Below are 125,968 nucleotides of genomic sequence, written 5' to 3'. Positions count from 1 at the left end.
AAGAAACCATGAAAATGAACAAAATATGGCTACCAGTATTAAAAAACTCTAAAATTACAACAGCAAAACAACAGAAGGGAAACAAACAGGTACACTCACAACAAGAGATTCCCCCCAGGCCCTTCCAAGCCATTGAATGCTAATCAAGGTGATCAGCTGAAACATTCACACCTAGCCCCAGCAGACAAAAGTCCTTTGTCTCACCCTGGTCATTCCACAGATATATAAACCCATTTTTCCTACTTCCAACAGACCTCACTACCTCTGAGGATGCTTGCCATAGATGCAGGCGAAACGTCAGGAGAAAAATTGCCTCCAGAATATGGCCATATAGCCCGGAAAAACCTACAACAACCCAATAATAGTAATAATAATAATAATAATAATAATAAACTTTATTTATACCCCGCCACCATCTCCCCAATGGGGACAACATATTACAGCAATAAAATCAAAACATAAACAACAAACAACAACATCATCAAAAAACATTAATAATAATAATAAAAGAGTCTTAAAATAACAATTCTAATAACACAATCATGATAACGATAACAATGGGCGGGCCGCATGTACAGGGCTAAAACAATTTAAAACAGGGGTCCTCAAACTATGGCCCAGGGGCTGGATACGGCCCTCCAAGGTCATTTACCCGGCCCTCACCCAGGGTCAATCTAAATTTGAAACTACTTGAAAGCACACAACAGCAACAACAATCCTATCTCATCAGCCAAAACCAGGTCTACACTTACCATTGAAATACTGATAAGCTTATATTTGTTAAACATTTCTTCATTTTAATTATTGTATTGTTTTAAAGTGTTTTTGAACTACAAATAAGATATGTGCAGTGTGCATAGAAATTCATTCATGTTTTTTTCAAATTATAATCTGGCCCTCCAACAGTTTGAGGGACTGTGACCTGGCCCTCCATTTAAAAAGTTTGAGGACCCCTGGTTTAAAAGAACTGTGATGAGATAAAATAGGAGCAAAACATTTACAGGGATTTATGAGGTTGAGCTTCCCGTTTTTGGGGGGGGGGGCGTGAACTCCAGTAACAGAAGAGCATTGAGGGGTGCAAAATGTCATGGTGTGCACCTACTCACCAAAGGTGCAGCGGAAGAGCCAGGTTTTAAGGTTCTTTTTAAATGTTTATAGTGAAGGGGTTTTCCTGATCTCTCTAGGTAGAGTTCCAAAGTCAAGGGAGTGAAAAGAGAGGGAGGGATGATGGGTAGGAGTAGTGGAGGGGATGAGGGAGGGAGGAAGAATGAAGGAAAAAGTAGAAAATAAATAAATAAATAAATAAATAAATAAAATTGTGGATTTAAAAAGTAGAATAGTGGGTGGACTTCCAGTCCATTCCGCAGGGAAATGTATGAATTTTGATATCTTTATATCTTATTTAGTTTTTATATCGCCTTCTTTCTTTTGTTTCTCTCCCTTTTCTCCTTTTAAATCAACTGTGTTATCTTCTTTTCTGTAAGATATCTTCTCACTTGTTGCCAATCGGTCTTATTCTTTATATTTTGATCGTGCAGCATATTCTTCAGAGAGTCCATATCTATATACCCTCTTATTTTGGTGATCCAGGTTTCAAAAGTCAGAAGTTCTTTATCTTTCCATCTACTTGCAGCTGTTGTCATATAATATAATAGCTTATCATTGGGTTTTTTTCCCTATATCAAAGCCCATTAAGTTTAGTCGATAATATTTAGGTTTTAAATCAAATTTGATCTTCAATATTTTTTGTATATGTACATGCATGTCATTTCAGAATTTCTTTACTTTTTTACATGTCCATCAGACATGGTAGTAGGTACCTATTTGGTCCCTGCATTTCCAACAACTATTGCTTAGATTTTTGTAATATTTGGCCAATTGTTGTGGTGTTAGGTATCAACGAAAAAACATTTTGTACCAGTTTTCTGCTATATTTGTGGAACATGAATACTTTAACTTTTTTTCTTAATCTGCAGAGGGGGGAAAGGAAAGGACCTGACGTTGTTTGGAATGGTGGGAGTTGAAGTCCAAAACACTGGCCCAAATTGACCATTCTCCAACATTAGTACCAAAAGGGTTACAAATCAGTTTTTGGTCAATTTTAGATTCGGTTTGGGGTGCTGATTCAGAAGATTGCATTGGATAGACCACATCAGCTGTAGTTTCTGATACAGAACACATGTCATGGTCAACAACAGGGAAGGAATGGCAAGCGAAAATATAAATAAATAAAGAGGAGGAGGCTCGTGGATCAGATTTTCGTCCTTGCAGCCCACTGGTCCATGGCCCACAGGTTAAGAACTACTGTTTTAAAGTAACATGTTTGTTTTACACATAGCTTCATGTATTTAGATATACAGACACATTTCTTATCAGGTTAAACTTTAAAACGTTTCAGTTTGTATCTTTAGCTTAGAGTCTTCAACTCTGTACAGCTCTCTTTCATAAGAGTCTACTTTCAAAGGAACTCAAGCATCAACAATTTTCTAACTTCCTATACTGACTTCTGTACTCAAACTGACTCAAGGCTTCACTGTCATTCCTCAACTGTCATCGTGTTTAAAAAGCATTCTAAACAGTCATGTGATCTGCAGTCCCTCCCACTGCTTCAAGTACATAGAGCTAAGGAAACTACAAACCAAACAAGACACACACTTCAGGAAATAAAACAGCATATTATAAACACAAACATCAATATAAAAGAGGCCTGAGAAGGTTGCTATTCTCCAACAATGATTACACTATGTAAAATTATTTTTGTCCCAGGGGTATAAATGTCATTTTATAATTGGTTCTATCATAAAAACATGGGAAAAGTTGATTAAACTTCAAAAGCTTTGTTTTTGCTGGACATCCTGTAACAGCACATTTCGCTATAATATTTCAATGAAGGTCTCATTGAGTCTCCACAAATTTAGCATAGTTAATGGCAGCCACAAAAAGGAAGTATCTGGAGTAGAACAATTACTTTCAAAGTAAGGACCACACAATTAAACAGGAAATGAGACTTTCAAATCAGGAACAAAAATTTTGCAAATTTTGTTAGATAGTTTTATCAGTTTAACATCGTATTAACTTTCCCCCTTTCTCTCTCTTTTCCCCTTATTTAAACATTATTTTCCTGTAAAGTCAATCTATTCTCAGGTTTGTAGGAAACAGCCCCATTTGTCTGTTGTGGTAAAAAAGAGGAACACTTTTCTTACAGCAGAAGACTTCCTGGACCAAAGTCCATTTCATCAGCATGTCCTATTATCTAAATTGTTTGGATGTTTATCTAGTGCAAACCACTCAAAGGACAGTCTTAACTCATCTTCCCATGTTTGCAAGGGAAGTGGAAGGTTCTTTGTGAATGTTATTTTTGTGTTCACTGAGATAAGAGAGATAAATCATGGGGAGTTGATGATACAAAGTGCACACATTGACTTAGGCCGATTTTGCTCGCCTTCTGAACAAAGCTCTCTAATTTGAGCGGTGTATGAAGTTTTAATGCAAAGTGCTTGCATGGGATAGCTTTGGTTGACCTGGTGGAAATGTGTGTTGGGAATTCAGGAGGAATATATCTGTATTGGTTCTGCTGGACTTTGATTTCAGTACCATCAAACATAATACTTTTTGGGATGTCTTGCTGAAATGGGACTTGGAAGCATTCCTCTCTGGAGACTCAACCCTATAAAATACTGCAATAGACTTTCGGTTAACTGACATCAAAGGAGATTGCTAGATGACAGATAAATGTAGTTTCTGGTTGTTTGAGAGTTACTGTTAAAAATAAGTCTAACTGATACTATACCATAAAATCTGTATTGACAACATTAACAATGAAACACAGTAACTAAAAGCAAGTAAAGACAAATAAATATCGACTTTATTTAATATAACAGTTGCACTGCATTATAAAAACAACTTTGTGAATGCAGTATGCAGTTTTTGTGCTTGATGTTTTTGCTCGTTGCTTGAGGATTCTGGTTGCTTGAGAGCCTACTGTATTAGGGTATAGGCAGAATTGCCTTTATTCCTTTTGTTTGCCTTAAAGGTTGACCTTGCATCACAGTTATCTAAGCAGATGCACAGCCCTTTACTTCAACCCATACACATCTGATAAACAGCTGTAACTATCATTGCAAAGTGAAGGTTGATGGAGTTATCTGTGGGGATGTGAATTTGCTCTAGAGAGGGCCTGACCCTGTGGCCCTCCAAGTATTTGGAACTACAACTCCCATAAGGCCCCAGAGTTCACTGTGAACTTTCAAGAAACCATCCCAGGTGCTGAACCTATGTGGAAAGGGACTGGTTTCAGGACCTTAGATAGCGCCTTAAAAGTCCATGTGCAAACCCAAAGTGGATTCCCTGGCCTCAGCCACTACTGGCAATGGCCCAAGCTCTCATTGTTTGGAAGAATAGTTCATTCATGCAGACAGAATTGTTAAAATCATCAGAGGGATGACTTTCTCAGATGGCAATGAGATCATCTACCAAATGTCCCCAAAAGGCATAGCAAGACTGCAGTTCCTCTTTGTTTTGAATTGCAGGATGACCCTGAAACCATCAGAGGCTCTTTTGAATGCAAATGAGATGGAGGCCAAATGAAACAATGCTCTGTGACAGCCATGGGTCAGACGGATCTTGGTTCCTACAAGTACTGGTCTTGGTCAGGCACTATTTGTACATCTGCGCCTCCCGATGCATTAACCTTCACCCAGACCTAGCAAACTTTCCAAGCTCTGTTCAAAAAGCTGCACTAGCTTCTTCCAGTATGTAGCAGTTCTGATTTAAGGGAGAACTTGTTAAAACCCTGATTCTTTCTTTCACATTGAAGGGAACAGCAATCCCATGACATGTCCATATAGTGATAGGAAAGGAAATTCTGTGACAAAAGCTATGACTACTTCCTAAACTCTTTCACTTTTTGCAACTCAATTGTGTGGATGAGAAAATTACCACCTTACTATCCAGGATCAGACTGTGGTGTAGCTAGTTAGTAGCCAGTTGCATTAAATCACTACTAGCTAATAGGTCATGAGTTTGAAGCCAACCCAGGTTGGAGTAAGCTCCCAACCATTAATAGTCTAGCTTGCTGTCAACCTATGCAGCCCGAAAGACAGTTGCATCTGTCAAGTAGGAAATTTAGGTACCGCTTTATGCAGGGAGGCTAATTTAACTAATTTATGACGCCATTAAAAAAACCTTCCAGAAGAATGAGGAAGTACTCAATCAAAGGCCTCGGTGTCACAAGTGGACAGTGAAGCGGCAGCTCCCCCTGTGACCGGAATCATTGTATGTCTAAATGGCATTGAATGTTTGCCATGTATATGTGCATTGTAAGTCCTTCTCACCCTGAGTCCTCTGCAGGGTGAGAAGGGCGGAATATAAATACTGTAAATAAATAAATACATAAATAATACAATTTTCCAATCCTCCTTCCTCTTTCCTTCACCACCCAATGTGAACAGTGGGAGGGAATTAACTGTTCCAGCTCTAGGCCAGTAATCCTTTCATGAAAGTTCAGGATCCTGTGAATTTCAGCTGCCCCCACAAATCCCATTGTGTGTAAGTTTATTGTACAATGTCTTCCTTGTTGCAATAGATTCTGGAGCACGCCTCTCTGATTGCAACCAATTTCATTAGGGCAATGTTGCCACACCAAAGCAACCATCTATAGTTGGAACAAGCTCAGAGTTTCTAAGCAGACAAGAGGAAGCTAAATGTGAAATAATTGTACCATCTAAGGTCAGTTGTTATCCAGGAAAGAATTTTATACTTAATCATGTCCCTTCTTTTCTTCTATCTGCTTTTTGGTAGATATAGTAAGAGCTAACCAAACTACTGTGCTTATTCACATAAATATGTTCCTCTTGATTATTTTTCATTCCTTGAGTAAAAACAGCTCAGAGGTCCTGGAACCAAACCACAAGCAGATACCAAGAGCCCAGGTGAAGACCAGATTAAGGCTGAACATATGTTAGCACCACCTACTGGCAGGTTACTGAAGTCAGTTGAGGTTCTGCATAACTGTGACAAAGCAATTTGCTATTGTGCAGTGTCTCTTCCTGGTTATCCTCATTTAACTTTACTCATTGACTTGTCATGTGTGCATGAACATGTGCATGAGTCCCCTTAGCAAGATAGAGCAGGATATAAATAAAGTTTTATTGTTATTATTATTACTTCCAGATGCTTATGAATTTGGGGTGATTCCATTAATTTCACAGGCTTTGCTTAGGGAAGCCATAGGCAAAAGTGGCTTGACTCTTCAAGTTATTTAGTCAAAGGAGGCACATCTATATTATTATTTAGTATGTTGGAATCAGAAAAAATGTATTTTATGGCTTTGGAATCTTTTAATTGTGGGCATCAGATCAGTTTTTTGAATGACAGAATAAAGATTGAGCTTAAGGTTGCCTTCCTCTACTCTCCAGATGTGTCATATTTTCCTGAGCATTGCTTCCTCCAAATCTATTCCTCTAGAACTAAAATATGTATTGGCCTCTTGATTTCTAACGTTTTATGTAGCCTCAGCTCATCTTCAGCATCACAGGGGCTGGAAATGAACTCTCAATGTACACTTGTGCTGCAGCCCAACATTTAGCTAGTTATTCAGAGCTGTAGGCTTGTCTAAAGGCTATTGCTATTGTACATTTAAGAAATAGTGCAGGCAGGAGCAGAGGTATTTATGAAAATGACTTGGCACTACTCTGAAGATGGACACACATTCCTACTCTAAGGATATAGCCTAACACAACCTAACATGGGTTAAAATTACAGGAGAGGAGATTCCATCTGGACATTAGGAAGAAATTCCTGACTGTAAGAGATGTTCAGCAGTGGAACTCTGCCTCAGAGTGTGGTGGAAGCTCCTTTCTTGGAAGCTTTTAAACAGAAGCTGGATGGCCATCTGTCAGGGGTAATTTGTGCTTTTCCTGCATGGCAGGGGGTTGGACTAGATGGCCTATGTGGTCTCTTCCAACTCTTTGATTCTACGATTCCACCAGTTGTGGCTGTAAGTAATGTATGGAGTTGTCACTGACTGTCCACATCTCGAGGGGGGCATATTTTAAAATATGTGCTCTTTGCTATGGTCTCAGCGCTGACCACTTCTGTTTTCCTATCCAGCTGCTCAACTCTCTCCCCCCCCCCCTTTTTTTGAACTGGCCACCCCAGTTAGCAAAAATATATGTCTTGGAACTGAAATGAAACAGTAAACATGGGCAGCATTGTTCAGAAGTAAACATTATCTTTACTGTAAAATAAAGAAATAAATACATGCAGGAGCAAAATGAACACATCTCCCTCCCTCAGTTTTTAGCTTGATTTCCCTCACAGCTACTCTTTTAAAAACCCTATAAAATCTTGTCTAGATTAGGAATGAACTGATTTAAGCAAGCAAACATCATAGTACGAGGGTTATTTGGAAAGTATGGTTACAAGGCAGGTAGCTCTCATGGGGAATTTTCGCAGGGGAAGTCGGTATCACTTCTGTGTAGCAGGAAGCCAGTGGAAGCAAACGAGCAGGGTCAGACGTCAGTAGCTCATTGACTGGCATTGTGGTGAAGGTTAGAGATGAATGTCCTCATTCTGTTTCCCTCCAAGTGCGAAGTTTGCGCTGTAATATACTACTTAAATGCTAAGGGCATGAACGCCGCTGCGATTCATTGCGAAATCGCTTCAGTTTATGGAGAGGACGTAATGTCAGGACAGAATGTGACAAAACGGGTACAGAATTTATTGTGAGACCATGAAGAAACTTCGCAGAGCCATCCAAAACAATGGTCATGGGATGCTGATGGCGGGAGTCTGTCTCCTTCCTGACAATGCGTGTCCACACACTGATCATGCAACACAAGAGTTGTTGACTTAATTTGGTTGGGATGTTTTAAGTCACCTCTCTTACAGCTCTGATCTTGCACCCAGTGACGATCATCTGTTCACTAAATTGAAGGAATACCTTGGTGGAAAACTTTTCCGATGCCACCATGGTGAAAATTGAAGTGACGAACTGGCTGAAAAAGGTGGAGGGAAACTTCTATGACACAAGCATCAAAAACCCGTTCCACGGATGACAAAATGTATTGGACTGAATGGTGATTATGTGGAAAAAGAATGCAATAGCTATGCTACAATCTATGTAAGTTTTATTAAGATATATTAATTCTTTATATTTTTTAAAAATCTTGTAACCTGACTTTTCGGATAAACCTCATAGCTTTGCCTAATTAATTAACTCACTGCAGAGGGTGGAACTGGGACTTCTTTTCAGGAAAGAAAAATGGTTTTGAAATCATTAAAGTGTTATGCAGAGTTCCTGCAGAGCATCAGAAGCTGTGTTCAGTGATACAAAATCTTTTCATTTACATTTGTTATTTGCATCTGTAAATGATTAACATGGAACTTCGCCACAAAATCAAAAAGAGAAGAAGTATAGGAAAAGCATTTTAGAAGTGTTGCTGTGCAAGATGCAGAACAGCTCCCTGACTAGAAGTTCAAGGCAATTGGTTGAACAAAGGACAGACATCCTCAGACTTGTCACATACTTTCTCTGGGACAACTCCATCCATTGTATCCAAGTGTGTGTTTTCTTACCCAACTCTACAAAGAAATTACTTCACATGAGTTTTCTTAGACAATTAGTGTTTTGTTCAGTTCTGTCCTTTGAAACACAATCTACAGCACAGGATTCATGGAAGGTTTCCCATCCAAGTACTAACCAAGGTTGACTCTGCTTAACTTCCAAGATCAGACAGGAAGTAGTCCTTTATTTAGATGACTATCATCTAGATCTTCTAAATGCCTTTAAGAAGCATGGTATCTACAGATAAAATCCTTATCCCAATTAAAGAGTTGGAAAAACTGAACAGGCAGAAATGTAAGATTAATCGCATTTTTTCCTATTATGGTTTATACTCTAATGACAGGAAAATTTCACTCTTTGTTGAGCAATTCTGTGAAAGGCCACAGCTCCACTTGCTACACCAAGAAGGAGCCACTTATATGACTAAATTACCACCTACTTGTGTTACTAGCATTATCATAAGACAGTGCAGATTATATTGCATCAAGAAAAACAGTGAGATGTCAGCAGTGAAACACAACCAAAAAACAAATCAAATAAATCAGGTTTTGGTAAAGATTTTATTTTAATTATAAAACAGGGAAAAGGGAATCCCTCAGAAGTGGCAGACTCACCATTTGGGCTAAGCCTCTGCTCTCACAAAAGGGCTTTCAAGTTCCCCTGCCTATTGTCAGCCACTTTAGGTTGGAAATGCATCAATTTACATACATATACATGTCTTATACTTGTACATACTTATAAATACATGGGACTGAGTGTAGTGCTGGATGTATAGATGGATATCCTTTCCAATCACTCCAAAACTGGAACTCTTTACTATCATACGTTAATAGGTAGGGGATGTAACCATTAGGTAATTTATGCCCTTGAATGGAGAGCCAGTCTATAAATGCCACTTCTTCTAACATGCCCCACAATACATGGGCTCTAAGTGTTATTGCACGCAATGAAAACAAAGCTCTTCCTATCACAAGAATAGTAAACAACTCATTAAAAGTAGGAGAACAGATCAAATTCCTCGATGCAAGAGGCAAAATCTCCCTTCAGTGAAAATGAAACTACAATCCTGCATACACTTCTTTGGAAGTAAAGTCCACTGAAATCAGCAAGACTCACTTCTGCATAAACATTGCTAGGATCATACTGCACTTTCCAAAAACTGTGAGAAGGAAAGTGCTAAGAAGCATGGTCAAGTAAGTTCCAGGGCTTTTTCCATTCCTCCAGCTGAGCAGATGTATTAATCAGCTGAAGAAAGGCACACAAAAAAACAGACAGAAGGAATGTTTCAGATGGTATACATAAGTAAAAATCAACCAATTGGCATTTCCATAGCTGCAATCAACAAAGTAGATCCTTTTAAGTTTAGCAGAGCTGGAAAAAAGTAAATATATAAAATTTTGATGTGTCTATAAGGAATAGAGGGAAATAATTATTAAGTTAGTTATTCAGTGCTTTTACAATCATCAGCAGGATAATTTTATAAAGATATTACAATACTTTTTACCTGCTGATCTCGTCCCAACATAAAAATCCACATGAAAGCCAGTTAAAAGGGAAAAGAGGAGACAGGGGTGTTTCTAGAAGCAGAGGATGTCATAGTGAAAGACACAATCAGAACCAGATTCACTTCCATCTTTATCCATAGTCATAGCATTTTGCACCTGTTTTGTTTGCTACCAGAAAGGAATAACATCCAGCTGTCAAATTTTCAACTACATCTCCTGTCCACAGGTTTTGATGGTAGGAAGAGAGGATGAGATAGCAGCACTACCTCCTATTATATTTCTTTACTCTTATTATTATTTTCTTACTCTTTGCTGTAGTGAGTATTCTAGGTTTATTTCATAAGGGGAAGGCAGGCTAAGGGGCAGGGGGTACAGTAACCACATCCATTATTGGTGCCTCAACCTAAAAGAACAAACAACATACTTCCAGATTGCAAACAGCTTACATAATGAGTATGCCTTTTATATTGGGAAATTACAGTATTTAAAACTAGTATAAGTTAACTATTAATATTATATCTGAACATTAAGTGATTTTCTTGCCTTCTTGCCAGGCAGGAGCAAGAAATTGTCATTTTCACTTTGTACTTTTAAAACAGGCAAGAACCATGCCGCTCTCTGGAATACGATTTCCCATTATTTCCCTGAAAGTGCTGGCTAGAGCTACTGGCATTTTCTACCCAAAACATTTGGAGGGCTGCACAATTCCCAGTCTCTTTCAGAAGCAGTGGAGATCAGCTGGATGTCAAAGAAAAGGGATCAAGACTTCTAAACTAATTGAATTAACACCTGCAAAAAATGAATTAGGCTGCAGTTGTGGCAATATCTGTCTTAAGGTGTGTTCTTCCACAAACTAGTTTCAAAGGCGGAACCAACCAATGCTCCCCAATACCTCTATGGACATGCCCACAAAGAAGGGTAAACAAGAACCAGTAATATTATTCTTTTGTTTCTTTCATTGAATAACTCCTCCAATATTTTGGTAAAGATATTTGAAGGAAGACACTGTTTTTTGGACTAGACATGAGTCAAAACGGAACCTGGACTGGCAATCTCTTTTTGTGTAAAATTAAGTGTCTGATCTGAACTAGAGCTGCATTTGGGTAAGAATGGATCCAAGCACCACACAAATATTTTTGAACAGACCTGCTCAGTCTACATTTTTGAATCATTTGCTTGAACTAATTTTACTTCCGATGGTGGATATTCATTTTGATTGCGGATTCATTTCCAGAGTTGTAATTCTCACTATCAGCAGCCTATTCTCTGCCTCAAATTTAAATTTCCCACTATATTGGCTTTGTCTTCTTGAGGAAATAACTACGATAGAAGGTACGTGACATATTAGGCCCATATACACAGTTGCCTTCTTTGTAACACAAACACCCTGCTTAGAGTGAGATGTCCAGTCTAAGTTATTAGTAAAGGTATCTTAATTCAAGTCTGCGAATGAAGTGCAGGATTTATTGCACATGGCCTTGAAGAGTCCAAAGACTCCTTCTTGTTCAGTTTAGATAAGTGGTACTCAAACTGTGGGTCTCCTGGTGTTTTGGCCTATAATTCCCAGAAATCCCAGCCAGTTTACCAGCTGTTAGGATTTCTAGAAGCTGAAGACCAAAACATCTGGGGACCCACAGGTTGAGAACCACTAGTTTAGATACTCAAAGACAGATGGTGGTCTTTTTGTTTTTTGACGTCACTAATCTAGAATTAGGAAAACATCCTATGCTTACCATAGAGCTTACTCCCACTGACAAACTAAACTACATTGCAAATTTCAGAAGCATTACTTAAAATTATTTCACAGTGAATATTTTTAGCTATTTTTCTTCCTATAAAAGAATATTCAAGTTTAATATTGGCTTGGTATTCAGAACTTTAGTATTGTAAAACTCACACCTTTGGGGATACATCTGCTAGAAATACTGTACATTGGGGGAAAGGGTAATGGAAAGAAGCCAGTATGGCAAGGGATGTCTAAACCTAGTATACATTGTGCCATTTATGTTGCTCTTAGTCATGCTATGAGCTTTCTAATCCCAGTTTCTTAACAATGAATATTTCAAAAGCATCTGAAGGGAACCAAGACAAAAACAACTTAAGTAAGTAAATATGCTACTTGACTTTATCATCAATTTTTTTCTGGCAGCATCATGTCACATGCAGTCCCATAAATACTCTTTCTAGAAAGTCTTAAATGCCACCTTGCTGTGAACTCTGGCATGAAATTAAAAGACAGGAATCTGGTACACCGGAGTTTTAAAAAGAAATGCCTGTGGTGAATCGAGGCACTTCCCAATATGTCCGCTAGCTCTGTCCATTGTGTCTGCTGAAAGAATTTCCTCCAGGTGGCTGGATCTGGATAGAATCGAGGAGAGGCCGCAAAGCTTGTCCAAAGGGCCTAAAGTAGCAATAACAATTAAAGAAAGGGAAAGAATATGTTTATAGGTTCAAATTGCTCTATAAACTAATAATTTATCAATGAAAATTCAAAAGAAGGCTGCATCTAGTGAAGAATGAAGAACAATTTATTTATTTATTTATTTATTTACTGTATTTATACCCTGCCTTTCTCAACCCTGAAGGGGACTCAAGGCAACTTACATATATAGGCAACGATTTTATGCCATGTAGACATGAATACATAGTAAAATAAGCATATACACTAAAACAGCCATTAAAACATATCAAACCTTAAAACACTTATTCAAAACACGTTATCCAAAATTATAACTTATGGCCAGTCCAAAGCATAACTACTAAGGTTACATCCACAAAGACATAGGATGTGCTCATTTGACAGGCACAGTCCTTGACCCCTTCCACACTGTCATATAATCCACATTATCTGCTTTGAACTGGATTATATTAGTATACAGTGCAATATAATCCAGCTCAAAGCAGATTATTTTGATTTTTATATAGCAGTGTAGAAGGGGCCTTTTAAAGCAGGATACATAATGAACTGAGGCAGGACAGTGTCTCAGCCATCTGTAAACAGAGAGTAAAGGAGGCCAACACAAGCATATTTCTTACTCTCACTAAATGGGTATATAAGTACAGCATTTGATCGCATAATACTCGTACTCTCCTTTTGGGGAAGGCAAAAATGGGGTTTTGCCATTCCCCACTTAATAGTCACACCCTTAATTTACCAAACACACACTGCTGTTTCAAGACTGTGGGGCTTGACTTGGTTCCCAGCCAAAGCATGCCCCACAGCACCACAAAGGAAAGGAGGTTTATCCCCTATAGGGCTTGCAGGTGCCCCTTATTACAAGGAATTTTCTCTATTTGAGGGATGCAAAGTCTTTCTTCTTATACAAACTGAATGAGATACAAAATAGAATCTTTATTTTAGGATATGAGCCCTTCATAAAGATGGAAATGCATGCATCTATGCAATGTATGAATATGCTAATATTACAGAGAAGATTAATTCAACTCCATACTTTTATTTGGTATGTATGTATACTTGTTTATTGTTTTCAAATAGTCAGACCTTCATGTGAAGAATACCAACTGAATTTTTAAAACCTGGTACATTATTTGCCTCAGGCTAATCTGGAAGATGTATCAGCTTTTTAAACGACCCAAATCAGTGTTGTGCATTCAGAATTCCTGACGATAATGATAACAACAACAACAACTTTATTTATATTCTGCCTTATCTCCCTGGAGGGACTCAGGGCGGATTCCGAACATAAAAAGGCAAACATTCAATGCCTTAACATAATAACAATACACCCAGAGGCGGCCCTAGGTAATTTTCAACGGTAAGCAAACAGTATTTTGGCACCCCCCCCCCCAACCAATCATTGATATATATTTTCTGTTTGTCGTGGGAGTTCTGTGTGCCATATTTGGTTCAATTCCATCATTGGTGGAGTTCAGAATGCTCTTTGATTGTAGGTGAACTATACATCCCAGTAACTACACTTGCTGCACTTGCTCCCTTGCCTGGTCCGCTTTGGGTCCGGAGGTTTGCCTGAAGACCCCGGTGTGTGCACCAAAAGTCACCTCTTCTCCTGACTTTCTCCTCAGCCATTGGGACCAAGAGAGAGAGAGAGAGGCGGAGATGCCCACCTTTCCTGAAGGTAGGCGCAAAAACAAAGAGAGAGCGGAGGCAGGAGATACCTCCACCCGAAGGGTGTCTCTCTCTCTCTCTCGGTGCCAATGGCTGAAGAGAAAGTGAGGAGAAGAGGCGACTTTTGGTGCGCACGCTGGGGTCTTCAGACACGCCTCCGGACCTGAAGCGGGCCAGATGCGGTGGCTCCACCCCTTGGCCCACCCACGAATTGGGGAGAGGAGAGGAGGTGGGTGGAGCGCCGGGGGATTGGGAAAGGGAGCCGGTCATGGGGAAGGGATCGAACGTGGAGAACGATTGAGTGCCGGCTCTGCTCGCGCACCCGGTGGCCAGGTGGAGCAGGAACGAGAGGGGCGAGGTGAGGCTCAAGGGCCCGGCGCCTTTGGGAAGAGGATCACCCAGCAGCGAGGCAAGAAAGCCGAGGCTCCCCCCGGACTGCTAGGGCTGTTGTGAGCTGAGGGGGCGCTCCTCAAGTGGCGGTCGAGGGGCATTTACAGAGGCGCCTCTGCGCCCCTGGCAAAAAAAAGTGTTCTGCGACCACTTACTTCGCATAATGGATGAGCCGCCCCTGAATACACCCATAATAACTTGACAACCCAGCAAATTAAGAAGAGCCAAAGCTGATAAACTTGACATGCATAATATCAGTGTACTCATCCATGATGTTTCCTGAGCATATAAATATGAGATTCTACTCACGTTGCAAGGACTTCAGATGGAAGGTCAGTGATGTGGGAAGGAATCTTTCTTCCTGTTAAGAATTGTGCCACTTCGTTGCTGAATGTATTGCAGTTATGGTCAAAGAGATTATAAGACTCTCCACTGTAGTCCAAAAGAAGTTCAAGGAGAAAAAAATGTATGAAAAAATGAATTAGCAAACAAACAGAGACAAACCACATGCAAGAAAAAAAAGATTTAAAAAAGCAACTGCTTTTCATTGTGGTGGATTTCAGAACAAATTACGCATATTATTAAACTTTATTTATACCTCGCCACCATCTCCCCTCAGGGACTTGGTGCGGCTAACATGAGGCCAAGCCTGTGTGTGTGTGTGTGTGTGTGTGCACCCTTAAACATTTTCCTCCCCTTCATTTCATTTTTATTGCTGCTTAGGCCTTTTGGACAAGTTTTGGGGCCTGAAGTCAATCCAGAATAGATTCAGGCACCTGGAAGATATTCTTTCAGCAGACACAATGGACAGAAATATACATACATACATACATGCATGCATGCATGCATGCATGCATGCATACATATAAAAAAGTAAAGGTTGTCCCCTGACATTAAGTCTAGTCATGTCTGACTCTGGGGTGTGGTGCTCATCTCCATTTCTAAGTCGAAGAGCTGGCATTGTCCATAGACACCTCCAAGGTCATGTGGCCGGCATGACTGCATGGAGCGCCGTTACCTTCCTGCCGGAGCGGTACCTATTGATCTACTCACATTTGTATGTTTTAGAACTGCCAGGTTGGCAGAAGCTAGGGCTGACAGCAGAAGCTCACACCACTCCCCGAAATCAAACCTGTGACCTTTTGGTCAACAAACTCAGCAGCTCAGCGCTTTAACCCACTGCGCCACCAAGGGCTCCTTATACATACATATACATATATGATAATTTACACTGTAGCATTTGACTGTTCAAATGTTCACTCAGATACATGAGGCGTGCAAGGGCACAGCAGGTTCAGGTTTGCTTGTTAAAAGACCTGGAAGGTCTCTGCTTTTGCACTAGTGTGCTGTCATTAAGCAATTAATGGTATGAGTACTCACTAAGCAAGTTTAGATTCATTGTTACTCTTTTATGGCTGTATAAGAAGAATATGGGTTACATTTAAACATCTTAATGGATTCAAACTTCACAGAGTTCAACGAAAATTCAGTCCATACTTCCTATTAGGCAATCTTTAGCTTATATCTGAAATGAAATGTTCTATGACTTCACAACATTTGAGATAAAGAAAAGTAAGAGATACAGTTCACCTACATAAGAAACCTATGTATACTGTCTCAGTCTTTCTAATAGAAGATGATGAAATAAGACTTATGGAAAATGACTCCATGGTAAATCCTGCAGTGAAATCTCTATAACTCCAGGTAAACTAAATCATTTCTTTCATTTTAAAAGGAGCATGATCGTGGGATCTGTACCAAGTAGCTTCAACAGAATATTTCACAGAATATTAGAATACAAACAAAGCAGCATTCTCACCGGAATATAGATTCCCCCAATGAGGACAGGTATTCCAGGAAAAGGTCTTCCGAAACTTCGGTGCACCCCAAGTCTACAATGGTGTCCGGAGGTCCAAGCAGCGTCCCACCCTGTAAAATGTATATTCATAAGACACCAAGAGCAGTAGTTTCTCATTCTTGTACAAGGAATACATCATGGTGAAAGATTTATCATCCCCCTCCTGCAACTTGTGCATAGTTTATAGTAGAGGTTCTCTCAGCAGTGGAGCTCTTTTTGAAGCGTAAGTTTCTTGTGGAGCCCCAAGTAATGTTTATATATTATAATATATATTATATATAATGAATATATATCAGGCTTGGACAAACTTTCTGACCAACATAAGCTTAGTGTTTTGGTGGAAGACCCCAGGGGCCATCTAGTCCAACCCCTTCTGCCATGCAGGAAACAATCAAAGCACCTCTAACAGATGGCCACCCAGACCTAATAATAATAATAATAATAATAATAATAATAATAATAGTAATAATAGCAGAAACCCGAGGGACCATTCAGTTCAACTCCCTTCTGCCATGCAGGAAACAATCAAAGCACCTCCAACAGATAGCCACCCAGACCTAATAATAATTGTTGTTCATTCGTTCAGTCGTCTCCGACTCTTCGTGACCTCATGGACCAGCCCACGCCAGAGCTCCCTGTCGGCCGTCACCACCCCCAGCTCCCTCAAGGTCAGTCCAGTCACTTCAAGGATGCCATCCATCCATCTTGCCCTTGGTCGGCCCCTCTTCCTTTTGCCTTCCACTTTCCCCAGCATAATTGTCTTCTCTAGGCTTTCCTGTCTCCTCATGATGTGACCAAAGTACTTCAACTTTGTCTCTAGTATCTTTCCCTCCAGTGAGCATTCGGGCTTTATTTCCTGGAGGATGGACTGGTTGGATCTTCTCACAGTCCAAGGCACTCTCAGAACTTTCCTCCAACACCACAGCTCAAAAGCATCGATCTTCCTTTGCTCAGCCTTCCCTAAGGTCCAGCTCTCACATCCGTAGGTTACTACAGGGAATACCATGGCTTTGACTAGGCGGATCTTTGTTGCCAGTCTGATGTCTCTACTCTTTACTATTTTATCGAGATTGGACATTGCTCTCCTCCCAAGAAGTAAGCGTCTTCTGATTTCCTGGCCACAGTCTGCATCTGCAGCAATCTTTGCACCTAGAGATACAAAGTCTGTCACGGCCTCCACGGTTTCTCCCTCTATTTTCCAGTTGTCAATCATTCTTGTTGCCATAATCTTGGTTTTTTTTTACGTTTAGCTGCAACCCGGCTTTTGCGCTTTCTTCTTTCACCTTGATTAGAAGGCTCCTCAGCTCCTCCTCGCTTTCGGCCATCAGGGTGGTGTCATCTGCATATCTGAGGTTGTTAATGTTTCTTCCAGCAATTTTCACCCCAGCTGTGCATTCATCCAGCCCCGCACATCGCATGATGTGTTCTGCATACAAGTTAAAAAGGTTGGGTGAGAGTATGCAGCCTTGCCATACGCCTTTCCCAATCTTGAACCAGTCTGTTGTTCCGTGGTCAGTTCTGACTGTTGCTACTTGGTCCTTGTACAGATTCCTCAGGAGAGAGACAAGGTGGCTTGGGATGCCCATCCCACTAAGAACTTGCCACAATTTATTATGATCCACACAGTCAAAGGCTTTAGAATAGTCAATGAAGCAGAAGTAGATGTTTTTCTGAAACTCCCTGCCTTTCTCCATTATCCAGCGGATATTGGCAATCTGGTCTCTCGTTCCTCTGCCTTTTCTAAACCCAGCTTGAACATCTGGCAAGTCTCGCTCCATGTGTTGCTGGAGTCTTCCTTGCAGGATCTTGAGCATTACCTTACTGGCATGAGAAATAAGGGCCACTGTACGGAAGTTTGAGCAGTCTTTCGCATTTCCCTTTTTTGGTATGGGGATATAAGTTGATTTTTTCCAATCTGATGGCCATTCTTGTGTTTTCCATATTTGCTGGCAAATGGCATGCATCACCTTGACAGCATCATCTTTTAAGATTTTAAACAGTTCAGCTGGGATCCCGTCATCTCCTGTTGCCTTGTTGTTAGCAATGCTTCTTAAGGCCCATTCAACCTCACTCCTCAGGATGTCTGGTTCTAATTCATTCACCACACCGTCATAACTATCCTCAATATTATTATCCTTCCTATACAGATCTTCTGTATAGTCTCGCCACCTTCTCTTGATCTCTTCAGCTTCTGTTAGATCCCTGCCATCTTTGTTTCTTATCATACCAATTTTTGCCTGAAATTTACCTCCAATGTTTCTAATTTTCTGGAAGAGGTCTCTTGTCCTTCCTATTCTGTTGTCTTCTTCCACTTCCATGCATTGCTTATTTAAAAATAGTTCCTTATCTCTTCTGGCTAACCTCTGGAACTGCGCATTTAACTGGGCATATCTCCCCTTATCCCTGTTTCCTTTTGCTTTCCTCCTTTCTTGGACTACTTCCAGTGTCTCAGCAGACAACCATTTTGCCTTCTTGGTTTTCTTTTTCTTTGGAACGTACTTTGTTGCCGCCTCCTGAACAATGTCGCGGACTTCTGTCCATAGTTCTTCTGGGACTCTGTTTACTAAATCTAGTCCTTCAAATCTGTTCTTCACTTCCACTGTATATTCGCTAGGAATGTTAGTGAGATCATATCTAACTGGACTGTGTATTTTCCCTGATCTCTTTAGTTTTATTCTAAATTGGGCAATAAGAAGTTCGTGATCTGAGCTACAGTCAGCCCCAGGTCTTGTTTTCACCGACTGGATGGATGTCCGCCACCTTTGGCTGCAAAGGATGTAGTCAATCTGATTTCGGTGTTGACCATCTGGTGAGGTCCATGTATAAAGCCGTCTTTTAGGTTGTTGGAAGAGAGTATTCGTTATACACAGCGAGTTTTCCTGGCAAAATTCTATCAGCCTGCGTCCCGCTTCATTTTGTTCTCCCAGACCATGCTTGCCTGTGATCCCTGTTGTCATTTGACTTCCCACCTTGGCATTCCAGTCTCCTGTAATGAAAATAATGTCTCTTTTTGGTGTATTATCCAGTAGGTCCTGCAGATCCTCATAGAACTGATCTACTTCTGCTTCTTCAGCAGCTGTGGTTGGGGCGTATATTTGGATCACTGTAATGTTGAAAGGCTTTCCTTGCACTCGAATTGAGATCATTCTGTCATTTTTTGGGTTGTATCCAAGCACCGCTTTAGCGAATTTCTTATTAATTATGAAGGCTACTCCATTTCTAATGGAGAAGGCTACTCCTAATAATAATAATAATAATAATAATAATAATAATAATAGCAGAAACCCGAGGGACCATCCAGTTCAACTACCTTCTGCCATGCAGGAAAAACACAATCACAGCACCCCCTGAGTGGTGGGAGAGAAATAGGGTATTGGAGGCATGGAAGGCAAGAGGAAAAGGATCTGGGTGCTGAGGAAGGTGAGGAAAAATAGTATTTGGGAGCAAAGGAGGCGGGGGAACAGGCTTTTGGGGGTGAGGGAGGCAAGGAAAAAGGGCTTTTGGTGGCAAGGGATGTGGGAAGAGCAGGAAAGAGAGTGAAAGCTTGGAGGGGGAGGGGGAGGGAGGAGGAGGAAAGCACAGAGCCCCAAAGTATGCTTTGCAGAGCCCGAAAAGCTCTGCAGAGCACACTTTGAGAAGCACTGATTTGTAGTAACCAAATTCTGGAAGGTGCCTGAAACATTGCAGTCTGGGGGTGGGGAAGAGAAGGAAAGAGGAAAGCCTAGATCAGTGGTTCTCAACCTGTGGATCCCCCAGTGTTTTGGCCTACAACTCTCAGAAATCCTAGCCAGTTTACCAGATGTTAGGATTTCTGGGAGTTGAAGGCCAAAACATTGGGGGACCCACAGGTTGAGAACAACCAGCCTAGATTTTAGCTTAAAGAGGAGCAAAATATTTGGCCAGCTAGGATAAGCAATTTAAAACCTCAAAATTTAATGTACTATACAAAGAAAGCTATAGCTGCAGAATGATGATACATAGGAATGCAAAGGAAGCATAAAAGGTAAAGGTTTCCCCTTGACATTAAGTCTAGTTGTGGCCGACTATGGGAGGTGATGCTCATCTCCATTTCTAAGCTGAAGAGCTGGCGTTGTCCGTAGATGCCTCCAAGGTCATGTGGCCAGCATGACTGCATTGAGTGCCATTACCTTCCTGCCAAGCTGGTACCTATTGATCTACTCACATTTCATGTTTTTGAACTGCTAGGTTGGCAGAAGCTGGGGCTAACAGCAGGAGCTCATCCTGTTCCCCGGATCTGAACCTCTGACCTTCTGGTCAGCAAGTTCAGCAGCTCAGCGATTTAACACGCTGTGCCACTGGGGTGCCCAGCATACAGAAAGCTTTATTTTGGTTCTCAGAGTTTTGGATCATGAAGTAGTTAATGTTCACTATCTAGAATTTTATACTTTTTCTATATAGGGGACAAAATGGAAATCTATGAGGAAAATAATGATACAGAGGAAGGAATAGAAAATATATTCTGAGATTGCTATACTTACAGGAAGACAGCTGGAGATCCCGCCACTACCATAGAAGAACTCATCCCTGTGGACAACTATGGAGGTATGCCTAAGAGGAGTGGGGGAGAAGGCCAGAAATAAACAAGAAACAAATTACAACTGGGACTAGACAGATCATGGGCAATAAATAAATAATTAAAATAAAACTCCTAACTCTAAGATTCTATGATTTTACCATTCTACAAAACCTTTAGTCCGACATATTATTAAATAACTAGATTTTTAAAAAGATTATTGGCTTCATCTAATTTTAGCCAGTATTTTCTGTTCTATGTACTAATAAATGCAAGTAAGGAGCAAAATGTTGCAGCGTAGAACGTTTCTGTTCAGGGTTCCAGTCCATTCCATTTTTCTGCCCTGGGTTCCTCCCACCCCCATTCCCTCCGCCAACAATTGTTGGTTTTTCATAATCTCTCAGGCATGCTCTTAATCACTAGGCATGCTCTTAATCTTAATCATTTTGTGTCTTCTGCCCTCCATTTCTGGCTTCAGATTGTTATGTGCATTCACAAACATGCACAGAATGGTGCTCACTGCTAGCTACATTAAAATAATGGGATTCTCCTATTCGTTTCTACAGAAAATTCTCACTCTGTCTTTAGGGATATTTTTTTTAAAATTCTATTAAAAACCCAGAAAGAAACAATATGAAAAATGAGATGGATCATCTTTTCCATGTTTCTCCTTTCCTATTCACTCCTATCTGTTATTTTCCCCACTCAGTTATCAGTTTGCCTCTTCTAAGATGGTTCCTGCCCCATGCAATTTTATTTTTAAATTGAACAATTAAAATGCAGCTTAATTAGTAAGTACATCACTTTCAAAGCCAAAAGCCTGTTCCATTACCAAGCAAATAATTAAAAAAACCAAAAGCCTATTAAGCAATTAAATGCTACCACCCTACACCTATCTAATGAATAAGGCATCCTAAGTTAGTTCACTTACTATTTTAGGGTGAGGGTCCTACTGTAAAAAACAAATAAAGTTTCCTTGCATATATCGAATGCTAGAACAATGAAGTGCTACAGTCATTAACCGCCAAAACCCAGGCATTGTATTCAAAAGAATAGGCCAAGTGCCTCATTATAGTAACTTCCACAAAATATGTTTTGTGTAGAAGGTGACTATGAACATGTTTGACAGTATTGAAACACCAAATAATTTGAAATCTGGTGACTCACCAGATGCCATCCAGCTGTTTACCTATATAAAGAAAGAAGAAAAATAATCATCAGCTGTACATAGAGAAGCTAGCTAGTTCCCACAGCCTTCTCCGTTTCATACAGTGTTATAGCGTTGCTTTCCTAACCAGTAAAAAAGACAATATAATCTCTTCCAATATGAAATGTTAGAGTTGGCATCTGACTTAACAGGGAACAATTCATACCCAGAATTTGGAGATTTGTCTTAACTGCTACCGAACTGTGTCAGGTTTCCTAGAGGCAACATGTATCAACATGCAATCTCTATCGGTGTGTGTGACCGTAGAAATATAGATCAAGTTATGTGCTGAGTTATTTCCAAACACACTCTTATTAACCTTATACGTATGCTAACCTTATAGACACTTACTAGCTTGTGAACAACTTGGAGTAGATGATCAAGCAGAGCAACATTTTGTAATCTCATGAGAGAGTCATTCTTCCTACTCCACCTTTCAAAATGGTAGCAACTATTGAAGTTACAAGCTGGTAATTTTTTTGTGAGTTTATATGTAAAGCTATACTATGATGATTCATGGTAAAGTGTTATCTGCAAGGCCAGATCACAGGATCTTAGTCAGAAAAATTACTTATTTGTTTTTGACTAACCATATCTTTCTAATAAATGGTGACACATTGGATGCGGTTAGGCTTGACAAAGAGAATAAAAGTGATTTTTTAAAATGCTAATATAAAAGAATTGCTAAGAACACTTCTCCTGCCCAGTTCCCAACATGTGTTCAGGCTTCATTTCTGTACCTGTGAGTTTGGTAGTAGGTTCCACCAAAAACAATTGGTTTACTCTTACACATAGGAGCAAGGTGTAAAGATTCTTTAACTAATTTAAAAGGAAAACATTCACTGTCATTCACTCATATTATAAAATAGAAGCAAATATTCTATCTGAAGAAGAATCATCATATCTTGCCTTTAGGGAAAATACTGGGAAGAGTTATTTAGAGAGATGTATACTCAGGTAAAGGAAACGGGTGTATTTCTTCAAGCTGTTTGGGGGTCCTGAAAAATAGTTTTAGTGGAAAAAGGAACTTTTGAATTCATTACACACACTTCTTTGTTGGGAAAGTAAAAAAAACAACCCAATAAGGATGAAGTTGCATAAGTATGCAATACTAGGCTTAGGTTTTCTTAGAACAGAGTTCAGTGTGGGAGGTACTAAATGAGTTGCTTGTTGTGGGACACTTCTTGGTCATGGTGACAGTGCAAACTCAGCATTGTAGACACAGAACCAGGAAGAAAGCAGAAACAGAGCAATGGTTTTCATGGGAAAATGTAATGATCATTATTAACATCTCATCTTTACATTGAAAACAAGATCAAAGCTAAACAAACCAGAAACTCCTTATATAAGGCCAAGGTACAGTATGATTTAGCATATGCAACAACATCAATGTTGACATTTAACTTTAATCAGTGTATTAATTCGTGTAATCAGCAAAGTATTCCTATTTAGGGTTAGTGACAAGAGTTCTACAAACCTGCCATTTTCCGTCAACCAGGGCTGTGTATGCTTTTTTTCATCCTGATCTTTTAAAACCTCTTTTAAAGGCAATGAGATTTTTCCAAGTAAGAAGGTCACTTTGGAGTTAGGCAATTAGATTCAGCACTGCTCCAAGCATGTCCCATTGTTTATGCAGATGTGGACCCTTGTGCAGGGGCAAATAGAACAACAGGGACTTGAAGGCAAATCTAATGAGCAACTCACCACTGGCAGAATGAGATCCTTACCATAGGCTGCCATTTGTAAAGAGTTAAGACTGCTTTATAGTCATGTAATTCCGAAAGAAACCACTTTAAGGTTTCAGTTGTGATTTGGACCGTGCTCCTAAAAAACCCCCAGTTAAATCAAAGGAACTTCCTTCCAAGTGAAAATACATAGCAAGGTACTGTCAAAAACACATTTTAAACTTTTTTTATTTGCAAAGTGCCTTTATCTCGGCAATGTCTTTAATTAACCCAGAGAACTCTCTTGCCTCTCTAACACTATGTATTTTCTTTTTAAAAACATCATTCAAACCTTTACTATTTTAATTGTTTTACAAACGAACTGCACTAGCAGTGGAATTGGTTTTGTCTGTATGCCTCAGATACATAAATAGAAGAAAGGGCTTCAACTGCTTTAATGTCATAGCAAGTAAATCAATGCCTTTCTTGCTGCCATTATATTTACACTAACTATTCCTTTAAAAACTTATGATCAGCATTTATAATACAATTATCCTACTTTTGAATACCATATCACTTTATACAGCTCTGTGTGTGTGCACACCTTCAAGTCACCTGCTGACTTATATGACCCTATGAACTTTAGAGAGTGTTTTTAAGCAAGGAACACTGAGAGATGTTTCTGCCAGTTCCTTCTTCTGAAATACTGGCTGAGCATCCCTTATTCAGAATTACAAAATGCTCCAAAATTGTTTGCATAGGTTTCCGAGACCAGTGACACCTTTGCTTTCTGATGGTTCAAGATACATCAACCTTGTTTTATGCACAAACTCATTGGTGATATTGTATAAAATTACCTTCTAGCTATGTATATAAGGTGTAGGTAAAGGTTTTCCCCTGACATGAAGTCCAGTCATGTCTGACTCTGGGGTGTGGTGCTCATCTCCATTTCTAAGACGCAGAGCTAGTGTTGTCCGTAGACATCTCCAAGGTCATGTGGCCGGCATGACTGCATGAAGCACCATTACCTTCCCACTGGAGCAGTACCTATTGATCTATTCATATTTGCATGTTGTCGAACTGCTAGGTTGGCAGAAGCTGGGGCTAACAGCAGGAGGTCACCCTGTTCCCTGGAGTTGAACCGGCCGGTCAGCAAGTTCAGCAGCTCAGTGGTTTAACCCACTGAGCCACCGGGGGCTCCTACATAAGGTGTATATGAAACCTAAACTAATTTTGTATTTAGACTTGGGCCCCAACTCCAAGATAATCTCACTATGTATGTATATGTAAATACAGGTATTCCAAAATCCAGGATAACAAACACTTCTAGTCCCAAGCATTCTTGATTGGGAAAACTCAACCAGATAGCCTTTAGAACCTCTCATTCAAGAACTAACCAGGGCTGACCCTGGTTAGCTTTAAAGATCAGGTGGGATCTGGTGCCTTGTACGCCTTGCTTAAATGAGACTTAGTCTCAAAGGTCCCCCAACACTTATTCTTTGCCATGCAGGAGTGGGGCTATCTCTTATAAAACTGCTACCTGATAGGGGTTTTATTGGTTTTAGGGTGTTGATATAAGTTTAAGCACACATCCTAACATTCTCTGTCTGGAAGAGAGTCACCTTGGCAATGGGTTTGAGAAAATTATACTTAAAGCCAATCCCTGCTATGGGCGCCACACCCACAACCAACATTTTTAACGTAACTCAGAGTGAAAGTCATGGCTTAGTCCCTATCCCAGTGGTTCTCAACCTGTGGGTCCCCAGGTGTTTTTGGCCTACAACTCCCAGAAATCCCAGCCAGTTTACCAGCTGTTAGGATTTCTGGGAGTTGAAGGCCAAAAACATCTGGGGACCCCAGGTATAGCAGTGGTTCCCAACCTTTTTTTTTTTTTTTGACCAGGGACCACTCTTCAACATTAGTACCAAAAGGGTTACGAATCAGTTTTTGGTCAACTTTAGATTCAATTTAGTTATTTGGGGTGCTGATTCAGAAAATTGCATTGGATAGACCACATCAACTCTAGTTTCTCATACAAACATATTCCATCCAGTAGTCACCATCTGCTTGCCCACAGAAAACCATATTTAATAAGCCTCAGCACTGTAAGAGAGTTTCATGAGATCAGTCGCTCTCGTTGCAATGGTGTAGTAACAATGAGGCTGTGGACCATATTTTACTTCTTGCGAACCATTGGTGGTCCACGAACCACAGGTTGGGAACTACTGCTATATAGTTTTGTTCTAGTTGTTCCAGACTACGTGTCCGAATGTATCTCCTGCCATGAACCATCATGAAGTTTAAGATCTTCAGGAGAGGCCCTGCTCTCGATCCCACCACTGTCGCAAACACGGTTGATGGGGATGAGAGACAGGGCCTTCTCAGCAGTGGCCTATGTAAGGGGGGGGGGGGGGGGACTCAGCGCGGCAATGAATTGACCCGGACTGTAAACTTGTGCCCTCCAGATGTTTTGGACTCCAACTCCCTTCATTCCTAACAGCCTCAGACCCCTTCCTTTTCCACCTCAGCCGCTTAACCTTGGCCCTCCATGTGTTTTGGACTCCAATTCCCACAATTCCTAACAGCCTTAAGAAGCTGAGGGGGGGAAAGGAAAAGGCCTGAGGCTGTTAGGAATGGTGAGAGTTGAAATCCAAAACACTTTGAGGGCCCAAGTTCGCCCATGCCTGATCTACATTGTAGACTTAACGCAGTTTGACATCTCTTTAACCGACATGGCTCAATGCTATGGAAATCTGGGACCTGCAGTTTGGTGAGGCACAGCACTCTTGGACAGACAGACCTTGTAGAACTACAGCTCCCATAAGCATTCGGCCATGGCAGTTAAAGTGGTGTCAAATATTAAGAATATTTCACCCTCAGATGGCATTTCTTCCTCCTCTTGCCGTTCCCCCACCCCATCCGTTTTTCGGTGTATCTTACCGAGCATGATGGGGCTGAGGCGCCGAGCCATGCCCTTGGACAGGTCGTAAACGTAGAGCTTCACCGGGTGCAGCATCGGAGGCGAGTCCATGGCATTGGCGGAAAGGGGCGCCGCCGACAGAAAGGCCCTGAGAGCCAAGCAGCGGGCGGTTGGGAAGGAGAGCTACGGAAGCCCAATTGGGCCCCAAAAGCTCCTGGCGGCGGCTCGGACGGTGCCCACCAACTGACAGGAGGGGACGAGAAAAGGGAGGGGGAGGAGGGCAGCGCAGAAAAAGGGAGCGCGCCTTTCACGCATGCGCCGCCCCCACACGAAGAACCCGCCTGCCTGTCACGGCGCCCTCTGTGAGGGAACCGAGCGAAGGAGCCGGGAGGCGGGGCGAGGACGGGTTTCCCTCCGGGCTATTGGTTAGAACGTCAGGGTTTCCCTCTCTGCTATTGGTCAGAACCTGAGGAGGAGGTGGAGCTTACAGCCTTTCACGAGATGTAACTGGGTAGAGAGTTGCTGGTGGGCGGGGTTACATTCCGGGGGCGGGGAGACGTGACTTGCATAAACAAAAAAAGGCCTTCGCGTGAAGGTGAGCAACAATTCCATAGGAAACTGTTAATAAGGGCCTTCCTCACCAAGGGATCATAGAGGTATAACGGTGTTTTGATTGCTATGGCAACCTCGTAGGGCTTTGGAGTTGAACGTTCCAGTGCCTTACTGAACTACAACACCCAGAATCCAACGGGGTTCATTCATGGCAGTTGAAGTGGAACTATAGTGTTCTCCAGATGGTTTAAAATGATGGGTTTTAAACTATAGACCGATTGTTTCCATATGTATTGTTTTTCTAGAGGCTGGATGGCCATCTGTCAGGGGTGATTTGAATGCAATATTCCTGCTTTTTGGCAGGGGTTTGGACTGGATGGCCCATGAGGTCTCTTCCAACTCTTTGATTCTATGATTCTATGTGGTTTTAAACTGATTTTATAAAATCTCCGAAGCTCTAGGTGCTCTAACTGCCTATTACAGGGAAAACCAACTGATTCCTAATCCATCTAAAACACAGACATGTGCCTTTCACCTTAAGAACAGACAAGCATCCCGAGCTCTGAGGATTACCTGGGAAGGAATCCCACTGGAGCATTGCAACACACCCAAATACCTGGGAGTCACTCTGGACCGTGCTCTTACCTACAAGAAGCACTGCATGAACATCAAAAAAAAAGTGGATGCTAGAAACAATATCCTACGAAAGCTGACTGGCACAACCTGGGGATCACAACCAGACACAGTGAAGACATCTGCCCTTGCGCTATGCTACTCTGCTGCTGAGTACACATGCCCAGTGTGGAACACATCTCACCACACTAAAACAGTAGATGTGGCTCTTAATGAGACATGCTGCATTATCACAGGGTGTCTGCGCCCCACACCACTGGAGAAATTACACTGCTTAGCCGGTATTGCACCACCTGACATCCACCGGGAAGTAGCAGCCAATAGTGAAAGGACCAAGGCAGAGACATCTCCAGCTCATCCCCTGTTTGGGTATCAGCCAGCACGTCAACGACTTAAATCTAGAAATAGTTTTCTAAGATCTACAGAGACACTCACTGGAACACCTCAGCAAGCGAGAGTCCAAAAGTGGCAGGCTCAAACCCAGAACCTCAACCAATGGCTGATACCAAATGAGAGACTCCCCCCTGGGCACACAGAGGACTGGGCGACTTGGAAGGCGCTGAACAGATTGCGCTCTGGCACCACGAGATGCAGAGCCAACCTTCAGAAATTGGGCTACAAAGTGGAATCCTCAACATGCGAGTGTGGAGAAGAGCAAACCTCTGACCACCTGCTGCAATGCAACCTGAGCCGTGCCACATGCACAATGGAGGACCTTCTTGTGGCAACACCAGAAGCACTCCAAGTGGCCAGATACTGGTCAAAGGACATTTAACCAACTACCAAACTCACACATTTTGTATTTTCTCTGTTTGTTTGCTTTGTTCTGTTAGAAATGTAAAATAATTTGACTGGTTATCCTGACACGACAAATAAATAAAAAAATAACTATAGACCGATTGTTTCCATATGTATTGGTTTTCTATATGGGTTTAAACTGATGTTATGTATTGTTTTTAATTTGTTGTTCCACATGGTGGATGATGATGCTTAAAAGGTAAAGTCCAGTCATGTCTGACTCTGGAATGTGGTGCTCATCTCCATTTCTAAGCCAAAGAGCCAGCGTTGTCTGTAGACACCTCCAAGGTCATGTGGCCGGCATGACTGCATGGAGCGCAGTTACTTTCCCTATTGATCTACTCACATTTGCATATTTTCGAATTGCTAGATTGGCAGAAGCTAGGGCTGACAGCGGAAGCTCACGCTGCTCCCTGGAATCAGACCTGCAACCTTTCGGTCAACAAGCTCAGCAGCTCAGCACTTTAACCCACTGCGCCACTACTTGTCTATAAAAAGCTCCTTTGTGGGATTAATGTAACTCAAAAACTACTGGCCAAATTGCCACCAAATTTGGCCACAAGACATCTACTAACCAAAGGAGTGACCAGAACTAAATTTTTTTTTGTCATTTGGGAATTGTAGTTGCTGGGATTTATAGTTAACCTACAATCAAAGAGCATTCTGAACTCTACTAATGATGGAATTGAACCAAACGTGGCACACAGGACTCCCATGACCAACAGAAAACACTAGAAAGGGTTGGTGGCATTGACCTTGAATTTGGGAGTTGTAGTTCACCTACATCCAGAGAGCACTGTGGACTCAATGATGGATCTGGATCAAACTTGGCATGAATATTCCATATGCCCAAATATGAACACTGGTGGAGTTTGGGGGAAATATACCTTGACCATTGGAAGTTGTAGTTACTGGGATTTATAGTTCACCTACAATCAAAGAGCATTCTGAACCACGTCAGGGATAGAATTGGGGCAAACTTTCTGCACAGAACCCCCATGACCAACATAAAATACTGTGTATCCTGGTGGTCTTTGGCAACCCTTTTACACCCCCTCACAACTCCCCCCCCCCCCCGGGGTTCTGACCCCCATATTGAGAAATGCCTGAAGGCCATCCAGTCCATCTCCCTTCACCAGGGCCAGAAAACATCATTAAAGCCCTCCTGACAAAGAACCATCCAGCCATATATATAGATAGATATGAGTCACACACAGAGAGATATAGTATTATAGATTTGAAAGGGACCCCTAAAAAAGGACAATTCTATGTTGCAAGTTCCAGAGTAGGCAACCCAGACAAGATCCACATCAACACTGACAAAGAAACAGCAAGATATACTGTTTACCCACAAGCATGAAGCAATTACATATATTAGAAACCAACACTTTCTCATTACTTTATTTTCCAGATCACTAGACTGGGCCACAGGAATGTGTGGCAGGGGACGGCTAGTACAATAATGATGATGATGAAGATGACAATGTAGTGTGAAAGGACCATAAGAGGAAATGAAACTTCCTGATTCATTGTTTTAGGCCAATTTTCCACACCTGAGATGGAAGTAAAAGCTGCCATAGAAATAATAGCAACAGATAAGGAGCTCTTATTCCCCTTTCCCCCTAAACAATGGTTCTCAACCTGGAGTCCCCAGATGTTTCTGGCCTACAACTCCCAGAAATCCCAGCCAGTTTACCAGCTGTTAGGATTTCTGGGAACTGAAGGCTAAAAACATCTGGGAACCCCAGATTGAGAACCACTGCAAGGGTTCATTTCCACAGCACTTCACTTGCTATGGTTCAATGCCATGGAATGCTGGGAGTTGTAGTTTGGTGAGGCCCCAGCACTTTTTGGGCAGAGAGGGCTAAAGCCCTTAAAAAACTACAACTCCCATGATTCCAAAGCATGGACCCACGGCAGGTAAACTGGTGTCAAATTTGCATAATTCTGCTGCGTCAGTCCACCTTTATTACACTCCTTGTGTTGTGGACTACGGATCCCAGAAGCCTCTGCTACCGTGGCGAATTATTAGGAATTCTGGGAGCTGAAGTCCAAAATACATGGAAGAGTCCGGAATGGGTCTGAGGCTGATCCAGTGCGCCCTAAGCTTGCCTCCCGCCCTGATTGGACCACTGTGCCTTGAGGGGCGGGGCGTCGACGTGATTGACAACCAATCCCGTGAGTTCCGGTATTGGAACACGAGGGGGCGGGAAAAGGGGTTGCCTAGTTTCGGCGGGAGACTGGCAGGTAACGGTGGTTTCCTCGCGTGTGTACCTTTCCAAGCTAGATGTTGGGCGGCGGCGGCGGTGGTTTGAGGAAATGGGGGCGCTTCAAAGTGGGCCGAGGAATGGCTAAATCAGGCTTGAGCAAACTTGGGCCCCTCCAGGTGTTTTGGACTCCAACTCCCACCCTTCCTAACAGCCTCAGGCCCCTTCCTTTTCCCCCTCAGCCGCTTAAGCGGCTGAGGGGGAAAAGGAAGGGGCCTGAGGCTGTTAGGAAGGGTGGGAGTTGGAGTCCAAAACACCTGGAGGGGCCCAAGTTTGTCCAGGCCTGGGCTAAATACTACTATTATTACTGTTGCTTATCACTATTTTTTGTTGAGGTGTTGGATTGCTGGTTGCCATTCTTTAACGAAATCTTCTAGTTGCTCTCCTCGTAAGAGTACAGTTATTTTATCCATTATTATCAAATCAATAATATATTTTTCCAATTCTTCTATATCTGGTTTCCCACTGTCTGTCATTCACTATTCGTGCTGCCACTGCCATGTAGAATAAGATATTTCCGTATTTCATTTCTAATTCTTCATCTCGTATGTTCAAAAGGGCCGGCTTTAGCACAGCAGGTTAATCAGCAGCAGCAGTAAATCTTGCCAACCAAAGGACTGACAGTTCGAACCCGAGTCAGGGTGAGCTCCTGACCTTCAGCCCAGCTCCCCCTGCTCACCTAGTGGATCAAAAACAGCAATGTGAGTAGATGAATAGGAACCGCATTATGCGGGGAGGTATTTTAGGCATGGCATTTCAGAGGAAAGTTAAGCTCTTTGGCAAGGAGATGGAGCATCAGCACCCCCTGTGGTCAATACTGAGCACAGCCTCCAAAGATGCCAAATGAAGATGATGATGATGATGATGATTATTATTATACTTTATTTGTACCCCGCTAGCATCTCCCAAAGGACTTGATGCGGCTTACAAAGGCCAAGGCCTCAAACAACAACAACAGACAATAACAATACAAAGCAAGCAAATTAAAAACATAAGCAATAACAACAACAAAACATTATACTATTACGCAATAAAACCAGGGCCGGGCCATTGAAGGGTAAAGGTTTAAAAAGTGCTGGTTGTAAGAGGTGATATGTTGGGTTTCTGGGCAAGTGCAATGTGCAGAGAGTCTTAAGCTCTAATAAAGTGCTGGAGGTTATCCTATTCAGGAAAGGCACATCAGAATAGCCAGGTCTTCAAGTTCTTCCTAAAGACTGCCAACGTGGGTGCTAGCCTAATGTCTTTGGGGAGGGTGTTTCAAAGTCGGGGGGCAACCAGAGAGAAGGCCCTGTCCCTCGTACCCACCAAACGAGCCTGCGACGCAGGTGGAATCGTGAGCAGGGCCTCTCCGGATGAACGGAGGGAGCGCGTGGGTTCATATATGGAGATGCGGTCACGCAGGTAGGCAGGTCCCAAACCATTTAGGGCTTTGTAGGTAAGCACCTGCACCTTGAATTGGGCTCGGTAGGTAAACGGCAGCCAATTGAGCTCCTTAAAAAGGATGAGAAAAAGCCTAAAATATATAGTTCTATCTGTTGTCTGTTTAGTCATTGTATAATTATCATTAAATGTTTGCGGTTTATGTGTTCTGTGAGCCACTTTGAATCCCCTTTGGGGTGGGAAGTGTTGAATATAAGTACTGTAAATAAATAGAAAAAGATACATTTGCGGCATCATTGCGAAATTCGTGTTTAGGAACTTTTCAAGATATAGGTGAATCTGCTTCAAGTGGCTGCATGTTTGTTTTTTTGCATGTCCACCACATATGGTAAAATATCCCTTTTTCATTTCCAGCATCTATCGGTACAATTATACATCTTCACTAATTTTTCTGAAGAGTGATACAATTGCAGGTGTATTTTGTAGACATTTTCTTTGAGGTTTTGACATGTTGTGTACGTCATTCCTCTCTTCCATGTCTTTTCCCATTGGGCCATTTTTATCTCATTAAGCTGTGGTGGCACAGTGGGTTAAACCCTTGTGCTGGCTGAACTGCTGACTTGAAGGTTGGGTGGTTCGAATCCGCGAGACGAGTGAGCTCTTATCTGTCAACCCCAGCTTCCCATGTGGGGACATGAGAGAAGCCTCCCATAGGATGATAACACATCGAGGCGTCTCCTGGGCAATGTCTTTGTAGACAGCAGATTCTCTCACACCAGAAGCAACTTGCAGTATGTTCTCAAGTCACTTCTGACACAATAAAAAAATCTCATCATGGAATCTTTTACTGCCAGGTCAGTAAATTTTTATATGTGTGTAAGTCCTTTTGGTTCCTGGAACATAGCCACATCAAACCATGTTTCTGCAGTCTGAAAGCTTATATTTTTTAGTTGTTCTTTGAATTTCTCATGCAGTTGTCTATATAGGGGCCAATTGCATTTAAGGCCCATTTGGTGCAATTCTTCAAGAGTCTTCATTTGTGTACATCTGTCTGAGTCAACTCCCTATATGGTTAGCCATTTCCCCTGTAGAATATTCTCCTTTTGTAATATGCCTCATGTGGAGATATCTACCCCTGGTTGGTGACTTCGTGTAGATTCTTTTTTTGTATCTATTCCAAGTACTTAAAATTGGCTTCCGTATATAATGATCTTTGAGTATTCCTGTTGGCTTTTCCTTTTGTATATCCAGATATGCATTCCGTCCAAATGGGAGATTTATACCTTCTAAATCTAATAACATGTTGTCTTCCATGATCACCCATTCTTTGAGCCAGTCCAAATAGCATGTGTGAAAGGAGAGTTTTAGAATTGGGAGGAATAATCCGCCTCTTGTTTTATCATTAAGTATCTTCGTTCTTATCCATGATTTTTTCCCTGCCCAGATAAATTTTGAAATAACTTTTTGCCAAACTGTGAAAATCTTTTTATTGTTGATCATTGGTATGTTTTGAAACAGAAATAACATTTTTGGCAGTGTCGACATCTTGATGATATCCTCTCTAATATGGAGATCCCTTCATTGATCCCATTCCTCTAGTTCATTTTTTATCTCTCTCCACATCCTTTCGTAGCTATTTTTGAATAGCTCTGGGTTCTTCTTTGTAATATCTATTCTTAGGTATTTGACTTTATGGACAATATTATATTCTGTATTTTCCTCTAGTTATTGTTTTTCTGATTCTGATGGGTTTTTGTTTGTTTGTTTGTAAAATGGACTTTTCTCGTTGTTTATCTTTAATCCAGCTAATTCCAAGAAGCTTGTCAAGATTTTATTTAATTCTTTCATCGAGTCAGTGGGATTTTCTAAGGTCAAATTCTTTATTATTCATTTGAAAAATGTTACACCCTCATCCACTCTTTCTTTAAAACCTTTTGTTTCAACAATTTGGTTTTAACCTGCCAGCAGAAGAGCAACATTCTGGTCCCTTGAGAAATGGTTTGCAGAGAAGCTCTTTGATATAAAAAGGAGATTTAAATGAACTTTGGTATTTCCCTGGAGAAAGCCCACATGTGTGTTAATGTATGTGTTGCATTCCACATGACTTTGGATCCCTTTCCGGAAAATCAGTACTGTATTTAACTCTATGTATATAAAATACTATGTTTGTTTGTTGGTTGATTAGTTGCTTTGTACCACAAAGGCTCCTTCATGGCTTGATGGATCTGGACCAGACTTGGCATGCATGCCCTTCATTCTCCAACTGAAAAGAATGGAGGGCTTTGAACTAAGACACAGTCCTTTTGGGCCCAGAGAGGAGGGAAACAAAAGCAACAAAGTAGATTGACCTGTGGCTAGGTGAATTGAAAGAAAGAAAGGAAGGAAGGAGGGAGGCAGGGAATAAAGAAAAAGGAGGGAAGAGAAAGGACAGAAAAAAGAAGAGGGGAAATATGTCTGAGGGAAATGGAGGAAGGAAAGAAAGCACCACAAAGAAAATGGATAAATGGGCAATGCCGGGTGTATATGCTATAAAATCCATTAAATATGTACAAATGGGAATAGCTAAGTCCCCTTACAAGTCTTGAAGAAGTGATCACCACTGCTATTGTGATAGTGATGTGCCCTCAGTTGTTTCTGACTTCATAGGCCCTGATTCATATGATCAGTGAGCCCGATGTTTCATATGAATGCAAAAATAAATCCATAAGTCTTCATTTACACAATTTGGAGACTATCTGTTATGAATATGTATTCTTATGCTAAGCATTGTTTCTTCACATTTAGTGCATTCCAGTTATGTCGGTATATAAAGGCTAGCAGTACAATCAGTTCTCCATATTTTTTGGAGTTAGGGTCACGGGACTGCCGAGAAAGCGGAAAAAACATAAATGGCCTCTATTTTTAATTGGAGAGAACACCTCTAGAAATCTTGAGGTCCTCCAATGTGACTCTAGGGTCAATGTCCTCCTGTCATCCAAGAGGACTCATACATTTCTAGAGAGATTATCTCTCAAGATTTTTTAATGTTATTCTGTGGTCAGGTTCCACATTTTTCACTGTTTATATTCTCATAATTATAATTTGAGGGAATGTCTGGAATCTCTTATTCACGTTTTACTTGTTAGAATACTTATTGTACTTGCTCCATTTATTCTCCTTAGCAAGGCTTGAGAGTCATGTCAAACTGGGTATCATATTACAAAAATGAAGACGAGGAGGAAGGAGAGGAACAAGATGAAGAAGTTGAAACAATTGGTAAGAATCAATCTTAAGGGCATGAATGAATTTTATTATTACCGTCACAGACCAGGAGTGCAAAACTTTAAAACCAGAGATTTTTTAAAAAGTATTGACGTTAAGGGCATGCATACACTATTAATTTGTAATGTGTGAGTGTTGAATTCTAGCCAATTTGCTTCCAGCTATCCTGCAACTTTAATATTGAAAATACCAGGGTACTAGTACACATTGCCATATATAAATGCTAAACACAGTGTTTTGTCATTTTTTTATGACTTTGGCCACTGGTACAGGAAACTTAAACGCTGTACTGCATGGGGTTCTCAAACAGCTTCGTAGAGCCCTTGGGGGCTCTGTGGTGCCATCCTACTTTTCTCTTCCTCTTTTCTCCTCCTGAGAAATGCAGGGAAATTAAAGTTTTGAGCTGCTGAAAACAACAATTTGATTTAATGATCTAGCTTCATTGAGACTGACAGTTTGATTTCGTGAGAAAGGTACCTTAAAGCAAAAGTACCTGCAAGCATTATCTACAAAAAGCCTTTTCCATGTGCTTTGGATCACTCAGACACATCTCTCATATTTTGCTTTTTTTTATAAAATACCTTTAAAGTAGAATGGGTAGAACACATTGTTTTGGGCACCTTCTTGGCAATATTAGCACTGATGATTATTACACCTGTGCAAGATGTGATGAGCTACACTGCAGGCGAATTGTTGAGCAAATTCATACACTGTATTCATATTTCAATAGATTCATACACGCATGTATACCTTTTCTATTAGAGCAATTCATTGCATAGTCTTACGAGCATTCATATTATAGTTAAAGCATGTAAAATACAAGTATTTAATAAAAAGGAAGATACATAAAACATTGGATATTTTCTTTATAGGAGAATATAAATATTCAGGTCGGGACACTTTGCTTTTCTTAGTGGATGCGTCAAAAGCTATGTTTGATCCCTTTGACGATGATGATGATTTGGCTCCTTTTGATATGACAATCCAGGTAAGATAACTTTTCAGAAAATTAATGCTGATTTCACATTTTGGAGTTTTTGAAGCAGAATTCATTGACAGTATATTTTTATGATCTATTCTTTTGATATAGTTCAATTACTGTTAGCACGATTTTTAATGCAGAGAGAGCCAAAATGTTGCTTTCTTTTAATTTTCTGTGGAATGCACAATATTTAATGTGGTGACTGTGTCTTTAAATGGAGAAATATATATAAAAATATATTTAAGGCCTTTGGAATTTTTTTGTTTTTCTGCTCACCTGTGTGAGTTTGAGTGCTTGAAGATTGCATCCTTCCCCATATTGTTGTTACTAAGTTTTTATACCTTGCCTTTCCCCTCAAATTGGGACTCAGTATTGTAGTATAGTCATTGGGGAGCAGACATATTCTTTTAAAATAAAGACCATGTCACCTAATATTGTATTAATAATTTTTAAATACTGTGGTAATAGGTAAGTTCCTAAGCAATAATCAGCCCATTCTGTAAATTTTCATAATTTGAAATGCCTGTAGGAATCAGACCAATTATAGCTTAATCTCGAGTAAGTGTGGATTGGATTGGAGTTTAACATAGATCTGAGATGTCAGGAGTGACTTGAGTAACTGCAAGTTACTTCTAATGTGAGAGAATTGGCCGTCTGCAAGGACACTGCCCAGGGGATGCCTGGATGTTTTACCATCCTGTAGGAGGTTTTTCTCATGTCTAAGACTATCAGTAAGTTTGAAGTTTAGGGGAAGAGATGTATCAGTTGATGTTCTGAGCTCAAATGCTAAAAGCTTTATACTGCTTTTCTCTCTGCAGTTATAACAATCTCCTCCACCCTGATGATTGGGCAGCAGTTATACCTGGAAAAAAATCATACATTAGGGCATGATTGAGGGAAGGCCTGTGGAATGCTACTTTCCTACCCCTAACGTTGATAATACTGACAATGATCTCTTGGTACAATATGTCTTTTGTAGCTAGATTTTCTTAGCCAGATTTCCTATAAAGATTAACACTGTATAGTCCTTAGCATTACTCTAAAAATTCTAATTTCAATCATCTCTTTAAATTGCAAGGTAATGTAAAAAAAGTGTCTTTTCCTTCTTTTTCTTAGCTGATTTGTCTTTTCTTATTAGTGCATCCAAAATGTGTATACAAACAAGATCATCAGCCACGACAGGGACCTTGTTGGCGTTGTGTTTTATGGTACAGAGCAATACAAAAATTCAGTGGATTTTAAGCATATTTATGTTCTTCAGGATTTGGACAATCCAGGTAAAAAAAGAGACCAAATCTTTTTATCGGGCACCCTGTATTTTCTGTATAGTATCTACTATATAGGCGGTATATAATAATTATTTAGCATCATTAATTTGATAAATATTTTGAAGTTTTTTTTTTCACAGAAAAAATACAGAGCATCAAGTTTTTAAGAATATGTTGAGTCATTTCAAGGTTTCCCCATTCAAGTTCTGTTTTTTGCTGATACTTTAGTGGCATTAGGTAAAGCATGATAGAGACAATATTCAAAGAAAATAGATCTGCAGAATATCCATTATATATTTTTGTGTGTGCAAACACCCCTAGCAGAGTATGACCTGAGTTCCTACAACCAAAATTTGAATTTCAGACATTTCCATTTTTGAGACACATTTATCCAAAAGCTAAGAAACAATTAGCACTTGATTGCACCAAAAGGTCCTGTGTTGAGAAGTTGATTGGCTTCCCAAATTGGAAAAGAAATATTATAGGCAACTCCTAAAATGATCAGCAGGCTTCTGTTCATGACTTTGTAGTACCAATTACTTATTAGGTGCTCTGGGTGTGCTTTAATCTATTCATGGTTTGCTCCAGTCTGTGTGTGACTTTGAGCAGAAATGTAGCCTTGTTATTAGTTTTTAATTTAGGACAGAGCAAGGAACTAGTCATAAGTATTTTTCTTGTTTATCACTAGGGGCCAAACGAGTTTTGGAATTGGGAAAGTACAAGGGAGAACAGGGGAAGGCTCTCTTCAGCAAATCATTTGGCCATAGCACCAACTACTCATTAGGTGAGGCCCTCTGGGTTTGCTCCAATCTTTTCAGTGATGTCCGCCTCAAGATGAGCCACAAGAGGATCATGCTGTTCACCAATGAAGATAACCCTCATGGTCAAGACAGCACTAAAGCCAAATTTGCTAGGACCAAAGCTACAGACCTCCGAGAGACAGGTTAGTATTTCCCATTAGAGACGAAGTATAACTTGGAGCCAGAGAACACCAGAGTTCGAATTCTTGTTCGTTCTCAGAAAACCACTAGATGACTTTGACCAAATCACATTCTCTTATCCTCGATCCCTTTTGAACAGATCTTTCCATGATCGGTTTGCCTTAGGATTACCGTAAATGAGACATGAAGTAAAGCCACGCAACAACAATAGTAACCTGGAGTAAAGATTTCATCACATCAAACATCAATCTCATATTTGCAAAAATCTCTGAATGCAATTTGTTAAGAACTGTTATTGTGGAGTCAGTTTTGTATAGCAGTGACAAATGAGAAACAGGAAGCTACCATCTGGACATGAATTTTGTGCTCCAATTGCTATTGACCCCCTTCCATCCTTCTTTCTCTTTGATACTTGAAACTGAAGAATGGAGCTCCTGTTCCATTGCTTGCTTGCTTTTTCTAGCAGGGTTAAAAATAGAGATAAAGGAGAAAGTTAATTTCATTTGCATTTTTTATCTCATTCTCATCTAAGCATTGTGTCAATAAGGGAAGGAATCCATGAGCATTTTAGAAAAAGAAGGCAGGTTCCCCTTCTCTTGCTTAAGAATTCAGCTTAAATGTAATTGTTCTGCCTCCAGAGACAGAATGTATAATTTGTTGCCTGTGCCTTTAAGGATATGAGGGGGGGGGGGGGGGGAGGAGCTCAAGCCTCAGCTTCAGAATGACAGTTTTGACAGTTGGGCATATCAGTTGAAGGTGTGGAAGGAAACAGAGGGATAGAAAGTGCACAGACATTTCTCTCCATTCGGCGATAGATAGTCCAGTCGGATATAATCAGATATAGAGTTATTGAGATAAAGGTTAGATATAGATAGTGACATTGTGGCATAGATAGTAAAGTATTAGTAGTCACAGCTAATATCTATATAGTAAAACAACAGCAGTCACATTTTGAGTTAAGTACAGGGCTGCAGAAGGTTATAGGATTTCCTTTTCATAAAGTCTTCTCAATAGGAACTAGGGAAAGGGAAATTCAGTTTGTTTTATGTTATAATTCCTTCCAAATCACTTTCATAGCAACACAGAGGCAGAACAGTAATGAAAGGGAACTGATAGCTAGACATGATTACATATGTGCAGCGTTCCATCATTAATAACCAATAATAATCAGTTGCTTCATGCTCATTTCATGGGCCCTTTATTTTGATACTCTTAAAACTTATATGCATAAAACCTGGAAAAGTAAGTGGAGTCTACAACAAGACATTGCAATAAAGACGTACTTTCTGTTTAGGCTTCCACCTGCTTTTCCCAGTGCATGAAATTAGTCAACATTCCAATGAACACACTTAAGTCTTTATTAGATGATAGAAGGAGTTCCTATTGAATATTTTTGTGTAGCTCTGCAAACATTAGGACTATTCCAAGCCTGGTTAATTTTTACTCTGTGGATGATGCAATTTTAGCTATATGAGCAATATAGCACATAGTCAGACTATAAAAATTAGAAAGAATGATAATATGCAGTTCCTAATATTAAAAGCAGACAATTACTTTCCTCCAATTTTGCTTGACTCTAGGTATATACCTTGACTTAATGCACCTGAGGAAGCCAGGAGGATTTGATATCTCCTTGTTCTACAGGGACATCATTAATACAGCAGAGGATGAGGACTTGGGAGTCCACTTTGATGAATCCAGCAAACTAGCAGACCTTATGAAGAAAGTAAGAGCAAAAGAGACAAGGAAGCGAGCTTTAGGCAGGTGAATATCAAGAAACAAATGAATTCTTATTCTCTTAGAAATGTGGTAAAATCCTTTTTGCAATAATAATAATAATAATAATAATAATTTCTTACCCACCTCTCCCTAAAGTTGAGGTAGGTTACAACAGAATTAAAAAAAATGTGAGGTGTGTTTAGATAGAAATGTGCTAACTATAGAATGTTATACTGTTTACACTGTTAAGTGGAAGTTGATACACAATGTAAGATTTAGAAATCTTGAACCTGTATTTTCTGATTTTACATAGGTTGAATTTCTATCTGGGAAAAGATGTGGCTCTTTCTGTTGGTATTTTTAACTTAGTCCAAAAAGCTTTCAAACAGCCCCCTGTGAAACTTTATAGAGAAACAAATGAGCCTGTAAAAACAAAAACACGCACTTTTAACAAAGAGACGGGTAGCTTGCTTCTGCCTAGTGACACGAAGAGGGCTCAGGTAATGTACCCTTACAGTTTATTTATTCATCCACTCTCCCGAATGACCATTTAAATATCTGAAGACCTCTTCCAGGAATATTGTAATGCCTATCATGATTTCTAACTCTAGTAAGCTGACTATCTATAGCCCCGCAATTACCAAGTGTCTTTTAATACCATTTGTGTACAAAAGATTCTTCATTTATTAACTTTTCCCAAAAGTGTTCTGGAAATTAATTTAATTGGTCAAGTTTTATTATTCAGGAGGAGTAGCTGATCACATTGTATCAAATGCTGGAAATAGTATGAGTGCAAACTATTAATCCATTTTTTCAAGAATAATTTTCTTTTCTGTCAATAGTTGAGTTCTCATAATTTATCATGGCCAGTTATTAAAATTGAAAGTAATATTCAGAAATTTATATTCCAGAAGACATATAACACAAATATAGTGTTACACATTGCATAACAAGTGGCTTATGGCACTAGAAGTTGTAATCAAATGCTTTGTATAGTCTAGAATTATAGAATGTTTTCAATGTTTGTGAGTTTTGACTGCTATGACCTGCCTTGAGCCATGAGGAGAGGCGGTAGGAAATAATAATAATAATAATAATAATTAATAAAGTTATGCTTGCCATAGTCATTGTGAAGCTAATTGTCTCTCTGTAGTGGAGTGTTATTTGTTTTAGAAATGTATATCCAGTTAACTAACAGAGGCTGCCTTTCTTGGGTTGCCAGGTGATCATTAGGAGATTGTTGTTGTTCATTCGTTCAGTCGTCTCCGACTCTTCGTGACCTCATGGACCAGCCTACGCCAGAGCTCCCTGTCGGCCGTTACCACCCCCAGCTCCCTCAAGGTCAGTCCAGTCACTTCAAGGATGCCATCCATCCATCTTGCCCTTGGTCGGCCCCTCTTCCTTTTGCCTTCCACTTTCCCCAGCATAATTGTCTTCTCTAGGCTTTCCTGTCTCCTCATGATGTGGCCAAAGTACTTCAACTTTGTCTCTAGTATCTTTCCCTCCAGTGAGCAGTCGGGCTTTATTTCCTGGAGGATGGACTGGTTGGATCTTCTCGCAGTCCAAGGCACTCTCAGCACTTTCCTCCAACACCACAGCTCAAAAGCATCGATCTTCCTTCGCTCAGCCTTCCCTAAGGTCCAGCTCTCACATCCGTAGGTTACTACAGGGAATACCATGGCTTTGACTAGGCGGATCTTTGTTGCCAGTCTGATGTCTCTACTCTTTACTATTTTATCGAGACTGGACATTGCTCTCCTCCCAAGAAGTAAGCGTCTCCTGATTTCCTGGCTACAGTCTGCATCTGCAGTAATCTTTGCACCTAGAAATACAAAGTCTGTCACGGCCTCCACGGTTTCTCCCTCTATTTTCCAGTTGTCAATCATTCTTGTTGCCATAATCTTGGTTTTTTTGACGTTTAGCTGCAACCCGGCTTTTGCGCTTTCTTCTTTCACCTTGATTAGAAGGCTCCTCAGCTCCTCCTCGCTTTCGGCCATCAGAGTGGTGTCATCTGCATATCTGAGGTTGTTAATGTTTCTTCCAGCAATTTTCACCCCAGTTTTGCATTCATCCAGCCCCGCACATCGCATGATGTGTTCTGCATACAAGTTAAAAAGGTTGGGTGAGAGTATGCAGCCTTGCCGTACGCCTTTCCCAATCTTGAACCAGTCTGTTAGGAGATAGTGGATCATAAATAAATTTTGTTGAGGGAGGTGTGATCAGAGACTTACTTTATATGTTTGAAGCTATTGATTTCTTACAAATAAAATTATGCTGTGCTAAAGCCTGCAAGAATGATCGCAATGTCACTTCCCCTAGATATGTATTTTCCTCTAATTGCAGCAATTGTTGTAATTCCTATAGCTACTTCTCTTCTTACCCCCTCCATTTTTAGATCTATGGGAACCGTCAAATTGTATTGGAGAAAGAGGAGGTGGAAGAAACAAAGCGATTTGATTCACCGGGTTTATATCTGGTTGGTTTCAAGCCCTTGGTAATGCTGAAACAACATCATTACATCAAGCCAGCTCAGTTCATCTATCCAGACGAGACCTTGATTAGTGGTATGCATGTGTTTAAATGATGGCTCTCACATAGTAGGATTTCAAATATAAAAATGTGAGTTGATGAAATTACTAAAATTATTGGATGAGATAGATTTTATGTATCCATACCTATTGAGACTCAAAGTAGGATGTAGGCTCTCTCCCTGTATCCACCTTAGCAATATTTCTATAGGATCTGACAGTATCATTCAAGACATGAGTCTTAATTATAAAGAACGGATCAAGGAAATATTTATTTAAGGATTCACAGGTGTACAACGTTTGATGGTTATTCTGTATTCCTTTAAATGTTGTTACATTTGACTTTAGTTAAACAGTTTCCAATATAACTTTCAGTGTGGCTTTTACTTTCACCAGACTGGTTTTAAACTTATTTCACTGCAATGTATCTTTCTTTTCTTAACTGACAATTCAAGGCATTGACTTGCCTTTTTCTCCCTTCAGCTATCCCCACCGAAGTTATGGATTTCTACTGGGGTCTCTTTTCCCCTTAGCTCACGAGCTAATTACTAATTTAAACAGGTTCAGTTGACTCTGTAAACACACAGGCTAAAAACTTAAACCCCTGGGTTCAGTTTCCCCACACACCAGAACCCAACTTCCACTTTTGTCCACTGACTAAAAGAAATCTGACTCTTTTAAAATGCCTGCCCCTGCCAAGTGGCAGTTAGCTCCACCCCTTTGGCTTCTCTAACTTGAATACATTCTAACAGTCTGTTCCATCGCTATGGCAACACATCAGCTCAGGCGACACATAAGCTGGCCTGCACTTATCCTATCCCAACATCAATAAACGCATTTAAAACGTACATTATAATTAGCTATTTCTTTACACATACCTTCAAGTTGTTACCAATTCATGGTGATCTTAAGATAAATGTTCATTGTGGCATTGAAGTGTGCCAATGTAAGCCGCCTTGAGTCACCTTTGGGCTGAGAAAGGTGGCATAGAAATGCAGAAAATAAATTAATAAATAAATAACCCTGTCTTGGGGTTTTCTGGGATGGAGAGTGTTTAACTCACCCAAATTCACCCAGTGAGTTTTGTAGCTGAGTGAAAAATCGAACTCTGGGCTCTAGAACCGTAATCCAATATTCAAACCACCACACCATGCTGGCTTATGATTTCAAATATGTTTTTAATTTAGTGGCTTTATTATGGTCACAGTCCGTCCTAGAGAAAGGCAAAGCCAACCCTTCACCTCTTTGCATAAACCTTGCCAAGAAAACCATGTCATATCTTTTCCTTAGGGTTGCCATAAGATGAAAATGACTTGAAGGCACACAACAAATATTGTTTTGAGTGTTATGCAGTATAAACCCTTGAAAGCAGCATATTTGAGCGGCAGCTGTTGGTGCTTCATATTATTGCCAACATCACCTCAAAAAGCATTATATTTAAAAACAGGCACTTTTTAATTGCTCCAACACTTCCAACTTGTAGTAACCACACTAAAATACAATCATTTGATTTGCTAATAACACTGTTTATCTTCTTTTTAAAGGAAGTGTTCTGATTTGCCCTTGGATTTAAGCATAATTAAACTTGAACAGCCTCAGGGTGCCCCCAGCTTCTCATTTGACAAGAGTAGCTAAAATACTGTATGTTTGGGGGAAATTATCATTTGGAAAACACAAAATCAAAACGCAAAGGACACCTCTGAAAAGCTCACTGTATTTTCTAAAATTTCAAAGAAATGTTTTGAACATTAAATCAGGTAACCTTGTTAACATTGAATTCTGTTTTTAGGAAGTACTGCACTGTTCCGTGCCCTGCTGACAAAGTGTCTGGAGAAAGGAGTGATGGCCATATGTAGGTACACTGCCCGTCGGAACACCCCTCCTAGGTTTATAGCCCTGACCCCGCAGGAAGAAGAACTGGATGAGCAGAATGTGCAGATATCTCCTCCAGGTAATTTCTTGGCACTTCTCATTCATGGCATTTCTTTGTTGCTTTCCTGACTAGATACACTCCTTTTTAAATAAAAAAAAAACCTTGACTAGAACACATTACAGTTCATTTGTGAGTTTCTTTTTGTGATGATAGATGTGGGCCTATCTAATCCCCTCACACCTTCATGCCTATACATGTTTCCAGATATGTTGCAATCCATCCTATTGCTTCGTCATAGTTCGTTTTTAAAAAGTAAACTATAACGATGCTATTGTTTATATCTGTGGTTGAGTGTGATCTAAATCAAATGTCTAATGTTTAGTGGAAAGCCAGTTAATAGGCTTAGAAATCGGTTTGTTGGGGGAAAATGGCTTTAGAAGAAAACAGATTTTTACCCACATCTTTACTTAGTGGCCCATTTTTGATAATTGGTGTTACATCTACAGTTTCTCATCCTAGTTCTGAAATTTGTGTTTTATATTGACAAAATGGAGAATTTACTTGAAACTTCTCATTTATTTTTCTTACCTTCTACTTAGGTTTTCATCTGATTTTCCTACCATATGCAGATGACAAACGGAAGATAGATTTTACAGAAAAAGTCCCAGCTAATCAAGAACAGGTGAACAAAATGAAAGAAATTGCTCAAAAGCTGCGATTCAAATACAGGTAATGATGCACAGAAGGCCAAAAGTGTGCACAGTTATTACATCTGTACTTAGCAAACAGCTTTTGGAGAAAGCTCTAGGAATTCTTAATTTCAATAAATAATAGTACCCCACCTGGTGGTAATATAAAACCCACAGACTAAGCTTGGATTGAGCCTAATATTTCAAGTACAAGGTAGTGTCCGAGTTACAAACAACTTATAGTTAGGAACGGGGGTGAGATAGCAGGAAGTAAGAGAAGTCTACCCTTCAGAAGAGATATTCACTCCTGAAAGAGTTGTCATGGGGAAAAGGTGTCTCCACTAAAGTTTTCTCAAAAATTCTTGTTTTCACAACAAGCCAAATTGTTCAAAATCTAATTATCACAGGAAGAGAAAATAATATTAAGTCTTCTGAAGAGAGGCACAGAAGGCAAAACAAACACCACAGGGTATTTGTGTATGTGTGTTTGATTGCATATTTAAAGTTAACTAGCCATATATACACACACATATATAGCTAGAGTTACACTTAAAATGTACCTGTTCTGACTTGCAAACAAATTCAACTCAAGAACAAACCCACAGAACCTATTTTGTTCATAACTTGAGGACAGCCTTTAGTGCAATTTTCTATACAGTAACACCTGTTACAAACAAAGCAGCCTTGCAGCCCCATATGTCAGCACTCCACATTTAGTATATTTGTCATCAGTTTTATATAAATAACTTAACTTGCCCCCAAGTCCTTCTACAGGTATTGAAATACAATGTTGAACATTTGGAAATGAAATAAAATCACTTCTGGAACTATATCTATTTTTGGACAACATTAACTTTCCTTGGTTCCCCTTCCCCTTTTGGATTTCAACAGGAGTGAGAGTTTTGAGAATCCAGTTCTGCAGCAGCATTATATGAACCTAGAAGCCTTGGCACTGGACCTGATGGAACCTGAAAAGGCTGAGGATCTGACCAGTAAGAAACAGATGTCCAGTTATACGTTTTTAAAAAGTGTTACTTAGCAATTCATAAACATTAGAAACACATTGAGGAATGACACGCACAATCTGATGTGGTAAACAGAATTATTTGTGAAACAAAATATTGTCTAAGACAAAAAACTTTTTTAGCTTGCCCACCTAAAAGCTAGGATTTTGTTTTTACTCTGTTTTTCATTATTTGAAACAACAGACTTCAACCTCTTAAAAGTGGGTTCTTTCCAGGCGGCAGGAGAGATTTACTACTCTTGACCTCCTGCTTAACAACTTTAAAAGTAATGGTGAAGATTTCCTTAGCTATTTTTCTTCTAGCTTTCTGGAATGCAATTCCTTGATTGAATTAATTTATTCAAAATTAGCCAAGTATTCTTGCTGTTTTTCTTTTCTAGCATTTCTGACCATTCTTATGTCTTGTCATTAAGACTGAAACAAAGAAAATTAAGCATTTCAGCTTTTGCAGTGTCTTTTTTGTTTTTTATCCTTGTTTCAGTAACAATTTACTGTGTCCTAGATGTATTCCTTTTATGAACTAAAATATTTTAAGAAGTTTTTTTTATTGGAAGCTACTAGTTTCTGAGCATTCAAAACATGCATGGATGGCAATGGTTGAGGTCTTTCACAGGCAGGCACATGAGAGGTAAATTTAGACCTGTTGACAATGCTCTGTGAACAGCTTGCTCAGTATTTCGCAGATAAAATTTATTCGATTGGATTTTACTTAGATTATATAACTAATACAGATCTTGTGAATGTAATATTGGTTCCTGATTTTCAAGTGATAATGTTGATACTATTAAATCTGTATGGACTGGTGATATTAATAGGATTCTTGATGAGAGCCACCATGTGTATGTTATATTCTTGCTTATTAAAAAGCCAGAGGGGGACTGGCTGAATGGATAGAAGGTGTAGTCAGTGTTTCACTAAAACAAGGCAGAGTTCTGGTGTGTATAAAGGAGGAGTTATAAGACCATTACTGAAAAATGCCTCCCTGAATGCCATGATGGTAGACAACTCTTTGGTGTTCCTGAATGAGTTTGCCATTGTTCTGCTGGACTTCTCAGTAGCTTTCTGTATTCTGGCTCATGGTATCCCTTTCAATAATAATAATAATAATAATAATAATAATAATAATAATAATAATAATTTATTTATTTTATTTACTTTGCTTATATACCGCTGTATCTCAAGCCCGAAGGCGACTCACAGCGGTTCACAAACAGTAAAAACAGTAGACACAGCAGTGGTTCCATACAACATATAACAATTGACTTAACACATTATCCATAAATTACCAATAAGCAATTACAATGCACAATTATTACAAAAAACAACCGTACCCAATCTTCTCATCATCCAAGCGTAGTCCAGGTTCGTCGCCCATTGTTCCATTCCTATGTTCCATTACCAGATTGCACTAAATTACTCATGGGATTTGGAGACACTGTTTTACAGCAGCTTTATTCCTTCCTAGAAGACTGAACCCAGAAGGTGTCATGAATGGCTTTTCAATAACTTTGAAGCATAGGTTCTTTTTATTGCAATTTCCAGTGTGAGAAGGTATATCCGATTACAGAAAATATTTAGACAAAGAATGACATTGGACATACAGATGTATAGATTCTATGCAACTACATTGGATTTACAATTACATTGGTCAACAAACAAACAAAGGGGAATTACATTTTCACTCAGCATTCACACACATGTACACACATTCATCCACATGCATCCAAATATTACCCATATCATTTTTTCCTCCTTGGAGAAACACCTGTTAGGCCAGACCCTGATTTCCTGCAGCCTGCCAATGCAAAAGCATGGATGGCTTGCTGATCTGTATGACAAAATATGTACTTCCATTCTTCCATTCATTCCATAATGCCAGAACTTCAATAATGCCAGAACTTCAAAACGCCGATATGCCAAAACCTCTTTCCCTAAGCACAATGCCAAGGACCAAATCTCTGTTTTCCATACAGCAGAACCTGACTCCCTGCACAAAATCTAAGACTCCAAAAGTGCACTTCTTCATCTTCCCTTGAGAAGGAAGCCTCAAAGTGTATAGAATCATGCTTTGCCATAGCATATCTGACACTCTCAGGATACACCCTCTCTCTGCTTCCCATGGAATACAGTATGGCGGGTGAACCAGACTCCTCAGGTCGGTCACAATTTGAGCATTATTAGACTGAGTCTTTTATAGGAATTTTCCGTTGATGTAGTACCGAAGTTGTAAGTTAATGATTGACGTCTTCCATCCTGGCTCCATCTCAGTTTCCTGGCCAGATGTTGATCTTCTTGAATGGTGTTGATCTTATGTTGACTTCCTTCTTAACATAAGGAATGTTGCAAACATTTCCTTAACTTGAAAGAACCATTGTCACAGTTCTTATCAATTCTCATTAGCATGTTTTGATCACAGTTCCAGCAAGCAGATAGTTAGTCATTGCAGGCCTTAATATTTTACTGGTGTCTCCAAAATTATTAACTCTATCCATACATCCTTCCATTCTTCCATTCATTCCCACACATCATATTAAATTAATATTTGTCAAATCTGCCCATTGAATTTCTTGTGACAAAGGTGTTGATAGTGGATGTCTGTTTGACCCCTTGATTTGTGGAGTCCCTCTGCATTCTGTTTTGTCCACCATGCTACTTAAAATATCTAGTATGATATATGTACCCATGGGACTGGTACCCACAGATTCACCAAATAATCCGACAAAATATGTACTCTGTGTCCTCCAGGAGATTCTGTGATATCCTTTTGTTAGAAGAAGGGGGTTTCTCATTGGTTGGTGGCAGGTCTGGAATTCCTTTCCTAGAGAGAATAGACTGGCACTTTATTTGCTGTCATATTGCAGGCAGGTTAAGGCCAATTTAGTTTGAGCTGGCTTTTGAAGACTGACCACTTGTATATTGTGTTACATTGTCTATTTGTTCTTTTCTTGTACTTTGCATTTTAATGTTTTAATGAGGCAGTTATTAAACTATATTTGTTGTAATCTTGTATAAACTGCCTTTAGGGGGTCACACACTGGGGAAAAGGTCAGATAATGATAATTGCCTTGCTTTTAAGTTCAAAGAGTATGTATTCCTTTGTAGAACCATTATTTCTATATATTTTAATGTAGATTCTTAAGTACTCTCTTTTTGGGTTCTTTTCTTACTCTCCAGTTCCGAAGGTTGAGGTGATGGATCGCAGGCTGGATAATCTTGTGGAGGAATTCAAGCAGTTGGTGTACCCACCAGGCTATGATCCTGACAGCAAAGCTACAAAGCGAAAACAAGGTGGGGTTTGAAGATTACAAAAAAGTTGTAGATATATCTCCTAATTACATATTCCTTGAATTGAAACTTTTCAAAATTCTTGCGTGGGTTTTAAAAGGCAGAGGGACTCATAGCCTGTGCTAATCCAACCACACACTAGTAATAAAAAACCATGTGGTTGAATTGCCATGAATTTTCTCTGAAACAGTAAAATATATATTGTTTGGAGTAAAATATATACCACTCCTCACAAATAAGCTCCAGTTAAGATTGTCAGTCAAATGTAATGCAGTGTGATACTGCTTTAACCATCTTTGAATCATGGGAGTTGTAGCTTTAAAAGGTCTTTATACCCTTTTTGGTGCATCTCCATTGTAGAATTAGTGCAGTTTGACAGCATTTTAACTGCCATTGCTTATGGGAGTTGTTTTACAAGGTATTTATAGCCTTCTTTGCACAATAGTGCTGTTGCCTCACCAGCCCTCCAGAATTCTATTGCATTGAGCCACAGTAGTTACATTGATGCCAAACTGCATCCATTCTGCAGTGTAGAGATGCCTATTTTAAAGTGATGCTGTCACTTTAAGAGGAGATTATGAGGTCACCTGAGCACAAAATCCCAAGGAGGATCTCTCTGGCCTGCAAGCCCCGCTCTGTGACCTCCAGGCTCAGCAATAAGACATTTCTTAGAAATAAGCTCTAATGCATCTTTTGGAGTAAAAATTAAACTAAAACCTGGTTTTATTTTGGAGGAACCACAGTATTAAGCTATTTATGCCTTCTCACTTAAGATGAACTAAACAGATATTTTGTCATTCTGAGATTTTTGTAAAATATTTCAGTTATACCAAGACCTGAGTAACAAACATCTAATTGAAAAATCTCTTTACAGCAGGGAATGATACTGAAAAGCCAGAAAAGAAACCCAAGATTGAAATCTCGGAGGAGGAACTGAGGAATCATGTTAAAAAAGGCACTTTGGGTAAACTTACAGTACCAGTTCTGAAGGAAGTGTGCAGGATTTATAAGCTGACAGGGGGTACAAAGAAACAAGAACTGTTAGATGTAGTGACTAACTATTTCAGTAAGCACTGAGTTCTGTGCACCTAGTCAGCTGTTCAGTCTCAAGAGACTTTTCCTTAAGACTTCGATCTTGACAAGGGAGAAAAAAACAGTGTAGTTATAATTACATAGAAATATGTGCTGCCCTCCTCCCTGAGAGATTGATAGCACCTGGTTGGAATGGTTTACTGATAGAAAAATACTTTAGCCTACTTTTGGTTCTAGATTTCATGAAAATTTGTGACCTTTCTATATCTTTAATAAATACTATGGTTATTTATCTGTGTCTGTATTCTTTTAACTATTCCAGTACAAAATGATAAGCAGTGAAAAAGTAGCCTGTCAGAAGAACTAAGGGACCTATGTGTGAATGCTAGTAATCTTTTAGCAACTTGACTGTTTATTTATACCCTGCTTTATCTGTCCCGAAGGAAATTCAAAGCAGCTTAACATAAAAGCATTGGAATACAATTTAAAATATAAAATTATGCAAACATTAAAACAGAATTAAATGTAAACAGTACTTAAAAATTCAAGGTTAAAATCCATTAAAACATGTTCAAAGTTTAAAACCACAGCACCCCCTGACATGATCTTATAAACTTTCCTCTTTAAAAGCCTGTCTGAATAAGAAGGCTTTAGCCTGCCGCTAGATGGACAGGAGGGAGGGGCCCATTCTGGCTTCCCTGGGAAGAGAGTTCCAGAATCTTGCGGGGCGGCCTCCAATAAAGCCTGCTCTCTTGTTCCCACCAACCGAGCTTGAGATGGAGGTTGGACAAACAGAAGAGCCTCTCCTAAAGCTCTCGGGGCCTGGGCAGGTTTATACAAGGGGATGAAGTGAGCCAAATAGGCAGGATCTGAGCGGTCTAGGGCTTTCAAGGTCATAACCAGCACTTTGAATTGTGCCCGGAAACAGACTGGCAGCCAGTGGAGCTGCTGCAACAAGAGGTTTGTCTGCTCCCTGTAGCTGGCTCTTTGGACCAGATGAAGTTTTTGAGCACTCTTCAGAGGCAGCCCCAAGTAGAGTGCATTACAGAAATTCAGATGGGCATGAACCACTGTGGTCAGATCTGGCTTCTCAAGGAATGGGCACAGTTGGTACACAAGTTTTAATTATGCAAAGGCCCTTCTGACCACTTCTGACACCTGGTCCTCCAGGTTCGGAGCTGAGTCCAGGAAGACCCCCAAACTGCGGACCTGTGTATTCAGGGAGAGTGTATCCCATTTAGTGCAGGCTGAATCCCTATTCCCTGGTCTGCCTTCCAACTGATCAGGAATACCTCTGTCTTGTCTGGATTAAGTTTCGGTTTGTTTGCCCTCATCCAGTCCATTACTGATGACAGGCACTGGTTTAGGGTCAGGACAGCTTCCTTCGTTTTAGATGGAAAGGTATAGTAGAGTTGGTGTCATCTGCATTAGGGTTACACTGTAGTCCAGATTATCTCTCCCACTGGTTTTATATATATGTTAACAGTGATTCTCAACCTGTGGGCCCCAGATGTTTTGGCCTTCAACTCCCTGAAATCCTAACATCTGATAAACTGGCTGGGATTTCTGGGAGTTGTAGGCCAAAACACCTGGGGACCCACAGGTTGAGAACCACTGTGTTGGATAGTATGGAGAACAAAATTGAACCCCGAGGAACCGCACAAGTCAACGGCCAGGGGTTAGAACAGAAGTCCACAGCACCACCTTTTGGGTACAGCCTTTCAGGAAGGACCAGAGCCACTGTAAGATAGTGCCTCCCAGTCCCATCCCGACGAGTCGACTCAGGATACCATGGTTAATGGTATTGGAAGCCTCTGAGAGATCCAAGAGAACCAACAGGGTCACACTCCCTCTGTCAAGCTCTCTGCTGAGGTCATCCACCAAGGCAACTAAAGCTGTCTATTTCATGGCCAGGCCTGAAACCAGATTGAATGGATCTAGATAATCTGATTCATCTAGAAATCTCTTGTGTTGGGAGGCCACATGTTCCAAGACCTTGCTCAGAGAGGGAACGTTGGACACTGGGTATAGAGGGGTTTAGGGATAGCTTTTTAAATATGGGTCTCGCAATTGTCTCCATTAGGTAAGTTGGAGTTTTGCCTTGTTCTACTCTGCCGGTTCCCCTCTGGCTTGTTTGATCATCCAGGAAGGGCAAGGATCCAGAACACACGTAGTAGGTCTCACCTCTCCAAGGATCCTGCCCATGTTCTTAGGCTGCACAAACTGAGATATCCATCAATACTGGGCAAGCAGGGGCCAAAGTTACATCCATTGGAACTGTATCAATAACAGCATGCAAACAGGAATGGATCTGGGTGACTTTATCTGCAGGGTGCTGTGCAAATTCTTCACCGCAAGCAGCTGAATCGACAACGATGTTTCCTTGAGGACCAGTATGTAACAGCCCTCTGACCACTTAAAACAGGTCAGCTGAATATGTATGCTTACACAAATAACCATGAAAGTGAGAATCAAATGACCTTTGTTTTTAGCTTAATATAGTGGCTTTCAGCCTTTTTCTTCATGTGGACAACTGAGTGGTACTCAAAACCTTTTGTTTGTGGACTTCCCTATAAGCAACTTGGTTTGAACATACTGCTATTTTTATAATTTATGTTCACTATTTTTATAATTTATGTTGGTTGCTTCTGTTATGGAATTAGAAGGTATGTGTTCCACCACATTAAACACACTGGATAACTTTGAGCCAATGACACTCATCCTCATCTACTTCTCTGGGATTATGGCAATAGAAGACCCATATTTCCCACATTTAAGCTCAGTGAAGAAAAGTTGGGATATAAATGTGACAAATGTCAATAGGGAGGCCTGACTGTAATTGTTGTAACTAGGATAAGTGATTACTTATCCTAGTAACAGTATTAATGTCTTTCCAGCAAATGCTGCCATCTACTTCAACATCCCAGAGTTTAAACCTTGATGCTGTAGAATCCTGCAGGAATATTGAAGGGCAGGAGCAATGACAGAAAAAGCTGCACGAGGGCATGATGAGGGAGATGACTTGCTCTATTTCATGTAAGCCACTGAATCAAGGTACTAGATAGCAACATAGCTTTTCCATCAACGTGGAAAAGCTGTGTTCCTTAAGGACAGAAATGCTCCATATGGGTTCATTCTGTCTTGCATTCACTAATCCATTTTCTTCATGAGGGTTAACAATGATAAATCCAGTTTTTCACATTGGCACATTCTTTGTTAGGGGAGATGCAGGATGGATAAATGCATTAGGCTATGGAAAGCACTCACTTTGTATATGTATCCAGGCCATACCAAGATGGACAAAATGTATTTATTTCCTTCTTGCTGGATAATGGGAATGCAATCAGATGAGTAGTAACACTAATTTTAAAAACTACAAAATCAGCTTTTATCATCTCCCAATAATTTTGGCCTAATTTTAGATATGTTTTAATGAGATTTTAAGGATTTAATGTGTTTGTAATTATGTACATAGTCCTATATTTGGTTCACTTGAATTGTTTTGTTATTTATTGAGTTGTTTTTGATTTGTTTATATATTATTGTTGGCATTGAACATTTGCCACTGTGTATTTTGTTGTGAGCTGCCCTGAGTCCCCTTGGGGAGCTACATTCATTCAAATATATATTTGAAATAATAAAGCTTTGTGCTCCAATTCAGCAAGTATTTTAACCACTTACGTTACAGATAATTTACAACTTATCAATTGTAATTCATTTTAAAAGTTAAAGAACTGTCTTTGGCCACAAAAGTTGTAAAACTGCCATTTATTTCTTACAATACTCTTATCAAGGGTAAACACTGGTCTTTTCCATATTTGTTCATAAAAGCAGAGGATATAATAAAAATATCTTCAGAGGGCCATCATGTCAGCCATAAAAATATGCTTTCTATTTATTAGAACTCAAAGTAGTTAATGAGCAACTGATCTCCAAATAAAATTTCTCAATTGACAAAAAGGACAATTAACCTAATTTAATCCCACTAGACATACCTTCACAGAGATGATTTTAAATTGCCTGAGCATTCTTTTGTTAAAAAACTAAGAAACAGTATGACTGAGCAACAGAGATGGAAAATATTTATTTATTTGCTAAACAATAAAAAACTAAAAAGCACTGTACAAATAGCAAGATTTGGATAGAATGGTGAAACAAACATTTCAAATTATTTTTGTTTCATATGACTGGCCCAAGAGATCTAGACCAAAAGTCTTTCAATGGCTTGTTGTACAGACTGTATTTGGGGCTTCAGCTGTGAACCTTCTTTGATAGTAATGGAGCAAGCGATGACAGGCCGAGAAACACCACATGCCCGTCCCAGGGCTTGTCTGGAGCGTACAAACACATAGGGCACGTTTTTGTCTTCGCAAAGTAGTGGGAGGTGAAGGATGATCTCAAGGGGTTCAGCATCTGCAGCCATTACAATGAATTCAGAAATTCCTCTGTTCAAGGTTTTAGTGGCTGTGAGAAAAAAGAAACTGCAATTACTATTAGCTTCCTTAAACTGCTGGGTTATATCCAATAAAGACAAATTAGCTGATAGGTTCGACATCAAATTAGTAAGCCTGTACAAATCTTGCCACAAAAACCTTGTGATAAGTTTGCCTTATGGTTTGCCATAAACTGGAAAAACCTAAAGGCACACAACAAAAACAAAATCAGACAACCATACAGTTGAGAGGAAGTACTCAATATTTTATCCACAGGCATCAATACAAAAATGTTAGACATTACAAAAGAGCTTTCCAAATATTTCATGCTGATGACACACATTTTGGAAATTTCGCAACATGGTAATTCAGTTTTACTAGCAAAACTGTAAGTCAAACTAACCTCTTATAATAATAACTTTTATTTATGATCCACCTCTCCTGATGTAAGAGGTATGATCACAGACATAAACTGTAATAACGAAATGTATGGGGACACAACATATGAAGATCTTTCATTTATATATTTAAAAGTATCTTATTTGTAAAGATAACACGTGGAGCCCGCAGAGGTGGAACGGTTTAAACCACTGAGCTGCTGAATTTGGTGCTCAAAGATTGATGGTTTGAACCCGGGGAGTGGGGTGAGCTCCTGTTGTTAGCCCCAACTTCTGCCAACTTAGCAGTTTGAAAACATGCAAATATGAGATCAATAGGTACAGCTCCAGTGGGAAGGTAACGTGCTCCATGCAGTCATGCCAGCCACATGACCTTGGAGGTGTCTATGGACAATGCCTGCTCTTCGACTTATAAATGGAGATGAGCACCAGAGTCTGACACAACTAGACTTTAGATTTTTAACTAAACATTAGATTTTGTCATTTCTCGTTACATCTGCATGACATACTGCCACACTGTAGCCGACACGGTAATATGACATGACTCAGTTTGGAAAGCTCTGTACTATAAGTATGTGAAATGTTCTGGAACAAACGAATAACCAAATCTCACCTTCATTAGCACCTCTGCGTAACTGTTTGTAGTTACAGGATTGCTGCACAAGATCTAGGAGAGTCTTGGTGAGTTGAGCGTCTGCAAGTGGATAAGCCTTCGGATTTACTTCTGCCTCGTTCTGCAGAAAGGAAGAGGAAATTCAGCCATAGGAAAGTGAACAGTCTTTAAGTCTGCAACCATGGGAATCTGCTTCGCATCCAACTGTGTAAGGTCTATAGCAGGGGTCCTCAAACTTTTTAAACAGAGGGCCAGGTCCCAGTCCCTCAAACTGTTGGAGGGCCGGATTATAATTTGAAAAAAGCATGAATGAATTCCTATGCACACTGCACATATCTTATTTGTCATGCAAAAAACACTTTAAAACAATACAATAATTAAAATTAAGAACAATTTTAACAAAAATAAACTTATTAGTATTTCAGTGGGAAGTGTGAGCCTGCTTTTGGGTGATGAGATGGGATTGTTGTTGCTGTGTGCTTTCAAGTCATTTCAGGCTTAGGTTGGCCCTGAGTGAGGGCCAGGTAAATGACCTTGGAGGGCCGCATTCGGCCCTCGGGCCTTAGTTTGAGGACCCCTGGTCTATAGCTTTCACTGTAATGCTGGCACCTCACCAAACTACAACTCCCAGGATCCCATAGCACCGAGCTATAGCAGTTAAGAGTGGGGTCAGACTGCATTAATTTCACAGTGCAGATGTAGCCCTGATCCCGGAGAAAAGGCGAGATTCAGTGCTTTAGTACTTTTTATTTATTGCCTCAGAAGCTAATTGAGAATACAATTAATAACTTTGGAGCCATAACTTACAGCTTTAGCACTGAAACATAGCGTTGGAAGAGACCTCATGGGCCATCTGGTCTAACACCCTGCCAAGAAGCAGGAAAACTGCATTCAAAGCACCCCCGACAGATGGCCATTCAGCCTCTGTTTAAAAGCTTCCAAAGAAGGAGCCTCCACCACACTCCGGGGCAGAGAGTTCCACTGCTGAACAGCTCTCACAGTCAGGAAGTTCTTCCTCATGTTGAGGTGGAATCTCCTTTCCTGTAGTTTGAACTACAAGAAAGTCCAACATTTTTATCCTGTACGTGGATAATAAAGCTTAATACTATCTGCGTGCACTTTTGAGATGGAAAGGAAATACTGATTTCTGAAATTACATCAAAGTAGCATTAAACCAGGCCCGTTCCAGTGCTGCACAGGCCACGTGAGGACACTCTTTTCGGCTCAGCACGTGGTGGAGCCCGCACTTCACTGGAGCCGAAAGCGAGAGCCTCGTGAGGGGGAAAAGGAAGCGAATGGGATAGCGCTCTCAATAGACTCCGCTCCACTCACCATGTTGCCCCGATCCGTTCAGCCCGGGAGTTTCACGGAGGAAATAAATGCGGAACGCAAGGAAAACGCACTGCCGGAAGTGACGTCTGAAGGAAGGGGCCAGGCTATGTCAGCACACGCCTCCCCTGGCTTTTCTTGGCAAGGTCTCTCCACAGCGACCCCTAGCGGCGGGATGCTTGAAATGGCAAGTGGGAAGAAAGGAGCGAGGAAGGGCTTTTGCCTAGGCTAAGTGGGCTGGTCCATGAGGTCGCGAAGAGTCGGAGACGACTGAACGAATGAACAACAAACAAGTGCGCATGCGTGCTTCCTCGCTAAGACCAGCGCATGCGCACAAGCAATGCCGCCAAATTTGACGCCTTCTCTCTCTCTCTCTCTCTCTGAGGAGAAGGCGTTATTGGTCAAAATGGCGGCGGGTGCTGCTCCCTCAGCGGAGCCTTTGGTTTGCGCGCGGTTTCACCTTCGTCACGACTCCCGTTGGTTGGTGGCGCTCTCGCCTTCGCCGCCGCTGTGCTTGGCCTGCGCCCTGGAGACGCTGAGAGAGGGCGGCGTCTCGGTGCGTGTCCTTGAGGGCTCCCTGTCGTCGCCTCAGGCCGCACTCCCTGCCTCTCCGCCTTCTTCCCTCGGCCCGAGTGTGAGGCGCCGAGGAGCGTGTTCGTGGGCCCTCCTCAAACTGGTTTTTCAAAGCTAGTAGATATCATGAGGAGACATCATGAGGACATCATGAGGAGACAGGAAAGCCTAGAGAAAACAATTATGTTGGGGAAAGTGGAAGGCAAAAGGAAGAGGGGCCGACCAAGGGCAACATGGATGGATGGCATCCTTGAAGTGACTGGACTGACCTTGAAGGAGCTGGGGGTGGTGACGGCCGACAGGGAACTCTGGCGTGGGCTGGTCCATGAGGTCACGAAGAGTCAGGAGACAACTGAACGAATGAACAACAACAGATATCAGAGCAGAGAGGAGGACAGTCGCCAGAGTTAGAAATGCCTCCATGGACCTCTTCCAGTGCAAGGCCCTGTCGCAGTATTGTAGCTAAAATACCAGGAAATTTGGTGAAAGCAGCTACAGTAGACTAAGGGCCCTGCCACACAGTCCTATATCCCAGAATATCAAGGCAGAAAATCCCACAATATCTGCTCGAACTGGGTTATCTGTGTCCACACTCAGATAATGTGGGATTTTCTGCCTTGATATTCTGGGATATTGGACTGTGTGGAAGGGCCCCCAGTTAACTGTCTCCCAGAGGGATTGGTTTGTTGTTTATTCGTTCAGTCGCTTCCGACTCTTCATAACCTCATGGACCAGCCCACGCTAGAGCTCCCTGTCGGCTGCAGAATCATAGAGTTGGAAGAGACCTCATGGGCCATCCAGTCCAACTCCCTGCCAAGAAGCAGGAATATTGCATTCAAAGCACCCCTGACAGGTGGCCATCCAGCCTCTGCTTAAAAGCTTCTAAAGAGCCTCCACCACACTCCGGGGCAGAGAGTTCCACTGCTGAACGGCTCTCACAGTCAGGAAGTTCTTCCTCAAGTTCAGATGGAATCTCCTTTCTTGTAGTTTGAAGCCATTGTTCCATGTCTTAGTCTCCAGGGAAGCAGAAAACAAGCTTGCTCCCTCCTCCCTGGATTTGTTTGTTTGTTTGTTTGTTTTGTCGTATCAGGAGTAACTCCTGCCCAGGGGATGCCTGGATGATTTGATGTTTTGTATCATCCTTCTGGGAGGCTTCTCTCATGTCCCCGCATGAGGAGCTGGAGCTGATAGAGGGAGCTCATCCGCCTCTCCCCAGATTTGAACCTGTGACTTGTCGGTTTTCAGTCCTGCCGGCACAGGGGTTTAACCCACTGCGCTACCGGGGGCTCCTCCCTGTGACTTCCTCTCACATATTTATACATAGCTATCATATCTCCTCTCAGCCTTCTCTTCTTCAGGCTAAACATGCCCAGCTCCTTAAGCCGCTCCTCATAGGGCTTGTTCTCCAGACCCTTGATCATTTTAGTCACCCTCCTCTGGACACATTCCAGCTTGTCAACATCTCTCTTCAATTGTGGTGCCCAGAATTGGACACAATATTCCAGATGTGGTCTAACCAAGGCGAAATAGAGGGGTAGCATGACTTCCCTAGATCTAGACGCTATGCTCCTGTTGATGCAGGCCAAAATCCCATTGGCTTCTTTCGCCGCCACATCACATTGTTGGCTCATGTTTAACTTGTTGTCCACGAGGACTCCAAGATCTTTTTCACTCGTACAGCTCTCAAGCCAGGCATTGTACCTCATTTTGTATCTTTGCATTTCGTTTTTCCTGCCAAAGTGGAGTATCTTGCATTTGTCCCTGTTGAACTTCATTTTATTAGTTTTGGCCCATCTCTCTAATCTGTCAAGATCGTTTTGAAAACTGCCCCTGTTCTCTAGATCATTGGCTATCCCTCCCAATTTGGTGTCGTCTGCAAACTTGATGATTATGCTTTCTAACCCTTCATCTAAGTCATCTAAGCCATCACCACCTCAGCTCCTTCAAGATTAAGCCAGTCATTTCAAGGATGCCATCCATCCATGTTGCCCTTGGTCGACCCCTCTTCCTTTTTCCTTCCATTTTCCTCAGCATAATTGTCTTCTCTAAGCTTTCTCATTATGTGGCCAAAGTACTTCATCTTTGCCTCTAATATCCTTCCCTCCAATGAGTAGTCAAGAGGGATTGGTAGATGCGGATAATTTCTGGTCACTTGAGACTTACAATTACATATAGGCTTAACTAATACTCTTTGAGAAATCAGTGCTCCAGAGAAGAAGTTACTGTATATACCCAAGTATAAGCTGATCTGAATATAAGCCAAGGCACCTAATTTTACCAGAGAAACTGGGAAAACATATTGACTCGAGTATAAGCCGAGGGTGGGAAATGCAGCAGCTACTGGTCAATTTCAAAATAAAATAGATACCAATACAATTACATTAATTGAGGCATCAGTAGATTAAATGTTTTTGAGTAGTTACATAAGACGGTCATTGAAGATAAGGCTGTCCAACTCTGATTCAACCATTATTCTAACCTCCAATGTAAGTGTGCTTACATATCCTTCCAATAATAATAAAGAGAGTAAAATAATAAATGTAATAATAATAGTAATAATAATAATAGATTAAAATAAATGTAATAATAGCAGTAATAATAAAGTAAAATAATAAATGTAATAATAGAGTAAAATAATAAAGTTAAATTATTAATGTGATTTAATGTTTTAAATGTATGTAATTATTATATTTTATTATGTATTTTATGAGTACGTTGAGGCATTGAATTGTTACTGGCTGGAAGCCGCCCTGAGTCCCCCCCCCCCGGGGGGGGGGGTTTGAGAAGGACAGGGTACAAATATCTGAAATAATATAAATTATAAATGTAACAATAATAAATAGAGTAAAATAATAAATGTAATAATAATAACAACAACAGAGTAAAATAATAAATAATCTTGCCTTGAGTATAAGCCGGGGGGGGGGGGGGGGGGTTCAGCCTAAAAACAGGGCTGAAAAACTAGGCTTATACTTGAGTATATATAGAACTATTCAAGGATAACAGTACATCTCCTTCTATACTATGCCCCAGACATGGGCAAACTTGGGCCCTACAGGTGTTTTGGACTTCAACTCCCTAACAGTAGGCTGTTAGGAATTGTGGAAGTTGAAGTCCAAAACACCTGGAGGACTACAGTTTGCCCATGCCTGGATGCTCCATACTATAGAATCATGGAGTTGGAAGAGATTTTGTGGGCCATCCAGTCCAACTCGCTGCTGGGAATCAGGAATATTGCATTCAAAGCACCCCCAACAGATTGCCATTCAGCCTCTATTTAAAAGCCTCCAAAGAAGGAGCCTTCACCACAGTCCAGGGGCAGAGAGTTCCACTGCTGAACAGCTCTCACACTCAGGAAGTTCTTCCTCATGTTCAGGTGGGATCTGCTTTCCTGTAGTTTGAAGCCATTGTTCTGTGACCTTGTCTCCAGGGCAGCAGAAAACAATCTTGCTCCCTCCTCATTATTATATATGGCCATCATGTCTCCTCAACCTTCTCTTCTGTAGGCTATACATGCCCAGCTCTTTAAACCACTCCTCATAGGGCTTGTTCTCCGGATCCTTGATCATTTTAGTTGTCCTCTGGACACATTTCAACCTGTCAACATCTCCCTTCAATTGCGGTGCTCAGAATTGGACATAGTATTCCAGGTGTGGTCTGTCCATATACTTATACTTACCATAAACTCTATTGATGTCATATTAAAAATATGCTTGATGACTACAATACCCCATACTGTACTTACCATAAACTCTATTGACTTCATATTATAATTGGCCTAACTACTACTACTACTACTACTACTAATTAATTTATATCCTGCCCCCTCTCCCCGCGGGGACTCGGACTGGCTTACAGTAGGTACACAATATAAATAAAAGTAGGCACATAACAATACAGAAGAATTGTTAAAGACAAATCATAATACATAGGAAAGAATAAAAGATCACTCATAATTATAAAACCATACCCTATACCTGGGGTCGTCAAACTAAGGCCTGAGGACCGGATATGGCCCTCCAAGGCAATTTACCCGGCCGTCGCTCAGGGTCAACCTAAGTCTGAAACTACTTGAAAGCACACAACAACAACAACAACAACAACAATATTATCTCATCAGCCAAAAGCAGACCCACACTTCCCATTGAAATTCTAATAAGTTTATATTTCTTTAAATTGTTCATTTAATTATTGTATTGTTTTTAGGTGTTTTTTTGCACTACAAATAAGATATGTGCAGTTTGCATAGAAATTCATTCTATTTTTCTTTCAAATTATAATCTGGCCCTCCAACAGTTTGTGGGACTGTGACCTGACCCTCTGTTTAAAAGGTTTGAGAACCCCTGCCCTATACTATACTTGCTATAAATTATGTACAGGCAGTCTGTAAGTTACAAACATCTAATCTACAATCGACTTATAGTTAAGAACAAGGGTGAGACAACCGGAAGTGACAGAAATCTACCTCTCGGAAGGGAAATTCACTCCTGGAAGGAAAGGTTCCTCCACTGAGACTTTATCACCAATCCTTGTTTCCACAACAAACTAGATTTTTCAACATCCGATTATCATAAGGATAGAAAGAGGTGAAATCTTCTGAACAGAGACATAGACAGTAAAACATCACATGGGTGTTAACCATTCCCTATGCTATCCAAAGCTAAAATATACATATTTTGGCTTGAGTTACATTTAAAAATTGCACCTGTTCCAATTTACATACAAATTCAATTTAAGAAAAGACTGGATTATATGGCGGTGTAGATGCAGGGTCCTTCCATACAGCCATATAATCCAGAATATCAAGGCATATAATCCACAATGTCTGTTTGAACTGGGTTATCTTGAGTCCACACTGCCATATAATCCAGTTCAATGTCGATTTTATACAGCTCGAGGCCCCTTCTACACCAACCTATAAAATCCACACTATCTGCTTTGGATTATCTGCATCTACACTGCCATATAATCTAGTTCAAAGCAGATAATGTGGATTTTATAGGGCAGTGTAAAAGGGGCCTTAGATAATCCAGTTTAAAGTGGATAATGTGGATTATCTGCTTTGATAATCTGGATTATATGGCAGTGTAGAAGGGGTCTTAGTTAACCAGCATTCATGGGGATTGGTAGATGCTAGATAAATGTAGTTTCTGGTTGCTTGAGAGTTACTATTAAACATATGCCGAACTAATGCTATATCCCATACTGTACCATAAACTGTCGTAATTTAATATTGAAATGGAGACATATTAAGACAAATAAACATAAATTTACATTTCAACTAAAAACTGATTAAAATTTTTATTTAAAGTATTTTTTGCCTGTTGTCCGAGTTCCAGTTAATTGAGAGCCTACTGTATATTGTGATACAGTACTGTACATGTAAACTGGGTTTATGGAAAACATTTTGGAGATCATAGCCGGCCTTTCTGAATCCACAGATCCAACCATTCACAGCTTGAAAACATTTTTTTAATCTCAAAAGCAAGCCTAGATTTTGCCATTTTATATAATAGACAGCATTTTATTATGACATTGTATATAATGATGCTTTGAGCAGTTTTATGTGCCTTCAAATAATTTCTTCCTTATGGCAATCCTAAAGTAAATCTAAAGATTTCTCAGCAAGATTACTTCAGAGAGACTTTTCCAATGACTTCTGAAGCTGAGAGACAGAGATTTGCCCAAGATCGCCCATGGCCAAAATGGCATGTAGATGTTGGCCTCAATGCTGGTCCAACACTTAAACACCATGCTAGCTCTTATTTTCATAATTAATGGTTTCAATTTTCCTTCTCAAACCTTTAGCAAGTACGCAAGAAGTATGTGCTCTCCTGCCTTCAAGAAGCTCTGTTTCAGCATTCAACACTGGTTATACCATTGTTTGCTCAAGATGAAAGAGTGTGTGCTCATTTCTTAGCAACTTTGTTTGGTAAGGGACAATCATACAAACTGAATTTCACGGATTTAGAGGCAATGAATATTATCCTGTCTGAATATATTTTCATTCTGCAGTGTCAGTTTGGTGTAATTGATGAGTTTATACATTACGAGGGCTAAATTAAAGTGTTTGAATACATCGTTAAAATTATGTGCAAACATTAACAGATGTCCAGTTGCATGAACACAAATAATTAGTATTCGTAACCTTGTTACATCCTTTTTGCATTAGCATGGGAGTTTGAGCCTGGGAAAAGATAAAGAGGCTGAGAATGATCTAAGAGAATGCATTTTCCCATTACTAAAAAAATGCATTTGCATTTTGAATTTGTTTGCTTCTGCTGATATAACCCTCATGTGTCTTCTAGTTTCTGAAGTATGGCAACCCTAAGGTGAACCTATCACAAGGTTTTCTTGGCACAATTTGTTCAGAGGAGTTTGGTTTAGCCTTCCTAAGACTGAGGGCCCTTCCACACAGCCCCATATCCCAGAATATCAAGGCAGAAAATCCCACAATATCTGCTTTGTATTGGGTTATCTGAGTCCACACTCAGATAATGTGGGCTTTTCTGCCTTGAGATTCTGGGATAGTATATGACTGTGTGGAAGGGCCCGTAGTTCAAAGCAGATATTGTGGGGTTTTCTGCCTTGATATTCTGGGATATAGAGTTATGTTGAAGGGCCCTGAAAGAATGTGACTTGCCCAGGGTTGCTCAGTGGGGATTTGAATCCTAGTCTCCAGAGTCATAGTCAAATGGTCAAGCCACTAAATTAAAGTGTAGTAGGCTGATTTTTTTTTACTGTGACTCGGCCCTTCCACACAGCCATATATCCCAGAATATCAAGGCAGAAAATCCCACAATATCTGCTTTGAACTAGGTTATCTGAATGCACACTGCTATATATTCCAGTTCAAAGGACATTGCACCTTAGACTAGGCAATTCCTTGGATAGCTAGTCCCAGTTAGGACACATGCATACGCATGCACACACACACACACAAATCTGTCCTTAAGCACTTTACTGCTGTTATATTCTAACCTTTACTGATCAATTTTCTTATCCTTAATGCTGCTTTAATGAGTAAGTACATGCACCTTACTCATTAGCTCTATTCTCTATTGTGGCACCAGACCGTCCACCCACGATGAGACACTGAATTTACCATTGGTTGTTGGTTCCTGACATTTGGTTTTATATATATTATTTAATTATGTTGTTGTTTTCATTCTGTTATATTACTTCTGTTATTATTTTGTTGATGTGATTTTAATGTGTTGTTTTAACTGTACTATTGAGCCTGGCCCCATTTAAGCCACCCCGAGTCCCTTCGGGGAGATGGAGGCAGGGTATTAAAATAAAATAATAATAATAATAATAATAATAATAAAGCAGATAATGTGGGATTTTATTCAGCTGTGTGGAAGAGGCCTTAGAGTTTGCATATTGTGGTCCCAAATTTAATGGGCTCCTGGCAATTGTTATCTGGAAGAAGAAAAGCTAAATATAGACAGTCCCTGAGTTACAAACATATGACTTACATACAACTCATAGTTAAGAATGGGGGTGAGACAACAGAAAGTGAGAGAAATCTAACCCTGGGAAAAAAATCACTCCTGGAAGGGTTACCATGGGGAAAAGGTGTCTCCACTGAAGCTTTATCATCAATCCTTGTTTCCAGAACAAGCCATTTTTTTCAAAATCCAGATCTTACAGGGACAGAAGGTGGCAAGAAGTATTCTGAAAAGAGGCACAGACAACAAACAAAAACCACAGGGATGTTAACTCTTCTCTATGTTATCCAAAGCTAGCCAGCTTTCTTCCTTCCTTCTTTCCTTTCTTTCTTTCTTTCTTTCTTTCTTTCTTTCTTTCTTTCTTTCTTTCTTTCTTTCTTTCGGACTGCCTGTACCTCAAGTGTAAGTCCCATGAGTGAGTGGATTGTTCCTCTGGATCCACAGAATGAGAGTTGTGGTATGCCTTGGAATGATTTCCAATTTATGGTGAGACTAAGGTGATCTCGTCATTTAGCAAGGCTTTATTGCCAGGTTTTGTTAATAAGACTTTTTCTTTTGTTTTCCTCTAAAACTGATAGACTAACTTGTCCAAGATCACTCAGTGGGTTTCCATGGCTGAACAGGATTTGAACTCTTTTCACCATAGTCATAGTCCAGTGCTTAAACCAGTACGGCATTCTGGGGAAGGAAGGGGGGGAGCAATTTATTCCCTCCAGAAAAAAACAGGTTTTAATCTATTTATTTTAGATGAGTTATATAGGTCTGTCAGGTCAGGAGTTTATAATTAAATTGGATGGTGTCTTAAAAGTCACAATGTAAGAACTTGGACTCTTGTCTCATTGGTTGGCATGCATGAAATAACCCACAAATGAGTGGATTGCTCCTCTTTCCCATTTATGGGAAATACTATCTTCTCAATCAGCCAATTTAAGGGGTGCTGTAAGATTATTAATGTATTCGAATGCTTGAAGTGATATATGTCCCGCTTTTATGTGCATTTATTATACATTGATGACACCAAATCCTTACATCTTTTGAAATGGCTTTGTTTTCGAGAACAGCAACATTGTAGTGACTGTTGTTTTCCAAAACATGAGTCTCTTATCTGTGAAATTATTTTACAGAGCTCTTACAAACTATGGAAAACAGTAGTGCTCTGGATTTATCCATTGAAGGTAAGTGCAAGGTGAAATCCTTGAATTTATTTTAGTGAGTGGGCAATCAATTATGTATTTCGTGGTTAAATTTGCAGTAACTTGTATTTAGTGGAGCAAGTTCCATTAAGAGCAAGATGAACCCTTCAGATATTGTTGAACAGCAGTTCTGGGGTGTAGTTGATCTGGCCCTGGGGACTTGAACGCTCTTAATGATCAACTACATCCCAGAGTATTGAAGGAACTAGCGGAAGTCATTTCTGAACCATTGGCAACCATCTTTGAGAGTTCTTGGAGAACGGGAGAAGTTCCAGCAGATTGGAGGAGGGCCAATGTGGTCCCAATCTTCAAGAAGGGAAAAAAGGATGACCCAAACAACTACCGTCCGGTCAGCCTCACGTCGATACCGGGCAAGATTCTGGAAAAGATTGTTAAGGAAGCGGTCTGCAAACACTTAGAAACAAATGCAGTCATCGCTAATAGTCAACATGGATTTATCAAAAACAAGTCATGCCAGACTAATCTGATCTCTTTCTTCGATAGAGCTACAAGCTGGGTAGATGCGGGGAATGCCGTGGATGTAGCGTACCTGGATTTCAGTAAGGCCTTCGACAAGGTCCCCCATGACCTTCTGGCAAGGAAACTAGTCCAATGTGGGCTAGGCAAAACTACGGTGAGGTGGATCTGTAATTGGTTAAGTGGACGAACACAGAGAGTGCTCACTAATGCTTCCTCTTCATCTTGGAAAGAAGTGACAAGTGGAGTGCCGCAGGGTTCCGTCCTGGGCCCGGTCCTGTTCAACATCTTTATTAATGACTTAAATGAAGGGCTAGAAGGCATGATCATCAAGTTTGCAGATGACACCAAATTGGGAGGGATAGCCAATAGTCCAGAGGACAGGAGCAGAATTCAAAACGATCTTGACAGATTAGAGAGATGGGCCAAAACTAACAAAATGAAGTTCAACAGTGACAAATGCAAGATACTCCACTTTGGCAGAAAAAATGAAATGCAAAGATACAGAATAGGTGACGCCTGGCTCGAGAGCAGTACGTGTGAAAAAGATCTTGGAGTCCTCGTGGACAACAAGTTAAACGTGAGCCAACAATGTGATGTGGCGGCAAAAAAAGCCAATGGGATTTTGGCCTGCATCAATAGGAGCATAGTGTCTAGATCTAAGGAAGTAATGCTACCCCTCTATTCTGCTTTGGTTAGACCACATCTGGAATATTGTGTCCAATTCTGGGCACCACAATTCAAGAGAGATATTGACAAGCTGGAATGTGTCCAGAGGAGGGCGACAAATGATCAAGGGTCTGGAGAACAAGCCCTATGAGGAGCGGCTTAGGGAACTGGGCATGTTTAGCCTGAAGAAGAGAAGGCTGAGAGGAGATATGATAGCCATGTATAAATATGTGAGAGGAAGCCACAGGGAGGAGGGAGCAAGCTTGTTTTCTGCTTCCTTGGAGACTAGGACGCGGAACAATGGCTTCAAACTACAAGAGAGGAGATTCCATCTGAAGATTAGGAAGAACTTCCTGACTGTGAGAGCCGTTCAGCAGTGAAACTCTCTGCCCCGGAGTGTGGTGGAGGCTCCTTCTTTGGAAGCTTTTAAGCAGAGGCTGGATGGCCATTTGTCAGGGGTGATTTGAATGCAATATTCCTGCTTCTTGGCAGGAGGTTGGACTGGATGGCCCATGAGGTCTCTTCCAACTCTTTGATTCTATGATTTTATGATTCTTGTATTTGTATTTAGCCCACATTTAGCAAGGCTAACAGGCTGATGGGAGCTACAGTATTTGAAGGGGCAGATCACAGGTTGCTCCTCTTTGAATTAAACAGTGGGCTAAATACAAATCTAGCCCCAACTAGGGTGGACCCTTTGAAATGAGCGGAGTTTGTTAGTCACCACTTACCTAAGAGCAAGCAAAATAAATTCAGCTTTGTGAACTGCGCTGTACACTACTCCCTACAAGACAAAAGTAGCCACAGGTTTGCTATTCTTAAAACATGTATAGGCGCAAAACAAGTGCAAATCTAAAACTGTGTAAAGGCATCCTAAGTCTATTGTCGAAGGCTTTCATGGCTGGAATCACTAGGTTCTTGTGGGTTTTTTCGGGCTATAGAGCCATGTTCTAGAGGCATTTCTCCTGACGTTTCGCCTGCATCTATGGCAAGCATCCTCAGAGGTAGTGAGGTCTGTTGGAATTAGGATAATGGGTTATATATCTGTGGAATGGCTGGGGTGGGGCAAGGAGCAGTTAGGTGTGAACCCATTGTCCTAATTCCAACAGACCTCACTACCTCTGAGGATGCTTGCCATAGATGCAGGCGAAACGTCAGGAGAAATGCCTCTAGAACATGGCTCTATAGCCCGAAAAAACCCACAACATCCTAAGTCTGTTAGTCTTTCCTTCCCATTCTGTGTTGCATTCTTCAAATGATTCAACATTGGAATAATATCTACACAATTTATTGCACAATTATATTGCCTTCCATGTAGCCCTCCCTCCAATGTGGTTTTCTGCAGTTGTGTGGGATTATCTCCATCTGCCTTTTCAAATACTTCTCTGATTTTTAATATCGGGAAGACATTTTGTAGATTGATAGGAGATTGGATGTTAAGTCATTTCACAGGTCTGTGCTCAAGATGATAGGAAGAACTGAAAAGAGTACAACCATTTTTTGAAACTGAGCTATGTGAAAATTCCATTAATACAGTGGTATCTAATGCAAACTTAAATAAATGAAAATTGAATTATTCAAGAAACATGTGAAATCCTCTGGATTTCTTACCAAGAAATTGATTTGCCAGCATCATATCAGCCATCTGCACTCTTCTTAACCAAATCAAACAGTACTCACTGTGGTTTTCCATGAGCTTATTTTTTAGTGGAACAGATGGAATAAGATCATTAGGAAATGATTATGAGCCAAAAAACAAAAAAAACAAAACAAATCTCAGTTGGTACTGAAAAAGTAAAACAGGTATTACAAGAGCACCAGAATATTTAATATATGGTTTCTGGATGCCAGTTTTAAAAATATTTCCTGCTCCAGTACATGGAGAGCTTATAATAGGTGACAAATCATCCAGGCACATCTGGGGAAAAGCACTTTTGCCTTGATCAAAGTGTTGAAAGATGATTCTGGGAGAGATTTGTTGACAGCATAATTCATAGCTGTGTTTCTGATTTAACCAAGTAGATTTTTAAAATTCCTTGCTTCATCTCCCCCTCCCTCCATCTATATTATATGAAATATGATATATTGTAGTTAAGCTAATATGTATAAATATGTATAAAATTATGTCTAATCTTTGTAAGGAGAACAGAAAGAATACATATGCCTTTTGATACAATGGCTGCATCTGCTTCCTTACTTCCACATAAAAGCTTGCAGTTAAGAATTAGAAGTATTACAATTCTGGGGATGAGTGTGTCAAGTCTCTATATAATAATGCCAGCTGTAATTATGATTAAGCATACTGAAGTATATGAAAAATGTATGAAGAATTAAGTCACTCCAGGAGAAAGGCAGCATATAAATAAAATACCTATTTTTTCCATATGCTCAGTGTTGGTGCTATTGGTAGTAGAACTGAAGTTGGATCGCTACTTGCACTATTTACTAGATGAATGCCAGAAAAAGGTAAGTAACTTATTCCCAACTCCTTCCTATGTACTCTCACTTAAAGCTGAGGAATCTGGGATGTAATGTGGAATTAAGATAAGAAGGTGGAAGAGTATTTTTTACACCATTTCCAAATTATTGTTTGTACTTTACCAGAGGGTTCTTTTCTGTGAGGCTATTTCTATCTTAGTGGTAATGTGGTATAACTGAAATCAACTAAAAGGTTCAGTTCAGTTTTTCTTCTCAGACTCTTCTGTATTGTCACAAACTGGTAAATAGTACAGAGCATAAAATGGGCGATAAAATATTTAAGTGACATTAAGATACAGTTTTTATAAGTTGACACAAATATAGTACGAGTTTCCATGTATAATGGATTTGCTCAGTGGTTATGGTATTTTAGAGAAAGGTACTTCAAGAAATACGTGAGATCACAATTTTAAATATATAACAGTCCCCAGATCTTGCCTTCTGCAATATTTTCTCAGACTCAATTATCCATACACAACATAAATGCATCATTTTTCTTGCCGTTAGCAACCAGACAAGTTATAGTACACCAGTAGAAAGCTGGCAACTCAGTGGACATATTTGCATGAAATGTGAAGATATGGGACATAGTCCTTACAAAGAAATTAATACAGATAATACCTTTGACAACACTACAGAGTTTGAAATTTAGGAAAATAAATAGACATGTACGATTTTATGGAAACTTGGTTTATTTTCATCTGTTAGATGAATAAAAGCAAGAACAAGATCCAGCTTCTCATAAGCAAATTTGGAATAATACATTTGGCCTTGAATAATGTCACTGACTGCTTTATAACATTTTCCCCCAGCAATGACACTTCGTTTTATTTTATGTTACTTTTTTGTCTGAGATTTGTTCTATATGTAAAATGTTTTTGTACGTAGTAAATCCGTATTGTGATCAAGAAAGTTGCATTAACTATATTCATATGTGAATGGGCAGTTTCATAACATATTTAGTAGCACAGAAGCAGAAAATATAACAGGAAACCCAGTTTAGAGGTTCAGGGAAACAAAGAACCAAGTGTGATTTTTTTCAAATGTCAGTCTCCTTAATTATTTGCTTCTCATTAAAATATTTACTATTGATGATTTGCTTTTTCACCCCACCTTCCTCCTAGTTATTCAAGATAACCACCGTAAGAGGGAGTTTACCCATATTTATTCTTCTTGGAAAGTTGGCAGATGCCATTCCAAGTTTTGCTGATGTATTGGTGATTGAACACAGTAAGTATTAAAAGTGAATTATGACTGTACAGTGATGATATTAAGAACTCCTCTGAAATGAGATACAACTCTTTTTCATGATGAATCTCAGTAATATTGTATCAGGAAACAAGGTAGCTAAAACAAACAATTGAAGTTGCATTCTTGGAAACTGTTCAAAAGATCAACTGCACTTTTCTTTGTAATAATTTTTTGTGATTCTAACTGGAGAAATAATTATTTAAATTTCAAGTAAAAACAAGTTAAAAAACTAATTTACCAATAGTCTCTTTTTGTAACATTGATAATTTATTTAGCAATTTAGAAGATACTTTTAAGTTTGCCTGTGTGAGAAAAAAATAACCTGCAAATAAGCTGTACACTATACAGTATATGGAAGCAGAGGTTCTTGTAAGTATATAGAAGCAGAGGTTTTTGTAAGAAAAAATCACTGGATTGTTTAGCTTTTGAATACAAAAAGTTGCAATTTTATTTGTGTATTTATTTCATATCAAAAGCATTGCATAAATTAATATAAAACTGATAAAAATAATAGGAGCACAAGCGGTTAAATATCTTTTGACCAAAAACAGGAAATAGCGACCTCATTGTCTGTAGCCTCAAACAATTCTTCTGTACATGAGGCAGGACATTGCAGACAAGCATACAAACGCGGAGTTATCTGTTCTGCTCCACAGTTGCACAAGGTGGAGGATTCTTTTGAGTAGTGCCATTTTGCCAGATTGTCTTTTGATCTGCCCACTCCACTTCTGAGTCTGTTCAGGGACTTCCAAGTTCCCCATTCTTAGTTTGCCCCTGGAGGCAGACCCTCGTGGGGCGCCATCTAATTGGAATTTCCTGGCTTAGCTGCCCAGAGGGATACTCTTGCTGTTGCTGGGTGAACGTTAAGAGGAGTGGTGGTTCTCATGAAGCTTTTTCTTAATTTGAGTCTACTGGGAGGAGGCTGATAGCCATGCAGTGGATGGCTTTCACAGTGTTCAATCTTATTTCTCTCACAGTTAGCTGCAACTTCCCGTCGTATATCAGGGGTGGCAGTGCCAGCTAGCTTGTAGAGTTTATCAACAGGTTTAGGTTTGAGACATCCTGTGATTATTCTGTAGCAGCAGTGAACATGATGTAACCCCTCAATTAAAAACAATGTCTTTGTTTTCTTTGCCATACAGACTAAGTTAATTGTTTGTCAGAATACTTGCTCAATGTTGAAAACTGATATACTTTCTGAGGAGATTGGCATTCTTGGGGAAAGAGTGTATGTGGTTTGAAATGCAAGGTGGTGTGACAGTCTCTTTTGCTCTCACACTGCCACATCTTTTAAAAATGTTTTCTTACTCTTTCTGCATGTAACATGATGGAACATCTGGTGACTGGTTTGACATACCCCGGTGAGGACATAAAAGCTTCTGTATGTTATCTTTATGGCAAGCTGTATTCTGCTCCCAGTGCTGCAGAGAGGCTTTGTATACACTTCACAGAGAGGCTATGTGACCTTTTTCTGGCTACTCTAAAGAATGCGCAGACTAGGGAACTGCAGCTTAATTGTATAGGTAAGAGTCCCCTCGAGATGGAAAAAGTATCTAGTATTTTGTTCTTGTACAAACCAGTTTTATTTTTGAGCTCCATTTGACATTTTCCTCATCCCAAAATATTTCCTGGGTGCTCCTGGCATTCCCAAGACTTTTAATTCACACTGCTCAGATAATTTTTGAAATTAACCCAGTATGTTTTTAAATGAAGTATTTCTATACTTTCTTGTGTGTTTCTGTTGTATTGGAAGCAGTAAAGATGACTGCCACGAAGCAAAACAGCTGTTGTTTCCAGGACACAGATTAGAAAGATTTAGTAAAGGAAAGAGGAATGTTAACATTTAAACAAATTCACTGTAATGCTCAACCAGCACAAACCATTTTAGAACTTTAACAGGTGAATTATAATAAAAGAGATTTAGTGGAAATTGATAAAACCAGTTTCTGAACTATTCCGTGAGACTGAATTTGATATCTGATAGGTGGAAAAGAAACAATATTTAAATAAAAAGGCTGGGTGCAATCCCGTGAAAATGTAGACATTTGAAAGCCTCAACATTCTTTGTTGTAAATGCAAAGTTTGGTGGGGAGGGAGTTAGTTGCAGAGTCTCTGACAATTAGTTGGTTAAGAGCTAGTGTAAATGTGAAAGCATGAGGTGTGAGATAAAAAAAAATGAATTTGCTGGATTACCTTTGGAATGCCCATCTCCTTGTCAAACTCCCCACCAGCATCTGCAAAATCGTCTATAATATGGAAATAATAGCAGTGATTAGGTTCTTGTAGGCTTTTTCGGGCTATAGGGCCATGTTCCAGAGGCATTTCTCCTGACGTTTCGCCTGCATCTATGGCAAGCATCCTCAGAGGCAGTGAGGTGATTGATGTTGCAAAGTTTTGGTAAGGACCATTACTATGGAGCTCATAAAGAGACATCTCAGAACCTAATGTTATATTCCTTTATTAAATGCTTCATAATCTCTTTTTAGTTATAGTTCCTCCTCGAAAGAACCTCCTCAAAGACTGAGTAAATACAGTCAGGTGTCTCCTGGGCAACGTTCTTGTAAACAGCTAATCTTTCTAACCCAAAATAATTGCTTTACAAAATTTTATGCAATGCTTTTGACACAAAATAAATAAATCCCCTTTCCTGTCCTTTGTTGCAGGTTTGTTAAGACAGCTGCTGAAGTATGATAACTGTGTTTCTGTCATTATGAGTTACTCAAGGAAAGGAGCAGATTCTACAAGTCCTGAGTTGTTTGAAGACCATCCATTACCTCTAATGCTCAAGAAGGTAACTTCTATCAAAAATTATCTTTTCTCTTAATATGTGCTGGATAAAAGCCCATATTAGTTATTAGTTTTGAGCTCAGCTGGTTCTCGGTATACTACTTTATTTATTTATTTAACTTTGTTGTATCTCTTGAAAAATGTACTTTTTGCAGAAAAATAAATTTTAAAATCTATTGTGATTAAAATGTATTATGGAAAGAGTAGGTGAAAAAGCCTCATGGTGCATGGGATCACTTTTATGATACATTGGATAAGAATATATTTCTTAAGATTAATCAAAACACAGCACATACAGTTATTTCATTTATAATATTTATTGATATTTTCAGTCTTGAAATAACAATGCCTCCATTTTGAACTCTGTGATGTTTATTTTAATTTTAAATTATGTGTGTATATGTCTGATTCTTAATTAACTCAATGTAGTAACTTACTGTAATTATTTTTCTCCATAGTTACTATTGTCAAGAGATGAGATATTACAGATAGCAAGTGCTCAGTGTATATCTGCTGTATTGGTACACTCTCCAGCAAAATATGCTTCTGCTTTTATTCATGCAGATATTCCAGGTAATGAAGATAAATAGATTATGCTGTTTGTCATAGATTACTGTGAGTTATCATGAAATCTTATTTCAAAGCCATATTTGGAATAACTGTGGCAATAATCTTTAATTCATTATACAATAAAAATTTAATCAACTTCAAATATTAAGGAAAAGAGAATAAGACCTTATCACATTTGGATATACTTCTTTTCAGAGACTCTTTGACTGCATTTTCGAATGGGTCCTATCACATAACATTTGTCCAATTCCTTCACTAAAAGTTGGAATTCCATTGCAAAACACTGCAGAAATGGCACATGGGATTTTTTTTTATTTAATATGGTTCTGTTGTGCTGTTTTTACATGTAATCATAAAATCAGAATGCATTCCATCAGCTAAAATATTGCAAGAACAGAAGTTCGAGACTTTTATGCTATGTCACTGCATAATATTAGGAGGAAAAAAATTAAAAACTAGGGAGGCATTTGAATGGATTGGAAGGAGCCAGCCTTCCGTAGTATGATGAGTCAAACTACAGTATTTTCAAAATGTAAGAATAGGGTGTGATTGGGGGTCAGTTTGCATCCTGTCTGAATACAGTATGCACCCAGTCCTAAAAAATATGGGATGCTGTCATGATTTGTACTTTTGTAGGCCGAAGCCTAGAAGTCAGTAAGCCGGCCTCCATGTTGGTTAATACAGTGAGGCAGACATCTTAGGAGAGGCAAGGTCAGCAGAGGGGAGGAGCTTAGCTATCCCAGGATTGGCTAGGACAGATGGGAGGAGCTGGAGCTGTGAGTGTAAAAAAGGCAGGCAGTTTCTGACAGAGAGGGAGATTGGATTTTGATCTGAAGGGTAGTGGGTGGATTTCGAGTGAGCTGAAGTTTTCCTGAGGGAGAGTGTTTGAAGGCAGGTGTGGCTATAGAGAGTGGCCTGGAGGGTCGATAGCCACCTGTGAACTGGGTGTGGGTGTTAACACACAAGTTGTTTTTACTCTCTAAGGGACAGGGTATTCTAGGGAAGCTAGATACGCTGAGGGGACAGACAGGATTGGTTTGTCAGAGGGAATTTGCTCACGTTGAAGAAAAGATACCCAGTTGGGGAGTCCAGCAAGCTTGTTAGGACCCAGAAACCGTTTGAGAAGATTGTGCTGTGATAACCAAATATGTTTGTGTAACTCAAAGAAGAATTTAGTTGTTTGTTCTGGTATATAAATAAACTTTGTTCTAGTTCAACTTTCAATAGAGCCTCCACCTTGATTCATTCCATTAGATCTGTTCCAGTAAATTCTAACATCCTTTTACCTCAGACATTTTAAAGGGAGTTAAAGGAAGGGCTGGGGAACAACAAGCTTTACCTCAGGCCTAACATCAAGATAATTTTCTCAAATCCATTTGAGTGGTGGCAGTAATTCTACCAATGCACATTCACGTTTCCTCAACACACATCGAGCTTTGTGACAGGATTGTGTTGATGTCCAATTGGAGCCTTAGTAAATAAAATCCTTTACTCTGATCCTTCAAATTGGGGCAATATAACAGCTGAAGGAACGTGTGGGTGTGTGTGCCAGGGAATATATTAGTTAAGTATTATTCCCCTGAGTCCTTGGCTACATTACATTGGTGGCAGCGGTGGGATGGAAAAGGAAGGTTCCCCCCAGTCACACATGCGTTAAGGGACCCCTCGTTCCTTAACTCACATTACAGATGCATACTGATATAAACAGAGTTTATCCCAATGTGATAAGATCCACAGTTAGCAACCTAGGTAGAGTCATTCACTCACTTAAACATAACCTGTGATTCAAAATTACCACAAAGATTGAGGCTCATATTCCAAACTAATAACCTCATTTCTTGCAGTTGTCAAAGTATTCAAAATATAGTCAGAATTGACCCAAAATACCAAAACAAAATTATCACCTACTTGTAATACCTTCATAACTGCAACTATATCAGTAAATGTTAGTTTAGTTGTGAGGTGGGTACATGAAGGAGCAGTTCTGTAATTAGACCACCAAACACTAAGCTATATTCCTGCCAAATGGGTTGCTTTAATTGATCTTGGCCTGTGAAAGCTAGGCCTTGCAGTGGTGAGGATGAGCTGTTCCTGCTAAAACTGAATGTCTAGGATGTTAAACGTTTCTAGTGCAGTGAAGGTTTTGATAATATTTCCTGGACTTTTATAGAAGAACTACTACTGATGATAGAATGTGGCGAAATTTTTAGAAATAGTATTAAGGCAATTTATTCAAAATAAACTGCAAGAATACTTATAAACAAAGACTTTACACCACAAATAGAAATTCATAAAGGAGTAAGGCAAGGATGTTGTCTTTTCCCGCTACTTTTTATTTTAGCAGTGGAAGTGCCAGCAAAACAGATCAGAGCATGTACTGACTTGGAAGGTTTAAAAATAAACTTATAAAATAAGACTTTATGCAGATGATATAGTGATTCTGACCCAAAATCAAGCAAATAATATTCCAAAAGCATTAGAAATAATAATGGAATTTGGAAAAGTGGTGGGCCTATCTGTAAACAGACAAAACAAAGATTCTGACATATAAGATGAGCAAAAAGATTTAAGAGACCCTGATGCAAAAGGTAAAAATAGAAAAAACAAAGAAAATAAAACATCTGGGAAGCCATTTGACAAACAATAATTTGGATGCATTTTAAAAGAATTATGAAAAAGTATGGAAAGAAATACAAAAAAAATGACTTACAAAGATAGAATAAATTAGATTTGTACCTATGGAGAAAAATATCAACAATCAAAATGAATGTAATGCCTAAAATGTTGTATTTATTTCAAACAATACCAATTGTGTCGAAAGAAGCACTATTCAAAGACTGGAATAAATAATTGACAAAATTTATTTGGAAAAATAAAAAAAACCCTAGAATTAAAATGAAAAATTTACAAGACGCAAAGGATAGAGGTAGATTGGTACCAAATATGGGATTATATTATAATGCAACAGCCTGGATATGGATTAAAGAATGGATTTCTCAGAAAAATGAAAGACACAATAGAAGGACCAGATCTAAAATACAGATGGCTTGCATAATTTATGATAAAACAAAAACAGATCCCAACTTCAGAAAACACAAGATAAGAAAACTAAGCATTAGCAATACAAAAGAGTCCTTTATAACAACATACCGGATTGAACAAAACTATAAGAAGCTTTTTCACAATTAAGAACACCCAGAAGGAATTTTTTATCTGACAAACAACTACTTGAAAAAGGAACATTACAAAAACTAAAAACTTTACAAGAGTTATAAGAAGAATACCCAATAATGACATTGTTCCACGAAAGTCAACTTCAGCAGAGACTCTCCTCAGACAAAAAAAAAAGGCATACAACAATCGGAGAATGAATGGAATTTATTACTACAAACAGAAAACAAACAAATTGGGAAAATATATCAATAACTTCTGAAGGAATATACCAGGTGCAACTGGTGGGGATGAGAGATAGGGCCTTCTTGGTGATGGCCCCTCAGCTATGGAACTCCCTCCCCAGGGAAATTAGATCAACTCCCTCCCTCCTGACCTTCAGGAAGAAAGTGTGGACATGGTTGTGGGACCAAGCCTTTGGACAATGATTCCTAGTGCAATAGTAATCTCTCAGTGCAATAATGAATAATGCAATTTTAAGTAATTGTCTTACGTTTGATATGTTATAATTATGTGATTTTAAAGTATATGTTCTTTTATTCTATATATGTATTCATGGCATTGAATTGTGCCTTTATTGTGAACCACCCCGAGTCCCCTTCGGGATGAGAAGGGTGGGATATAAATGCAGTAAATAAATAAATAAATGACCTCATGGTCCAATGGGAAAAAAACATGGGGTGAGCAATACATTTAGAAGAATGGGAGGAACTTTGGAATAAAAGATTATAATTTACAATTTCTTTTTCTCTGATAAAGAAAATATTTACAAAATGATCTACAGATGGTACATAACTGCAGAAAATGCTCAAAGACAAATTAAAAATTGAATTTATGCTGGAAATGTAAACAAATGACTGGAACTTTTTATCATATATGGTAGACTTGCCCAAAGGCTAAAAGCCTTCCGTATAAGAGTGCATAGTGATAATGACAACATTATAAAAACAAAGTACCATAACACTGAAACCAGGAACGTTTTTATTGAGACATTTACACAAGCAAATACCGAAACACCAGGAAAGAATTTGATAATGATTATAATAAATAATTACATGTATATTACTAATCTACCAACAAAAGAAATTAACTTTAAGATCTGTATATAGTTGAGTGTCATCAAGGGTAGAAAAAATAGAGTTTGAATTAGTTAATGGATAAAATAAGGAGAAGGAATACTATGCAGAATTGGAAAAAAAAGAAAAGGGACAATATAAAAAGAAAAAAAATCAGCTCAGATCCTGATGGATAATTTGTTATTCTTGTTAGAAAAGATATCATAGTTGGAACTTCTTTTTCTTTTACTTCACTTCCCCCTATACTGAATAATATGTACAGTATAACGATACTTCCCCCCCCCCCTTTATATCTTCGACGATTTATTATTTATTATTTATTTACTTCATTTGTATACCGCTCTCTCTCAGCCCGTAGGCGACTCAGAGCGGTTTACAACCAAATCAGTATACAAAGTGCACAACATTAGCATTTAAAACAGTAACCATGGCAACTACATCAATATAACAAAACATCAATACATCAATATAACATCAATACATCCATATAACTAGTATTTATTTAATATAGTTATACAGTAGTTATACAGTAGACTCATGTGTAGAAGTATTTAACTATCATGGCCTGTAACTTACATACTATTTTCTGTGATGTTTCCCATCTTTCCCCTCTTTTTAAATAGTTTAATTGAGTTAATTTTCCTCTTTTTTGATAACAAAGTAAAACTTATTTATACTAACATTTCTAATGCAGTGTATATGCCAGTATAAGTTATGCTGGATCCAACAGATGCTAATGTAGACAGATATGATGCCCCTTGCTTGGATGAGATAGGAGCAAAGCTCCTAATAACAGGAGAGTCATGTTTACATACAGTACATCTCTAGTATTCTGTTTACCTGGTCACCAAATGGATGCCCCAGGCAGCTAATAAGCAGGACCCGGACACCATAGAACCTCCCACTTGTTTTTCATTGTAGCTGGTATTCAGAGATATATTATTCTCTAATAATGAAGGTAATATGAACTTGCCAGGAGCAATCACCACTGATAGCCTTATCCTTCATGACTATATAAAGCTGTGTGACTCAGTAGCTGTCATTTTGTTTTGTGGCAGTGAATTCCAGCTTGATGCCAGTTCTAGTTTTAGTGCTTTGAGAGATGGAGAAACCTCTCTCATATATACTCTCTCCATATACATAATGTATTAAGCTTCCTCAGTCCCCAATTTAGCAGTTTTAAACATTGAAATCTTTCTTTGTGGAGAATGGCTGTAATTCTCTGATTATTTTGGTTCTCATCTGCACCTTTTCCCACTCTACAATTTGGTCATTAATACCAAAAGCAAGAGAACCTGTAATATTAAAATACCTAACTGACCACCTCTCGGCCTATGAGCCCTCGAGGACTTTGAGATCTTCCGGGGAGGCCCTGCTCTCGATTCCACCTGCCTCACAAGCACGGCTGGTGGGGACGAGAGATAGGGCCTTCTCGGTGGTGGCTCCTCAGCTGTGGAACACCCTTCCCGTGGACATCAGGCTAGCCCCCTCCCTGCTAATATTCCGCAGCAAGCTAAAGACCTGGCTATTTAAGAAGGTATTTGATCAATAGTGCAATGACTGGCAATTGACCATAGGAATAGAACACCGGAAATGAGATCGGATTGTGGCTTGACGATGAGACAATTCGGAATGTAGTAATAAATTTGTTAAGATGTTTTTATGATTATGATGAATTGTACACTGTTTTGCGCTGTGCTCTGTAGATTGCACTTGTTTTTTTGTCATGTTGTACACCGCAATGAGTCGCCCTTGGGGGCTGAGAATTGCGGTATATAAGCGCAGTAAATAAATAAAATAAATAAATATTTGCATTTTATAGGTGGAAGGATGAATGCACCTTTTTGAAACTCCTATAAATAATGTTTTTGGGATACTTCCCTCTGTTTCTTACCTCATTAATTTAGATTTGTTTCTAAATCTCCATGCAGTCATGCCGGCCACATGACCTTGGAGGTGTCTATGGACAACGCCGGCTCTTCGGTTTAGAAATGGAGATGAGCACCACACCCCAGAGTCAGACATGACTGGACCTAATGTCAGGGGACAACCTTTACCTTTTCTTTACCTTTTCTATTGTGAGTGCTCACATCTTACTCTCAAAACATCTGTATTTTACCAAGCATTAGGAGACGAAAGCTGTATTTCTTTTTGAATTTCATAGTACTGTTGTGAGCAAACTACCAAATTTTGTAGGTAACAGGATATATTGCAAAGTTTTTTTTATTTTTCTATTTTTCTTCTTTGGGAATTAGTTTTGCTGGGCTCAGATGATGCTAGGATGGATTTATTTTTTTGCTTGCTTGCAGAGTTCCTGTTTGAGTGTCTCTTCTGCATGAGTGAAATTCTCATCTGGTCAATTTATTGCTGCTTACTGCTCCTGACTGAGGAACAGCTTTTCTTTTCCAAGTGCTACACTGTCTATGGTAAATCTCCACTTTTCATAGCCTGACAGAATTGCTGTTATATTATTCAGTCCCTGAACAGTAGTTGTTTTCTCTGAAATTGCCACCTTATGTTCATTCACTTTTTACAGAGGGTGCTTCCAGTAAAGGATTTTATGCGGTAATCTCCTGGCATTATTCATAGAATTTGTGGAGGAAGAACAAGACGTTGTTTTCCACTTGCAATTGTTCTATGTTTTCCCACGGATTTGACTATCTTGTTATTTCCCAATAAAACCATTTTTAATCCCCCCCCCCTCCCCTGGATAATTGTGTAACTCCAATATTTGAATTGTTCTCGTGAGACTTTGCTATTTTATAGCTTCATCTCAGATCAAGTTCACAGTTGTGCAGTTAATCACTTCAGCTTTTCCCCGTACACAAATACAGTCTCTCCAAACACATAAAATATTTATAAAAAATAAAGATGTGTTCAGCAATTTCCAGCCTTTTCCTATTTATTCTGCAAGGGGGACATGCACTAGTGATTGTCAAACCTTGTTTTGGGCTGCAAGGGCATGCAAATCATGCAAATCTGACATTGGAAGTCTTGGCAGCAGTAAGGAAATGCTTAATCAACCAGAGAAATACATGTGAGTTCCATGATTTACCTGTAAAACTTAAAAAATAAAGTGAACAGGGCCAACATGGGAAGATATGGCTTTGCAACTAGGGAGCCTCTGACTGCTTGCTGGAAGTGAAATGGAAATTAGCTTGGACATGGGAAGTATATTTCACCAATTGTCCATGTCTGAGTAGACAGATGCCTAATTCTGTCACTGCATGAGCTCCTTTTCTGAACATAATTGACTGTGGCACCTACCGGACCCACTGAAACTTTAAAACAGTGTATTCTAGTTTGATCACCCCAGATTCTATTATATTTCCCAGTAGCCCAACATTTTATGTTGCCAAATTTACGAGTCGTGATTTAGAGCCTATTGTGACTGAAGTTAAAAGCATTTTCTGTACAGCTAATTTGTTGGGTCCTGATCAGCATGGGTGGGGGATTAGTTACGCTGCCATTTAATTATTAAGTTTCGCTTCCTTGTTTTGTTTGAAGTCTTTAATTACTGTTTTTTCTTCACCACTTTAGGTGCCTTTTATTTTAATAGCCAAATTGCTCCCTTTTTGTTAAAAAAGGTTGAAAGTAACACAAAATTAAAGTCCTGCTCCTCCCCAGACCCATCATGAGGAACAGGGTCTGAATAATTAAGGGCATTCACCCCAAACTTCCTTGTTCTGCTAACCAGAAAGCAATAAATAAATTGGGCTTCATTGCCAAGGAGGAAATGATACCTTAACATGGTAAGGGAACTTCTGCCAGAGATTTAGTAAATAAAGCAGGAACATTTTGGCCATTTGCTAGATGATATGGTATCACGTTTTAGCTATTACATAGTACTAAGTGTTACCAACATTTAAATTTTTGCTTCTAGTTAATTCTGGAAAAGCAGTACCTCAGCAAAATGTAAGCATTGTATTGTTGAAGTACTCATCATTTGATTTTTCCCCCTTCTATCAGAGTTCTGTAATAGGATTTTTTATTCTTAGATACTATTTTATGTCACTTTCCAGGACTACCTTCAAAATGCGATTATTTCTATATTGCCCTGTATATGGATCTTCATTATCCATAATGGGTTTTCATATATTTGTTACAAAATTTCATTTCAGTTTTTATTCTAGGGATTGAACCTATTTTAAGGAGCCTGAAGGAAATCTTGCTTCTTAATAATACAGAATTACAAAAGCAGGGACTTCTGCTGTTCACTGAAGTTTTGAAAAAGTAAGAGACTTTAGTTTTTAATCTAAAAAATCAAGGTAGTTGAAGAAATTTGTGATAAAACAAGCATGAAGGCCAGAGGTTTGAGAGGAAAAGGGTTTGTTCAGGAGATAAATTTCATTTCTCATCTATGTTTGGTATTAAAAATGCACCTTGGTTAACTGTTGTTTCCATTTGCTCTCCACGTCAAAGGGGCAGTTTGTGAAATTGGTTCATGCAAATACTTAAATGCTACTATTGTTGTGCTGGCATCGAATTGTGCCTCTTGTAAGCCGCCCTGAGTCCCCCCTCGGTGGTTGAGAAGGGTGGGGTAGAAGTGCGAGAAATAAATAAATAAATAAATAAATACTATCTTGAACGTTTTGGAAATGAAGAGTTCAGCTCTGCAAGGAAAGTTTCTTACCTCATTTAAGCAATGAAGCAACTGAATTAGAGGTGGAAATCATGTGCCCTCCAAAGGTTTAGTTAGACTGCACTTTCCACCAGCCCTTTCCAATGTATACAATATTGAGGAATGTTAGAAGTTGCAGTCTAATAACAAATTGTGGAGGCTGCATGATTTCATCACTGAGCAGATCTTGGGCTCTTATGTAGATCCTAGTTAGATCCTAGATACCATCCTCAGTGTGAAATGTGCAACGGATATGACAATATTGCTGTAATTGTCTGATTAACTGCAAAATATATATATATATAGTGTGTGTGTAGATTTCACTCACATCCATGTGCTCAGTTATATGTATATGTAGCTGTAGTACTTACTTTTTTTGGAACACCACATTTTTGCTTATTAAAAATATGTAGGTTCTGACATGGGTGTTGACACGAGAGTGCTATACATATGTGTACTGCCACAGAACTCATATTCTGTAGCAGTCTATGGACACTTTCACATGTTATACAGTGGCTGTTTGGCATTATGCACATAATTGTTAGAGAATCATATGTTTTATATGATGGCACAGCTCAAAACACTTACGTAATAATTATATATATGTGTGTGTGTGTGTGTGTGTGTGTGTATGTATATATGTGTATGTGTGTGAGTGTGTGTGTATATGTATATGTGTGTGTGTGTATATATATATGATTTTGCTAATGTTATAAGTAACTATGTACAAGCACTGTAGATTCGTAATCCATCTGTTTGGATTCTAAAGTATACTGAAACAGCACTTAATGAAATCAGTAGACATACAGTTGGCCAGCTGATTAGTAATGAAGGTCATCATGCTGTTCATGTATGGCATATTTCACTTACCAGAGTTGATTCTTAATAGTGTCATTTCAGGTGACAAACAATGGCAGGGTCCTGATGTGATTATAATTTGTCATGTTGATATGCTGATATTCAGAGTGAGCTAGATGTGGTCTTTTCTATAGGAGGCTATTTAAATATTTTAAATATTTCTTCTCTTCAGGCAGCCGGTAGAAATAAAACTATTTGCAAATAATGCTGCCTTTAGAGATGCCATTAATGTTCTTCTGGAAGCTGTAAATTCTCCAGTTCTTGAAGTTGCAGGTGAAGCTATGAAAGCCGTAGCTGCAATTCTGAGGTAGGCAATGAAGATTTGATGACCTTTGGAGTATGTTACAGATGCACAAAAATTATTCATTTTATTGTGCTAAGGGATCTTGTAGCACCTTTGAGACTAACTTGGAGAAAGAAGTTCATACCGATCTAGACTAACACGATTATGTCTTTAAATTCTGGCATTCCTTTCATTGCACTTCTGCTTTGTTATCATTCAACAGCCATTGGCGGTTTCTTTATATTAGTATAATATCTCATATGTTATCCAAGTCTCAGTCATCACAACAAGTATTTATCCATAGTCTCATTGCTTTAGCACTAAGGTCTGTTGGGACAGGAGATAAATAGAGCAGAGGACATAAATATTGAGAAAATGGGGAGGGGTAAGGAATTTAAAACTTAGATTTATTTTCTTTTTATATATTCACTTTTCTGGTAGAAACAAAATAATTTGTAATACTGTGGAAAGAAAAGGAGAATAGGCCAAAAAATCATGTGGTTTGAAAGGTGTTGTTTGGATTATTTTTTAAAGCATGAAGTGCAGTAACATATATTGCCATTGTATAGTAACAGTGGATTGCTTTAGGAACACTACAACCTACTATGAGAATGATTTAATTTTTTAAATTAAGTAGTGTTTCAAGCTTTGGGTAAATGATGTGTAGAGCACACAGTGTCTAGCATCAATGTGCTCCTTTTATTATTGATACTTCAGGATTTGGATGGTTTTATTGGAAAACCTTCGGAGTGGCCTGATGGTCAATGTCCAGGTTACTGTCACTCTTTTTCCCCATTTTTTTGGCTTAATGTCTTCTTACACACAGTTTGTTTATTGCACTTTTAATCACAGAAGGGATCATGTAAATTTGCCACCAATAGAATATGGAGAACTACAGAAGTTGGTTGAAGGTGTACTGAAACGCTGCAATGATCTGTCACTGGCACCTTTTAATAGGAGATTCATGGTTAGTAACTCACTGTTCTTCATTCTGATTGGATTGAAGTGCTGGGTTCTCTCTCTCTCTCTCTCTCTCTCTGATTCATTAAAAACATGTTGATCTTTTGGAAATGTTGGACCTAGTGGGAAGTGGGCATTAGGACTTAGTCTTTCCTCTGATCATTCACTCTCATCATTAATGGCCACCCTCAGCTGTGGTGTAGCAATATTTCTAGCAAGAAACTCTCCTTTAATAGTTGAGAATTGATTCAGGACAAATAAAACAGCTATGTAATATTGTTGTTATTTGATATTAAGTTGGCTGACAACCCTATGAATGAGAGACCTCTAAAATACCAACAACCCTGATCGGCTCTTGAAAAGGGCAGTGGCTTCCTTGATTGAATCTGTTCACCTGTAATATGGCTTTCTGTTTTCCTAATGGCCTCCAGTTTAGCAGATGACATCTCATGATATTTCTGAAGTATGAAAGCCTAAGTTTAATCATCTTGGCATCTACTGAGTGTTCATGCTTGATTTGCTCTAGGGACCATTTGTTTGTCATTTTGGCAGTTCATAGTGTCCATAAAATTCTCCTTCAGTATCATATTTCAAAAGTTTATCTTCTTGTCAGATTTTGTTGCTGTCCAGGTTTTACAACCAGAAAAGAAATTGGAAGTATGATAGAAAGGAAGCTTAGCAATTCCAATATAGTATCATTTTTTAATCATTTTGTAATTGAGAAAGGTGACTGAAATGGTGTTTCATGGTTGAATTATATAATAATTACAGATTTCAAACCACATATTATCTCTGATTATATAACAGTAACAGGGCATGGGTTAAACTGAAATTGAAGTTGGAGCTCTTGATATTATTTCATTATTATTTCAAAAATTAAGCAACAAAATGCTAAACAAGGTAAGAACCCATAATTCTAATGAACATATTTAAAATCTGCAATAACTAATTGAAGACATGCTCAAAAATATTGGTTCTTTACCTCTCCCTCATTTGTCCTTTTGTGTAACACCTACAATTTGACCATGAACATCTAATGACTCTGTTCCAGAGCTGGAAAACTAAAAGCTTATGTAAGATGACAGAAGATTGTTTTATTATCAGAAGCTGATGTATTTAAGTGGAATATTTAAATACCAGATGACAAAATGCTATTCTAAATTGGTTCCAAATCCAACAAACACTATCTTATGTAATTAATTACTCAAATAAACAGGTTTCTATTGGTCAGTCATGAAACTGTAAGAAGAAATAGCTTGATTACTCATTCAAGTGATTATGAACTCACAGATACGAGAGTCAGCTTTGGGATCCTCTGCTCTTGCACAGACCAACTTTGGAAAAATCCAGAGATAGATCTTTGGTGGAAGGACCATGTTCCCCTGTACCACCCATGCACAGTTTGGTTCCTGCTCAAACCTCCTCAGTTCTATGTTTGTTAGAGTGGCTAGTGACCAAAGCAGCTAAATATTAGACAGAGGGGAGACAGGTAGGTTGTGTGAGTTTACAGGTGAAGTAGAATTTCTGGCTTGAACATCAAGTCTCTAATGTTTTAAGAAAGTCAGTGGCTGAACCCAAATAGCTGCTTGACAGATGGTTTGTGTGGGGACGTGAGCCAAGAATGCAAATACAGCCCTAGTGGAATAAGAACAGATAGAAGAGGGCTTTGGCTTCCTGACAGTCTGGTAGGCAGATGGTAGCAGACACCCACTTAGAATTCCACAGTGAGGAAGCTTGGCAACCTTGCTTATGAGTTCCATAACAAGCAAAAGATGAGAGTTTCCGAATTATCTTGTCCAATTGATGTAGAATACGAGTGAATGCCTGATATCCATAGTGTTCCAAGAATGTTCATCATCAGTTGCCGGCTTGTAAAGATGGTCAGATGTGAGAGTTGCTGAAACAAATGAAAGGACAAAATTCCTTTTGAAAGGAAAGTGACATTTGTGAAAAGACTAACATTATCCTTGTGAAACTGAAGAAATGGGAAGTTCACAAACAAACTGACCTACTCACTTGCCCTCTTAGCAGAGCTGATAGCAAAAAGGAACACAGTTTTCCAAGCAAAGAGTCACAAATCACAGGAGGCAAGTGATTCAAAAATACATCTTTCATTGGGAGAGAACTAACCACAAATCCTAGGCTGTAGCAATGGGAAGTTGATAAGGGAAGAATTCACAAAGCCCTTGAAAAGTTTAACCAACGGGTGCATGAACTAAGGATAGTTTTTAAAGAATATATAATGTTTATTGATAAAATATAAGAAATAAGTAGGAATAGATAGAGTAGATATTTTTATCAGCTTTTTCCATTGTCATCCAATACAAAAAAGTTTACTATGATGTTAAAAAAATGATAAAAAGAAAAAGCATTACTTATCTAAAAAAGAATAGAAAAGAGAGTATATAGAGTATGTAGAAATATAGAAGACAGAAAAGTTAAGAAATAGAAAACAGAAAGCCCCATCGAACACTTCCTGCCCTAACATTGCTGTCTTCTTCATAATCAAAATATCTGTTTTGTCTTGTATCTTCTTACTTTTGGTAGATCAACTTTTCAGAATTCCTAGGTTATCATTGGGGATTCTGCTATTCTTGTCACTAACTCTTCTCCTTTTCTGCTTTCATATTAATCTTACGTATCTATAATAGTGATTATCTCTTAATATCATGTAATACCCCATGTTTTTATTTTCTTCTTTTGAAAGGTCAATAAAAGGCTGTCACTAAATATTACAAATTATTTATAACCAAAACCAGATTATTACAGTATAACATTTCTTCATATTTGGGAGGGTCTTGTGACTGTATTAGCCTAGCCAATTAGTCAATTTTGCTAGATCCATGATTTTTATAATCCATAAATCTTGAATGGGAATTGCTTCTTGTTTCTAGTTATCACAAATAATGAAAAACGCTTCTCTTGTTTGGAGAATTTAATCCATTTACGGTATATCTAAAGAAAGTATCTTTAGGTTCCTATTCTTGTGATAGTAAATGATCATCCAGTTCTTCATTATGTGGAGTGGTCTGTTGCTGTTGTTGGCCATCTTCCTTATCCAGGGTCTGTAGATGTCATTATTTCTTGCTACCTTGAGTGTTCTCTTTCCTCTCAATCTCAGAGTATTCTCTTTGCAAATACTCCAACCTTTGGAGTTGAGCTGAGTCTCTTTGGAGATCCACTTGGACTTCCTTTTGTGTCTCTTCAAGTTATTTTTATTTCCTGTTTTTGCTATTTCTCTGGCTTCAAAATACCATTCCTTGTGCCTGCCATCTGTTGAATATCTTTCTTCATATCTTGTTGACCCTTTTCTAAGTATTTCTCACAAGAAGGATAGTCTTGAAGCTAAAGATAAGCTGAATGATCAGCAGCTCCTTCGGCTATGCCCTGAAATAACATCCATGAAAGGATTGACTACTCAGCATGCTTACCAAATGTAAGAGACTTCTTCTGAGCAGGTTGAAGAGACATTAACTATTCCTGCTGTTGTGGATTTAAGAAAAGAAAGGTATCTGCTCTTAAGGTCATTGAAGTTAGCTGAGAAGAGAGCCAGCAACAGGTAACACCTGTGAATTTAGGGTTTAAGGGACTGAAGATTGTTACCTGGTTGGTAGCTGCAACGTCAGTGCTTGACCCAAGACTCTTGATCTCTTGTGCTCCCTGAAACTTGGAATACCATTGGATATCAGCTTTGGACTTTGTCTCAACCTCGTGTCTTGGACATTTCTGGTAATTGGCTCTTGACCCTGGAACAGACATTTGGATTTCACTCTTATGTATTTCTGTGATTGTTTGGTATTTCTTGGACTTATTGGCTCGACTCGGACTATTTATGATCTACTTATATTTGGAGGTTGAAGCTTTGACAGTAATTAAGGATAGGAACTGAAGAATGTGGTTAATGGAAATCTAGTAACAGTCCATATGAATATCACTCAACGGAGAGGAAGTGCTTTCACTTGCAGCAATATGACTTCCTGGCTGACTATTTATTTGCAGAGAAAAGGATGGTGAATGACTCTGGGATAATATCCTCCAAGATGGGGGGAGGCAATGATATGATGTTGAATTTGATCCTTGGTTTAGCTTAGGAGATCCTAGCAAAGCCAAAGTCTGTGAAAGCAACGAGACAGGTCCAGGAATATAGTGAACCATGATTAATGAGGTCATCAGGGTGTCATGACCTTTACCAGGACACTGGTGATGAGTGGAAAAGGAGGAAAAGTGTAAAGAGGAGGACTATACTAGTTGAAACATATCTCCTAGATAGATGAGGAGGGCCCAAATGAAATAGCAATTCCCACTTATGAGACTGAGTTTGTGATGTACTGAGAACGTGGACCAGAATTTTTTTTCTTCACTGGAAGGTAAACTGAGAGGAGAATGATGTCCTTCAGAATGCACCAATCCTAGAACTTCATAGTGAGATCCAGATGAGTCTGGCAGTGGGTGTCCCCTGCTTGTTCTGACAAAAGAACTAAAGTGTTCTCTGTTGTGACCTGAACATGACGTTTGACAGGAATTCGAAGACTGTGAAAGCTTTGATCCACTACAGGCAGATTTGAGAAGTTGGTGTGATTCCTTTTGTCTTGATGAGACCAAGTACATCTGACAGTAGGATTTTGTATGTGAGTTCCTCAACAGTGTGGCGGCATGTCCATTATTACCATTCTCATAGGAAAATAGAAGACTTACAAGAAGATTTGATAGAAATGTCCATTACATTAGTAGAAGAAAAGTGGTCTTGAGACCTCCAAACTGGAATCATAATAGTTCCTAACAGTAGTAAAGAAGTAGTAGGTAGAAAATATAAATTAATTGTGCAAATGATCAAAATTATTTCAAAATGAATACATTTTGAATAGAACTGTTAATCTAGACACAAAATTTTCATGGACTGACACAAAAGATATTTAACATAGCTATTCTCTTGTCTCAATATTCATAGGGTCAGCTGCGGGGCAGACATCAGAACAAAGCAATTTCACAGCAGGGGCAGTTTCTGCAGAGTGCCTTAGAAAGCTTCAGAAATGCTTGTAGGTGAGAAAGATTTTTGCTCATCCTTTTTGACCTTTTGGAGCACTTAGAAGGCTTCCTGCAGAGTTTGTTCACGTTTGTCTGGGTTTGTAGTACAAATGAACTAACCATCCATCTGCACTTGAGTATCTTGCTCAAAGAGGCATGTGTGACTGCGTTTATGAGTGCAATAGCTGTTCACTTGACTTTTAAAATATGCTTATGTGAGATCAGAGGCATGCATTTCTGATATGTATTTATAATTTATGTAATACTAAAATATGTAATTTTCTCAGTGCAATGTCATAACCATCCATGTGAGATTGAATTTTAATGGCTGGCAGGGCATGTATCAAATAACAGTAAAAGTACATTTATAGTATATACTCCTAGTTTAAAGACACAGTTAACATAGCAGGTATGGAAATGGGGGGGGGGGTTCTAATAAGAGGGGTCAAACACTAGGGGAGCACTAGAGGGGAGGGACACATTACAAATCCAGCAGCACCTTAGCTGCAAGAGGTTGCTCCATCCACTCTGCCCTATGGGGTTGATCATCATCCATCGAATTTTAAGCTCCGCAGTGCAGAACCTAGCAACACTGTAAGTTATTGTAGTGCTAGAGTCCAAGAGCCATAGGGTAGTATAAACGTTTCCAGTGCACCCTGGATATTTAAGAAGACATGGTGTAATGAGAGTAGTTCGAGATTCAGCTGAAATATACAAGCCTAATGTATACTTAGAGCTCTGACACTTTCATCTTAACATGCAAAGTCTGGGATAGAATAACTATGGTTCTGGTCTACCCTCTCTTCACTTACATAGGAAACAAATTTTGAAAACTGGGAGATGGAAACTATTTAAGGCCATTGCATTATATGACTGAAAATAAGTTAAAGCTTTGTCTTCCATATTCTAATTTAACAATCCAGGTGCATCAGAGACCTTTCAAATTAATTGGTGCTAGAGAATGATCATGTACTACAACTTTTATTTAAGCTTTGTGTATCTTTTTTTCTAGGTTAGCTGTAGAATGCCAGAATGATCCTGTGGCTCAGGAGAATGCTTTCACTGCTCCCAATTCTGAGAAAAAGGATACACTGAAAAGCTTTTCTGAGTTTCTAATGAGGATGTCTGACTCTCTTTGCATTCCCATAGTGATGGTAGGGCTGTTTTTCACTATCCCTGTAATAAAGTGGGTTGTGTCTACTTATAGTAAAGCAAGGAATTTCTTATGGTCGCAATAGTCTGTGGCTAGTACAGAAGATTTAATCTCTGACTTCGTCAAAAGAAATTGTGATATACTGTAGTTTAAGTAGTAGAGATGAATCATGGTTCATCTTGATCCTTGTTAAGCTTTTTACAAAACTTTTGACTTGGAGTCATAGACTTGTTAGGCCAATTTAAAAAATTCTTAATTCATCTTTGGAACTCATATTTCTTTCTGCAACGGGAACAGCATTCTTGTTTCTTTTCTTTTCTGCAGAAATATTCTGAAAGAGCTGTCCGTCCAGCTCTTATGGAAGTCTTCATTTCAACCCTCTGCATCCTATTCAATATTATGCCACATATTTGTAAGAACTTCTCCATTAAATTAGGTAAGAAGGAATTTTATCTAAACTGCTTTCACATGAATATGACTAAGCTGTAGAATGTATGTCTGCTCAGTAGTAATAAGACAGGAAGTTTGGCAATCACAGTAAAGACAAGATCTCTTTAAGAGGAGATAATCTTTTATGTTTCTTCTACTGTCAGCTGCAGGCAGAACTACAATTCACTTTTCATGTGGAGGATTGAAAGATAACTAATTCAACGAATTCGTTTCAACTGATTGAAAGATTAAAAGTGCTAAATATTATTTATTTATTATTTATTATTTATTTATTTCTTGCACTTATTGACCGCCACTCTCAGCCCTAGGGGCGACTCGTGGCGGTGAACAACAACATAGAAAGACAGTGTACAGAAAATCACGACAATACATACCAAACTACTACTACATAACATATACTTATGCTAAAAATCCGCTTCGTCCAATCCTGGGGTCATAGTCAATTTCGTAGTCATAGTCCATTCCAGATTCGTTCCAATGATACACTCAGTTGAAGGCCTGCTCGAAGAGCCATGTTTTCAGGCTCCTACGAAAGGCCATCAAGGAGGGCGCCTGTCTAACTTCAGCAGGGAGGGTGTTCCACAACCGGGGGGCCACCACCGAGAAGGCCCGCTCTCTCGTCCCCGCCAGACGTGCCTGTGAGGCAGGCAGGACCGAGAGAAGGGCCTCCCCGGATGATCTCAAGGTCCTCGTGGGCTCGTAGGCCGAGATGCGGTCTGCAAGGTATTTTGGGCCGGAACCGTTTAGGGCTTTGTAGGATAACACCAGCACCTTAAATTGGGCCCGGTAGCAAATCGGCAGCCAGTGGAGCTGGGACAGCAGGGGCGTTGTATGCTCTCTGCGCCCTGCTCCTGTTAACAACATGGCTGCCGCGCGTTGGACTAGCTGAAGCTTCCGGGCCGTCTTCAAGGGCAGCCCCACGTAGAGAGCGTTGCAGTAGTCGAGGCGGGATGTGACCAAAGCGTGTACCACCGTGGCCAAGTCAGACTTCCCAAGATACGGGCGCAGCTGGCGCACGAGCCTAAGCTGTGCAAATGCTCCCCTGGTCACCGCTGAAACCTGGGGTTCCAGGCTCAGCGATGAGTCCAGGGTCACACCCAAGCTGCGAACCTGCGCCTTCAAGGGGAGTGCGACCCCATCCAGCACAGGCTGTAACCCTATACCCTGCTCGGCCTTGCGACTGACCAGGAGTACCTCTGTCTTGTCTGGATTTAGTTTCAGTTTGTTCGCCCTCATCCAGACCATTACAGCGGCCAGGCACCGGTTCAGGACTTCGACGGCCTCCTTAGTAGCAGGTGGGAAGGAGTGACAGAGTTGGACGTCATCTGCGTACAGGTGACACCGCACCCCGAAACTCCGGATGATCTCACCCAGCGGCTTCATGTAGATGTTAAACAGCAAGGGGGACAAGATGGAGCCCTGAGGAACGCCACAGGTCAACGGCCGTGGCGTTGAACAGGAGTCCCCCAATAACACCTTCTGGGTACGACCCTCCAGAAATGACCGGAGCCACTGCAGAGCAGTGCCCCCGAGACCCATCTCTGCAAGGCGCCCCAGAAGAATACCGTGGTCGACGGTATCGAAGGCCGCTGAGAGGTCCAGGAGCACCAACAGGGACACACTCCCCCTGTCTAGCTCCCGGCGCAGATCATCCACTAAGGCGACCAAGACCGTCTCGGTACCATGTCCCGGTCTGAAACCAGACTGTGCCGGATCCAGATAATCCGTGTCTCTCAAGAATACCTGGAGTTGTGAGGCCACCACGCTTTCCATGACTTTGCCCAAGAAGGGAAGATTGGAAACAGGCCGAAAGTTGTCCAATTTAGTGGGGTCAAGTGATGGTTTCTTCAACAGCGGCTTTATAACAGCCTGTTTTAGGCTCGCTGGAATCTTGCCTTCCCGGAGGGAGGCATTAACCACCACCGTTACCCACTCGGCCAATCCCCCTCTGGCCTCCTTCAGAAGCCAGGATGGGCAGGGGTCTAGGATGGACGTGGTGGGTCTCATTCCTCCAAGTATCTTGTCCACATCCTCGGGTTTCACAAACTGAAAAGAATCCAACAAAATCGGACAAGCAGGTGCTTGTGTCACATCCACAGAGACTGCATTTAATGTGGCGTCCAGCCCAGAGCGGATCAAAGCGACTTTGTCTGCAAAGAACCGAGCAAATGCTTCACAGCGCGTTGCCGAGTTGTCAGGGCTCCCACCTGAGATAGGGGGAGTTAAAAGACCTCTGACAATCCGAAACAACTCCGCCGGTCGGTTTTTTGCAGACGCAATAGTGGCCGCAAAGAAAGTTTTCTTTGCGGCTTTTATTGCCGCGGCATATGCCCTTAAAAAGGACACAAACCGTGTTCGGTTTGGCTCGCTTGGGTCCGAGCGCCACACGCTCTCTAGAACCCTCTTCCTTCGCTTCATCGCTGCCAGCTCCTCAGTGAACCAAGGGGCTGGTTTAGCTCGGTTACTTGAGAGGGGACGTTCCGGAGCGATCCTGTCAATTGCCCTGGTCATCTCCCCATTCCAGAGAGCGACCAAGGCCTCGACATGATCACCTACCGAGGTGGCGGGAAACTCCCCAAGAGCCGTCAGGAATCCATTCGGATCCATTAGCCTCCTGGGGCGGACCATCTTAATGGGTCCTCCACCCTTGCGAAGGTTAGGGGGCGCAGTGAGCCTAAACCTAACCAGGAAGTGGTCGGTCCATGGCAACGGAGAGATAGACAACTCCTCCACACCGCCACCCTGCTCCCATCCCTGGCAGAAGACCAAGTCCAATGTGTGTCCAGCACAGTGGGTGGGGCCAGTTATTTGTTGGGACAGCCCCATGGTTGCCATGGCAGACATGAAGTCCTGAGCCGCACCTGTGAGGGTTGCCTCGGCATGGATGTTGAAGTCCCCCAGCACAAGAAGCCGTTGGGACTCCACCGCCAGGCTCGAGACCACCCCCGCTAGCTCAGGTAGGGAGACTGTAGTGCAGCGAGGTGGACGGTACACTAACAGAATCCCTATTCTGTCCCGGTCACCCACCCTCAGGTGGACGCATTCAAAATTTGTGGTCTGCGGGATGGGGCTCCTGGTCAGATGGATGGAATCTCTATAGACCACTGCGACACCGCCTCCCCGTCCTCCGGCTCTTGGTTGGTGTTGCACGGAGAAACCTGGAGGACAAAGCTGGGAGAGGTTTACGCCCCCCGCTTCATCCAGCCAGGTCTCCGTGATGCACGCCAGATCTGCCTGCTCCTCCAGGATTAAGTCCTGAATCCAGGTCGTTTTTCCGTTGACAGATCTGGCGTTCACCAACACCACCTTCAAGCCAGAGGGCCCGCTCACCTGGTTACACCTATTTACCTTAGGAGACCGATTGGGAACTGTTAATTTGGATAAACGGTCCGAATTAGGCCGAATTCGAGGTCTCCTTCTCCCGCATCTCCTCCTTCCCACCACGACCTCTATGGGGGCCCCTCGGCTAGTGGAACACCTCCCCCCCTCCATGCCGCAGTCCAGAGCCAAGAGATTACGTTCTACTACGCTCGTTGTTAGGTTTTTTGGTTCTTGCCAGCATCCCCTCTCCCCCTCCTCCCCCCTCCCCACCACCCCTTCATTCACAGGCTCCAGCCCACCTCCTCCTCTGCCCCTTCCGCTACACAAGAGCAACAGAGACAGTACACAAAGAGGGGCGGGGGACCACATGGGTAGCAGCGGTGCAGGTGGTAGTCGATGTTCCGGTTACTCCAATGGGCTAGTTCTTAAAGTGTATAGTATAGTTCTTAAAGTGCAAAGATTTTAGGAGCACCCCATCAGTAATCGTATTCAGTCAGCAGCAACACACATTCATAAAGGGCACATTAATAAAGTGCTAGATCTAAAGTGCTCTATTTAGCAATAATTAAAGTGCGGCACAGAGGGACGGGGAAGGGGCGTAAGTGCTGGTGCAATCTAGCAGCGAATGGCAGGCGCCTAAGTGCTCTATTTCGTTCTTATCACATTGGCGACAGATAACCACAGATGACAACCAGGAATGAACTAGTTGGTAATATATGATCACCCCTTATAGGAGTGGACCTGGTGGTAGTTAGCTAAATATTACTATGACCCCGGTGAGTCTCTGGACGGTTGGTGTACCAGCAGATGGGCTTCCGGAGATGATAACTCGGGGGTGGGGCAGCACAGATGGTTAGTCACACTCTTGCTCAATATGTATCAACGTAAAAGGCCAGCTTAAAGGTCTACACAAAAATCTACAAGAAGGTCAGCATAAGGTCTATACAGCGGTCTACACAAAGAGGTCAGTTACAGCCCTTCATACACAGTTACAGCCCTTCATAGGACCCGTATATAGATGGTCAACACTGTCCTACGCGGCCAGATGGAACGTCTACGCAGCCGTGGCCTGGCTAGGGCGGCGTCCGATGGCGCCGCCAGCCCCTCAGGGGACCAGTTAGCCCACCTCGGGGCTTTTCTTACTCCGCAGTCTCGTCGCTCGCCCCGGAAAGGGGACGAACTTCCGAGATGGCCCCTGTAGAGGTCACGATGATCCTCTCCAAGGCGGCCCCAACGGGATCCTGGCCTCTGTGCCAGCGGGGGGTGGACTCGCCCAAAAGTGGCGCTGGCCTCGCAGCAATGCAGGCGGGGCGGCCCGGCGACAGCCCAGCGCCGATATTCTCACCGGCAGCAGCGTCGGGGGCCAGGCAGCGTCCGGCTTCCCTCCTCGGCGGCCAGCGGCAGCGGCGGCGGCGGGTCGGCGGCGGCGGTCCAACGGCGGCCGGCAGCTCTTTTGGTGGCCGCCGGTGGCGATGGTCTGGTGGCGGCGGCCCAACGGCGGCCCAGCAGCAGCCGGGCAGCACTCAGCCGCTCCCTTCGGCGGCCGATAGCGGTGGCGATCTGGCGGTGGCCAGGCAGCGCTCGGCCTCTCCCCCCGGCGGCCGGCTGCCGGCGGTGGCGATGTTTCGGCGGCGGCGGCGGTCTGGCGGCGGCCAGGCAGCGCTCGGCCTCTCCCCCCGGCTGCCGGCGGTGGCGATGTTTCGGCGGCGGCGGCGGTCTGGCGGCGGCCAGGCAGCGCTCGGCCTCTCCCCCCGGCTGCCGGCGGTAGCGATGGTTCGGCGGCGGCAGCAGTCTGGCGGCGGCCAGGCAGCGCTCGGCCTCTCCCCCCGGCTGCCGGCGGTGGCGATGGTTCGGCGGCGGCGGCGGTCTGGCGGCGGCCAGGCAACGCTCGGCCTCTCCCCCCGGCTGCCGGCGGTGGCGATGGTTCGGCGGCGGCGGCCCAGCGGCAGCCAGGCAGCCCCCGGTCTCACCTTTCGGCGGCCGGCAGCAGCGGCGGTCCGTCAGTCGGGCAGCGGCGGCGGCCCAGCAGCCCCAATGATGGTCGCCCCGCTAGCGGTGGCGGTGGCGATGGGGCCAGCGGCGGCGACAGCGGTGGTCAGCCAAGCCCGGGGTCCCGGCGGCGATGCCGACAATGCAGAATAGGCCGCAATGCAGAATAGGCCGCAAGGTAGGCCGCGATAAAATGGCGGCGGGTGTTTCCTTCTCTCTCCGCTTTTTTCGCTTTTTCCGGCCTTCTTGGCTCTTTTCCCGGCTCTCCACCCCTCTGTCGGGCCTGAGGCTTGGGGTTCCTCTCACCCCTCGGTTTGAGGGTGGTAGGCGAGGGGGAGGCTCAGGATTCCTCCAGATTGAGAATTTGGCTGAGCAGCACAGCGTTTTTTGCTGCCAGCCACCATACCGGAACCCTAGGGTTTATTATGCTAACTTTGAGAGATTTTACATTATTATTTTACTGACACAAAACCACAGTATGACACATCAAACGAAATCTATATGCTGGATTTCGCATCACAAAATCACAAGTCGAACACTTCCCAAGCGTCTAGGACTGTATGATGTATTTTTGAATGATGCGTGCAGTTCCAAATAAGGTGGCCTTTTGCAGTTGACAGATCGTGATTTTGTCAATGTTTATTGTTTCCAAATGCCGGCTGATTGCTTTTGGTACAGCACCCAGTGCACCAATGACCACTGGGACCACCTGTACTGGTTTATGCCAGAGCCTTTGCAGTTTGATTTTGAGGTCCTAGTAACAGCTGAGTTTTTCTGGTTGTTTTTCCTCAATGCGACTGTCACCCGATATGGCGATATTAATAATTCAAACTTTTTTTCTTTTCCACAATTGTGATGTCTGGCATATTGTCTTCCAAAACTTTGTCAGTTTGGATTTGAAAGTCCCACAGTATTTTTGCGTGTTCATTTTCCACTACCTTTGCAGGTTTATGATCCCATCAGCTCTTTACTACTGGCAGGTGGTCCTTGTGACATAAGTTCCAGTGAATCATTTGGGCCGCAGAGTTGTGCCTCTGTTTGTAGTCCGTCTGTGCGATTTTCTTGCAGCAGCTGAGGATATGATCAATGGTTTCATCAGCTTCCTAGCACAGTCTGCATTTTGGGTCATCAGCTGATTTTTCGGACCTGGCCTTAATGGCATTTGTTCTGATGGCTTGCTCTTGGGCTGCAAGAACCAGGCCTTCTGTCTCCTTCTTCAGGGTTCCATTCGTGAGCCATAAGCAGGTCTTCTCCTCATCAACTTTTCCTTCAATTTTGTCAAGGAAATGCCCATGCAATGCTTTGTTGTGCCAGCTGTCAGCTCTGGTTTGGAGTGCAGTTATCTTGTACTGATTCTTTGTCTGCTGTGCTTTGAGAAGTTTCTGATTATTGACTTCAATTAAAGCAGGTTCTTGGTTTTCCTTTACATATTCTGCCAGAGTGTGTTTTTCTTCTTTGACTGCTTGTTTTACTTGTAAAAGTCCTCTACCACCAGACTTTCTAGGCAGATAGAGCCAATCATCATAACTGCGAGGATGTAATGAATTATGAATGGTCACGAGTTTTCTTGTTTTTCTGTCCAAATTGTCAAATTCTGCCTACATCCAGTTTTTGATGCCAGAAGTATATCTTATGCCAGGTATGGCCCAGGTGTTTATGGCCTTGATGGTATTGCCTCCATTGAGCTTGCTTTTGAGAATTTATTTGACCCTTAAATCATCATCATCACCATCACCATCATCATCATTATTATCATCATTATTTATACCCCACTGACTACTCTTCAAAAATAGAATGTCTCTATTTTTGAAATGTTTCAAAACACAAATTTTGAATAATTAAAGGTGGTTTCCCCTTGACATTGAGACTAGTCGAGTCCAACTCTGGGGGGTGGTACTCATCTCCATTCCTAAGCTGAAGAATGGCGTTGTCCATGGACACCTCCAAGGTCATGCGGCTGGCATGACTGCATGGAGGGCTGTTACCTTCCCACTGGAGGGGTAACTATTGATCTACTTGTATTTTCATGTTTTCAAACTACTAGGTTGGCAGAAGCTGGGGCTAACAGTGGGAGCTCACCCCGGTCCCTGGATTTAACCGCCAACCTTTTGGTCAGCAAGTTCAGCTCAGCGGTTTAATCCACTGTGCCACTGGGTCCTCCTGTGCTAAAGTATATTTGCATAATAATAGGCTTGCCTGCTGATACATCAATCATGTAAAAAGAGAACCTCAAAAGAGATGGATTATCTAGCATTAATCTCTGCCACATTATTTAGTTACCTATATCTTCAAAGACTGGACTGTTCCTAAATTCCTTCTATAAACCTCATTGGAAGTCTACAATCTGAAAAAGAACAAAATGTATGAGGAAAATTGAAAAAAAGACTTCTTTTTTTTTTTTTTTTGCAGAATGCCTATAAATTGTTGGGTGATATACCTTGGTTTCCACATAAGAGACCATATTCCTCCATATGCTTTTTTCCTGTTGTCAGTCTCATCTAATGCCTCATTTTCCCCAGGGAGTGTGTGTTCATGTATGTCTGTAGGAGGGATTAATCTTGCATGCGGAGAAATCGGTGACATCATCTAGCATTTTATAGAAATGACAATCTAAAGTGATACTAGGAGAAATAATAAAATAAAACCAAACAGTTCTGTTTGCAGAGGGATGACCATTGTCCTTGGAGACATATTTGGTGATGGTGCTGAGACAGGCCGTGGGTGCAAAAGCATGAAAAGTTAGCACCCACAGCACATGTCACAACACACTGCCTTAAAATGAAATGAATGGCAGTAATAGCTGCAAATTTGGATATGGAATTAAAACAGGATTGAGGCACAGTAGGTGTTGCATTTAATTAAGGAGTAAAAAGGTTTAATGATTGAAGAGAAATGTTTGAGGCTACACTAGGACAAAAGCAATATGGTTTGAATCTTGAAAATAAAAGTCTTTGCAGCAGTGAAAGTGCTATATCCCGTCTCATTTAGCCAGTCTGGATGAACTGTTACAAATGTAATTTTACCATATACCTTTCAAGAGTCATTGTGTTTATTCCTCTCAAATTTGTCTGGCTGTGCTTCAGTTTATGGAGTATCCTAATAGATTTTGAATGAACAGAGTTATCTTTCTCTCCAGCAACATGCTATTTCATCAGACTAAACCTGGAACTGAAGGCCAAATTCTGCACAGGTCAAAGGTATGAATGAGATATGAAAACTAAATACTGTTCTCTGCTCTCTTTAAAAGTTTATTTTCACATTTCTTGGGTTGATTTCTAGAAATCCTGGTGCACTTTATTGTTTTCCTCCTGTTTTGATATCACAATTTTTTTATAATTTTCATAAAGCACCAAGTTAGTTTTGGATGCTCAAGAAATACCAAATAAAATATTTGAGGTCATAAAATTCTTATTGCCTTAGGACTTGTAGAGTAAAATAATGAAACATAACAGCAAATAATATATTGTCAAGTTTTCCTTTTCAATGTTTTTCTCCTTCAAGTAATCCTGCTTTGAATCAAGCTTGTTCAAGCTTTCTACACAGCATGTGCCTCAGTTTCCATTCCTCCTTGGAAAAGATGGTGGATTCCTCACAAGAAGGCAAGTTTGATTAAGCAATTGGTGTCTGTGTGCATGTGCAGTATGCATCTAAGGGTTTGGGATGAAAAGATGCAGCATGGTAGTCTGGGGGAAATAAGGTCTATGCATGGACTTCCTATGCTAATATCAGTTTGATTCTTTCCACTGTGTTGAAGATCAAAATTATTGCACCTTCTGCTTGAGCTATTTTTCGGCTTCAGGTGTTGCATGAATCACTATACAGATATACTTCAGTTGGCAAACCAAACATATTCTTGGGCATCTCTTCTTTAACAAAACATTTGATACCAGTGGAAGAAATAATGTGTAAGGGGACTGCTTTTGCACCACAAAAAAAGACACTTCAGTGTGTCTTGAAGAATATATAAAGTCAAAACTAACAATAGTTTAGAAATGGAAAAACTATATGTAAACAAGTGTTTGGCTGTTTTTGTGCACATGTAAATATATCATTTGTGTTGTTTATTGGCTGCTTTTTATCCTAGATCAAGAAATATCTGAACTTCTTCAGAGGAGTCTGCCTGAGTTAAACTTCAGTGTACTGGAAAGCCTAAGCCTCTTATCTGAAACCACAGATTCCTGCAGTCTAGATGAAACACTTCGCAATCATCAGTATAGCCTCCTACTTCTTTTCTACGTTGCTTTTAGTCAAGAAGACAGGTTAGTGAAGTGGCACGAACAGGAAAAAAAATGGTGTGTTGACAGAAAACCAGTAGCTGAAATAAGGCAGCTTAACTTTTAAAAAACCTACTGTTGCTCTTAGGTTTGTTCCAGAAGTGGAGCTGTTCTCAGCAATAAGAAGTTTCCTGCTGTCAGTACAGGACCAGGGAGACTGTCCTCCCCCATATGTCTTCAAAGCTGTTTTGTACCTTCTAGCAAGTTGTCAGGACAAGAATGAAACTTTAGATGTGGTAAATGTTGTGTTAATTACTGTTTTTAGGATAAGGTCTTAAGCTTTTTCTCAAGGTTTTGTTATTGTTGAGTCTTTTTAAACAATTAAAAGTCGGTTTTCATTTCCCTTGGTGCTTGTAGCCAGGTAATATCCATTAGCACACAAATATTTCTGGAAGTGCATTTTTCATTCATGTTTATGAGAAAATAGTCTCACTTTGGGGCAATAGCCATCATTCTCCTTAAAGTTATTCTGTAAACATTTAAAACAAATAATCTTGGATTTTTATTTAAAACAGTGCTGTTGTGGTCACCTAAGCAATGAGAAAGCTCTCAGTAAAAACGACAAATAGTGAACTGGAATCACAAATGTTGAATGTTTGGTCCAGAGCCAGAGTAGCAAAGTTAAGAGTTCATGGGAACCAAAAACACAAAAGCAAAATACAACAACAAAACATTTGCAGAATGATACTGAAATGAATTGGAGAGAAGATCATGTAACTTGCCACTGGTGATATCAACGTACTAGGTAGAAAGTACATTTTACTTTATTGTTTGGGCCTTTGTCCTTTACCTTTATTGTGAGCACAAAGCTATTACAATAGAAACCATGTAGGTAAAAAGAGCATTACATTTTCTAAGGGATATAATATTAGAATTTAAGCACTGGTAAAATGCTATCTCTGTTGCAGAATAATGTGAGGAAAGTTTCGAATCCTAGCAACAAGCCAGTAGCAGCATAATTATTGTATGAGAAGAAAAACAACAGTTGTCTGGAAAGAGGTGATTGAATTGAGAAGTGATGTAGAAAGTTGTTTACCATTGTTTTTTCTGTCTAAAGCTTTTTGACACCTTTTTTTAGCATGACAGGCAGGAACTTAGTGAAAGTGATGGAATATTTTAATGACTATTTGTAAGCTATAGAAGTCATATACTTTTCCATTATTATTCTTGTTGTGTAGCTGAATAAAGCCTTGAAATGCTGCTGCCGTTGTTGATAATGACTCTAAAGCTGCACCAGCGTATTATTGGGTTTAAAGAGAAACCAGTGCCAAAAGGAGTTTAAATTTTCATGTTGCCTTTCATTTTCTTTCCCTCCAAATCTAGGCTTCACTTGCTGCTGTAAGGAGGATCCTGGATGTTATAGCTGACTTGAGTCTAGTATATGTCCATCATCCTCTGATGCTTAAATTCTTTCTGCGCTATCCTGAGCTTATGAAAAGATTTGGTCACTGCATTCTCCAGCTCTGGTTTTCCTGCGAAGACTACAGTCAGATTGAATCTGAAGAAGCAGTTATAAGTGATCCAGCTGTTTTTTTACAATCCTTCCACAACCTAAATAGTTTTCTCTCCATGCTGAAGGGCAATCACAGTGCTTTACTTATGCTACTGGTATGTGTGTTGTAATAAATGAGAGACAACTGAAGGGAAATCTTTGACCAGATAAAGATTCATTTCCAGAATGAATGCATGGCTGTACCAATAAATAATGTATGGATTGTGCTTCGTATTTATGATGTCATATTTATGCATATGGTTGGTCTAACAGCTATTAATGTCCCACAAGACCCATCTTTGAAGCCATCAAATGAGGGATTTCTGAAGTGCTGGGGAGAGAGCAGTGAATGAAGAAGCATCCACCCCTTCTGCTGGGAGAAGGGTGTCTTCTTCTTTATTCTCAAAAAGATAAAGGGAGGAACAAAAATAGTGACTACAGGTTATGACAGCTTTCCACATCTGTATTGCAAACTTTTAGAACAAGGTGCCTCTCACCTTGCAGTATGTTTAAAAGTTGCTGCTGATGTGGAAAATCATGCGCATGTATATACACAAATTAAAAAATGCCAACAATATGAAGAAAATGTGCTTTTAGAGTAACAATGGTGATCAGGAGAAATATTCACTTAAATAAAGCCTAACTTGCCTTCTCTCTCAGGATCTTATTTACTTTAGCACTAGTGAATTGGTTCACAAAGTCTTGATTACATTGAAGACATTCCTGAAACTCAATGAGGATATTTATGTCTGTGATCTACTTCGAAACCAGTTTCTGCAGATTCTGCAGAAACTTCTAGTAGAAAATAGTTCCACCACTTTACCAGGTCAGTAAAATAAACATAAGAATAAGAAAGGTGACTTTTAAGCTCAAGGCAATTTGATTATGAAATGCTTTCTGCGAGAGCTCCTCAAGTATCCTAGCAATATTGAAATGAGTGCTGTTCTTTGCAGGAGGCAAAGTTCATGTAGATCCTATGTGTAGGAGAAAGGGTTGTAGATATGTTGGAGTTATTACTGTGATCTTTCCTATCACAGGAAAAATGTTAGTCAGTGATGCATCCTTATCTTTGATACATAACATCTCATGAATTTCATGTAGTGTTCATGAATATGTAACGGATATAAAATCAGTCAACACACAGCAGTAGTGAAGACACATCGTTCTCACATATAGGTTAGTAATGTAATGTGTTCAGGGAAATATTTGCTACTGTTATAACTCCTTTCTTACAGTTGGACAGAAAACTTTTAACTGCTCAAATGAAAAATGGAAGTTTCTCTCAGGACAGATGGAGTATGTAAAGTAGGAGACTGGTTGTTGTATCAATCCTGATGTCTAGAATCTATAAAGGGTCTTCCAAAAGTTTCCGCCCTTTTATATTTTCATTAGAAACAGTGAGGGTGGGAGTAACAGTAATTGGTTGTGTCAGAGAATGTCATGTGACTAGTCTGCCTGGCAAGTCAGTTGACCTTGTAGTTTAATATAAGAGTTGTCACACTGTGGTAAAGATGGCTTTGAAACTTACCAATTGCACTAAAGAGGAACAGCATTCTGTCATGTACTTTTTGTGGGCAGAAGGTGAGCCAGGAGCTCAAATTCATCTTTACGTGTGCGCTCAATATGGGGATAAAGTTCTCTCTGTTAGAGTAATCTATGGGTGGAATGAAATGTTTGAAAATGGTCGTACAAGTGTGACTGATACTGACCGCTCTGGATGTCTACAAACACAAGGAATGAAGAAAGAAGCCTGGAACCACCAATGGCTATGTGCTTAAGCAAATGGCACTGGGGAAAAAGCATCACAAAGAAAGGTGACTGTGTAAAAAAGTGATGAAATGTGTATTTGAATTTTTTTAGAGTTTTTAAAAGTGAAAACTTTTTGAAAAACTCATATTTTTCAAGTTCAGGTAATGGAGTTACTTGCATGTTACCTATTTCAATACTTTGCTTAATGCAAGATGGAGCTACAGTATCTTTGACAGCATCTTTGGTCATTCAATTATTCAAATATGTTGAATTAAGAGCCTATCACCTAAATCAGTCTGGCCTTTCCCCCTTCAAATTAGCTTGAAATGTAAAATGGTTCTAGTATTCAACTGAAAACTGCTTCCCTGCAACTTCTACCCATTGGTTCATATCTTTTTTTTTTAGTTAACCAGAACCTGCTACTTTCGTTAAACCTTCTCTTTCTGGTACAGCTGAGATATATAAAAGAGAGAGAGTTGGACAGTACAGATTTCAGATTGCTTCATCTGGGTGAGTTTGCTTTTTTTGGGGGGGGGGGGTATAAATCTGGTTTATGGATAGGAATGGTTTTTTTCTGTGGACAAATCAGATGTTACTTTAACAGTATACTGTGATGTTGTGGACTTTTGGTATAAAATGTGGTGTAAGTAATGATAGATAGATAGAGAGATAGAGAGATAGAGAGATAGATAGTTTATGTGTCCACTGTATGAGAGATAATAAGGAAAGTGTCTGCATTAGCTAGCTGTTTTAATGGTTTTTTGTATTTCTATACTTTTGGACGATGGGAATGCTATATATTAGAAAGCTTGAGTTCAAACAAGATAACTGGTTTTGGCCCAGCTTACCTGTCTGAACACATCTCCTTCTATGAACCATTGTGGAGATTAAGATCGTCTAGGGAGGCTCTGCTCTCGGTCCTGCTTACTTCCTGATATTAAGCATATACTGTAGGGATAGATAATAGACTTCTAGCCCCCCCCCCCCTCCAAACCTTCCGCACACAATTAAAGACCTGGCTTTTCTGACAAGTCTTCGACCACGTTTAGACGCTCTAATAATACATATGAGGACCTTTAGATTCTTTATTAGCACTTTACAATTCTGAGATCTAATACTGCTGTTTTATCTACAGCAGTTGCTGTATTTTATTTTTCCAGGGGGCACTGTGAATTTATGATGTTGTGTTGATTGTTTATTGTCTATGTTTTGTTTTGCACTTATTGTATTTTTCATGTCACATCTAGAGTGTTCTGTGAGCCGTCCCGAGTCCCTCTGGGAGATGGTGGTGGGATATAAATAAAAGTTTATTATCATTTATTATTATTCTCCCAAGAGGACAAATTCACCTTCTCATTCTTGTCATTTGCTCATCAGTTTCCTCTAAACACATGTCCGTTTTCCAAAAATGAATATTCTATTATAAAAATCAAATATCTAGATCCCAATTTTCTTTGGGGCTTTTGGGAACATTCATTTCTGTTCCACAGTCTTCACAGGCAAATCATGGGGGTTCTCCACCCATCATGACTGTTCCCCTCTAATTTGTGTCTGATTGTAAGCAATTCTGCCCTGGTTCAACCTTTAGGTGGGATACTGTTGCAGATTGCAACACATGGTAACTACAGTCTACAGATGTGACAGTAAACATGGAATTTCTTGTGATCTGTTTTGACACAGATGGTCCCTGTCAGGATCTGTAATAATGTTATACACTAACTTGATTGATGTTCTGAAATGGTTTCGCTGTTTCTGTATCAAAGTCTACCTCCATAGATTTGGCAAATTTAAACACTAACTATTTCTGTCACACAGTCAGCAATTTGTGCGGAAAATGCAGCCCAGCAGACCATGAAATTCTTCAGCCTTCTCTGAATTTTCTGTACTGGAGCCTTCAGCAAACAACACCATCCAGTCAGCAAAGAGGTATAATGTGATTTAATTCTAATACTTCTTTCTCACAAGTTGGGGAATAAGTATGTATCACAATCACATTGTAATCTGGTAATAATAAACTTGCAGCATGAAGAGGCACCTGAATGCTTTTGTCTGAGTTTTCAATAAACTCGATTATGGTCAAATCTGGAACTCGGTAATCTTTACTATGCTATGGGAACTAGACCACAATATTAAGCAAGAGTTTGAAATTTACTTCCTTCTCTATGCCATAATGAAGTTAAATTACCCTTTGTTCAGTTTGGCACAGTACATAGTCACAATACATAGTGAAGAGAAAGCTTCCAAATTCCTTACAAGTGTGCAAAAAGAGAATATAATTTATTTTATTTATTTATTTATTTATTTCTTGCATTTATTGACCGCCCCTCTCAGCCCGGAGGCGACTCGGGGCGGTGAACAACAACAACAAGAAGACAATGTACAGTGAATCAAGACGATACAAACCAAACAGATACAACATAACATATACTTATACTAAAAAATCCGCTTCGTCAAGTCCTGGGGTCATAGCCGAAATTCGTAGTCCTAGTTCATTCCATTGTCAATTTAACTACACTCAATTGAAGGCCTGCTCGAAGAGCCATGTTTTTAGGCCCCTACGAAAGGCCATCAAGGAGGGCGCCTGTCTAACTTCAGCAGGGAGAGTGTTCCACAGCCGGGGGGCCACCACCGAGAAGGCCCGCTCCCTCGTCCCCGCCAGACGTGCCTGTGAGGCAGGCGGGACCGAGAGAAGGGCCTCCCCAGATGATCTCAAGGCCCTCGTGGGCTCGTAGGCCGAGATGCGGTCTGCAAGGTATTTTGGGCCGGAACCGTTTAGGGCTTTGTAGGATAACACCAGCACCTTAAATTGGGCCCGGTAGCAAATCGGCAGCCAGTGGAGCTGGGACAGCAGAGGCGTTGTATGCTCTCTGCGTCCAGCTCCCGTTAACAACATGGCTGCCGCGCGCTGGACTAGCTGAAGCTTCCGGGCCGTCTTCAAGGGCAGCCCCACGTAGAGAGCGTTGCAGTAGTCGAGGCGGGATGTGACCAAAGCGTGTACCACCGTGGCCAAGTCAGACTTCCCAAGATACGGGCGCAGCTGGCGCACGAGCCGAAGCTGTGCAAATGCTCCCCTGGTCACCGCTGAAACCTGAGGCTCCAGGCTCAGCGATGAGTCCAAGGTCACACCCAAGCTGCGAACCTGCGCCTTCAAGGGGAGTGCGACCCCGTCCAGCACAGGCTGTAACCCTATACCCTGTTCGGCCTTGCGACTGACCAGGAGTACCTCTGTCTTGTCTGGATTTAATTTCAGTTTGTTCGCCCTCATCCAGACCATTACAGCGGCCAGGCACCGGTTCAGGACTTCGACGGCCTCCTTAGTAGCAGGTGGGAAGGAGTGACAGAGTTGGACATCATCTGCGTACAGATGACACCGCACCCCGAAACTCCGGATGATCTCACCCAGCGGCTTCATGTAGATGTTAAACAGCATGGGGGACAGGATGGAACCCTGAGGAACGCCACAGGTCAACGGCTGCGGCGTTGAACAGGAGTCCCCCAGTAACACCTTCTGAGTGCGACCCTCCAGAAATGACCGGAGCCACTGCAGAGCAGTGCCCCCAAGACCCATCTCTGCAAGGCGTCCCAGAAGAATACCGTGGTCGACGGTATCGAAGGCCGCTGAGAGGTCCAGGAGCACCAACAGGGACACACTCCCCCTGTCTAGCTCCCGGCGCAGATCATCCACTAAGGCGACCAAGACCGTCTCGGTACCATGTCCCGGTCTGAAACCAGACTGTGCCGGATCCAGATAATCCATGTCTCCCAAGAATACCTGGAGTTGTGAGGCCACCACGCTTTCCATGACTTTGCCCAAAAAGGGAAGATTGGAAACAGGCCGAAAGTTGTCCAATTTAGTGGGGTCAAGTGATGGTTTCTTCAACAGCGGCTTTATAACAGCCTGTTTTAGGCTCGCTGGAATCTTGCCTTCCCGAAGGGAGGCATTAACCACCACCGTTACCCACTCGGCCAATCCCCCTCTGGCCTCCTTAAGAAGCCAGGATGGGCAGGGGTCTAGGATGGACGTGGTGGGTCTCATTCCTCCAAGTATCTTGTCCACATCCTCGGGTTTCACAAACTGAAAAGAATCCAACAAAAACTGACAAGCAGGTGCTTGAGTCACATCCACAGAGACTGCATCTAATGTGGCGTCCAGCCCAGAACGGATCAAAGCGACTTTGTCTGCAAAGAACCGAGCAAATGCTTCACAGCGCGCTGCCGAGTTGTCAGGGCTCCCACCCGTGGGGGGAGTTAAAAGACCTCTGACAACCCGGAACAACTCCGCCGGACGGTTTTTTGCAGACGCAATAGTGGCCGCAAAGAAAGTTTTCTTTGCGGCTTTTATTACCGCGGCATATGCCCTCAAAAAGGACACAAACCGTGTTCGGTTTGACTCGCTTGGGTCCGATCGCCACACGCTCTCTAGAACCCTCTTCCTTCGCTTCATCGCTGCCAGCTCCTCAGTGAACCAAGGGGCTGGTTTAGCTCGGTTACTTGAGAGGGGACGTTCCGGAGCGATCTTGTCAATAGCCCTGGTCATCTCCCCATTCCAGAGAGCGACCAAGGCCTCGACATTATCACCTACCGCGGCGGCGGGAAACTCCCCAAGAGCCATCAGGAATCCGTCCGGATCCATAAGCCTCCTGGGGCGGACCATCTTAATGGGTCCTCCACCCTTGCGGAGGTTAGGGGGCGCAGTGAGCCTAAATCTAATCAGGAAGTGGTCGGTCCATGGCAACGGAGAGATGGACAACTCCTCCACACCGCCACCCTGCTCCCATCCCTGGCAGAAAACCAAGTCCAATGTGTGTCCAGCACAGTGAGTGGGGCCAGTTATTTGTTGGGACAGCCCCATGGTTGCCATGGCAGACATGAAGTCCTGAGCCGCACCTGTGAGGGTTGCCTCGGCGTGGATGTTGAAGTCCCCCAGCACAAGGAGCCGTTGGGACTCCACCGCCAAGCTCGAGACCACCCCCGCTAGCTCAGGTAGGGAGACTGTAGTGCAGCGAGGTGGACGGTACACTAGCAGAATCCCTATTCTGTCCCGGTCACCCACCCTCAGGTGGACGCATTCAAAATTTGTGGTCTGCGGGATGGGGCTCCTGGTTAGATGGATGGAATCTCTGTAGACCACTGCGACCCCGCCTCCCCGTCCTCCGGCTCTAGGTTGGTGTTGCACGGAGAAGCCTGGAGGACAAAGCTGGGAGAGATTTACGCCCCCCGCTTCATCCAGCCAGGTCTCCGTGATGCACGCCAGGTCTGCCCGCTCCTCCAGGATTAAGTCCTGAATCCAAGTTGTTTTTCCGTTGACAGACCTGGCGTTCAACAACACCACCTTCAAGCCAGAGGGCCCGCTCACCTGGTTACACCAAATTACCTTAGGAGACCTATTGGGAATAGTTAATTTGGGAAAGCGGTCCGAATTAGGCCGAATTCGGGGTCTCCTTCTCCCGCATCTCCTCCTTCCCACCACGACCTCTATGGGGGCCCCTCGGCTAGTGGAACATCTCCCTCCCTCCATGCCGCAGTTATGAGCCATAAGGGTATTTCCTCCTATGCTTGTTGTTAAGCTTATTAGTTCTTGCCAGCATCCCCCCTCCCCCTCCTCCCCCCTCCCCACCACACTCTCAATCCCAGGCTCCGGGCCACCTCCTCTTCCGCCCCCTCCGCCACAGCAGAGCAACGTAAGCAGTATCCAGAGGGGGGCAGGGGACCACATGGGTGGCGACGATTCGGATGGTGGTATCGATATAGCCAGTTCTTAGAGTGCAAAATATCGTCAGGTCTTAAAGTGCCAATTCTTAAAGTTCTTAAAGTGCAACAATTTCTGGAACAGTCCGTCAATGATCGAGGATGATCGTAAATGATCGTAAATTACTCAGCAGCAACACACATTCAAAAGCACATTGATGAATGCTAGGTCTAAAGTGCTCTACTTAACGGTATAAAGTGCGGCACAGAGGGACAGGGAAGGGGTGAAAGTGCTGATGCAATCTAGCAGCAGATGGAAGGCGCTTGGGTGTTCCAAATCGTTCTTATAACAATGCTAACAATAACAACAAGGACTACCGGGAAGTGCTAGTTGATATTATACGACTACCCGTGTACGATAATGATGGTGGTTAACTAATATTGCTATGACCCCCAATCGGGCTTAGACGGTTGGTAAACCAGCGGATAGGCTTCCGGAGTTGATACCTCGGGGGTGGAGCAGCACAGATGGTTAGTCACACTTTGCTCAGTGGATCACAGAGGGGAAACCAGCTTAAAGATCTCCACACAAAAAAGAGAACCCGAATGCCGGCCAAAGGTCCGCACAGCTGTCTACACAAGAGTAGCATTCAGTAAAAGCGGACTCGCCCAAAGGTGGAACGGCTCGGCGGCCCAACAGCGGCCCAGCAACCCAGTGGGGCCTAGCAACGATGACTTTGCAGCTGGCAGCACTCGGCCTTTCTTCCGGCCAAGCGGCCCTCGGTGTCAACAATAGCCTGATGGAGGTTGGCAGCACGAGGTCCTCTGTACCGGCGGGCGAAGATGAGAGGCGAGATGGGTTCAGCCGACAATGGGGAGCTCGATGTAGAAACTCGTAAAGCTCGTCTAAGATGGAGGGTGAAGCTCGTCTAAGATGGAGGGTGAAGACGGACTCGCCTGATGGCAAAAACGGGCCCAGCAACTCAGCAGTGGCCCAGCAGCCCGGCAAAAGCCGCAGCGATGACTCTCCACCGGCCGCGGTTGCGGGGGCTAGGGAGCGCCCAACCCCCCACCCGGCGGCCGGCGGCGGCGGCGATGGTCCGGCAGCGGCTGCTCAGCGGCTCGGCGGCTCGCGGCGGCGGCCCGTCACCCGGCTTCAGGCTTCAGGCTTCCTCGCTCCCCGGCGGCGGTTCGTCACTCGTCACCTGGTAGGCGGCGATTCGGCGGCCCGGCGGCACGGCGGAGGGGGCCAGGCAGCCCTCAGCCCTTCCTTCCGGCCAGGCTGCCCTCGGCCGCGGCGGCCTAGCGGCAACCAGGCGTCCCTCCTTCACGCCGCCCTTCAGCAGCCTGCCAGTGGCCCCCGCAACGATCTTCTTACCATCAATAGTGGCAGCGGGGCCAACGGCAGCGACAACGGCAGCTGCAGCGATCTCGGCGGCCGTACTAGAAGGCCGCGGTAAGATGGCGGGCGTCTCCTTCCCCTTCTCAATCTCCCGGGTTTTTTTCGCCTTCTCCAGCCTCTTTCCGGTCTTCCGCCCCTCTATCGGGGGCTTGAGGCTTGGGTTTCTCTCACCCCCTGACTAAGAGATGGTAGGCAGGGGGGGGGGCTCCGGATTCCCCCAGATTGAAAAATTTTGGCTGAGCAGCACAGCGTTTTGCTGCCAGCCACCATACCGGAACCGGAATATAAGAGAAAATTAAGGGTAGCAAGGCCTGTTAATATAACACTAAATTATAGGTTAGGTTTGGTTCCAAGGTTCCAAGGTAAAGGTTAAATTTTCCCCTGACATTAAGTCTATTAGTGTCCGACTCGGGGGTAGTGCTCATTTCTGTTTCTAAGCCGAAGAGCTGACATTGTCTATAGACATCTCCAAGGTCATGTGGCTGGCATGACTGCATGGAGCACTTCTACCTTCCTGCTGGAGTGGTATCTATTGATTTACTCACATTTGCATTTGCATGTTTTCAAGCTGCTAGGTTGGCAAAAGCTGGGCTTAACAGCGGGATTTGAACCGCCAACCTTTTAGTCAGCAAGTTCAGCAGCTCAGCAGTTTAAACCCGCTACACCACTAGGGCCCCCAAAATGAATTTGTAATACATCAAATATGTTTTGAAGCAACATATTTCTCTTTCCTTTTATCATAATCTTGATCCTTTATATCTGCACAAATACTGGGGAGTTACTGGGCTTGTTTTAATAATCTGGATGCAAATTAGAATTTTTTGCTCAGGAGTAAATCCTCGATTTATCCATTTGCACCACAGTGCTGGCAATAAAGTGATCCAAAGTCATCTTGCTGCCGACATAGTTCCCTTACCCAAAACCAAAGTTTTGATGTCCCATCTACAATACACTAGGCAATATACTAATAATCTGAAAAATAAAAACCAAAATGCACTCAATAAATGTGGAACTTCAGGGGTTCTCAGACTCTGCTCCATGGAGTCCTTGGGACTACATGAGTGATAGTGAGGGGCTCCATGGCACCATGCTGCTTCCTGCTGCCTCCTATTTCCTCCTGAGAAATGATGCAGGGAAACTAAAGTTTGGAGCTGCTGAAACAGCAGCAGCCGCAAGCTGCAGTGTCGTCCTGGCACAGACCCTTTCCCCCCACCTCCCTCACCACCCAGACTCTCTTACTTTCTCCCTCACCTCCCAGCCACCCGGGTCTTTTTCTCGCTGCCAAAACCCTTTCCCTCCACCTTCCTCACCACACAGACTCTTTCCCTTGCTGGCCAGACCCTTTCTCCCCTGTCTCCCTCGTTGCCCACTCTTTTCCTTGTTGCCCAGATATTTTCTTCCCCACCTTCCTCATCTAGACTCTTTTTCTCACTACCAAAACCCTTTCCCTCACTTCCTTTGCTACCCAGACATTTTTCCTTGTTGCCCAGACCCTTTCCTCTCCCTCCCTTACTGCCGAGACTTTTTCCCATTGCTCAGACTCCTTCCCCTCCCCACCTTCTTTGCTTCCAAAATCCAATTTCCCTGTCACCACTCAGGGGGTGCTTTGATTGTGCTTTTCCTTCATGGCAGAAGGGGGCTGGACTGGATGGCCCCTGGGGTTGCTACTACTACTACTACTACTACTACTACTACAATTGCTATAGAGGCTGGATTGCCATCTTCCAAGGATGCTTTGTGCTTTTCCTGCATGGCATAAGGGGGTTGATTGGATTGACCTTGGGGTTGCTTAAACTTGTTCTTCATTTTAAATAATGTATTGTTCTTTATTTCCTTTTATCTTTTGCACTACAAATGAGATATGTGCAGGTGCATAGGAATTTGGTTTTTCCCCCCCAATTAGTTCACACAAATACTCTCTATCCATCTGCCACTGGCCTGGCCAGTCTGTCAAATTTTCAAACGCAATGCGGCCTCTGTGTCCAAAAGTTTGCCCATGCCTGATATATATACATTATAAATAATATATAATGCTAGTTAGGGTGCCTGGTGATGCCTGGGTTATTTGAAAAACGCGTTTGTTTTTGGATGTTAGGTAATATCAGTTAGGTAATTTGTTACACTAGTTATTAGAAAAAAGTCAGTGTTTACATTTGTTTTTTTATGAATCATCCCATTAAAAATGCATAAGGATGCAGGTGAACTACAATCCCCAAAATCTTGGGCTAGTCCTCCCCAAGCCCCAAGCCCCTTGCCATTATTCAAAGTAGGCAATGTTGGGTCTGTGTACCAAATTTGGATTCAGTGTTTTCTGGGTGTGGGTGAACTACAACTCCCAGAATGCAAGGTTAATTTTCTCCAAATCCTCCAGTATGTTCAGTTGATCATGGGGGTTCTCTGTGCCAAGTTTAGTCCTGGTCCATTGTCGGTGGGGGTCACGGTTTCTCTGGATGTAGGTGAACTACAACTCCCAGAAAGTAAGGTCAATCACCCCCCCTCCCCCCAACCCTCCAGGATGTTCAGTTGGCCATGGAGATTCTCTGTGCAAAGTCTGGTCCAGATTCATCATTGGTTAAGATCGCAGTGGTCTCTGAAAGCGAACAAAGGTACTGCAAATCCCATAATCTGTGGTCCATCCTCCTCCAAACCCAGGCAAGACCTAAAGTGGGTCATCAGGGGTCTGTGTGCCAAGTTTGATCCAGGTCCATCGTTGGTGGGGGTCATTGTGGTCTCTGGCAGTGGGAGCCAATAGGAAAGCTGCAGCAACCTACACCACCACATACATAATACATTCACACACAGATAGATAGATAGATGTCGATATAGATAATATATAAACATTTCTAGAGGTTCCATGAGAAACCTTTGCTTCAAAAAGAACTCTGTGGCTGATTAAAGTGATGGTTAAAAGGGCTATCTACAGTGGGTACAAAGCTATCTCATGATGGGTGGTGCCACTCTCCTTATAGTTCATTTTGCCTTTTCAAACATTTAAAATATCTAAATATTTATTTACTTTTTTCAAATTTTAATACAATAATTAAAATGACCATAAAAAGTAAAAATCTGTAGAATTAATTGTGGTTTTCTAATGAAGCACAACCAATTGAATTGTGCCTTTTTTGTGAGTCGCTCTGACAGATAGATGTTGAGTGTATGTTTTGAGGCACTCTCTTTCCATCTGGCATGAAAAATCCGGTGGTTATTTTTCTACATAATCACCTATGCACAAGTTATTAATGTGCTAAGGTTGTATCTTACTTTCTTAAGTAAAGTAGAGAGAGACATAAAATACCACTGAGACCTATCAATCACCTGTTCATGTACTATGATGATTATTCAGTATATTTAAACAACTAATTAATGTGTCATGTGAAAGATTAAAGCAGAGACGAAGAGCCTGTGATGCTCCAGATGTTGCTAGATTTCAGCTGCTATCAGGTCCAGCCTTCTTGCTTATTGGGTGATTATGGGAATTGAATTACAGTATGTGAAAGGCTACAGGTACCGCTATGTTTGAAATATAATAATAATAATAATAATAATAATACTTTATTTATACCCTGCTCCATCTCCCCAGGGGGACTCAGGGTGGCTTACATGAGGCCACACCCATCGGTACAATAAACACAATATTACACAAAAGCATAACAAAATAAAATACATAAAATGCAAAACCAATATAATAGACAACACAGCAATATAAAATCAAACATTGAAACACAAAGGAATTACACTGGGCAGGGCCAAATTCAAAGATAAAAATATAGCATCATTGGCTAAACCCATTGTCACTCATTTGTTTTAGTCACTATTCACAATTTGTATTTGATGTCACTCATTCAGTTGTTACTCACAGTTGCTACTTGGGATTCTCATAACTTTTGACCCTCTATTTTACCCATGTCACACAGCTCACTGGCCCTTTTCTTTACTTCACAGTGGTTGCAATGTTGTTTTCCAATACACCTTTGCTCGAACTACTTGAGAAACTTCTCCACTGCACTTGGATGGCAGCCTCTTCATCTGAACCTGCTTTTTCCTCATCTGGGGAAGCACTTCTCTGCTCTTCTTGGCTGCTGACTGCTTCACTCTTGACTCAACAACATGCTCACAGTGCAGAGGTTAGAAATACAGTAAATGTTATGCACAACCTATAAAGAGAAGATCCTAATAAGTAGAGTACTAATACATAGATAACCATTTTCTAACACAATTTTTCTATAGCAGCAACATAATGCAGCCAAGCACTATTGTATGTATACATTAAGGACATTATCTCCCATTATTTGTAAAGTCTATTGTTAGAGACACCCAGGCTTGGTTAGGACATTTGCCTCAATAAAGCAAGATGTGAATGATCGTTTTGTCTGCGCATGCAGTACTTCTGTTGCGTCATTTAGTTGTTTAGCCCTGGCCCTTGGATGGGAGATGAAAGACCATCGTATAATCTGTAGCTGCTGCTTCTTCTTCTATAACTTGGATTCCATGATATGATTTAAATGATGGTTAGATGCCAGCATCTCTCAAGATAAGCAGAATGGACAATCCCCATATAACCAGTTTGTGTGTGTGTGTCAAGAGCGACTTGATAAATCGCAAGTTTCTTCTGGTGGGAGAGAATTGGCCATCTGCAAGGACGTTGCCCAGGGAACGCCCAGATGTTTTACTATGCTGTGGAAGGCTTCTCTTATGTCCCCGCATGGGAAGCTGGAGATGGGAGCTCACCCTGCTCCCCGGATTCAAACTGCTGACCATTAGGTCAGCAGTCCTGCCAACACAAAGGTTTAACCCATTGAGCCACCGGGGGCTCAATGAGACCGGGCAAACAATGTCAGTATCTACATTCTGTCACGTTTTTGTTTTGAGCCTACTTTTGTTTACTGAGATAAATTTTTCTGGTCCTTGTCTAACATTGGTTTCAGCAATGGAAAAAAAAATCACATGACATCCAGCCAAAATTATTTTCTGGTCCTGCGATTAAAATAGATCTCTAGGAACTTCTGACTCACAGTTCACAATGGGAATGTGATGAGAGACTTTTGTGTCCTTGTCAGCCTAAACAGACCCTAATTCACGAGTGTTTTATTTTTGTGTGAACCGACCTCTTCAAGACCTATTCTGGCAAACTTGATATGAGTTCTGCCACACTCTAGTAATCTTATTTTCTGCTACCCAGCTCACCCTCAAATGAAGCTGGTACTCTTTTTGTGCCTTCTGGATGACTTGTGCTTCTTTTGGTTCTTCCTCTGCTACCTTTTACTTGTCAACTCATTTTTCCAAACAGACGGCTAGAATAGTTGGTAGATTATTATCTTTCCCTGTGTTTTTTTCTGCTTTCTGTTTCTCACAAACAAATCCTTGGCATGTATCTTGGCAATGACTTCACTAGGTTTAAGGACACATTGTTTTTCAGGGTTTGCTTGGCAGAAGTTTCTGGCTGCCTTATCTACTCTACTAATTTCTCCAGTGCTTTTTATAGATCTTAGAAGATGCTGTTGACTGTAGCTACTGCTGGTATAGTTCAAGTAGTGCTTGCCTCCTGCTGGATACTAGAATACTTGAACTTTACTTCTTCAGCTATGTCATTGATGTCATTTTTGTTGTTGTTGGCAATTGCTTCAGGTCACAATTTCCTGGGCTGCTCAGCCTGGCCTGTGATCCTAGGTGGGAAACCTTCTTGTCCTTCTTGCCCGTGTCTCTGTAGTCTTAACCTGTGGCAATCTGATATGCATGCGTTATCAATTGTTTTATGGCAAACACATTACAAATCAATTCAGTATGGCCTGCCCAGCTTGCATGCTACCTTTGCATGTAAACCTAGTCTTCCCTGTTGCAGAGTGGCTCAACTACATGAAATAAATACTACTTTGGAAAACCTCACTCCCCTTTCCTAGTGATCCTGCCTTGTAAGATAAGTTTATGCTAAAATTCCTCTGTATTGATAATTTCCTATGTAGTTTTTAGGAAAGCTGAACTATTATATTCAAATATGAACAGGGACAATTCCTGGTGGAAAAATTTTGATTCAAGCATGGAATTGATGGAAGCTACTGATATTCTTGTGTATTAGTGGATATTGTGTCATTGTCTAAGGGAAGAAGCAAATGGCCCTGTTCATTTCAGCAGGGTGCTAAAAATGAACATCAATGAAAAACATGGCTGTTAACTGGGTTTTCTCATTGGGACACAGAAATCAGGGAGTTCTGCTTGTTATAAATTAACAATATAAAGAGTAAATTACAAGTTCAGTTACAGGATTCTTTTGAGGGGAGGCTTAGATCTCTAGAGAGAGGAAAAATAGAATTTTGAGGACTATTATTCCTGGAATCTCTTTGGCTTCATCTTTACTGCCATTTAATGCATTATAATGATTAGTGTAGACTCATATGGTGCACTTAATCTGCATTATATTGTAATCTAGATGGGGCCCTAGATAGCATGTCCACTGAGAATTGTTCTGGGACCGGTAGAACAAAAACGCTAACATTTCCAAACTGGAGACAATACTATGGTCCTTCTCTGTGTTCTCTATAAGATCTTGTCTGGTTTTTTTTTTTCATTCTTTCTACAACCATTTACTGATTAATTTCTGAAAGGTTCATCATATAATCTGTCTGGATGTTGACAAGTTCTTCACTGCACTTGCATTCAGGAAGGAGAAGCCCTTATTATTTTTCGGTAAGTGATATCTCTGCCAACATGATTTAAAGTTCAGAGAATAAGAAAAGTAAAGGCCATTTCATATGTTAGAAAAGTGTATCTCACTTCTGCTTGGAAAATGTGTAAATCATTTGGACATAGCAGAAAATTGAGGTTGGTCACATAATTTATGTGTTTTCAGTATGGAGAAAGGACTGTACTCAAGTTTTGTTCAATTATTTTCTGAAAGGTACTTGAAAATACTTTTCCAAAAAAAAAAAATGGATCAATCAACAGGGAAGAAGCTATAGACCTTCCTCTCCTTTCTTATGTTTTTTCTATTTAAAAGCCTAAGAAATGTATAGGAAGTGGTCTATAATCTTCATCCAAGTATGTATCAAATCAGCTTCTATTTCAAGTTAACCCTACAGCTTCAAGTGCTCCTAAGCCATTCAGCAAGCTCCAAGTGATTTGTGTTTTTTGTGCCCTCAAGTGTAATATAGATATGACCATGTTACAGAAATATAGCTCCCATATCTGTGGAGATACATTCCAAGCCCCACCTCCATGGATAGCAGAAACTGGAAAAATATTGAAAGATTAGTCTAGATGGAGTTCTAGAGTAATGCATATATACTAAGCTTGTGCACAGATTCAAAGTGGTCGGTTCCCTTCTGCCAATCTGGCTTATTCAGCTTGGTCAGATGGCTGTAATGGAAAGGGCCCGGCTGTCATGTTTTTTCATCCATTATTGGACCACGTAGCTGCCAATCATGGTCTCTTCGACCCTATTCGGTATCATGTGACATGCAAAGATGATGTATCTTACACAAGCCTCATCTGCTTCCTTATTCCCATTGCTGAAACCCAGGCTTCCTTGAAGGGAAAAAAGGAAAGGGTGCCAGGAAGGGTGCTTCCTTAACCCCATTGCTGAAACCCAGGATCCCTTGATGGGAAAAAAGGAAAGGGTGCCAGGAATGGAAAGGGGAGCCTCGCAAGTTCCTCATTGCTACCACTGGGCCGGATCTAACCATTTTTTTTTTACTAACGGACAAAAAGTAGCTATCTGGCTACTCACCTGTTTTCGGGAGGCATGCAAAAACGGATATGGGGTTCTACTGGAATCTGGCCAGCAGAAATGGATTGATGTTCAGCCGAAATGCACAAGTCTAGTATATACTCATGTACAAGCTGACTTCATGTATTAGTCAAGATCAGGATTAGGGGGCGAAATTATGGATTTTGTTATGACCTGTGGATAAGTCGAGGGTCATTCTCCGGAGAGGGAAAAGCATGATTACTGCCTTGGGGGCTAGTTATCTCTGGCCACCTCTGCCATTTCCCTGCTTAAGAATTCAAAAATGTGCAACTGCTAACAATATCTAAGTGTGGTTGAATAATATCTTTTGTACTAATATATAATTTTGTATTTAGCCAGCATCCTTCAATTTCTGAGAGCCTTCTTTAGGCAGAACCTCTGCTCTTCATTTGTGAAATTTGTTGTTCAGCAAGGGAAGGAACAGTCGACAGAGGATGCCTCCTTGTATCCTCTAGCCTTGGACCATGTACTCTCCTTGGCTATCCATCTGCAGAATCTATTGGTCCAGGTAGAAATCTGTTAATAATAAATAATTGAAATATTTGTTATAAGCACTTGAAGGGGGATCTGTTCCAAGTCCACAGACAAGTCAGGGGAACATTCTCTTTTATTTATTATATAATTGAAGTCTTTAATACTGACAAGCAGATAATTGAGTCATTTTCAGTGCAGCCCAAGTGTAAACTCTTGGACATTTGTGAGATCCTGTTAAAACTCCAGGAGTTCCTATACTAAGTCCTTTAGTAGCATAAATTCTATTACTATCTGAAGAAGCTATCCTTTGCAATGTTTTCAATCATTTTGATTTATAGGGATAGAGTTTTGTAGATTACTATGTCATAACCTAAGAAGTAGTCTTTAGTTAGAGATTGTCAATGTTCTCATCATTTTCCTTGTATTTACAGAGGGATCTTTTGCTATCACAAAGTGCCATTGGCTGTCTTGAGGTTTTTCTAGCATATCTGCAATCAAAGAATCAGAGTATTGGTACAGGTTTTTTATTTTATTATTTTGGATTGTTTGGATTATTTTCAATAGTTGAACATAAGCATTTTTGTAATTCATGTAAAATAGAAGTGATGCCCCATAGTTAACCTCAACTAACCTAACACTTTTCCAGAGGTCATTTAGAGGGTTCTGTTAGTCTGTCCAACAGTTCTGTAATGGTCAGGGCATTCTGTTTCAGAATTTCATACACTCTAATAGTTATTTCTGCTCCTATTTCTGGTGATGCCTTTAATATACAAGTGCTTCTTTGTTGCTGTTTGTAATGTATTTTACTATTACAGCCAATTTACATTTCACTATTTTCTCCCACCTGAGGCATGGCTAAGCTGTAGCATGATGTGGTTTCCCTTCGCCAGTGCTTTTCCCTTCATGAACACAGCATTTCAAATCTAGATAATTTTCCCTCCATATTCATGTTCACAGTTTTGCACATTCTTTTATTTTCTATTTCTAATATTCTATTATTATTATTATTATTATTATTATTAGTAGTAGTAGTAGTTTTGTGATATAAAACTCTACTCCCTATGAGGAAGTCATAGGGAGGAGGGAGTAAGCTTGTTTTCTGCTGCCCTGGAGACTAGGACACAGAACAGCCATTCAGCAGTGGAACTCTCTGCCCCGGAGTGTGGTGGAGGCTCCTTCTTTGGAAGCTTTTAAACAGAGGCTGGATGGCCATCGGTCGGGGGTGCTTTGAATGCATTTTTCCTGTTTCTTGGCAGGGGTTGGACTGGATGGCCCATGAGGTCTCTTCCAACTCTATGATTCTGTGATTCTACTGCTGTAGCACTATGACTCTAAAAAGAAGGGAGAAAACGTATCTTCATTCACACTGGAAATGAATTGAGGAAACACAGGCCACCAAGAAACCTTTGTGGAAGAAGTGACACTCTTATTTAAGATTGTCATAATTGGTTCTCCTAAAAATATAGCAAGAACAACAGATGTGTACGAATTGGATCCAATGTATACAGACGTGTGAAATGTATACAGATATGTGAAATGCTACAAAAACTGAAAGGCAAGGAAAATAGCTGTAAAAATTGCAGCTAATACCTAAATTCTGGGAGGAAAATAGGATATTTTTTGAATACACTGATAAGTACAGTTAGAACTACTGTCAAATGTGCAAAAGCTTAGAATGTATCTTAATGTATTAATTGTTAAGGATGAATTAGGTAGGCAGTTCAATTGTGGCAAGCAATAATGGCTCTTCTCAAAGGGGATTTATCTCCACAAATTAGTCTCTTGCTAGAACAATTTTCTTTTATAATTTTCTGGATGAGATAAATGAAGTCTTTATTCTGTATGAATAAATACACTTTACTAGGCTTTTTTTCCTACTGGGTTGCTCTTATTAAAGCTATTAAGCTAGTTCTGGTTGGTTTCTCTACTTTTAGCATGCCATATTGCTTCACAGCCGTGGAATAAATTCTTGCTGATCACACTTCTGGATGGTGGCAAAAATTCCTTTCTTCAGCCAGAAATTCTTAGACTAGTTGCTATAGTGAGTATGGGGCTATAACACATACTGCAAAAATCTAGCATGTTATGAAAGACACTGATTCTAAGTGTTTATACTCTTTAAGTCTCTTGTATCGCTAAGGCAGAAACTTTAGTCACATGGTTTTGTAGATGTTATTGTATTGCAAGCTTAGCTAAGGTCGCTCTAGCTAAAATAGTCAATGAAGTAGAATGCTGGGTATGGCAGTCACAACAATATCTGGTGGGTTGCATGATTTATTGCCATGCCTTATAATGATCCCAGTGGCAAAATAGATGAGCCACCTATAATTAGATATTCTGATCAAATCCGTTTCCTATACTTTTAATGTAATTTTGATGAGAATATTACTATTCGGGAGGGAGTAAATACTCTGGCCTAATAAAAAGACTGATTCTATTTTTTCACAAATGCTAGCATATTGTCTCTCTTTCTCTAGCAAAGTTGAACACAGCTTTAAGATGTATGTGCATATGTTTTTCTCTGTTGGAGAAAGTACTTAAATGGTGTTACTTCCCTAATCAATTTTTTTTTTAAAAAATGAAATAACTTTTTAAAGAAAAAGTGGGAGATCTGAATGTACCTCTTCAGCGTTGTGACTGCTTTGATGCCATAGAAACTAAGGTAGAAACCTCCCTGGACTGACAGTTTCTCAGCCTGTTAATCAGGTTAAATGAAGTTGAGGGATATATGCAGGTCACACAGGCACACAACAAGGGATAGTGAGTGGATGTTTTAATATTCATAGCACATGCTAAACTATTATAATTACATAGATCCATCAGTGTCTTGCATTAGAATATCATTATTTGTACAAAGAATTCTTAACTTCAGAAGGGATATGAAATGTAACTTCTTCCTTGTCTGAAACATGGTAAATGTGGGTGGGTTTTTTTTTTGGGGGGGGGATGACAATAACTTCCACAATCCCCTAGCCAGTACCACCACTATGCTTTCCATGCTTTCCATGCTGTGTGCCTTTCTGTAAAACTTGCAGAGCAGTTGTATTTATTTATTTAATTATTCAAACTTATATGCTGCCACTCCTCTGGGGCTCGGAGCGGCTTACAAGAACAGGCTAAAATCTAACACAATTTAAAAACAATTTTAAACAATTTTAGAAACAGCAATATTGGAGATCAAAGGCCTGTATGCATAACTATTCAGAAGTAAGGCCCATGACTTCAGTAACTCTCTCTTCTAGGTGATTGTAATTTTAAGTATCTCGGAATGTTATGAAATCGTCTTGTCTTATATTCAGTAATGTTCAATTTTGGGAAGTTACATGTACAGAATAATTAAGTAGGAAAAATATAGTTGTTCGTCTAATCATGATCTTATCCCATTTGAAGCAGAAGTTATAACTTTTGTTCTGAAGTATTATTGAACAGTATGTTCAGATCACTTCTCTAGTAACTTCAGTTCTGTGTTAATCTGAATATAAATCTATATTAGGGTTAAAATAAAACTTAATTTTCATCTTTCAAGTTTATAAGGTATCAGAAAACTACATTCTTTTTCCAAACTGAAATTAGCCGCATTCTTGAAAAAGCAGCAAATTCCAAATTGACAGACCTTTCTGATGTCACAGTTAGTACTCTTCGCTCCTTTCTTCTTCAGGTGAGGATTTTGCTGAACATAATCTGCTAACGGTATGCAAAAATTGTAAATTCAGTGACAAGAATGGCTGTTCTTCCATCTATTATTGTTAATGTTACCAATTTCATTTCAGTAAGGTCTACTTCCTAGGAAGGAGGCCTACTTTTCCCATCCATAACATGGTGCTGATGCAACGATAAAACATCTGTAGTAAAGACAGTTGCAAATTTTGGTAAATGAAATAACTACTTTTAAAAGTCCCTCAAACAAAGTTTACTGTATAATTTATTCTGTTTTGATATTTATCGTAGTATTATCAGTAACTGAATCTTGTATGCATTCTCTTTGGTTTGTATTATAAACTCTTCTGGGCAATATTATGAATAACAGTAAATAAATATGACAACTGATAAATAAATTGTAGCGTCTTCAGACAGATTTAAGTAAGGACTTTGCTTTCTTACTTATTTATAGCAGTATAGCATTTATACCCTGTTTTACGTAGAAAAACTCCCTGAGTGTCTTATATACCATTTTTTAAAAATCAAAACAATTTCTACTCTTAGGTTTACCGTGTTTTGAGCTTGGTAGATTAGACTGACTTACAACTGTGGAAAGGAAAATTCCAGTAGTGCTCTTATCAGGCTACTATTCTTTGTTATCTGTACAAGAAATGAAATGTAGAGAATTTTTACATAAGGAGTGAAAACGTATAGGACTGATAGTAGGTAAATTTTATATTGCTCAAAACCCAGTAATACCACACAGGTACACGGGTGCTTATATGTGCTATATCCCATTCAAGTTTTGAGTACACAGAATAGAGTGTGCATCAGATGTGTAGTCTGTACTGTGTGGCTTTATTATTTCAAACTAAAACAAAGGTAACTTCTTTGCTGAAGGCCAGTAGCAGGGAGCTCTGTTTATGTGGGTGTGTTTTTGGGTTTATCGCTACTGAAGACAATACAGGGAAGATAAAATATGAAAGAACAAACCTATAGATTATTTTTATAATTTCTTTCATATTCAATGGCAGGTTCAAAGTGGAACATATCAAACGGATTCATCGCAAACAGCATCTGTCCAAAACTTGTTAGAGAACCTTCCATCCACAAGCCAGAGTCATTCAATCCATCAAGGCATGGTGTATCCTTTGGCAGAATATTTGTGAGATTACTGAAGGCATATGCCTGATCTGATGTTTTATGGCCGAATCCACCACCATTTTACTGTGCTTTGGGGTTTGTTAACAATTGAGCACAGGCACAATGAAATAAATAAATAAATAAACTTAGATGGAAAGAAATAAAATATGTTGTCAGAGGTGGTATATGTAATGCTCAATATAGTGGGCTTTTCTGTGTCAGTTGCATAGGAGTTGCAAAAAAGTATTGTTTTTTATTCCTCTTTTTTGTT

The 125,968-nt window shown here is 40.7% G+C and overlaps 4 protein-coding genes across 9 annotated transcripts; 2 read left to right on the top strand and 2 right to left on the bottom strand.

Annotated features, from left to right (window-relative positions):
* Window positions 1–9,107: 9,107 nt before the first annotated feature.
* On the bottom strand, window positions 9,108–27,109 carry DESI1 (desumoylating isopeptidase 1). The gene is made up of 6 exons (XM_060777135.2): window positions 26,752–27,109; window positions 22,108–22,129; window positions 20,906–20,975; window positions 16,368–16,477; window positions 14,858–14,980; window positions 9,108–12,472 (listed from the first exon to the last, which is right to left on the bottom strand). The coding sequence occupies exons 1-6, from the start codon at window positions 26,840–26,842 to the stop codon at window positions 12,379–12,381; spliced, it is 510 nt and encodes a 169-aa protein (XP_060633118.1). The 5' UTR covers window positions 26,843–27,109; the 3' UTR covers window positions 9,108–12,378.
* A 3,693-nt stretch (window positions 27,110–30,802) lies between these two features.
* Window positions 30,803–51,255, top strand: XRCC6 (X-ray repair cross complementing 6). 6 transcript variants are annotated; one of them, XM_067469173.1, is made up of 14 exons: window positions 30,901–30,961; window positions 31,540–31,682; window positions 35,527–35,616; window positions 36,495–36,610; window positions 37,743–37,881; window positions 38,561–38,815; window positions 40,394–40,577; window positions 40,846–41,032; window positions 42,928–43,096; window positions 44,850–45,011; window positions 45,533–45,662; window positions 46,514–46,614; window positions 49,821–49,934; window positions 50,806–51,255. In XM_067469173.1, the coding sequence occupies exons 3-14, from the start codon at window positions 35,538–35,540 to the stop codon at window positions 51,006–51,008; spliced, it is 1,839 nt and encodes a 612-aa protein (XP_067325274.1). In that variant the 5' UTR covers window positions 30,901–30,961; window positions 31,540–31,682; window positions 35,527–35,537; the 3' UTR covers window positions 51,009–51,255. The 6 variants fall into 6 exon arrangements, with proteins under 6 accessions (XP_067325275.1, XP_067325273.1, XP_067325274.1 ...); XM_067469171.1 differs by having other exon boundaries at window positions 35,523–35,616; XM_067469174.1 differs by lacking the exons at window positions 30,901–30,961; window positions 31,540–31,682 and adding an exon at window positions 30,803–30,892 and having other exon boundaries at window positions 35,523–35,616.
* Window positions 51,256–55,028: 3,773 nt separating this feature from the next.
* On the bottom strand, window positions 55,029–57,849 carry SNU13 (small nuclear ribonucleoprotein 13). Its single transcript, XM_060777137.2, has 3 exons — window positions 57,740–57,849; window positions 56,408–56,528; window positions 55,029–55,427 (listed from the first exon to the last, which is right to left on the bottom strand). Exons 1-3 carry the CDS (start codon window positions 57,740–57,742, stop codon window positions 55,165–55,167), a joined length of 387 nt encoding a protein of 128 aa, XP_060633120.1. The 5' UTR covers window positions 57,743–57,849; the 3' UTR covers window positions 55,029–55,164.
* A 15,306-nt stretch (window positions 57,850–73,155) lies between these two features.
* MEI1 (meiotic double-stranded break formation protein 1) lies at window positions 73,156–125,723 on the top strand. Its single transcript, XM_067468504.1, has 25 exons — window positions 73,156–73,354; window positions 74,495–74,622; window positions 75,077–75,191; window positions 81,745–81,861; window positions 83,569–83,668; window positions 85,087–85,221; window positions 86,050–86,164; window positions 91,106–91,197; window positions 92,195–92,336; window positions 92,660–92,771; window positions 101,232–101,292; window positions 101,597–101,694; window positions 102,180–102,354; window positions 102,458–102,605; window positions 103,693–103,977; window positions 104,522–104,687; window positions 106,016–106,120; window positions 107,426–107,536; window positions 116,643–116,824; window positions 119,300–119,381; window positions 120,777–120,949; window positions 121,347–121,428; window positions 122,850–122,956; window positions 124,442–124,573; window positions 125,589–125,723. The coding sequence occupies exons 1-25, from the start codon at window positions 73,156–73,158 to the stop codon at window positions 125,721–125,723; spliced, it is 3,297 nt and encodes a 1,098-aa protein (XP_067324605.1).
* The last annotated feature ends 245 nt before the right edge of the window (window positions 125,724–125,968 follow it).

The sequence above is a fragment of the Anolis sagrei genome, chromosome 5 (assembly GCF_037176765.1).
Source record: "Anolis sagrei isolate rAnoSag1 chromosome 5, rAnoSag1.mat, whole genome shotgun sequence".
NCBI classification, from domain to species: Eukaryota; Metazoa; Chordata; class Lepidosauria; order Squamata; family Dactyloidae; genus Anolis; species Anolis sagrei.
The sequence above is the reverse complement of the archived record's forward strand: the minus strand, read 5'-3'. Positions and strand labels throughout refer to the sequence as shown.

What these genes read in the sequence shown, in the direction of transcription:
- DESI1 (XM_060777135.2), bottom strand. Translation starts at nt 26,842, where the DNA reads ATGGACTCGCCTCCGATGCTGCACCCGGTGAAGCTCTACGTTTACGAC. An exon ending in TTGGGGGAATCTATATTCCG is followed by an intron (nt 14,981 to 16,367) that starts GTGAGAATGCTG and finishes TTTGGACTACAG; the next exon opens with TGGAGAGTCTTATAATCTCT. An exon ending in CCATCTGAAGTCCTTGCAAC is followed by an intron (nt 12,473 to 14,857) that starts GTGAGTAGAATC and finishes TTGCTACTTTAG; the next exon opens with GCCCTTTGGACAAGCTTTGC.
- XRCC6 (XM_067469174.1), top strand. Translation starts at nt 35,538, where the DNA reads ATGTCAAACTGGGTATCATATTACAAAAATGAAGACGAGGAGGAAGGA. An exon ending in TGAAGAAGTTGAAACAATTG is followed by an intron (nt 35,617 to 36,494) that starts GTAAGAATCAAT and finishes TTTTCTTTATAG; the next exon opens with GAGAATATAAATATTCAGGT. An exon ending in CTTTTGATATGACAATCCAG is followed by an intron (nt 36,611 to 37,742) that starts GTAAGATAACTT and finishes TTTTCTTATTAG; the next exon opens with TGCATCCAAAATGTGTATAC.
- SNU13 (XM_060777137.2), bottom strand. An exon ending in ACGCAGAGGTGCTAATGAAG is followed by an intron (nt 55,428 to 56,407) that starts GTGAGATTTGGT and finishes TTTTTCTCACAG; the next exon opens with CCACTAAAACCTTGAACAGA.
- MEI1 (XM_067468504.1), top strand. Translation starts at nt 73,156, where the DNA reads ATGATGGAACATCTGGTGACTGGTTTGACATACCCCGGTGAGGACATA. An exon ending in AGCTTCAGAAATGCTTGTAG is followed by an intron (nt 91,198 to 92,194) that starts GTGAGAAAGATT and finishes CTTTTTTTCTAG; the next exon opens with GTTAGCTGTAGAATGCCAGA. An exon ending in GTGCTTTACTTATGCTACTG is followed by an intron (nt 103,978 to 104,521) that starts GTATGTGTGTTG and finishes CTTCTCTCTCAG; the next exon opens with GATCTTATTTACTTTAGCAC.